The sequence below is a fragment of the Thrips palmi genome, unplaced genomic scaffold (genome assembly GCF_012932325.1).
Source record: "Thrips palmi isolate BJ-2018 unplaced genomic scaffold, TpBJ-2018v1 HiC_scaffold_19, whole genome shotgun sequence".
In the NCBI taxonomy this organism is placed as follows: Eukaryota; Metazoa; Arthropoda; class Insecta; order Thysanoptera; family Thripidae; genus Thrips; species Thrips palmi.
Window position 1 is genome coordinate 5,743,679 of NW_023144628.1, and position 115,074 is coordinate 5,858,752.

Here is a 115,074-nt window from a genome sequence, read left to right on the forward strand (position 1 = left end):
CAACGGACGCGCGCCCGTCCGTCCGACACCCCTCCCCCTCCCCTTCATGTCCCCCTCGAAGGAGGTTGCCAACGAACCCGCATGCACTCTGTGCCTGCCGAAGGTGGCAAGGGGTGAGGGACTATTTGGCGAAATTTAAAAACCCTTCATCGCAGATTGCTCTTTGCCACGCGTATAGACTCGCCTGCGTACAAACAAAGTTTACTTGAAATTAGGACTTTCAGTAAGACATTCGAAAGAGGCAGCTGTAAGGCTGAAAGTTAAGTCGAAAGTGAAATTCAAACAACTGAACGTAGAGTCAGTCCAACGCACACGACAACCTGCTCCAAAACTGAAACTGACGCATTCTTTTTGTGGCCAATTTCGCAACGTTGCTCTCTCCGTCCTTTGGCCAAAGCAGCTGCCTGTATTTTGCAGGCTTGTGCCTGCATTGGTGTGTGTGTGTGTGAGCGCGCGCGCGTGTGTGTGTGTGTACGTATGTGGGTATGTCTGTGTGTCTGTGTTGCCGGGTCGTCCACACAGTCCGCACCGCCGCCGCGTCGCGCCGCCATACCTCCACACCCCCTTCCCTGCCCTCCGCTCCCCGCGGGCTGCGCCGGGCCTCGGGGTGGAGAGCACTCCGCCTCCCCCCTCCACCGCGGCGGCCGTTACACTTTGGCGCGTGCCCTCGCGTTCACCATCTGTGCGTCCCCTGCGTCGGCGCGTCCGCCGCGCATCGCGTAGGAGGATGGAGGATCGCGGACTGCTTCGCCTGCTTCGCCTTCCTCTCGGCTGCCGGCGGGGACGCGGGGACGTGGTAACAGGGGAAAGGCCGAGGAGGAGGAGAGGGTGCCCGGCAGCCAACGGCCGCCCGCCCGAGGCGTCGTGTTCCACTGCCCCTCGGTTCGTCCGTTCGTCCGTCCATCGTTTCCGACTGTGACGACACTCCAGGGCCGGGGCCTGCTCGTAGTCGGCCGCCTCGTATTGTGTGGCGGCAGATGCGCGCCTGCATGCAGGCACGGGCCGCGCTGGGGCCCCGACCGGTAGATCCAACCTGGGCGGGGCGGGGCGGGGCGGCGGGCACGAGCCAAGCGGTGAACACCTTGCGCCCAGCTGGCCCGGCATGCTCGGCTCAGCCCCTCGGCTCCAGGGACTCTCCCTCTGCAAGCAGCTGCGACGTCTCAGACATCCCCCCCCCCTTTCCCATTTTTTCTCCATCCGCCGTGTTGCACCCTCACGGCTCGTGCGCACTGTGACTGCCTTGACTGCCGTGTAAGGAAGGCCAGCTGATTTCCCGGCCGTTCGGGAGTCACGGGCCGCGATCTCGCAATGCAGCGACACGACGACGCGTCCCGCGGGGACCGCCACGACCACCAAGACCGCGGCGAGGACCCACTGGGGACCCACGACCCATCTTCTTTTCCCAACCCGGTTGTGATGCCACTCTCTTCCTCCGCTCCCTGCCTATGCAGTCAGCAGCCCGGTTGTTGTCACACTCTGCCGCAATCAGCATTCAACCTCATTTTCCGGAAACCTTTTCCAGGCCTGCGATCTGCTTCGCGTGTCTTTCCTCTCTTTTTTTTTCTTTCCATACTTCGCATTATTGATGAGTAATTGGGTGAGCAGTCGGCCTGCCCGTGTTGTAACGCCGCGCGGCCTGCCGGACCGCTTATCAACGACAAACTCGCCTTATTTCCGATTCCAGCGGACCTGTCCCGGCCGGGGACTGACTCGACCGGGCCGGTGCAGCAATGCGAGCTTATGAGATGCAGGCGCCAGGCCGCGCCGCGCCACGCATTCGATTCGGCATAGCAGTGAGAGAGTCCCTTCGAAACAATTGCAGCGGCTTTTAAAACGCACTTGCGTCACAGGCCGGCGTGGACCACCCGCGGACCGCGACGCCAGGCCCTCTAATGACTATGGTTTACGGTCACACTCGATCGTGAAATCCAAGGAGCGACACTCGTCTACCGGAATCGCCCCAAAAGCACCCAAACGCCGAGCCGGACCGGTAGCGTCGGTCGGTAGCGCGGTGTGTCGTCAAAAGGGCCCGCCCGGCCGAGGGCGTTCGAATGGGCCCGGGCGGCGCGGCGACGCCGGTCGAATGGGCCCAGTTTCTGGCGCGCTACTTTGTAGCCGGGCCGCCGCGGGGCGCTCGCGTCGCTCGCGTCGCTCTGCACGGGCTCATTGCCATTCGAGGCGCTGCACCGAAAGTCAATAAATACAGCGGGTTTGTGTGCCTTGCGGTGCTGCGCGTTGCTGCGGCCGTTGCGTCACCGGGAGAAGACCGGCCCGGTGCGTTCGTTTGGTTCGTTTCCCACCTCGGTTTGGGGGCGACAGCGTTTTCCGTACCAGCCCGCTTCTCGCGTTCCCGCTTCGAGACGTGTGTGTTTTATTTGTTATTCGCAGCCGCCCGATTCCGAAGGCTCTGTCTCTCTCGCACCTCCGACTGTGTGCCCCATGGGTGCGACAAAGACAGAGCGACGGTACGAACGATACGATCCTTCGGTGGGGGCAGCCCTGTTCGCACGCCGTCGGGGCCGAGCTGCGGGCCGGGCCGTCCCGACTCGGTCATACGATTCAAACAGATTCAAACTGACGATACGTTATTTCTTCTTCCTGCTTGTCCGCCAAAGGAGCGTGGACCGCGAACATAAAGGCGGCCCCCTGCAAGTCCCGGCCTCCCAGTCCGTCCGCAGGTATTAATTACAAGGCGTCACTTTCTCACCGATGCCTCGCACCTACGGGTCCGCACGGCACGCCCCGCGAGTGCGAGAGAGACAGAGCGACGAACTCCCGGAATCGGCCGCGGGGCGGCGCTGGCGGCGCTGCTGCCGTGCGTGCAGGCAGTGTGCCGGCAGTGCGGGGCGGAGTCTGGCGGAAACCGACTGGGCGTGAATGACCAGAAAACAGAACAAAAACGGACAGAAACAAAACGGCGCGCGCCTTTGAGTGAGCGCCTCTGGTGAGCCGCGCGGAATGCGACTGCGTCACACAGTGTGTCACACACGTCACGTCGCGCGGCCGTCGGGCCGTCAGGTGTGGCAGACAAGGTGTCGTGCCGTCAGGGCCCCGCCCGGCACACTGTGCCCGGCTCGGCGGGCTGGCTCCGACCGGCTCCGTCGGTCTGTCTCTGTCTCTCTCGTACGCTTACGGGGCGCCCCACGAGTGCGAGAGAGAGAGAGACCCCCGCTCTCTGGCTGCTCCGGCACAGCGAGGAGGAGGTCGCGTCGAAGAAAGCATGACCTCATTGCCTCACTGCGTGCGGCGCGGCGGTGCTGGGGGCACCTCGGTGGCACGATGCAAAAAACCGGCGTCACCTGTGTGGTGCTAATCGGATGCGGAACTGTGTCGCCTCGGCGCCGCGTCGCCGCGGTGTTGCGTGGCCCTCCGTGGCCGTAACGCAACACGCTGCAGCGAGCGTAGCAGTGAGCCTCACCGGGCCATCTCCACTGGAAGACCACGCCACGGGAAGCCGTGGAAGCAATGAGCCGCCAAACGAGCCCCGCGGAATAATCGACGAAGTGGACTGACTAAGAGGTAAGCTTTCATTTTCCGCTCGGCGCCACCATCGAGGACTCCATCGAGGACTCCATCGAGGACTCCATCGAGGACGCCATCGAGGCCCCCGGCCCGGCGTGCCTTAGCCGGCGTGTGTTGCTGCGGTTGCTGCACCGCGCAGCTCGTTTGCCGCGGTGACCTTTGCGAGTGGCAACCCTAGCAAGGATTCAGTAGCGACTCGGCCAACGAGCCAGTCGGGGCAGTCGGGCGGGTATGCCAACACGGCCGCATCCATCTCCGCCGCGCTAGGGTTTCCGACTGTTTGAACCGGCGGCGGCCGGGCTGTCGCAACGCCGCGGAACCGCGCTAGGGTTGCCACCTCGCGGGCCACCGAGGAATTAATTACGAGCCGCGGTCGTGTGGCTGCGGCTGCTGCGGCACTGCGGCGAGAGGATCCCGTTGACGACCACGCCGGGGATCTCCGTGCCGAGCACCGCCAGCAGCGCCGCCAACGCCCCGGCATCGCCCCGGCGGCCCAGTTCGCGGCGTCGAGCGACCTGGCCTTCTTCTGGCTGAACCGTGTCCGCTGCCCTTCCGTCCGGCGGGGTCCTGACGGGATCCTGACCGGCTGGCCGCGCGCCCCGCCCGCCTTGACGGCGACGTGCCTGGCGAGCCCGGCGAGCCTGGCAGTGTGTTTACACGGAGGTCAGAGGAACAGGACCGGAGTGGACTAGGTTTCGGTTTGGACGCCGCCCGTTCATTACCGCGGAGGTCGGCGCGCACACGCCGGCAGTTCGGCAGTCCCACACCCACGCAGCGAGGCGGCGCTCTGTCTCTCTCGCACCCACACGGGACGCGCCATCGCCATGAGTGCGGGAGAGACAGAGCGACGAAATCGACTCAGTCGCCACACAGCCCGGCAGCAGAGTAGCAGGTCAAGGAGGGCGCCGTCGAGGCCGCGTGGCCGCGGACCGCGTCCCTGGCCGGCACGCCGCCCTTCGCCTCCTTCGGCGGCCTGTCTGGAGCCCCGTCCCCGCCAGCCTCGTCAGCCTCAAGGGGTTCGGTTTTCAGGAAACGCGACCCCATGGTCTCGGGGCGCGGCCCGGGGCGCGGCACGCGTGCGGTGGCGTGCGGGGCGACAGCTGTGTGGGGTCCCTTCGTCGACGTCCTGCAGTCCTTTATCCCGGCCGGCCGCGTGGCCGCCACTCCGCCTACAGCGCTGCGGTCGCCCAACGCCCCCCGGCACCGCACCGCCAGGCACCACACCGCCAGGCACCACACCGCCAGGCACCGCGCACGTGACCAATAATAGCGGAATGGTGTGAAACTGTTGCGGTCGCCCTGCATCACGCTCTGGATGGAGCCGTGCCGCACCGCGCGAGCAAGACTGATTCCGAGAGTCGTTTTCGTCGCTCTGTCTCTCTCGCACCTGTACGGGACGAACCATGAGTGCGAGAGAGACAGAGCGACGAAATCGGCCTGCTGCGCAGGTCTGCCGGCCCGTGCAACGCCCCCCGGTGCGCGATGACGCCATATCGGCCAAGTGATCGGGAGGGCTAGGAAGCGGCCGACGCCGGCCGGCCGGCCTTTCGGGGGTAAATCCGTGAAGCTCTGGGCGGGCTTATCTCGGGCTGGTATCGCCCCGCCGCGCCGGCTGCAGGCGGGCGGTCCTGGCTCGTCACGACTAGAGTGTAGGTCCGGCGGCAACGGCACGTGGTTCATCGGCAACGGCCACAACGCCTTGTGGAGGCGCACGGCGCAAGGCACGCATGATTCCCGTAAATCCAGCATCACTACATCACTTCCAAGGCCGCGCCGCAGGGAAGGGGCGCGAGGTGCCGGACAACCGCCGGCAGAGGTTGCGTGACGGTGGGGTCACGAGCGGAGACGGAGAGGTATGTATTTTGTTGCCTCGACTGGCCTCAGACTGGCGGCGCTTACTGCCAGTAGTGTGTCTAGAGCAGTGGTTCTCAACCTTAGGGTCGCGACCCCAAGTGGGGTCGCGAAAAAATTTTAAGGGGTCGCGGCGAGGTAGCTGGGGTGGTGTTTTGGGCCGATTTTAAGCAGCCACTGCGTCTGATCCGAGGCGGGCATTTTGCTCCCTCAACCGGCAATTGGTCTTTGAACCTTCCTTTAGCATGCCTTTGTTACGGAGTGTGATTATCAGTCTTAGTTTGGGAGCAGTATTGTCTCAAAGTTGGCCGAAACGGTCAGAAATGTCTTTGAAAAATCGTGTTTTGGGCCTATTTTAAGCAGCCACTGCGTCTGACCCGAGGCGGTATTTCGTCCTCCTTCAACGGGCAATTGGTCTTTGGACCTTCTTTTAGCATGCCTTTGTTACGGAGTGTGATTATCAGTCTTAGTTTGGGAGCAGTATTGTCTCAAAGTTGGCCGAAACGCTCAGAAATGTCTTTGAAAAATCGTTGTGCCTGTTTTTGTCAACTTTGAGACAATACTGCTCCCAAACTAAGACTGATAATCGCATTCCGTAACAGAGGCATGCTAAAGGAAGGTCCAAAGAACAATTGCCCGTTGAGGGAGCAAAATGCCCGCCTCGGATCAGACGCAGTGGCTGCTTAAAATCGACCCAAAACATGATTTTTTAAAGACATTTCTGAGCGTTTTGGCCAACTTTGAGACAATACTGCTCCCAAACTAAGACTGATAATCGCACTCCGTAACAGAGGCATGCTAAAGGAAGGTCCAAAGACCAATTGCCTGTTGAGGGAGCAAAATGCCCGCCTCGGATCAGACGCAGTGGCTGCTTAAAATCGACCCAAAACATGATTTTTTAAAGACATTTCTGAGCGTTTTGGCCAACTTTGAGACAATACTGCTCCCAAACTAAGACTGATAATCGCACTCCGTAACAGAGGCATGCTAAAGGAAGGTCCAAAGACCAATTGCCCGTTGAGGGAGCAAAATGCCCGCCTCGGATCAGACGCAGTGGCATGCTAAAGGAGGGGTCCCGTGGGGTCGCGAAACTTTTCCTGGGGGTCGCGGAAATTTTTGGCTACAAATTTGGGGTCGCGAGCCGAGAAAGGTTGAGAACCGCTGGTCTAGAGTACTGGACAAAGAGGAGCCGGCGTGAGGTGGCGGGCCCGCGTCGCACCCCTTCTTCTGGCGTCTTTCCGAGACCCTGTTTGCATCCGTCACCAAAACCGCCCTGAAGACGCAGCCCAGGAACACGAGGAGGTCATGGAGCGCCCTCGCGAAGGCCGTAGCCAACGACGGCAGCAGATGGCGACCGAGGGTGCGGCGGCGGCGGTGCGCTTTGAGCGTTGCCGCGTTGCCGGCCAGCGGGCTGCTGAACCCCGTCTCTCTCGCTCCCCAGCGGCACGGCCGGCACGGCCCACGAGTGCGAGAGAGACGGCGAGGCTGGCGGGCGGCGTGCGTGCGGCCCTTGGGGCCCCGCGGCCAAACGAGAGCGAAATGGCATCCCGGCAACGCCAGGGCAACGCGAAAACGCCTCGGACCGCCGCCGGGTCTCTACGCCCGCCCGGGCGACTATAAACAGCGTTCATTGTTGTATCATTTAGGGCCGGGCGTGTTTTAGTCTAGGCGCTGCCCTGGCCTAGATTGGCGGCGTAATGGACAGTAAAGGTTGGCCACTATCACCCCGCGCCACGCCGCGCCACGCTCGGATTGGGCGTGGCCGGGCGGCCCGGCGTGGGCGGCGTGTCGTTTGGCATGGACGCGTGGAGGTCGAACTTTGAAAGCGGCTGCCGTATCGACTTATCGATTTATCGGACAGAATTAATTAAGCCAGGCATAATGGGGTAGGTAAGAAATTTGCATGACGCCGACCCCGTTGCAAGGCGCCTGCAATCTGCAGTGCAGTCCCACTCACTCACTCACACACACACACATGGACATGCACACGCGCGCGCGCTGAAACTCGCTGCTTTGGCCTGGAGCCCTGCAGAACTGCGGAACATTGCTGGAGTCGCCGCAGTCTCTGGGACTAGGGCTGCGCGGAGTGGCGCGGTGCGCGCGGCTGAGCGCGGCGTGGGCGGAGGGGAGGGGGAGGGGGGAAAGGGGTGAGGGGGAACAGCCCTGCAGGCACCTACTGTTGTTCGCGCTACAGGTCGGGTTGCCCTGTCAAGGTCTTCGCTCTCGCGCTCCGCACAACAGCGCACTCACACTAACTCACAGACACGCCAACACACACGCACACACTCACACGTTGACTATTTAGCGTAGAATTGGAGCGAGGCGAGTGAGGCATTGTGCGCGGATCGGGCGATATTGAGCCCCGGCATTGCTCTGCGTAATGAGCAGAAGGCTGCCGTTCGTTCCGATCGCAAAACGCCAAACGCGCGCGGCAAAATTTGCGCCGCAAAAAAAAAGACACTAAACGGCGCTTCGACCGACTCGCGCGCGCTTTGCTGCATTTTGCTGGTGTGGCGCCACAGTAGGCTGACTCTGTCTCTCTCGCACTCTCGGGCCGCTCCGTGCGGGTGCGAGAGAGACAGGCGACGAAGCATTGAGCCTGCAGGCCGCGGCTGCCGCGGCGACCGCGAGTTTGCTGGCGCGCTCCTGGTTTCCCATAGGGCGGCGTTGGAGGAGAAGGGGCAAGTCAGTCGGCACAGATGTCCATGTCCAGGGGAAAGGTAAGATCGGTGGCGCACGGGGGCAACCATGTCGAGGTGATCCAGCGGCGCGCGCGGGCGGGGTGCTCTGGGCAAGACCAAGATCAAGGAGAGAGACGCGACCCGGGCCCGGCTCGGCCCGCCGTCGCCGACGCGGCCCCGCTCTGGCCGCGCTGCCGCTCCGCTCGAAGCCGCTGCAGGCCAGCCTAGCCTCGGAACGGACTTATGGCGGCAGCAGACTTACTCCGAGAGTCGTTTTCGTCGCTCTGTACCTCTCTCGCACTCATGGGGCGTCCCGTGTAGGTGCGAGAGAGACGGAGCGACGAAAGCGACTCTCGGAACCAGTCTGCAGGGTCAGGCAGAGCCCCGGGTGCTGCTCCACCACTATCCATCCACTACACGCCAGGCACGCGCGGCCGTTCTAGGCGGTCTAGGCTAGTCTGCCGCTCGCATTCCACCGCCACTTGTTGATCACGGCACGGAGCTCCGCGCTAGCGCACCGAGTGCACGGCACTTTACCGGCTGCAGACTCATTCCGAGTGCCCTGTCTCTCTCGCACCCAGGGGCCGCTCCGTGTGGGTGCGAGCGAGATGGAGCGACGACGGCCGCTCGCGTCGCTCCGCTGTGCTCCGCTGTGCTCCGCCCGCAATCTATCGGAGTGAGTGCAAGCACAAGCAGCGAGACACGGGTAGAGGTCAGCGAGTCGTGTGTGCGCGATCGCTTCCTGTTCCGTAGTGCTCGGGGGTGGTGCGGGGCGGGGCGGGGCGGGGGATGCCGGCAGCTTCTTTCCCCTTTCTAGAACTGCCTCTTTGTGTATCTAGCCATCATTACCGCAGCACGAGCGGTGCCTTAATTCACGCGGGGTGAAAAAGAAGCGCGAGCCGCCTCCTTCTTAACCCCTGACCGAAATGACTCGTGTTCGTTAGTCGCGGGGCGGGGCGGGGCGGGGCGCCTAGTCCGCGGGGGGCGCGGCCGGTGGCGGGGCGGGCGGCAACTCGTCGACAGGCTGGCGGGCGCGGCGGACCGCGCGCCGCGCTGCCGCCGCCGCTCCAGTCGCACGTTGGCTCTGGGCGCGCGCGGTCGTGGTCGTGGCGCTGAACCACCTGTCGCTGCTCGCGGACGGGCGACGTCGCGGTCGTGTGCTGGTCAGTGACTCGCGGTCGCCGCGCCGAGGAGCGCGCGTTAGTGCTCGCGAGCCGTGTCGCAGTGCCGCGCCAACAACAACAGCGGTGCTCGGAGTGACTGGAGTGACATGTGACGGATTTAACAGTGGATGCAGTGGCAAGGCAGTGACAACGCCCTTCGTGCCGCTGTGGCTCGCCGTTAGTGCCGGCTGGCCGCCATGCCCGGCGCCGCGTGACAGGTGAGCAGTGGGCCTTGCGCGCCTCACAGTGGGCCAGAAGACCGGTGGAGGCGGACAAAACTCTAGACGCGTTTTGAGCTCCAGAGTCGCAGCAATCCATTGGTGGGGTCACACGTTCAGTTCGAGGCATGTGGAGCTCAAAACGCGTCTAGAGTTTTGGGCGCCTCAACCGGTCTTCTGGCCCACTGTGCGCCGTCTTGCCGTCTTCATGCTGTCTTCCCTGGCCAGTAATGAGGGCGACAGCTCGACCTCGTGTGTCGGCGGGTCGGGTCGGGTCGTCGCGTGTATCGACGGACGACCCGAATAAACGGGTCGAGTCTCCCCTCCCCCTTTTCCCCGGGTCCCCGGACGGCCGCTGGCCCTGCCGGCCCCGGCGGGCGACATCACAACACGCCGAGGGCCGAGGCCCCCTTGCGGCCCTTGCGGCTTACGTAATCCGGGCCGGCGCCTCGCCCAGGCCCCGCGCCCCCGCACCGCCGGCCCGGACATGTTGTCCATGTCCAGGAAAAGGGCGGACTTGGGCTGCCGCAGGACGGCGGCCCCTGGCAGCCCGCACCGGCAGGCTGATTCCGGGCATCGCTCTGTCTCTCTCGCACTCACGGGGCGCCCCGTCAGGGAGCGAGAGAGACGGGCGCGGCGTACGAGCCGTCAGTCACGGGCAGCGCGATCAGCGCGTGGCGCGGCCTGCGCGCGGCCGGCAGGTCACTGCCGTCACGGTTGGGCCTTTACCGTTACCGCGTGATTCAACGGAGTGGAAAGTGCATGTCAGGCGGAGGGAAGCAGGCGAAGCAGGCGGCGAGGGAGTTGCCCTGCGCCTTGCCGCCTTGCCGCCTTTGCCGGCCGGGCTGCGTGCGGGGCTGCGGGGCTTCGCGTCCAGCGCCTCCACATCTCCCAACATCTCCAGCCTCGCGTCGCCTCGGAGGCAGCCGGCATAACTGGCCCTTCTTTCTGCACTGCTGCCACCATGCTGCCACCATGCTGCCACCATGCTGCCGCTTCTGCGGCGTTGGCGTTTCGGCCCGCGTTTACAACGCGCGCCGCGCCGCGACGACAGCAGGAGGGCCGGACCGGCACCCACCGCCTCAGCCCCGCGAGCATCGCGACGCAGTCCGCAGCCTGGTTCAAGGTGGAGCGTGGATAAACGGCTCGACCGCTACGCCTCGCCGCGCCGGCCGGCTGCCCGGTGCGCCCCGATCTGCCCCCCCCCCCCCCCCCCAACCACAGCATGCCGTGGGACTGGTGGACTGGTGGAGCCGCAAACTGGCGCGCGGTGCGGCCCGCGGCCCCCGGCGCCATGGTGCACCGGAGTGCATTCGAAGCGATATTGCAGTGGCGTCACGGGACGCCATTGGACGGAGGAGGCGAGTGGATGCAGCCGGTTGCATGACTCTACATGACGCGAGTGGATGGGAGGGACGAGGAGAGGAGTGCCCAGCGGAACACAAGCTCGGCTTTGAAATTTGAGCCAGGCTCTGGGCTTTGTGCTCTGTGGGTCTCTAGGTCGGCCGAGCGCGCGCGGCCGGGCTTTTGCGCCGAGCAATCGCAACCCTCGCTCCTGTGACGCAATAATGTGGGAAAAATGAAGCAGGTTCGCTTTTCAAAGCGCACGCGTGTGTGTGTGTGTGTGCGTGCGTGTGTGTGCGTGTTCTCCCGCGTTTTGGACCGTGAATGTTGAGTGGCCGGGGTCCGTGTCGAAACGTGTGCCCCGAGCCAGAGTGGCGGTTCAGAGGTTGTCGTGCCGCGCCCCCTGACGGTCCTGGCTCCTCTGACCGTCCTGACTGCTGGCGGGGCTGGCTGACGCGGCCTGACACTCCCGCCCTGCCCCCTGATTGGCCATCTCTCCGACTCCCGACGTGCTTTGCAATAACGCGGGGAAAGGACAAAGAAATGCCTGAAGTGAGGTTACGTCGGTGGTGGCGACGCGAACCGAACGTGTGACCCCACCAATGGATTGCTCTCCGAACGAGGCATCCATTGATGGGGTCACACGCTCGGTTCGAGTCCTGTTTAGCGACTCCGCAGCTCAAAACGCGTCAAGAGTTTTGGCCGCCTCCGCCGGTCTGATGAAGGGTTGGGCTTGATCTGTTGCAGGGGAGTTGTTCGGAAGCCCTGCGGTGACCGTGAGGCAGCCCTGAGGCAACCCTGAGGGCCCCACAGCCAAGCCGGTGGGGGATGCGGTCGAAGCGGCCGGCACGGAGGACGTCGCCGTCGGCACCGACGCTCGGCACGTAGCGCCGCGCGGACAGCGTGGACAGCGTGGACATGACATCGCCGACCATGGAGGTGAGTAACTGCCGATCGCCCGGACTCAATGGACTCAATGCCGCCATGCCGCGGCGGGGACGACCAGCAACCGCAACGATAGCCTCCCTCTCTCTCGCACCCGCGTGCTAGAGGGAAAGCACTGCTCGGAATCCTCAGCGGACTCCGCGCGGAGCTCCTGACTCGCCGAGGTCGGCAACCCGGCGGCACAGCGCGCCGGCGCGTTGCCTACCCCGGCTGGTACGGCGCTCTGCGCTCTCGCTCCGTCACCTGTCACGTCGTGTCACGTCACGGCTGGCTGAGATATAAATCGACTCGACGTTGTCTGCGGTGACTTGAACGCGCGCGGCGGTCGCTGTGAGCCTGCTTGGCCTGCTGCAGCTATGGCGGACAAGACGCCGCCCGACGACGGGGAGAGCCTTCTTTTTCTTCTCCACCAGAAGAGGAAAACTTTGTCGCTCTGTCTCTCTCGCACCCTCATGGCGAGCCCCATAAGTGCGACAGAGACAGAAGCCGGCCCTGCTCGCCCCGCCCCGGCCCGGCCCGCGACGACGAGGAAGAGCGCCGTATTTAGATTAGGGCGCGCTTCATCCGCGTTATGCCTGGCCGTCTGGAGTCTAGCCCTGCAGAACAATGTGCGCGTGGTGTCCGGGTGGTGCCCGGGTGGTGCCCGCCTGCCGTGGCCTGCCGGCCTGTCAGCGCGGCATGGGAATCGGCGGCGGCCCGCTTCCGCCTTCCGCCATGCTCTGTCTCTCTCGCACCTACACGGGACGCCCCGTGAGTGCGAGAGAGACAGAGCGACGTGTTGACCGCCTGTTGCTTCGCATGCTTTGCAGGCCATGCAGGCGTCCCAGCACGTGTACGTCGTCAAGGTGCGCGCGCTGCCGGACCCGGGGCTGCTGTTCCCGTCCGAGCGCCGCTACTCCGCGCTTACAGTGGCGGGGCTGGCCGCGGGGCACGCCCTGCTGGGCTGCGTGGCGCTGCTGCTGGGCGGACTGGCGCTGTCGTGGGACCCGCCGCAAGGTAAGCCTTGAGGGTTCGAACCCCCGCCTCGTCGCCATTTTCGTTTTCTGCAGAGTCCTCTCCTCTGCCGCAGGGTCGTGGGTGGGCCACCTCGGCGCGGGGCTGTGGCTGGGCGCCGCGGCGCTGCTGGCCGCCGTGTCCGGGGCGCTGGCGTGGCGACGCTGGTACGAGGACCACTACATCGCCTGGTTCTTCCGCGCCTCGCTGCTCGCCGCCGTGGTGGCGGCCGCCGGGCTGGTGCTCACGTCGGCCGCCCTGGTGCACCTCCACGAGAACGCGCTCTCCGTGCGCCCCGTCAGCGCCATCCACCCGGCGGACCTGCCCCACCTGCCCCCGCACCTGGCCGCCTACGAGCCGGACCACGACGTCTCCTCCGACGCGGGTAGGTCGCGGGTTCAATCCCCACCCGCGGTCAAGATCCCGGACGGGTGTTTAGCTCAGAGTCGCTAAATGGGACTCGAACCGAACATGTGACCCCACCAATGGATTGCTCTCCGAACGAGGAATCCAGGGTCACACGTCCGGTTCGAGGCCTGTTTAGCGACTCTGGAGGTCAAAACGCGTCTAGAATTTCGGGTGCGCAATGCCTGACCGCGCCGTAATCCTCTCCGTTTCCACAGCGGTCGCCGACGAAGGCAGCGGCGGCGGGTCCTCGTGGCTCGACATCTCTGACCTGCCCCTGCCGGACGCCAACAGCAGCACCATCAGCAGCGGCGGCGTCTTCTCGGACCTGGTGCGCGACCAGGACCACGACCTGGTGGCCGCGGACTCGACGCGCCACGAGGACAAGGAGGTGCCCGGCCGCGACCACGCGGACTCGCACTCCAGTAAGCACCTTCTTCCAGTGCGGTGATTGAGCCGTGGGTTGCTGTTGTGTCACACAGCTTGCTGTCCGCTGTTGCAGGCTTCGCGAGCTTCGCCGGCCAGCCCGAGTGGTCCGTGCTGCGCTGGGTGCCGGTGCCGCTGCCGCCGCGCGCCTCGGCGCAGATCCGCTCGCTGCTGGCCGCCAACGTGCTGGTGGCGTGCTTCCTCGAGCTGCTGTGGGCGCTGCTCGGGGCGCGCCTCGCCTGGCGCGGCATGCGGGCGGCCGACGGCGACCTGGTCCAGGCCGCCGCCCCCGCCGACCACGCCGTCGCCGTGGCCGCGGCCCCCCTCGCCACCCTGGCCGCGTTGGAGCGCGGCGCGGCCGACGGCAAGGTGGACGTCGACACGGACAATTCGGTTGTCTCCGACGGCGAGCTCAAGAAGGCCTGTAAAGTCGCGGACGGAGACAGGATGACGTCATCTTTGCGGAAGAAGAAGAAGCAGCAGCAGCAGGCCAAGAGCGCGGCCAGCCTGCAGAGGCGGCGACCCGCGCCTCAGCTGCCTGAGCTGCACCTCTCCCTGGAGCAGCGCACCATGAACTTGGAGGAGCGGGTGGCGCGCCTCCTCAGCCCCGGCCCCGGCCTCCCCGAACACGGACACTGCGAGCAGCCTCAGCCACAGCAGCCCCGGCCCGACGTCGGCGACGGCCAGGGAGAACCCTCCCCCTAGCCGCCGTGCTCTGGGCTGTAGTCCAACCAGAAAACAAAACCTCTGAGTTCTCGCGGTAGAGGGCCACGGCGGTAGTGGTTCCCGACCGCGAGAACTCGGAGGTCTCAGTTTTTCTGGTAAGAATATAGACACTGAGCGTCTCCTCATGGACTCGACTTTGGAGGAATTTGGTGTGCCAAGCCTTTCGAGCCCGTGTGCCACGTGACGCAACCCACAACTGAAGTTACCAATGAGACTGATCAGAGCGAAGCGCGCCGCTACAAAACCGTGATTTCAAGACAACGAAGATAGTGTATAGAGAGGATGTAAAAAGACGTTCGCAACTTTGCTGGAGTGTTCATTAGCGGATAGGAAAACTAGTTAAGAAAAGTTGTTTTTTTTATTTTGACAATTATTTACATAAAATACATTGTCTGAAATCAACGAAGAATTCAACATGGGATTATATCTAAAGCAGTTCACGTTCTATAATAGATATTAATAAATTACAAAGTATTGAGCTCATGGGCACAACTGAATGCCCAATGTTGGTGTAACTTTCCCTGAGGAATACATGTCTTTAAGTACTCAATTACTTAAATTTGTAAATTTCATTTTAAAAAACACTTAGCCGTTAATATGAGCAATAAATAAATGGTACAAAGAGAACAAGCAGAACCAAAATTATTTTGAATGTGCATGCAAATATTGTTGTTTCCCTTGACACGCATGAACATTGAGTACTACCAGTAACAATGCCATTAAGCAGCCAAGTAGAAAAAAGTGTACAAATGTTTAATTTTCTTTGTAAACTTACAAGACTAGTAACAAACTAATTTCAATATGCTTAAAAAAATAAGACAAAAGGAAGGTGCCAAGTGCTTCAGTGCCACAAAAATAAAACAAACAACGCAAACTTACAAATGTAATGATGCAAAAAAAAAAAAAAATGCTTAGGAGGGTACACACAAGCAAACACGAAGTAAAATGTTCTTAAAACAGTAATTACAGATAACTTTCATGCCTTAAAAAAGTACAGTGTAATCACTTTTCCTGTAAAAAAATGACAAGGATAGGGTTTTTTTTTTAAGAAAACAGCATAAAATACACAACACCCTGAAAAATGACAGCATGATCAACAGTGGAGATCATACTGACAAATGCAAGGATGACACCAACCCATAATATTTAAATTAGGAAGACAATTAAGTAGTTGAGAGCTAATTCAAACTCACAATATTATTGTCATTCAACTGATGATTTAAGGCCCACAAAATAAAAAAGCTTAACCACATTGACTCTTACAAATAGATTGGTCCATGGCATGAGATCTCTCCCAGGTGAGCAAAACTTTTTACTAGAGGTACAATTGAGCAATTCATTAAAATAGGCAAATTAATTCTAAGAACTACTTTGCAAGACACTTGAAATTCCTATCACAGACCCAAAACACTATGGAAGCCCAGTTACATGATTCTTAAATGAATCACACCGAGATGGTAAGTTCATCATAAAATATAAACAGTAAAAAAATAAATGCATCTTACAGCTTGACTTGTTCAAAAACAAGAAATATTTTCAAAAAATAGGGGGAATGTTCATATTTAAAAGCAATGAAATCACACTCTTATTTTCTGTAATATTATGGGGAGAGGCTCCTGCTTGCAACTCAAACTTGACCTCACTTCACTTTGTGTTGTAAAGTGGTGTCTGAGGGCCATCCGCCCTCCGCACAACCCGCAGAAACACTGCATTTCTCAGTGGAATGCCCTGAATCAGCTGACTCAGAGGAGCTGCAGCTTAAAGAGACAGGAGTAGTCCTTGGAGAGACTACTGGTGAACCCTGAGATGCCCGACTCGGTGGTGTCAAAGAAGAGTTTGGACTAAGGGAGGCAAAAGATGGCATAGCTGAACTTATTGGAGTATAACCAGAGGAGGAGAAATAGTCATGATTCAATGCATCTGCAGCACTAATCCGGTCACTGGGCTTGAAGCGTAACATTTTCTGTGGGCAAGGTAAATTAGATTGAAACACTGCCAAAAATAAATGTGCAACTTAAAACATTTCACAAGGACATTTATATTCTTACCTCAAGAACATCAACTCCATTGCTACAAATTTCAGGTACATGGTCTTGCAAACGGGTCTGGAAGTGTTTCAGAAACGAACTTCGGGATAGAGTGACATTATCAGGCCAATCTTCTTCAGATGGTGTGCCCAAAATCCTGTAGTAATCAAACATACGGAAAAGAAATCAATCAACAACTATTTCTACTCGTCTAGTCTAGTCTTTAAGGACTCAGACAACAAAAGTGCTTACTGGAAGATTTTATCAAGTTGATCGCCCTCACTTTGCCCACAGAAAAGAGGAGATCTCCTGAAAAGCTCTGCCATTATACAGCCACAAGACCAAATATCAACTGCGGTGGCATAGCTGCTTCCAAAGAGTACCTCAGGAGATCTATACCACAGAGTAACAACCTGAAAAAATTCTCATATAAGCTTTGATATTTCAAATTGAAAGAAACTTGCTGATTATTTTCCAATACATACCACAGATGTTAATTTCATTTCAAAATCATAGGTCTTTGCCAAACCAAAGTCAGCAAGTTTCACATTGCCACCATTGGTAACTAAAAGATTTTGAGGCTTTAGATCTCGATGTACAATTCTGTTACTGTGAAGAAAGTCAACACCATTCAGTATCTGAAACATTATATCCTAAAGGCAAAGAAAGTAAAAGAGTTAGCAAACATTGTGATAGTGTGAACGCTCTTGAACAAAAAAAAAAAAAAAAGACCAAGAAAAAGGTGGATTGATACCTTGATTCGGCTGGACCCCAGCCCCGGTGGTGGACATCTTTCTATGTATGTTGCTAAGTCCTGGTCGACATGCTCAAAGACAAGGTAGAGAACTAGCTGTTGCTCCTTTTCCATAGTTTGTCCGTGGCAAATGTCCAACAACCTATAGTAAGAAGTAGGAGTTAGATGATTCACTTATTTGATCTTTATCAAACCAGGGAAGTTTCAGTAAAGTAGACACTCACCGCACAATGTTAGGGTGTTCATACTGATCAAGCTGTTTCAAGACAGAAATTTCTCTTAGAGTGTTAAAAGGAACTCCATCTTCAGACAGAGGAACACGCACTTTTTTCAAGGCTACAATATTATTTGGATTTGATCGATCTCTTGCTTTAAAAACTGTTCCATAAGAGCCTGTAGAAATATAAATATACTGTAATTCCATACATTGTGACTATCAAAATAAGATGAAAACTTTTCCAGAATTCCTTGCTGCACAAAAATGCCATCGATTATGCAAAGAAATGAGTCTTACCCACTCCTATCATAGACAACTCTTCGTAGTTGTCATGTCTACGGAGGTTTGCCTCAGCCTGTTGCTCTAACGCCAGAGGAGATGAGCGCGGCATGATTGATAAATTGATTGCAGTAGTGTTCCAAATACATGCATTCTACAGCGGCTGCTGAGCGAAGATGTAGATCTGAAACATGGGAATACATTTATTTATAACATTTAAATCATTTATTACAAAGGAACATATTTGAAATGTCCCTAATCATCAGAAGCACTCCCATAATGACTTTTGAAAAAATTTGAAAGAAGAAAAAAAAGTGTAAAAAAACCTAGTGCACTAAAAAAAATACAGAAATAATTTTTTTTTTCTTGTCTTTTAAAAAAATTATTTGGCGTGCACAATTTACAGTGAACAACCAATAAACCAATCGCTGACCGCACCGCCCGCCGGGGACACTTGTTGATCGCATATTGAGTCTCCATCGCGTCCGTCCACAAGGAGAGAAAATGAAAGTGCAAACTCGACGCGACAAATGAATAAAATCACAGAAATAAAGCGAGTTTTCAGAGAGGAAGAGATCAGATGTTGATTGGCACATGCCAATCAAACACTAGTGCGGTGCAGAGCTAGCGACACAGGAGAGGTTATGCGAAAATCTACGTTTGGTAAATAGGAACAAGCAGAACATGGAATGAGAAGACTGAAATTTTTGTGTTTAATCTCAATCCTGAAACGGCGCAGAAGACAGGATAAGAAAACAAAGGAAAAAGCTTACCACACAGAAACTCATTGTTATAAGTGCCGACCGATATTTAGCACAACAATTTCAGCTCTGATGCCTCTTTATTCACTCGCACACAGCAAGGTAAGTTCAGGCGATGAATGTAAGCATAGCACGAGTAAACTAACTCGATTAGGAAGTCTATTTCTTCCTAAGCTGAACAAAAATTACCTTTTCTTTTGTGCTGGTCAATGAGGCAAAAAAAGTGTCTGTCTGTTTGTGTTCCCGCGGCGGCATGCGTCTTGTACCAAAACTTAAAATGTAATTTCCGAACTGTAGTTCCATCTTTTATTTCTTTCGCCTTCAAGCGCACTGCGTTTTCATCGGGCACTAATCTTTATTAAATATACTCTATACTTAATGATATTTTGAATTTTATACCTCGCTAGAATTTTACATTTTAAGATTTCAGGTAGTGGCATGGTAGTAGGGATGTTTAGTCTGTTAAGTTGGTGAAGCATTCGAAGTCGAAGCTGCAGACAGCTGACAGACAGCAACAAGACTTTTTTGGGTTATTTTGGGACATACACTTTTAGGATGTAAGTATTTCATTGTTGGTGTTCGATTCCTTTTCGATTGCTCTCTCCGTTGTGTGGTTTGTTTTCATGTTTGATTTAGTTTGCTCATTATTTTGAACATATTTCCTGCTCTTGAAATCCTGTTGTTTACGTTTACGAGGACTGTATTCGTCTGTTTGCACTCATCAAACTTAACCCATTAATCTGTTTTGGTAACATTTCAACTGTATGCTTGTGTTAAGGAACCCTCCAATCGACTGTTTTTGTGCTAATCGTGTTAACTAATACCATAATGATGACTGAATATCTGTATAACCTGTATCCAGGCCAGTCCGGATCACTAACTTCAATGACAATCATCTCGCTCAGGACATGACGCTTAAATCTACCAAATCAAAAAGAAAAATGAACAGGGAAACATAACATGCCTGTGTATCTAAATCGCTATAAGCTGAACCTGGCTACTGTATCTCAGGATTCGTTGACGGCACTGTGAGAATGAAATACTTGTTTGTTCAATGATTATGCAGTCAAATCGAAAGCAAGTTTGTGGTCCTGACTCTTTTATTGGTCATTATAGTTATTGCAGCAAGCAGATGTTGATGTAGTCTCTTGCTTGCTTCACTTTCAGGCCTGGCATTCACTCAAGTGTTGGCTTCTTCATGGACTGAGGGCTAGCAAGATGCAGAGCCCAGATGGCTCTGCGCCATCCAGCCCAGCTTTATCAGACAACTGTGAAAACAACTCTCCTGAAGAATACCATAATGTCATAGCACGTAGCCGTTGGAGGATCCTAGCGCAAGCATTGCAAAAATGTGAAGTTGTACCAACCATGCCAAGCTCAGTACGTAGATTTCAAAGCTATGGCCTTGTTTCTGCTTTGCCTCTGGAGAATTTACATGAAGATAGTGCTACTTGGTATGAATACCGTGCCACTATAGGCCAAGATTTGTTTTCTGTTCTCATTCGACACCCCAAGCGTACATTTACCGCCACTGATCTCATGGGGTTCAATAACACTGGCAACATATGTGTATGGCCATCTGAAGAAGTACTTGCTTATTATAGTCTATGTAATCCAAATACTTTTTCTAACAAATCTGTTCTGGAGCTTGGCGGGGGTATGAGCTGTTTGGCAGGCCTTATGATTGGGAAGTATACATCAGCTTCTAAAGTGCTGTTGACCGATGGAAACGTATTTTCTATCAATAATGTTCATCACATTCTAGTAAAAAATGGATTTGGAAACTCTTCTCGAGTTTCATCATCAGTGCTAAAGTGGGGCAAAAGAGCCAACTCCAAAGTAGAATTTTTAACAGAGGAGCTTCAAAGCAAGCCAGCTTCTTTGAAATTTGATGTAATTATATGTGCTGACTGTTTGTTCTTCGATGATGCTCGACAAGATTTAGTGCAGACTATTTTTGATTTTATAGCTGATGATGGAATAGCACTTTTGACTGCCCCAAGAAGAGCTGACACTCTAGATAAATTTTATGACAAGGCTTGCAATGCTGGGTTTATTTGCAACCTTCAAGAAATTTATAATGATCAAATATGGGATAGACATTTGCACTTAAAAGCCAACCATGGTGAAAGTTACAATGAAAATATTCATTATCCTCTTTTGCTACAACTTAAGAAAATGTCTTTTTACAACTCGCATCAGGTGGATAAGAGTGAAAGTGTAAGTTAGAGACATATTTTGACTGGTAGTTATCTGTAACCATACAAATTACTCTAGTCCTCAAGATGGTCAATTTACTCTGATCAGGGTCTGTTAAATTAATTATCTCATATGATGTACCGTACTAAGCTCCCAAATGGCAGCTTTTATTTATTGCCTTTTAGTTAGTGCTCCAAGACCTCTTCAAGATATTTTTTTTGTAATCTAGTCATTAAATTTTACCAGGGTTGATATATATCCCATTTGTTGGGAAACAAGGTGAAGACTGCTCTTCACATTTTTATGTGTGTAAACTGTAAGACTTTCTGGTGCCAAATACAGAACTAAAGCAACTGTTTTAACGAATCCTAGTCTAAGTTGAGTTCCTGTGATTTAAAAAAATTAAATTATATGTGTACTTTATACATGTATATATTTATTGGAATCTCAGCACCTCATCTAAATTAATAATGTTGATTTAATGTCTGTCTTTATGTTTATTGTTGCAATGTTTGTTACCTATATGATTGCTGGTTTCGGTGTTGTTGAGTTCTCTTGTACTTTTAGGTGCTTTAGTTTTACTAAGGACAAAAGGGGCTAGTTTTATTAAATTTTACACGTGTACAAAAATGTGTAACCAGATTCCTAGTCTTCCTTTGATATTCTCATGCAAAGTAGAAAACAAATTGCTAGTTTTCTTTCTCATGTTATGTCAATTTGATTGTCTACCTAAAGGATGCAGGAGCAGGAATTTGTTCATTTCCATTTGTTTGTGGACAGACACTCAATGAGCAAATGTAGGTGCAAGAAGTTTGTTAAATTTTAATAAAGACCAACTATACCTTCCTGCCAGTGTTTCTGTCTCCACTTTCCCAACAGACTTAACTTCTTAATGCAAGGTTTTAAAAGTATTAATATTTAAGTGTTTCTCTTCCTTGCTCATTTTCAGGGCAGATGTTTGGAGGTCTCAGCCTAGGAAACAATGTGACTTCTGCAAATGTTGGATAGCAGACAATAAACCTGTGAGTATACCACCAGTTTTTAAAATGAATACTGGAAGAAAAATAGAACACAGTAATCTGTTTGTTTATCTAAATAGTTAAGGTTCTTTAATGTTTGTTTCAGTCTATTGCATTCCATGAAAGTGGGAAAAAACATAAAGAAAATGTTGCCAAAAGGCTTTCTGAAATCAGTAAGAAAAGTGCCAAAGATGCAAAGCAACAACTACAGATGGACAAGGAAATCCAGAAAATGGAAGAGGTATGCATTTGTATTGTATTTTTACATCTGGAGTTTCAATCAAATTTCCCAAGTATGTTGTTATGAATTTTTCCTTTATAGGCTGCTTTGAGAGCATACATGAAAGATATCCAGGGTAGTGGAGATTTTACATCTCAGCTTGTGCTTGAAGGGCTTGAGCAAAAACAGAGAGCTGCAGATGAGGCAGCTGAGAAGCAGGCTGAGGCTAAACAAGCAAGAGAAGCGGCAAAGGCACGAGAAAAAATTGATTTGGAGCTTAAAAGGAAAAGGGTGAAGGAGAAGGCAAAGGCTACAAAATGGCACGAAGCTAGGTCAGATGAAGGCTACTCTTACTATTGGCATGTTGACACAAACGGTAAGTATTCTTGACTCTGCTTGACACTCCTTGCTCAATACACTTTTGTAGTCAGTATATTTCTCATTCCTCTGTTCACAGAAACAAAATGGGAACCGCCTGCTGATGGGTACATCTCTATTGCTGATCAGAAAGTTCTTGAAGAAGCTGAGAAAGCTAAAGCAGAAGTAAATGTGCCAGGTAAAAAAGGTAAGGGTAAACACTTCTCCGGTGGCAAGAAGAGGAAACCTGAAGATAGTGGTGCTCCTCCTAGTGCAACCAAAAAAATGGTTCCTGAAGCAAAAGCCGCTGCCTCTTCAAGTAAAGCAGAAAAATTACCCAAGAATATTCCAACTATGGGCCCAGCTCCTAAGCCAAATCCTTACGGGTTGTGGAAGTCAATTGAAAAAAAGTAAGTCTTTCTGCATGTAAAAGAAATTTTGGGAAAAGTTTGTGGTACTTCTTATTAATATTGGCCCCTAATTTCCAGGGTTGAAGTTGAACCGGTTGACTTAGAATTGCCCTCCCAGCAACAGGCAGAAATTAAAGTGCCAGCTCTTGTAGATGACCGTCCAAAAATCAAATTTCACGAGAAGAAAATATCACGACCTATTGTTGATGATGATGCATCAACAAGTCAACCTACATTTACAGGTTTCAAGAAAAAAGGAAACTTCCGGGGCAACACAAGGCAGCGACTAGATACAGATGATTAAGAATCATTTCATTCATTATTTAATTCCTTAGACTATAAGAGACATTTTTGCTTATTTTTTTTTCAAGTACAAGTAAATAATTACTTAAACCATAGTGATCTTCTTGTGACTTTGGAAGGAACAATAGGTGAAAAAAAGAAGAAAAGAGGTTTATAAAGAACTTTGCCCATACACCAAGGTATATTTCAGGTACTGACCCTATATTACAATCTCAAACATGCAACAACAAATGGGATTCATTACTCACTCACATAATTTTATGTCAATGAGGTAGTTAGCTACAAGAAAATAATGAGACTATAACACTGCAAGGACTTGTGGGCTGGCAATGAAATGGAATGGACCCACCCACTCACATTGAATAGAAAACAATTAATACTGTAAGTACATCATGAGAAGATAAACAATTTGGTACTCTCATGTGTACAAGAGAATAGTCTTGTTACATGGACCTTGTGTCCACAGTCTTGATGTGAAATCTCACTAATTGTGAGTCTCACTGGCAGTCCTTTTCTTGTTCTGGAGGACAAAAAGGAGGAGAGTGGTTAAAAATTGAAGCAAGACATAACATGACCACATGAGGTATGATGCTCAATCTGCTCTTAGGCAATTGACTTACCCCCTTTCCCTTGCCATCAGTTGCACTTAAAGCATGAACTTTAGAACGCTCCTGCTCAAGTTGGACATGAAGATTTGCCACTTCAGCAGTGAGTTCATCTTTAACAACCTGAAGTTTATCCAGCTGGACCAGTATCTCAGCTTTGTCTTTGACTGAAAAATGCATGACAAATTAATTTCACAGTAAGTTAAAAGTTAATTGGACAGTTCATCCTAAACAGAAATAACTACCTTCAGATTGACCTATGATTGAACATAATTTCTTGTTGCGGGATTTCACTTTAAGAAGATCTTCCTTGACTTGAGCCAATTCCTCCTTTAAGGATGCAATTTCAGCATCTCTTTCTTCTAACTTAACTTGATATTGAGCAATGGAAATTGCTTCATCTAGGAAAGGCTGTATGACAAACAAAAGCAAATAAATCTTATGTATATATTGTGGTGTTGGTTCCATAAATATGCCATGATACCAACCTCTCTTTCTTTGATTTTTCTTTTCATTTGTTCCCTTTTAATTACTTCTTTAGCCTCTTCTTTAATCTTATTGAAAAATTCTGGATCATCAACAGCTGCAGCGCCATTTTCACAAGGTTCTTGTTCAATTCCATTTTCAGAATTTTCCTGCGCCACAATAATGCTACCTTAGTTATACTTGACGGAATAAGGCATAAGGTTTGAATGTTAGAAACCAGGAACACTTCTATGGATAATTTAAGTAACATACCTGCATATTATTAAATTCGTCAAGAGACATGGCTTTTGATTTTTTCTTTTTACCGGCAACAGATGCTAACTTTTTCTCTGCTTCCAGTTCCTTCTTGGTTCGTTCATAAAAGTCTTTATTCTGTTCAAATTCTAATTTGGACTGAAGAATTGCCTCTTGCAGTTCCCCTTCATAGTTTTCATCTACATACTGAAGCACATACAACCATTTGTCAGTTATACAGACAGTAACGTCATTATTCTGTTGATATTTGAGAGTCACACAGAAAGAAACTCACCTTTGCGTCTTTCTGTTTCCATTCCTCCCACTGCTCTGCAGTCGCTGCTTTGACTTTGGATGTTTTACCCTTACCCTTTGAGTTGGTACTCTGAAAGAGAGAACAATATGTTAGTTTTTAAATGTATTAATCGCATGGTGTGGCATAGTCACTGTTCACACAAGGGGAATTCCAATCTTGCAGAAGCACAATTTTCTCAAAGAATAAATCAAAACATACTGCAGGATAAGTGGGAATATGGGAACATGCAATACTTCAGCTTCCTCTAAAGGAGTTTTCAGTCATCAAACCTGTCCATTTTGAGCAGCTCCTGGCTTTTTGTTGTTCTTGGCTGGACCACCAGCAGCTTTGTTCTGGCTGGGGTTGGGTTTCTTGCCATCGGTTTTAGATTTTTCAACCCTCTTCTTGACAGGGGTTTTGGGTTGATCTTCGCCCTCAATCTTGAGCACTGAAAACCGCGACGCAACGCCCAACATCTTAGCAGTAAGAGGGAAACAACCGCAGGCCAAATTCGGACTGATGTGCCGTGCGTAACCTCACGCGACGATGTTGGAGGAACTGAGACAGGAGGTGCACACAGTTCTCGCCCAGTTACAGACCTGCTAAGAAAACAGAGTCACGAAGACGCAGTTAGAGATGGACTGGATTGCCACGAGCAGGGACGAGCCGACGATGGAAACATGAGCAAAATTGTACGAACCACCACAGAACAACAAAGGGTCCGGTTGGCCTGGCCGCTATTTTAGGCAACGACTGAGCCGCACGGCCAAACTCCTCCACGCCTTCAGGCCGGCTGAATGGTTTGTCGGATGCGAAGGCTGCAGCCGATCGCCAGGTCACAGTGCGCCGATCAGAGACGGGGGTAGGAACTTAATTCCAACACAAGTAGAACAAGCATTCAACTTCTCAGGAGAGAGGAGAGCACGGAACAAGTGTTGTGTTGTTGTTGTTCAACATGAGAGGGTTGAGGAGGTGTGGGAGTGTGGGAACCCCCCTCCCCTTTGACACTTCCCCCGCTCAAACATCCTAGACGGAGTCTTCGGCAATTTTTCATAATTGGTTAACAAGCGCGGGAATTATGGCGGCAAGGTACTGTTGATTTGATATGTGTTTCATTTCGGATATTTTCGAATTGATTTATCTTCACATTGTAATAGAAACTTGCATTTTCGTTTTTGTTTCAATCTCTTATCTCTTTCTTTTAGATGGTTGACACGTGTCTCTTCTTTGAGTGCATTTCTGTGCCTCATGCCATCATTTATAACCTGCATGTTCTATGTAGATGTCTTCATAAATAATCTTGTGGTCTTCCACCTTGATCTTTATTACAGATACTGTAGAAGCTCAGACGAAGTTCTCTCTGTCTTAAATAATGCCAAGGTCCAGGAAAAAGATTTGACATCTATCACCCAAGTTCTAAGCTTTCCAGAACCAAGCGAACTTGATGAAAATTTAGTCCTTCTGGAGCTTGACAATGCTCTTCTAGATTTGATGAACCAGGGCGAAAGGTATGACAGACCACATTTGTCTTTTGGTTTGAGTCTTAACATTTGCGTCTCATTCTAGTTGTATTATGTTTAGCTTGGTCTTCAGAGGCGACAAAAATGAAAGTGCCGTTATGTGCACCAAAAACAGAACTTTTGATGTAAAAGTTGCAGAAATTTCAAATGCTCTAGCTCTTGTACCTGAAATCCTTTGGGGTGGAGATACCAAATCCAACTCATCTCATGAAGAAAGAACTTTAAGCAACAAATGTGTAAGAAAGTTAATCAACTTTGATCAGCTTAGTGAGAATAGCTATGAGAACTATTGATCATAATCATTCTCCTTAATTTGCTTATTCTAGGTCGCTAAGATATTTTATGAGTACCTTGAAGTGCGTCCCTGCGGACCACGTCTTCAAAAGTTACGATCATTGTTGGATAAGGGACAGTACAGTGGTCCTGAATATGAAAGTGAAGTGCAGGACAGTGGAGTAAAATTGTACACACTTCATGACCTACTTCACTGTATTCAAGCCAGTGAGGAAGAGCTTTTGACCGCTCTCAAAGAGAATTTTGTCTGTTGCATTAATGGTAGGAAGAATATTTTGAATTGTTACTGCATATATAAGAAAATAAAATTTCTTTGGCTGATATGGCATAACTTTTCTGTATATTGTTGTTTTTGCCTACAGGTCACTGGCGTTTCCTGGAATTTAATTATCATTTTCGTGTACTCTCTTTAATTCTGGGACTTGTAGATGAAAATTCTTGGCCTTTGAATGGTGTTGTCCGGGGTGAAGTTCTAGAAACATTAAGCGATGTTGTTCCTACTGTAATTCTGGATCATTTACTTGATTGGTACTGCACCGAAAACTCAGACGGTATGAATATTTCTTTTCGATTGAGTGCAAATAATACTTGGGAATGTGAATCTTATTTTACCATTACTTTTGAACTGTTTCAGGGCTAACTTGTACTTTACGTGATGACAGAATCTGTAGATATCTTGGTGAGGTCCTCCTGAGACCAGCAGGGAAATTCAATTTACGCGATTTTCTTTCTGCATGGCAACAAAGTGTGCCAGAAGGTAGTCCCCTTATCTTTCTCAAATTAAAATATACTATAACAAGTTGTTTTTGAGTTGATATTTTTATTTTCCAGGAATGGTGACTGATATGAAATACCTGGAGGGAGTAGCTATTAAAGACATCTCATGCCAGCCTCAAGTTGTAAGATTTTTTCCAGAATGGGAGCTACCTGAAGACATAGCAGAAAGATTTAGGATTTTGTTTCATACAAGAGAGAAATGGACCATTGATGATATACGTCCTTATGTCGAGTAAGATACCTTACCACTGCAAAGTTAATTGATTTCTGTAGTTCACCATGTAATAAAATTGTTTTCCTCCAGGCGTCTAACAACTAACAAGATGAATGTCAATGCACTTCTTACCAAATATGCAAGAGCTTCAACATTGAATGGTGTTAAGCTGTACAGTGCTCGTCATGGAAAATAAGGCTTATGTTAAGTCAGACATACTTCAATAACTTTTAAGAATTAGCACTTATATAGATATAAAAAAAAACAATTAAAATAGTATATTTAAGTACACATTAGAATTTTATTTGTACTTTGGTGCATCATATCCTATTACTATGGCTGAGCAGCTTGAACAACTAACAGCCCACAGGCTGTTTCCAGTTTTTGATTCCTATTTCACTGATGAACCACTAAAAAACAAACAGTACAATGTAATGGGAATAGGTTCAAGAATTAAATTAGCAAAGAAGCACAACCAATAGAATCACACTGGGAACCTATCCTCTGAAAACATTTCAAGATACCAATCGCAAATAAAGTACAGCTTCAATAAAAATATCCAACATTTCTCAAAGACTAACATACAAACTAAAAGAAGAAAACTAAAACAGAATGCACGACACATACTAAATTACAGGCAGGCCCATAACGCACAGTGCCTAAATCAGATAAATTAACAGTCTTAGCATTGTCTTTTTGATCTGTCTACTGAACAGGTTTGGGTCGCAGTGTATGAGAAAGACAGCTTTTATTTTCAAATGAATGAGTTAGTTGGAGGTTTGTCTTTTAAATGGAATGGATGTTGACATGACTAGAATAATTAGTCTCAAAGAGAAAATCAATTTCAATTTCCACTACATAGGCATAACAAATTTGAATGAACTTTAAGCTACATTTATCACAATTATTCAAGATCATCTACATCAGGGGGTAACCTGTTGGCTATAGCTTTCTGTATATTTTCCCCGTAGAGGGGAAAACGGTAAATAATCTGTCAAAGCCTGGTCTTCTGGAGGAAAAGACAAATTTAACATTTACCTACACTGGCCTCATAGATCGTTTGATTTCATCATACCTGAAACAGAAAAGATGTATCAGATGATTTAGGCTACAAGACTATGCACCTGTTATAATTGGATTGCATTATAAACTTATGAACTTACTTTTTCACTTTATCAGGGATACTAGCATGTTCTAATGGCAGAAGGTCATAAAGTTCTTCAAGTGAGTTTACAAACCTTAGTTTTCTGCTAAACTTTGAACTGGAAATAAAGGTTGCAATGAGTACGGAGTAAGTGGGAGAGGAAGTCTCAGATGGTTTGAATACTGTATTGTACCTTATGAAGGGTCTAGTCATCACCACAAGTGTTTTGAGCCAAAATGTGGGATGTACAATGTACAGTCCTTGAAGTGTTTTCCGAAGCCTTCTGTCAATAAGTTGGTAGCATCTTTTTATCCATGAAAATGTTGGAATCACACTTCGTCGAGTGGCACCATGAAGGAAAATTAAAACATAATCTTCTGTTATCAGTTGATCTAGCGTAGTAAGAACATACCTGCAATCATGTTTTCATAAGACCCAGTCCCTTTAATTAATGAAAGAATAATGACTCAAATACAGTGTTTCAAAAAAAAATTTCCGGTAGTGCTTACAGAAATAAATTATCCATGACATAATCATAATCCACTCGGCTTCTATCTGGTAGGAAACATGCACTGAACACAATTATGGCATTGTGACATCCTGCAGATAAATAGCCACCATGAGAAAGAACCTGCAAAGAGAAAAATTAACTTCAGTTTGAAAAGCAAACTCCATCTTCTCATCACTTGTGGATGGAACTGGAGCCTACCCTCTTATATGGTTCGATAACTTTCATATCAATGCGCCGCTCTTCGCCTGCTACAGTCACTGTCCTCCAATGCCTTGCTTCACTACGTTCCTCAGCAGCAGTGAGCTCTGGTATAGCTTCTGGCGTCCTGTCTTCAGCATCGTCAAGGCCTGAGCAGAATAGCATAAGCTTCCATAAAGCAAAGTTTTATTATCATATACAGTATTGGTGAATCAAAACCTTCTTCTTACATTCCAAAATTGAATCCTCCAACTCATCAGGAGAGTCCATTTCGGGCATGAAGGTATCATCAAGTTCAGTGTCACTTCCACCAGGTGAACCAGAAGAATCACGGGCAGTATACATCTGTTCTGTTAAGGTTGTATCTGTTGCAGTATCTGTGTCTGTTGCAATTGAACTGAGCACATCAGCTGTAACTTTAATTTTTCTTCGTCTACTGAGGCTTGAGCCAGGGGAAGGCCCAGTGCCTTGATACAGGGGATCTACAAGAAAATGTTTAAGAGTCATGGACCGAACAACAAACCCCTACTCAGACAAATCGAGGATCTTTAAATTGATATACCTTTCTTTAGTTTCACATTGTTGCAGTCAGCAGATAAATAGGCTTGATACATTGATCTATCTTCTTCATCTGGTGATCTGTCATAGCAGACTGAAATTTCTGCAATCAAAGAAAATTTACAGTAGCATTCAAGGATTTTTTTAACCACTCATCATCTAGACCAAAGGAGTGAAACACAATCTGACCTGAACCTGACATAGGAGAACTGTATTCCAAAGGTAGAGGAACACCTGATGCCTCAAGAGTTTGCCGTAACTCTTGAGGGCTTTTAGGAAAAGTAACTGCAAAAATATAGAGAAAATTAAAAAGATTGCTGGGTATATTATGAACACATCCAAGATAAAAATCAATTCGCTACCTGTTTCCACTTTATAGGCCTCAAGTGGTGGAAGTTCAAGGTCTAGACTTTCCAGGCTAAGGGCAGAATCTTCACGTTTCCTTGCCTCTAACCTAGGATCATCATTAAGCTTTGGATCGATGCTTGGGCGGGAAAAGGCTGCTAAAGCAACACCCTTTGGCATCATTGCATATTTAGTTATGGTTTCTAACTCATCATCATCCACATTCTTCAAAGGGTGGTCATTAGTAGTATCTCTTCGGACGAGGAACGGTTCAGCCTGATCTTCAACTGAAGGAGATGTCTCAGGCGTTCTGAAGGCATGACTACCGTCCACAGCAGCCATCTGAATAAAAGAATACAAAGGAACAGTTTGAAAAAATTAGGTCAGCTGGTTTCATGCCAATTTATAGTCTGCATTTAAGAAAAAATATTGCAGCAATGTGATTTAAATTGTGGTATTTTCAGTAGTAAAGGTTGCGGGAGAGGTTTTAGAATGAGTAAACGCCATCATCACTTGACTCGCACAACAACTACTGACAGATGCACAGAAAAGTTGCCACAGCAGTTCTTTAGAAAATGTATGTGCTTTCAGAAAAATTACAGTATGAGATTTAAAGAAATGATGCTACCGCTTCTCCATGATCAGGAAACCAACATAGATGGAATTTTTAAAGTAACTTGTCATATATGCAAACAAAAGCCAGGTTATAATTCGAATGAGCACAAGAAGTGTGTTTCCGAACTTTAAGAATGTTGGGGCATGAAATGAAAGCTAACTAACAATAAAATAATTGGATAAACAACCCACTGTTTGGCTTCTTGGGAAAAAAAATCACGTTCAGAATCGAGTTTTTCAATGTCTATCATTGCACTAGCTAAACCAAATTAGGAAGTGTCGAAAGTGAAAAAATTTAAGTAACTTACTTTAAACTCAAACTTCAGCGTAAAAGCTAATCCATTCAATCTTTCTTTCCTTCAAAATGACAGAAGTCACAGGTTTTTGCTTTTTGACAGCTCGCACCCCTCCCCTCTGCTGCACGCAACTTCGATAAATCGATCTTAGAGCCGCGTTAGAATTAGTGCCAACCTAACATGTTTTGAGGATTCTAGAAGTGATTTCGAGTTAAAAAAAGAAATAACTCTCAAGAAAGCAGAAACGAAGGATATCGAGGCATTTTCAAGAAATTAGTTAGGCAGTATGTATTTCCAAAGTCCCGGAAAGTAATTAAAAGAAAAAAATGCAGTTTTTTCCTGGCCTACCGCTGCCAACATTCAAAATGAAAGTAGGGAATGCCTCCCACCACTTATTCACCAAGAGGTAGCGATTTGGAATTCATTCATTCATTTCTATGAACGCATCCCATTAAGATATCATCGGTCGTTGTTGACAAAATGGGGAATCTTCAAGATATGCTAGAAATTTTGTTTGATGTTTCAAGAAATTATTTCAATAAAATGAGATATCATGTTCTCCATGGTTCATTTCAGGAACAACCAGAAAATTCAGTGATGAATCTTTCGATGTCAAAATGATGCCCATCGTGACATTGATTTAAGACAAACGGGATTCTAGTAACCATGTATGTGCAGAGCATCGAAAATGTTGAAATGAATTCTTGTGTGTGTACATGGTTGCCATGGTGACTAGCTTATTACTTTGGTATGAAAGGTGATTTCTTGATATTTGCCAGAAGCAATGGATAGGAAATCAGAAGATGAGGAGCAAGAAGACAGTAGATTACTTGTTGATGAACTGAAGAATATGGACCAGAAAGAGAGGAATGTAGACATGGTGGACAATGGTCCGTCCACTTCTCAAAACCATGGTTTTGATGGAAGAACAGGCCTTGATCCTCAAAGCACTGCAAGAGGTGGAGAGGGATTCAGTCACAGAATGGCCCCTGTGAATGACAGTGATAGAAGAGAAGACACAATTCCACCAGCATTATTAGAGAACATGAATCGAGAGCCTGAACATGACAAGTTTCAAAAGGAGGGATCAGGAGACAATGGAGGAAACCCACATGTACTTGATCCTGACAACCCCCTCATGATGAAGTTCCAAAAGGCTTTAAAAGAGCTTTTGCAGAAACGGCTCAGTAAACTTGATCAAGAAGTATCTGAATTGGTAAAATTATTTCTTTTGTCTGTTCCCTGTTGTTTACATTTTTCACCATAATTCATTTGCTCTCAATTTCAAACAGGATAGCAATTTGAAAGCCAAGGCAAAAGAGAGAGAAGATCTGGGAGTAAATCTCTTCAACCTCCAAGAAGAAGTTGCTCATAGCCAGAGGCAGTTGGCATCTTACAGAAAATCACTTGCTGAGTTTGAGGAGACTCGTGCTAACTTAGAAAAGGAGTTAAAAACTCTTAACAACGTTCACAAGGCAGAAGCACAAAAAATTTCAGACATCCAAAAACAAGGTATAAATTACTGAAAAATTTAAGCCATTTTAGCTGACACAAAAATAAATATAAATCATCATAATTTTTGATCTTATTTTCAGAGGACAAAATGCGTCTTGAGATAGAGATTTTGAAAAGTGTTGAATGGCAATTAAAGCAATGGGAGTCCGAATACAACTCAGAACTGTCAGTATCACAAAGAATAGCAGACAAAACTGAACAGCAGAAAGAAGAAATGGCAAAAGAAAAGCAAAAGCAGGTAGTAGAAATGTGCAATACGTACTATTTCAATATTAAGTGAATGACTTACCAAGCCTCCTCTTTCTTCAATAGGACATACTTCTGTTAAAACTGAGGCAAGCTGTGCTTGGTTTGGAAAGCAAGCGAGAGCAGTTAAAAGCCCAGAGAGAGGTCAAGTTGCAACAACAGGAAAGTCTTCGCAGGACAATAGCTGAAGGCTCAGCAGATCTAGAAGCACTACAAAATGAGCAAGTTCGCTTGACTCGAATATGGAATGGAGTAGTGGTTAATTTACAACAAAGAGATAGAGTTTACAATAATGTTCAAAAAGATTTGAAGTAAGTCGAGAGATTCAGTTTCAAAACTCTTTTTAATTTCTGCCTGTTTTAAAGTTGTGTTTTATTCAATACAGAAAAGCTAAGGAAGCATTTCAGCTAATGATCTCAGAAATTGAGAGCTACAAAAGAATAGCTAAGCTTGAAATGATTGAAAATGAAAAAATAATGGGCGTTCTTGGTCGGCTTGAAACAGAATACAATGATCTAGTGAAAAGTTACTACAAAAACAAGGAACGGATTTCAGAAATAGAAGATGACTATAGTTCTGTTTCTGAAATGGTTAAGAAAACTGAGGATAATTTGCGCTCCACACAAATGGTAAAGCTTGCCCTCCATTTTTGTGACTGATGAAATAGAAGGAAGTTTTGGAGAAAATGTTCTCACAAAGTCACAGGAAGCAACTGATCAAATTTAACATGTTACTTCACAGGATGGCAAGGTTTTGTCTCAACAGAGCCTCTACCAACAAAGAGAATTGGAGCATCTAACACAAAAAAAAATTTCATTAGAAATGCAAATTCTAGAGAAGCTTCAAGACCAAAGCAAGCATGACAAGGCTTTTCAACACTTGGCTCGTTCAATCAAAAGTCTTAAAGACAACAACAAACAGCAGGTATAAGCCCTTCTCATAATATTGATATTAATTCTATTATGATCATGTGCCTATACACTACAACCAAAGAAATTTTCCATGTAACAGGAAATGGCTTTTATAATGATGGAGAATCAAATAGCTAAAACAATGGTAGAAATAGAGAAAACTAGAGGTGCTGCTGTATACAATGAAAACCTATTGAGGGAGGCAAGTTTAGAGGCAGAGAAATATGCTAATGAATTATTGCAGCTAGAAGCTACTGTTAAACGAAACACACACATAATGGAAAGCAAAATGCAGTTAATAGATCAGCTCTCTAAAAAACTGGATAGTATTCTTGCTCGTTCTGGGGTAAGTATTTGGTTTGAAATGTAATGAAATTTTTTGTATTGAACAAATGTAATAAACTCCTTGCTTATCTAAAAGTCGACAGAGGAAAGCCCTCAGCAGGTTCGAATCAAAGCCATAGAAACTGAAATAGAAGAAAACACCCAAGAAGCTGAAAAGAAACAAGCATTTTGGTTGCGGCTCCAGTCCCACATAGTGAGACTTACTGAGGAGAGACAAACACAGCTGCAACAGCTCAATTTACTATACAAGCGTAAGTTCATACACCTTTGAAACTGAATTTGTTTTGTGAAATCAATTTGAAAATTAACATTCCTTTCACCATTTTTCTAAAGAGGTGCATATTTTAACTCAGAGGTCTCTGAAAATTGAGTATGAAACTGAAAAGCACAACAAAGGAAAGAAAGATGTTGAACACCAACTACATGAGCTGGAGATTTCTCTTCATAAAATGACGGTTGGCCTGCACAACAAGAGAGGATACAAGGAACTCCTCGACAAAGAAAATCTTGTCATCCAAACAGAAGCTTTAGGTCTTTTGAAGGTATTGATACTTGAAGTTATAAGGTGAAATGTAGTTTAGAAATAAGCAATAAACATGCAAATATATGGGTATGTTAAGGATCTGGAGCGAGAAAATGTAGAACAAGAAGAGGACCTAACTAATTTAGAGGAAAGTAACCTATCACTTAATCAAGAAATTCTAGATTTGAAGCGGGAATGTTTGGCTTGGGAAAAGAAAATTATTCTGGCTTCTGAAACAAAACAAATGAATGAAGAAGATAACAAAGCCAATGGGGAACTCGGTCAGATGAGGGTTGAAATTCACAGAATGGATGTAAGTAACAAATGGAAAAACTTCAAAAGTAAATCATGATTTTCAAAGGTACAATTTGTTTTGTAAACAACAAATAAAATCCCATCACAATTTTAGGTGAGATTCTCGCACCTTAGAAAAGTACAGGAAACCCTTGTAAAAGATTTGGAGCACTGCATTATGAGAAGAGAATCCCTGATAGATGAAGCAGACGCCAGAGAAAAAAGATCGGTTGGAAACCATGGAGCTGTTAGCAACCGAATAGTTTTTGAACGCAAATTAGAAAATCTTTCGAATAGAAAGAAACAAGCTAAGATGGTAATTTCCATACTTCCTTAATTTTTGCAAGTACTCAAGTTGATGTATTGAGAGTTAATGGTTTTAACTATTTTCACAGGAAGCCAAACAAATTTCTAATCAATTGGAAAATGAGCTCCCCAAAGAGTTATCACAGCTAAATGCGTCCCTTGAAGAGACTGAGAAAGCATTGCAAAGAGAAGAGCAGGCAGTTGCAGATGGAAAAAGAAAAGTTGAGGAAGCTCATTTACTAAAACAACAGGTGGGAGCAGTTTTGATCCAAATTAAATCTTTGAGGAACAAAGAGACACTTAATATATTTTTACAGAAGCTGGAAATGCTAATTCGACTACAGAAGAAAGTTCGTTTGTACAACAAAGTGAAGGAGGGGAAACACAGATTACTGTTCCGGTCTGAATCAGCTATAGATGCTGAGATGTATAAGCAGCGCACAGTGTCCAGTGACCTCCTGGAATTAACAGCAGTTTTGCAACAGCATTTTCCTCCCCTGCAAATGCAGATTCTTCGTTTGAATAACACACTGCAATCATCAAATGGCCAGTAAATCAAAAATTCATTAAAATTTTTACTGGCATGATGGACATTGGGACATTTGGGATAGGTGTATGACAAGTAAAGGCACCTCTAGAGTTCTATCTGTATACTTTATGGAGTATGTAAGCGAACATCCATGTGATTTACACTTCATTTACACTTGATCACATACTAACAGATAAATATAGATTTTTGTAAGTTTTCCAAAGTGAGCCACATGTCTCCACAAAGATAATTATGTCAAACCCATTCAACTAGGTAAAAGTTCTTCTTTCCTGAAAAAAAAAAAAGCAACACTTAAGGAAAGAAATTCTTATAGCAAGGAATTGAGGGATTAAATTTAAAGAAATTGCTTACCCACTCGCAGGAGTGAAAAATTACTAGGTAGGATGTGTGAAACTTGAAAGACTTCATCAGGATTACGTGATTTTTGATAATTCACAGTGAAACCTCCAGCAGAAATTATTCTTCTTGCATCACCTACACAAAAAATTCTCATTTATATCAAGAGAAATAATATTGAACTCTGCAGAGGTGAAAGTCTGCTTAACTTACTCTCAGTCGGAAAGCATCCAGCTGCTGTGCTTACATCCACAAAAGTCATACCAGGTTGTAAAATCATTTTTTTCAAAGGTGCTCCACGAAAAACCTGCAAGGCTTGCTCTGAGGTAAGCTCAGCTAATTTGTTTGGATCTGAGCCATGCAATAAAGTTGATGTTAACTGAGCCATTTTTAAACCTTCCTCTTCAAGAGAGAAAAAAAAAGTATCCAGTAAAATTTGCATGTGCACATAGCAGATCATTGTCATATGTCACATTGATAACATACCTCCATGTACAAGGGTAGTGACATCTTGAGCTAAAACTTTTTGTGCTATCCATTTTGATGGTTCTTGCTAAAACAATATAAGATTTGTTAGGACAAATGTAATAGAGCAGTCAAACAACACAAGGTTTATATATTTTAATAAATTGCAATGACAATGAACTGTTCTTAAACTAAATTGACTTATAGAATAAAAGATTCTACTAACCTTGTGCTTGTCCATTATCTCCTTTATCTCTCGTAATGTATTGAAAGTAAAAAGCTTCAATAACTGTTCCACATCAGCATCTGGTGTTCGCACAAAAAATTGGTATAAGTCATAAGGGGATGTTTTTACTGAAGAAAGCCACACTGCATTGCCGGCTGATTTTCCAAATTTGTCCCCGGCTTCCGATTTTATTAGGGGAAGAGTAATGCCTGATAACAGAAAGATTATAGGGAACACAGAAATACATCAACACCTGTAACTAAATGAAGTACCTAAACATGAGGGGCGCATCAAGAGCACTTACCATACACGGGTACATCTTCAACACGACTGATCAGGTCATGTCCTGACACAATGTTACCCATTTGGTCACTACCACCAATCTAAAAATAGTAATCTGTGTTACAAATCATAGTTTAATTGAACAGAAACCATAAAAGGAGGAAATCACCTCAAACTTACCTGAAATCTACAATTATGTGCACGATACAGATGTAACCAATCATAAGCTTGAAAAATTTGGTAAGTAAATTCAGTAAAGCTCATGCCACGTTCAGATTTAAGCCTTTGGGAAACACTGTCTCGGCCCAACATTGTTCCCATACGAAAATGGCGTCCAACATATCCAACAAACTCCACAGAATTCATTTTACAGTACCAATCATAATTGTTCACTATCCTGTAAAATTTGAGTACAGCTTTTAGTATAGCATTTGTAATGCAAAAACCCATCATACTTTCAAAAAATATAAAATCAAAGACATACTTTGGAGGATGAAGTTCACACCCATCAGAAAAGTGCTTCCTAAAATTTTCAAAAACATTTTCTATGTTTTCTTTAATGCTATCAGCATTCTTAAAGACTAATTCTGATGAAAGTGATGGGCGTTCAGTACTCCTTTCACTTGGATCTCCAATGTGCCCCGTAGCACCTCCAATCTATTTTTGAGTTTGTTTGTTGCAAATTTACAAGAAAAAAAGAATTATTGCGTTGTGCTTGCATTGAACGCTGAAAGGAAACTTAGGGGCACTAAGTTACTAACCAAAGCAACAACCTGATGACCACGTTTCTGCCAGTGAAGAAGATTGACAAGTACAAGGAGATTGCCAACATGCAGACTATCTGCTGTAGGATCGAAGCCAGCATAAACACATTGGCTTGATGACTTTAGAAGAGTGTCAACCTCTGTGCTGTAATCATATAGTATGTCATGAGAAAAACTCGAGACGCTAATAACCCAAAGATAGTTGGAAGGGGAAAATACCAAAGCCCTACCTGGAGTTGCCAGGGAAAATATCTTTGAACATGCCCCTATCTGCCAGCTTCAGCACACTCCGGGGGTTGGAGCTTTTCCATCTCAGGCCTGACGACCAGGTGACATACCTCGCTGATTTATAAAAGTTCCTCACTACGTTCTGAGACATAGCCTATGCTACGTATACAATGTACATCAACAAAATTAGCTAATGCTAGTGTGTACTTATAATGTTTCCCCTAGTCAGTAACAATTCGGCTTTCTTTTCTGACAATAAATACAATTGACACTTTCTTCACGCGGTCGATTCAGCATTATTAAACCTTTTAGAAGCCTTACGGGAACAATCTAGTGTGCTTCCATGTCAAAATGTATCAGTTTCCTCCAATGCAGTACTGTAAACACTGGAGAACTTTCTAGGTTAGGGGCGTTCTACACACCACAGCAGCTCGGACATTTTATTGCTATTGCAATTCAGAAGGGAACCCCTGCTCTAAGGGAACCCCTGCTCTAAGGCTAGACTTAACTTGGCCACAAAACCCGACAGCTGCTACCGATTCTCCTTCCTCAAAAATGGAACTTATTTTTCACTTTGCTATGAAGTCAAAATAGCTATTTGTCAGTTCTTTTTTTTCATTTGAATTAAGTCCTATTATATTTCTCTTTGGGGCATGTTTTTGCTGAGTGTGAAATTTTTCATATCTCGCATTGAAGTGTGTGCGTGTGTGTGTGCGTTTGACGCGCGTGCGTGTGCGCTGTGTGTGTGTGTGCCGTGGGTGGGGTGACGTGCGATGTACATTGCCCTCTCATCGCGAGATGTGAAGGATCCGGTAAATAAGCCCTCACAACGACCTCCTTACGCCTGCAGACCCGTTTGCCGACAGCCACGGTGCAGGTAAATGCCCCGACCGTGTGCTGGTACAAGTGTCGAGTCCTGTCGCGCCTCAGGGGACTGTAAGTTTGTTTCGGTTGCAGCGCCGTCCGCAGGTTATGTTTATCCCTTCCTTCTGCTAGGCCGAACACTGACTCCGGCAAGGCCGCAAGCCTTGTCGTCGACTCCTCGGCTCCAAGCTGGCTGCCAAAGTGGTCCGTTGCAGCATGGCCAAGACTGGGCTCCTGGTTGTCACCAACCCGTCACGAGTGGGCCGTGTGCTGCCCGACGTGCAGAAATACCTGCTCAACAAGCTGTACATTCAGTACCTGCCCACTCGGCTGTCCCGCTTGCTGACACCGCCGTCGCCGCCAGTGGCTGCACCCAGCCCTGCTGTGTACAGCCGCGCTGTCATTGGGATGTACTCACAGACGCTGGGGCACAATCTCGACGTCGCTATTCTCCTAGCGTACTTGAAGGATCCAACGCAAACCATCATTCGCACCAAGAAATCCATTGACGTTGTGTTTTTTGACCAAGTTCTTAGTAATGATGAGATGAATGCGTTTCTTAAGAAATGTCTCGCAAATGTATCTGCTGGGTGTGCCGTAGTTTCCTTAGATAATGAGAGTAGTGAAACGCCACCTGTGGACACTGATGCCAATGAGGCAATGTATGACAACGTTGTCCTTGGAGGCACCTTTGACAGGCTTCATGCTGGACATAAAATTCTGCTCAGTGAAGCAGTTCTTCGATGCAGGCGTAAACTTACTGTTGGAGTTACCGATGAGTCAATGCTGAAAAGTAAGCACTCGCTCCCCTACATTTTAATAAGCACTGGATTACTCCTCCTATGCATGTGTCTAACCTGGTTCCCTTTTATCTCAGCAAAATGCTTAACAGAGCTGATTGCATCATGCGAGGATCGAATAGCTGATGTTCTTGAAGTTCTACAAGATTTAGATCCAAATATCGAATATGATGTGGTGCCCATCAGCGATCCATTTGGCCCTACTATACGTGAGCCTTCTTTCGAGGTACGTGCCATGTACTGGAAGCCACTCTGTCACTTTGTCTCTTTGCTCTGGATGATGCCCAAGCCGGACCATGTGTATGTTTTAGATGATTGTTGTGAGCGAAGAGACAAAGGCGGGAGGTCTGAAAGTAAATGAGGCTCGTGAAGCAAAGTCTCTCAAACCACTGGTTGTACACTCTGTGGATCTCCTGGTAACCCAAATCAAACAAGAGCAAGAGGAAGAAGATAAGGTGAGCTCTGGCAATCTAAGACTCAGAGTACTTGGAACAAGACTAAAAAAACCAGAGGTAAGGCATGAAATTTGATGAATGTTTCCAGAAATTTGAATTTTGTCTTGAGAGCATTCTTTGTTTATCTTTTTCCAGGCAAGACCCAATTTGCCTCCATCACCGTATATCATTGGACTAACTGGAGGCATTGCCAGTGGGAAGTCTTCTATTGGACGACGGCTGGAAGAAATGGGTGCAGGTCTCATAGATTGTGACTCACTTGCCCACACTTTGTATGAACAGGGCCAACCTATCAAAGACAAAATGGTGGAATTCTTTGGAAAGGACATCCTGGATGCTGATGGTGAAATAAACAGAAAAGCACTTGGTCTTCTTGTGTTTAACGACAAGGTATAATGAAATGATTTTTTGTTGTTCTATAAATTTTTAATTTTTTATCTCACTTTTAATTATTGAAAATAACTTACAGGCCAAACTTACTGCATTAAACAACATGGTGTGGCCAGCACTTTGGGAAAGAACCCAACATGAAATTGCCAAACTCCATGCATCTGGGAAAAACATAATTGTCGTAGAAGCTGCTGTTCTACTACAAGCAGGTTGGGAGCAGTACTGTCACGAATATTGGGTCTGCATGATTCCTCCAGATGAGGTAAATAATTTGCCTAGTCTCCTCTCATCATCACCTATGAAGGAAAATAATTCCTGGAAGTTGTAGTCCTGAAATTTTATGCAAATATGTGTTTAGGCTGTGAGGAGGCTGAAACGGCGCAACAACTTGCCGGAAGACGCGGCCCGCTCTCGCATCGCTGCCCAACCAAGCAATTCCGAGCAGATCAAGGGTGCCACTACCATTTTATCAACATTGTGGACCTATGACTTCACTCAGCGCCAAGTTATTCGTGCATGGAAGCACCTCCACAACTACCTTGAGGAAGCAGGCATTAATAAAGGAAATAAGTTATAACTCACATCCCTTTTTATTAATTCTATGTACTGAGACATATTGTGGGAATTCCAATTACCAAAATTGTGATGTCACTTTTTTTTCTTCTTTTACCTCATAGTTCTTATTTGCATGTCATGAAGTATGCATTTGTACAACATGTCAACAGCATGATAAGAGATGATTGTTACTTGATTCCTGTGTGCTCCATCTGCATACACTAATGTAATGTATATATGTAATATGTATTCTTTTTGGATTTTCCTTGGTTTTGTATTAAAAATTTTCTTTACAGCCAATTTTTTTACCTCTTATTATTATTATTATTATTGTATTCATTCCAGTGAGAATTGAGAGCTGATTTGTATTATCGGGTGGTCCTTTTAAGAAAATTCACACTTTACAGATAGTGCCAGGCTGTGGCAGGGGGTGGGGAGGGCAATAGCCTGCCTTTCCAATGTGTAAAGTGTGAATTATCTTTACTTGATACAGCTTTTATCAACAATAAGATGGAATGGAAACTCACTGTTTGTTTTCAATGTGCAAAGGACAACATGCTCCAAGCTTAGCTACCTTTAGAGCCCTACATGCATTTAGGGCTCCAGCTACCGTTAGCTCTGTGGTACTGGCACTTATGTTAGATGGAGGGGGTGAGGGGCTGATCCATTCACCATGGTCATTCCCCATTACTGCCATTTACATTTTGTTTGAAAACTAACACTCTGTGATATATTTTTGAAGAAAGATTTATCTGTTTCCTCTTTTGACATATCAATAAATCTATCTGAAAAAGTATCCTTGTTCTGCCTTGAATTCATCCATATCCCCTTAAAACCACCGAGAACCAACTTCTGTCGTTCGGAAAAAGCAGGTAAAAAGCGGCAATGAAGTAAGTAGCAATGTCTCATACAAGTGAGTGCTGCCTTTCACTTCTTAAAAATTTCTCATACTGTTCTTTCCGTTTGGTTCGGCTGCAAATGCAGGCCGTCTGTGTTGCAATAAAGTGTTTTTAATGTTTGGAGCATAATTGCGAATTTGAAGAAGTATCGTCGCCTCAGACTTCATCCATTTTCGAAAAGGAAACATTCAAGAGCATTGCTTCATTGTGTTCTATTCTCAAATTATATTTATACAGTAAAATGATTTCTTCTAACCTATTGATCAGGTGAGAATCTATGTAAAGGGACTATTGTTTAGTTGATTTCGTCATTAAATCTAGTAAATCAGAACAATTTTGACTGCTTTTTTGACATTTTCATACATTAATGTTCCATTATTTTCAGGATGAGAGCAGGTCATCAATGGGCAGCAGCCAAGTGCATACTGTCGTCTCCTTTATCCTCGCTCAATAAGCTGTGCGCCAGGGGTTTGTCAAATAACCTAGCCCTTGTAACCAAAATCCATAGAGAGTCATTTTTAAGAACATATCCAACTCTTGTAGTCCAAGCGGATGGGTCATCATTTTACATTCGTTACCAAGAGCCTCGCTCTATTATACAAGTAAGTAATCCAACTTTGACAATTAAATCTATTCATGTCGGTTTAGGATATTAATTGAACTTTTTATATATTTTTTGAAAACAGCTGCCGCTTGATGTTTCAACTTTGACACCTGAAGAATTAAAAATTAGATTAGCCAAAAGGAACCCGAAAAAGAAGGTTGTTTATGCCAAAGAAGAAGAGGACACGTATCAAGCGTCGAAATATATCAGACTCGTCAAAAAGGCAAAAAAGGCAGCTGTAAAAAACTAATGTTCCACCGCAATAGAAATAATTATGTAAATAGAGTAGTTACATTAAGCTAATTTCAAGAATAAGAATTTTAAGTTTCTTTGTTGTTGTTGTTGTTTTGTTTTTTTAACGAACCTATTGAAACACTCACGTCACTAATTACCTGGTTTACCGGCCGATAGCCAGACAGCCACAACGAAATCCGAAAAGAGTAGCATGGAAACATGCATCCGCTGATCACCCGTCAGGATTCAAACTACCGCGCCTCGCCTGGAGTAGTACCACAGTCCGCCGCCGCGGGCGCTGCTGCTGCTGCTGGTCGCCGCGAGACGCTGGCCACGCTGGCTCTGCCAGTCGTGGGGTATCTCTGGTGCAAACGGGGAAGAGGAACAAGCGCAGGCCAGTTTTCATTCAGTCGAAACTCTTCTTGAAGATGTCGTTGCAGTGAGAACATGGCGACCGAGCCGCGAGGATCTCTGTTGATGTCTGTGTTAAAAACTGTCACTCGCAGTGGACGTTTGCAAATTAAGTGAAGTTTTGCTTCAAGTCCGTTTTTCGAAGCTGTGCTTTCGATGATCGTGCGCGTGCCGTCTCGGAATAACGACCTCAATACCCCATTCCGACGGTTTAATTTGTGGATTTGACAGAAGAGCTTCCGCCTACTTTCAAAACATTGCAGTCCTGGATCTTCTTGTCAGTTTCTGAAGAAAGTGCATACGGTGTTTGTGGCCGCAGACGCATTAAGACAACTCTCATCGTCCATGGAACAACCCCGATTGAGGCCATGGATCTTGTTGCTGGTCTGATGATTTGTGTAAACATTGATCCAGAGGCCCATTCTGTGCTCAGCCCCCTTTTACAAGCTCTACCATTTCCCTATAAATATTCAGCCTGTCAGTAATGATGGCTTTTCACCTACTCCAACGACCCCTCTTCTGTGAAAGAACTTTAAATGAGTGATGTTATAGTAAAGTGGTCTTCAAAATGATTCAAGCGTCAAGTGGTCATCGGAGTGACAATGGTTTTAGTAAAAAATTAAGTGATAGTGGTGGAACAGCTATCATGAACCTATCTCCTGAAAGGATTGTGGTGCCCTCATCAAGCTCGGCCTCTCTGGATACCAGGCTGGGCCCGGGCGTACCTACACTCAAGTTATCACGTGTCACGGGCTCCTCATGTCAAGCGCTGCGACATGCAGTTGCAGCCCTAAATCGTCTTGATGACTTCACAAGAGAGAAAATAGGATCAGGATTCTTTTCTGAAGTTTTCAAGGTAGGTTTAATCACCTTCATTTTTATGATATATATCAATTGAAAGAAGTAAACATTTGTCACTTTATCTATTGACTCTCCATGAAACATTTGGTTCTATGTGTCTTTCATTTGTTGAAATAATTGCCAGTCTTATATTAAGTGTAGGTGGTTCGAATAATACTTTCCAAAGATACACAACCATCTTTGAAATAAAAATCCGTCATCCAAGTACACATCCCTTAATCAGTTGAGTCTGACTTTTATGGAGACCGTTTATCTTTTTTTTTTTTTACTCTGCAATTTTACTACTATGGCTATTGTACAACATTACAAAGTTTCTTTTTGTTTTTTTTTTCCTTTTTTTGTCATATTTTCAAAATTAAAAGAGGAGCTGGTTCAAAGGGTTAAAGGTGATGAATTGTTACTGCTTGCACTTACAATCAGTTTTTTTTTTTTTTTTAATTTTGTGTGTGTGCGAGGGGGCTAGCTGCAACACCAAGTTGGTCCTCCAGGTCTCTGTCATGCGAACCGCCCAGGGGAAGGGAAGGGAAGGAGAGGGGAGTGCCACAGTCAAAAGTGAGCCGAAAAGAGGTGGGCCGGTGGGGCGGGGCGGGGCGGGGGAAGTCCACGATGGGTGCGGGCTCGGGCTTGGGCTTGAGCATGAACATGAAGGAAAGCCCAGCCAAAAGCCGTGGGCAAACATGATCTGGCGCGGCTCAGGCTTGCTGGTCGATGCCGTGCCGTGGTTCCCTTGATGGGATCAAAGTGAAGCGAATGGCTTCCCCGCCCCGCCGGTGCAGTGCGGTGCAGTGCGGTGCATCTGCCGGCGGCCAATCTTGCGGTGCATTGGATGGATGCGGTGCATCTGCCGATGCATCTGCCGGTGGCACGGGCTGGACCGGCCGGGCATGGCCGTCCCCGGCGCGTCGCTTTCTCTCTCGGGGCGTCGTCGCGGCCGCAACGCGTAGCACCAGCAGCAGCGTCGCATCGGCGACACAGAGGGAGAAGGGCGCTAATCGGCGAGATACGATACGACCCGACACTACACTCGTAATCTCCGCCCCATGGTGGGCGCCCCAAAGGGATCCGCAGCCCGTTCCGTTCGGCGCGTTGGCGGCGAGGGGATGCCAGGGCGGCCGCAGATGCAGGCGCCGCCACCGTGCGTGGACACTGCTGGACCGGAGGCTGCTGAAAGTGGTCGATTTCCAATGCGATTCGGATTGGCCGCAGTTTGGCGTGTTTTGTCCCGCCGGGCCTTATCTCGAGATTGCGGGCGATAGGCGGCGAGGCGACCGCGACTATGCAAAGAAGAAGGGCCTGCTCGTGCTGCATTCCGGCCCCTCCCGGCCCTGCCGGCCCTGCACACTCATTCCGAGAGGCGTCGTCGTCGCTGCGTCTCTCTCGCACCTATACGGGACGCCCCGCGAGTGCGAGAGAGACAGAGCGACGAAAACGGCTCTCGGAATCAGTCTGCCGGGGCCGAGGCAGCCGAGGCCTGCCTGCCTGCGGCTCGAGGTGTTATCTCTCCAAACCAAGTGCATGGCTGTTGGGGCGGGGCGGGGCGGGGCGCCTCGCGAGTAAATATTGGCTGCGCGTTCGCTGTGCGTTCGCTTGCGAGCGGGAGGAGGAAGGAAGACTGGAGGGCGGCCGAGGAATTCCGTTGGAAAGAGAGAGGCAATGACACGGGGCACATGTTGCCGCGCCGCCCGATTTGGGTATTTTTAGAGCGTCCGTCTGGCGATGCAACGCGCTGCAGCGCGTCTAGTCTAGCGATGGCGTGCGCGGCCGGCCTCGCCGCCCTCCGGACCGCCCTGGCTGGGGACCAGGGACGCGACCTGCTGGCCGGCCGTCGACGGCCACCTGGAGGATGACGACGGCGACCTGGCGGGGGCGGCCGCGGCGCCCCGAGCGCGTTTTGCCGGTGCAGCGCGTCGTCTGCGCGTCGCTGCGAGTCGCCTTCGTCGTCTGGCTGGCCGGCCCACTGTAAATAGATGAAAATAGACCCGGCCTAGCCGCCGAGCCGGCCGGCCGGGCGGCGCATCTGGGCGCCTCCCCGTTGCGTGGTGCCACTGGCGGCGTGACCGGCCGAAAGTGCGTCAACCTGCCTCGCTTCGCCCCTTGAGGGTGAGAGAGACAGAGGGGCTCTCTGCAGGGGGCGGGGAATCGGCAACTGGTTCGCGTGGCGGGCTGACTCACGCACCGGCGCGCCCTGGTGGGCCCTGCCACGGCTCCACCCAGCCCAGCCCAGCCCGGCTCCATCGGGCTCCACCCCGTGTCCAGGACGCCGACGCGGGGAGCGTCGGGAAGTGAGTTTATCGGCTGGGCGTCGGCCGGGCGGCCGCCTGACTCACACTCCGCGTCGTCGTGGTGGTGGTGCACTTGATTGCGGCGTCGGAGCGAGGGCCTTCCGGTCCGCGCGGAGGGTGCGAGGTGCGAGGTGGTGCGAGGTCGCAGGGAAGGGTGGCAAGGCCCCGGCCCCGGCCGCCCGGACGGTCAAATAAAGGTTGTGTGAGTCAGCCTCTGAGTCATCTCGCCGGCCGGCCGGGGTGGCGGTGGTGGTGGCGGCCGGGTGGTGAAGGGGGTTGCCCGGGCACCGTGCCCTGCCGCCCCGCCAACAGTCAGCCTGCGCGGTAGGCAGCCTGCCGACGCGCGTGTCTGCGCGCTGCCTACCTGCCGGGGGCCGTCTCTCTCGCACTCGCGGGGCGCTGCGTGCATGTGCGAGAGAGACAGAGGCCACAGTGTGCTGACGGCCTGACGGGCAGCCTGACGGCGCGCGGCGCTTGACGCGGAGGCCGCGGAGGTGGACAGGGAAGTGGTGGCAGCCTCGTCACTGCGCCGAGGCAGCGCGGCAGCGCGTCAGCGTCACCTGGCGTGCGGGGCTGACTGTCATCCGCGGCAGGTGTCTGTTGCAGCCGCTCCGTCTCTCTCGCACTCGCGACGCGATCAGTGGAATGGGTGGTGAAACGGGGCTCTGAACTCCAGTCTTATTGCACTATAAGTGCCCCGAATCGCGCCGTCTCGCCGGTTTGGGGTTCTGCACCTCGCCGACGGAAAGTGAATTTGGGCGCGACGGGCGTCGATACCTCCGGCCCCTTGGCCTGGCCGGGCGCCGCGCCGAGCGAGCACACTCTAAGGAGACTGGCTTTGCAGCGTTGCGTGGCGGGGCGGGGCGGTCGCGCCTGGAGAAAACTGAGCCGCGCGTGGCGTGGCGCGGCGTGGCGGAAGGAGAGCTGCGCTGGTTGTCTGCAGGTCCCGTTGTGGCGCGGCGCGGCGGGTCCAGCTGCTGCTGCTGCCCCACGCCGGCGTCGATGACGGCGCCCTCTCGGCGGCCATCCATAATTCGTCGACGCGTTGACGCCGAGGCTGTCGTCGAGGATGGCGACGCGGCCGTGCACTCCGCCGCGCTGGGCAATGCAGGAGGAGGACGTCGCGGACGTCGGCGGCAACTTGACTGGAACACCCAGGCGGGGGACCCCGGCGCCGCGGCCTGTGGTCTGACTCCGAGCAGCGCGTTGCTCTGTCTCTCTCACACCTCTACGGGCCGACCCATGAGTGCGAGAGAGACAGAGCGTTGTTCGGAATGAACCCGCCGGGATTATTTGGGCGCGATCTCGTCGCCGCGATCGGAGACTCGGCGGACTGGCGGCGTCGCCGGCGAGTGGCGGAGTGACGGAGTGGTTTGTCATTTTCGTTATTTTGGGTCGCTGAACTCTGATCCAATCATTGCGGCGGGAAGGGTCGGCTTCGGTGTGGTCTTGCGGTTCGCTCCGCTTGTGCCCCGCCAGTGCCCCGCCAGTGCCCGCACTGCCGCGGACTGACTGCGCCGTTCGAGGCCCGGCCCGCTCGTTTGCTTGCTTTTGGCCCCAACACGTCGATGGCGAACCAGAAAAACTGGCACATTGTGGAGTCTCGCCCATTTTTGTCTACTTTTGCGTGACTCCCGCCCTCGACATGCCCCGCCCCGCCCCGCGTCCACAACAAGGGGAAGAGGCGGACGGGACGCGTGTAAAGAAGAAACGGGAATAAAAATTAGCAAGGGAGAAAGTTAATGATTGACATGTTTTGATGCAATGATGAAAAACGAACGACTTTCTTTGCACACAATGCGGGTGCAGGAGTGCCGGGCCCGCTGCACGCGAGGCGCGGCGAGGCCGCGGAGCCGCGAGGTGCGGGTGGGTGGGTGCTGCGCTGCCCAGTGGGGGGCTTAAAACACAAGAGCCGCGAGGAGAGAGAGCAAGGCGAGGGGGAGGGGAGGGGGGGACCGTGTGGGGGAGCGGACGTAATGAGTGTGAGAGAAGAAGAGTGAAACTTGGGTGTGGTAATGAGAGGGAAGCTGTTATGGAGGCGAGCCGCTTCCTGACCCTGCGAGGCCCTGCGAGGTGCGATGCCCCGGGCCCTCCACGATCCCTGGGCACCTGTTCGAAGCGAAGCCGAGCGATGCGCGTGCCCCAGCCCTTGGCTCCAGCCCTGCAGCCCTCCAGCACTCCAGCAGGCTGCTTCCGAGGGTCGCTTTCGTCGCTCTGTCTCTCTCGCACCTACAGGGGGATACTCCACGAGTGCGAGAGAGGCAGGGCGACGAAAACGACTCTCGGAATCAGTCTCCAGGCCTGAGCTCTAGGCCTGAGCTCCAGGCCCTCCAGGCCGGCGCACGGTGATTGTTGTCACGGTAATCGTCGCGGTCCCCATTGTCTATTGTGGCGGCTTGGCGGTGCTTCGCGGGGTCCACCGCGCGATTCCAGTTCGGCCAGGTGATCTCGCCGCGGGTCGACCACTGCTTCTCCCCCCCCCCCTCCTTCCACTTCTTGTTCTCGCCAACCCCATATTGGCAGTTAATTTATTTAGCGCCCATCCTTTTTTTTCGCCTTTTTTGATCTGTTTGAACGTGCGCGGCCAGGTATTTTCTTCTTCTTCCTCTTTTCCCCGTTGTTTTTTTTGTAACTGCTGCATAGTTGACTTCCCAGCCGTAATAGCAAACACGGCGGGGCGGGGCGGGGCATATGGGGGGTCGCTGGGAAACGAGGCGGCCATAAAATGATGGAATACACAATGGCCGGAGTGCGACCGCCATGAAATAATAACTGCGGGAGATGCGATAGTTTCCGGGGTCGGCTCGCCCGGCTCGCCTCTCCGCCCGCCGGCTGTCTTACGGCCAATCATGACCTCCTCGGCGACTCGGCCGCGCGCGGGAATAACCAGCAACGACGGAAACACGGCGACGGCGACGACGGTGCGGTCAAGATTGGAGGAAATTGCGATGGCGTGTTTTGCTTACTTTTGCGATGGTACGCTGTTGTTTCCTGAACCACCGGTCGCGCTTTGAGATCCAGAGTCGCTAAACAGGACTCGAACCGAACGTGTGACCCCACCAATGGACTCCTCGTTCGGAGAGCAATCCATTGGTGGGGTCACACGTTCGGTTCGAGTCCCATTTAGCGACTCTGGAGCTCAAAACGCGTCCGGGATTTGGACCGCCTCCACCGGTCTGCTGGCCCACTGCGCGGCGGTCCTGCTGCACGGTGCACTGGACGGGGCCGGCGGGGACGGCCATATTAGGGGTGAGCGGGGCGTCGTCTGCCCTCTCTCTCTCTCTCTCTCTCTCTCTCTCTCTCTCCTCGCGGAGCGTGGCCAAAGGGGTGCGCGGCGTTATGTAAACGCCGCGGTGCATCCCCGCGGGCGATAGCCGGCGATGGCGCGCCGCCTTGGCGACGCCCTGTCGCCGTTCGTCGCTCTGTCTCTCTCGCACTCCCGGGCAGTGTGGCGGGGGTGCGAGGGAGAGGGCGCGACGAAAGCGCTCTTCGGAATCGGCTTGTATGCTGTTGGCCGCTCGGGGCGTGTGGGCGATAATTGTCCGTAGATACCCCGTGGCGTGGCGCGGCGTGGCGTGGCGGGCCCGCCATAGAAAGCCGTGTGGCGCTGCGCTGCACTGCACTGTGATCGTATCGGGCATCGCATCACACGGGGCGGGGCGGCCAGGGGCGGCCAGGGGCGGCGGATAGCATCGGCGTGGCGGCGGGGCGTTAGTTAGGGGCGTTGAGAGGAGTCTGCGCGCTCCAAAGGCAAAGGGCGCCGAGGAGGAAGCGGTCCTCCGCTTTATTTCGGTCGCCTGTTGCCTCGCGAAGGGGGAAGCAAGTGCACTGTAGTGGCAATGGCGGAAAGTGCGCGGACAAACTTGGTGGAAAAAAAGTGTCTTTCGGCCAGAGGGGGCGAAGTACTGAAGAAGGTGAACCCTTTGACTCAATTATTATTTGGGAGCTTTCGAAATATTAGCATCCACCGTAAGGTAAAATTGCACAAAAAGAAAAAAAATTGAAAATAATTTTTAAAAAAATGTATAGTGAAAGTTGAAATAATTTTTTAAAAAATTGAAATGGGATTGAAAAAATCATCAAAAAAATTTAGAATAGAAAGTGGAGGAACGACGTTTAGCAAGTAGTGGTGGATGAATTGGACGAATTGCCGTGTTGTTTTCCTCGAGGCGGTGGCCGTGCCGGGCCGGCCCCCTGCGAGGCGCCCTTCACCGGGGCGGATGGGTGCGCCGCCGCCGCGCCTCGGCCGCGCCTTCCCGGAGCAGAAACGTGAACCTGCCACGGCGGCGCCCACGCCTGTAACAGTGTAACGCGGAGAAGTGGGAAAAGAGGGGGGGGGGGGTGCCGGGTGTTTGGACGAAAAAGTATCGCACACGCATCGATTGTGTCGAACACGTGGCTGTTTGCCGTTGCCGCTGCGCGTTGGCATTCCGCTCGGCCGTATTTGGCGTCCACTCCACTGGACACTGGAGCGCGCTGCATGCGCTGCAATGCGCCTGGGGCGGCGGAATTCGCAGAAGCCTGCGCCTGCTTGCTCTCGCCTGGCTCTCGCTCGCTCGTCGGGCAGGAGCAGAGGTTGCAGAAATAAGTGTTTGCGCGCTAAATGCTGTGTGCACGATTTAGCACACGCTGTTCTACACGCCAGGCCTTGCTTTGCAGTTTTGTCGCTGCGTACACGAGTTTCCCTCGTACCCATACGAGTCTCTGCACTCTCATCAAATCACAGCACCGTCAGTGTGTTTTGTTATTTTGATTGATATTTTCTGAGAAACAATTTTGCCCCTCAGTCGTGACTCCAAGCTTTGCGTCAACTTTGAGACGATAACCAAATAGTTCCGAGTGGTCCGGGACGTGGGTCGTGCCGTCGGCAGGGTACCAGTGTACTCGCACCCGTCGCGGACCGCGGTGGACCGCAGGCCGTACGAGCCCTTATGTCATCCGCGGCGAGCGATTCCAGAGCGTCGCCTCGTCGCCCTGTCTCTCTCGCACCCCTGCGGGACGCGCCGCGAGTGCGACAGAGACGAGGCGACGCTCGGCTGGCTGTGGCAGGCCAGTGCCGACACGGCGACCACAGCAGCTAATTTGCCTCGCCTGTCTCTCTCTCTAATTGGCTTTCAATGCACTTGGTGATGCAACCGGGGTTCGCCGCCCACCGATTCTCGGGTTTTGTTGTCCCGGTTTTCCGGAAAAATGTCGTTTTCTGCCTCGTGGCGCAACCGAGAAAGCACTACGGAGCGACGCCCCGGCCCGCGGCGGCGTCCGGATAGGATCGCCATCTGATGTTATTTAGCTTTTAGTGGAGCGCGCGTTTTTAGATTTTGTTTTGCTATGGCGATTACTCGCGCAGCCCCTCCTCCTCCTGCGAGATCCTCGGCCGGAGAAGATGGGAGAAAAAAAGAAGAAAACACAAGAAAAAGTTTACGATCGGTATCCCCGACGGGTGCAGTGCTGCGGTGCGGTGAACTGACGGACGGAGGTGCCCCGGCGTGATCTCACTCATGGCATCACTTTTACGCCGTCTTTGCCCCCTTTTTTTCTCAGCCCCGTGCTGAACACCGATCCGCATTGGCAGCGCGGCGGTCCACAGTGGGCCAGAAGACCGGTGGAGGTGGACAAAACTCTAGACGCGTTTTGAGCTCCAGAGTCGCTAAATGGGACTCGAGCCGAACGTGTGACCCCACCAATGGATTGCTCTCAGAACGAGGAATCCATTGGTGGGGTCACACGTTCGGCTCGAGTCCCATTTAGCGACTCTGGAGCTCAAAACGCGTCTAGAGTTTCGCCCGCCTCCACCGGTCTTCTGGCCCACTGTGCGGTCGTCCTTGTTTTTTTTCCCTCCTCTTTGTGTCGCCATCCCTGTTCCTTCGGCGAGTCGCGACATCGACCTGCTTCCTCATGAGGCTCATGTGGCTCATGGCGCAGGCGGCAACCTGTTGGCGGTTCCTTATGTCACACCGGCATGCACTGGGTCACCCACACCCACCACGAGTCGCCGCTGGCCGCGCGTGGGAAAGCGTCCTCCGCTCCTCGAAGTAAAGCACCGCCGCGACGGAGCGCCGCCCTTTGACTGGCGGTGCGGCGCGAGTCGTTTGGTTGACATTCCAATTTTTCCGCCGTCGCCTGGCGTCGCGGCGCTTCCTTCGCCGTGCCTTATGTCACAGGAAGCGAGCCGCGTCTGTCTGTCTGGCCGGCCGGCCGGTCGCCGCGGGACGGACTGTGTGACTGACTACTCGGCGGGCCAGTGTGTCACTCGCGACGTGACGACTGCATTGCGGTCGGCCTGCCGCTGCTGGAAGCTTGGCTGGAAAGGGACTGCGGGCGTCTCTCTCGCACCCCCGCGTTACACGCGACGCCCTCGGGCAGCCTTCGGGCAGCCTTCGGGCAGCCTTCGGGCAGCCTTCGGGCAGCCTTCGGGCAGCCTTCGGGCAGCCTTCGGGCAGCCTTCGAGCAGCCTTCGGGCAGCCTTCGGGCAGCCTTCGGGCAGCCCTTGGGGTAGAAAGCGTGTGCCCTCCTGACTGGATCGCTGGCTGCGCCATGGCTGCGCGTTCACTCACCTGCTTGGCGGCGTGCGTGGGCGGGGCGGCGCATCCGCGGGCGCATCGCGGTGTTACGTGTGTTCGCCGAGGGGGCCGAAGCAAACACTCGACGCGGCCAGTGGACCTCCCTTTGGTAGGGCGGCCGAAGCCCCCGGCACGCAGACCGGCCCGCCGCACTGCCGCGTCCGGCGGCGCGCCGGGCGTTCTCGTCGCCTCACCTCACCGGCCAGCGTATTGCTTCATTTTCTCTTGGCGTGTGGATGCGACGAGCCTCCGTGTCAATTAGTGACAGCAGCGGGGCAGTCCGTGCCGTGTGCGCGGGGAAGCGGTCACTCGCTTTACGACCCCGATTCCGGCGGCTCTGCTTCCTCCTACAGGGACTCTCCTTCTCCTCCTCCTTCTACTCCTCTTTCTTCTCCTTCTCCTCCTTCTTCTCCTCCTTCTTCTCCTCCTCCTACTCTCCTCCCCTGCGGCGTCCCCTGCGAGGTTGGCGGGTGATAAGCGGCGCCGTGATACCTCTCGGCCTTGGCCCGCATGGCCTGCTTGGCCTGCTGGAGGGCGGAGGGCGGCGGAGGGCCCGCCCGGCCTCACCTCGCAACCTCGCGGCGAAATGGGTCAGCGGCCTTCTAGTTTTATCCGGGCCTGCTGGTGCCATGGCTGTCCCGTCTGCTGCTGAGTGAACTCGATCCGCATACCGCTAGGCTTGGCGCGGCGTCACGCGGCGCGGCCCTACTGCAGGCAGTCGCGCTTCCTTCGGCGGCACGACACGGCACGGCACGGCACGGCGCGTTCGCGCAATCCGTGGTGCGAATGTTTGATTGGGATCGGCCCATTATTGGTCGAGTCCTTTGCGACACCTCGCCGCGCCGTCGACGCGGTGCCGCCGCCGGCGCAGTCCGGGCCGAGCCGATTGAGTGCCGGAGGGCTGTGGTCGCGCCGAACAAACCTCACTCTGGGAGGGTCCACTCTAGAAGGGTCCACTCCTCGATCGCGCAGTGAATCGGCCTCCGAGAAAGCTCCCCCGTTTTCCGAGAAATCTGGTCCGCGTCTTGAGTCGTCCGCCGGGCGTGCCAGGGCGTGCCCTCGGCGCGGTGCTGTCGTTCGGGGCGGCGCCGTGTCTGATTGGGCCGCGTGTGTTTTCCGTGTTTTACGGCTGGCGTCCGGCCGGCCCCGTGGACGGTGCCATTGACGGGGCCTTTCGTCTGTCTGTCTGTCTGCCTGTCTGTCTGTTCGTCTGGCCGGACCAATTATTTTTCACTTTCTTGTCGCGGCGCTTCGCCTCATCTCGCGGCGCGTGTGTCGGAATCCGAGGATTTGTGTGTTTTTGACCCTTTTTTTTCGGGCGGGCCGCTGGCGGTCCAAACGAACCGGCAGCACGGGGAACGACGGGGTGCACCCCCAGGCCGGGAGGCCACGCCTCGCCACGCCGCTCCGCCCGCCTCCCTCCGGGATTTCTCCAGCAGAGGCCCCGGGGCTGTCCGACTAGACTCCAGCAGCCCTTGTCCGGACTGACCTGGAACTCTGCAACGGCGACAAAGGCTTGTCGTGGCCACTGGCGGGCCGGCTGGTCTTACCCGTAGTACCAGTCTGGCCCGGTCATGAGGACGGCCTGCACGGCAGCAGCAGTGCGCGTGGTTGTCGCATTGTTGTCGTCCGGGGGGGGAGGGGCTGTTACGTGTTTTGCGGACGGCCCCCGAGTCAACGAACGCCGGCCGAAATAACAGCGTGTTGTTCTGGGCTTGGCGCTGCAACCGCCCGGCACCGCCGCCCCTGACAGGCATTACATATTGGACATGTAAGTGCCCGCCCCCCCTCCCCCTCCCCCTTTTCTTCCTCTAGCCGCGCCGAGGCGCGACTCTAAAAGTTGAAGCGGACTAATTTTAGGCGGCGCGCCGGCGGCCGGCATGCAATACTCTGCGCGCCCCCTTCCACAGGAATGCGCGCGGGATGCTCGTGTGTGTGTGTGAGTGTGTGTGTGCAAGTGTGTGTGTCGCCATCAAACTTGGAAACAAAGCGAATTCGCGTGTCGAGAGACGCGACGGCGGCGCTGCGATCGGCGAGGAGGTGGTGGCGGCGCGCTTGCGTGCGTGCGTGCGGCGTGGAGGAGGTGCTCGACATGCGTTGATTGGAGCGTGAACACGATGCCGCACTTCTTCTTCCTCTTGGGGAGCGGCGGCGGCGGGAGTTTCCTGCACTGTGGGGGACGCGTCCCCGGGGGCGTCGCCGGAGCAGGCGGCGGAGTGACTGGTGCCGTTCGGAGTCCCTCGTTTTGATTTACAGCCGCGCTGTGTGAGTGTGTGTGTGTGAGTGCGCGCGCGGTTTGACAGTGAAAGTCGTTTCGGACGTTGCCCCGGCCGGTGTCTGGCTGCGCGCGGCGCGGCGCGGCGTCCCGTCTTCTTCCCGTCACTCTTTTCCCCCGAGAATGACGCGGAATCGGGGATTTGTTTTCGTTTTCGCTTCGTTTTTTGTCAGCGGCGTCCGCGCGTTTTCGGCTCAACCCGTCCGTTTTATAGTAGCATCGTCATTTTTTTTTGCGCTCCTTTTTTTTATTGCTGTTTTGTCGCGCGTCAGTCAGGTGGGTAATATTAATCTGGCGCGGACTTTGCGCGCTTCGGTGGGCGCTCGGCGTCGCTTTGCGTGGATCAAGGTTATCTCTGGGTAATCCATCGTCGGCCGGCCCGGCGCCTCGCGCACCGACACTGACGACCCCGACGGCCCAACTGCGCCGAAATGAAATAATGGCGTCCCGAGCGTCGCCGCGCGTTTCCTGGTCCTCCGTCCTGTCGCCGTCGTCGGTCGGGCTCGGCTGGGCCACTGCAGACGCCGCGATGACGATTCCGAAGGAGGGTCTCCTCGTCGCTCCGTCTGTGTCGCACGGGGCGCGGGGCGTGCGGGTGCGAGAGCGACGGAGCGATTCTCGAGGCCCGCTCGGCGCTAATATTAGCATGATAATGGCTCTAGCGCCGCTCGGCCTAGAGTCGCTTATCTGCGGCGCACCGGTCCAGGTGTGCAGGCCGTTCAGGCAGTGTAGTGGCGGGGCTGGCGGCGCAGGCGGGGCCTAACGGCGGCGAGGCTGCTTAACGGAGCGGCGCGTTCCGTCAGCTCACTTGCGCGTGCCGTGTCCGCCGCGCCGCACCGCGCCTCGACGCCGGTGTCCGCCCGGCCGCCTGGCAGCCGCCTCTCTCCCACCCGTGCAGTTCTGCGGGACGCTCCGTGACACAGAGAGAGACAGAGCGATGAAATCACTGCCGAGCCGCCGCCGGGTGGCGCCACGCGTCGCGGCTCGATGACGCTCTGTGACGCGCGCCCCTCGGACACTTGCCCCCCCCCCCCCCACACACATACACACACACACACTCGCTCCCCCCGGGGTGTTACGCGATAAGCGCGGACAGGTGTGTTGGAGGGGGAGGGGGTGTCGGGGAAGCTGGCCCGTTTTATGGGTCATTAGCAGAAGCGATCCTCCCGGACTGACCTGGACCAGCACGCGTCCGACTTGGAGGCCTTCGAGGCCCTCGCCAAGGTCAGGACGGCCCGGCGACGCTCGGTGTTTTTTGCCGGCGGAATATCTAATCGGAGTCGTCGTCGTCGTGGTCCCCCGCACCGCCGCGCCGCGCTGTGCCGTGCCGCCCGAGTGCATTCCCCCGACGGCGTGGGCGTCGCTGCGTCGCCGCCTCCAGGACATTTGCATGTGAATGGTGCATCGCTGGACAGGGTCCAATATCCGAATGGGCCCCGGCAGGCTTTGCCAGGCCTCGCCTTCCCGTTCGGCCGTCCGGCCGTTCGGTCAGCGACCGCGTCGCGCTCGGCCTGTCGCCGCGTCAAGGGTGTCTGTGGCTGCGTGTCTGCGTGCGCATCCTTGGCGGCGATCAGGATGTTGTCTGGCGCGGCACGGCGCGGTCGGCGACGTCGGCGACATGCCGGAAAGCCACTCGGCCGTCGTATTGGGGGGCGGAGCTCGCCGTGCTCGGGACCCTGTCTCTCTCGCACCCCTGCGGGAGGCTCCGCGAGAGCGAGAGAGACGGTGCCTGTGTTTGTCGCCGCCCCGACCTTGGCTCCCTGACCTTCACCACCACTGGGACCTTCGGGAAGCGCCCTGCGGTATTGGGCGGCGCCCCATCCGCCCCGCCCCCGCCCAGGTCGGCCTCGACCCTCCACCACACTGGCGGGGCGAGGTGGCCGATCGGGGAGGCGCTGACGGCGTGGCGTCCCGGCCCGTCCTGGCGGGGGCGGCGGGGGCGGCGGGGCGGCGGGGCGGCCCGCTTCCTGCTGAGCGTCTTCCTTGCCAGCAAGCTGCTTCCGAGCGGTCTTCCGTCTCTCTCGCACCCCCAGGGGACGCCGACGACGCCCCACTAGAGCGAGAGAGGCGGCGGTTGGCGCCGCTTGCGGTATTGATGAGTTGACGCGCGCCTTCCTGTGGGATTTACCGCCGCCTTGGCCGCCGCGCCCCGCCCGTCCATATTTTTTGATTAGATCAAAGTCCATCGAGGAAATTGGATTGCGGTGCTTGTCTTTTTCACGGCCCGCTGCGCCGGTAGTGCGCCGTCCGCGCCGACGTTCGTCGCTCTGTCTCCCTCGCACTCTTGCGGCGCCTTGAGCGAGAGTGAGACAGAGCGACGGAGCTCCGTTCGGGATCGGCCTGCTGTCGGTAAACGGGCGTCCTGTCGCTCGAAAATGGGTCAGGTGACATCTGCCTCTGCGGACTCTGCACTGCAAGTTGGGCTGCGACCCTCGCGCATTTTCGTCGCTCTGTCTCTCTCGCACCTGTACGTACGGGTCGCCCCGTGAGTGCGAGAGAGACAGGGCTCAGTCTGCAGTGCAGGCCGGGCCAGGTGGTCCGCGTCGGCCCGCCGGGCTCGCTGGAGGCCTCGCGCGCGGCCAGCCAGCCAGCCAGCCGCCCCGCCTCTTCGCCAAAATTGAGCGTCCGTCCGCGCAAAGTAGGGTGTAGTATTCCCCTCCGGCCTCGGCCCTGTGGCGGCCGTTTGAAGCATCTGGAGCAGCTGGGCGCTCGGGCCGTTCGGGTTGGAAATGACTTTCGCCCGGGTCGCTCGGGGGGGGGGGGGGGGGGGGGTTCACGGCCGCGCTTCGCATTTGGGCCCGCAAGGCCCCCAGGCAGCCCGACGCGGCCGCGCGCGTCCGAGCGCCGCGACGCCGCAGTGCTCGGCGACGTGTGTGGCTGCGTGGCTCGTGTCGCGGAGCCAGGCCTGCGAACTCATTCCGAGAGTCGTCGCTCTGTCTCTCTCGCACCCGCACGGAACGCCCCATGAGTGCGAGAGAGACAGGGCGACGAAAGCGACTCTCGGAATGAGTCTGCTGCCGCCAGGTGCAGCCTCGAGGTCGCACTTCCTGTCCACGGCGCCGCGGTGCCGCCGTGCCGCCGGCCGGGTACCGCGCGGGGGTACCCGCCTCACGTCAGTACGACAATTTTTTCAGAACCGTCTGTTTGTCTCACTTTGATTTTTTGGCGAGTGGTGATTCTCGGGTCGCGCGACTGCGTCTCGTCTCAGACAGAGTCTATCCATCCGAACCGCCCGCCGCTAAACAGGGCCGCTGGCGACGCCCCGGGCTGTTAGCGCGCGTGGCTCCACACCGCGTACTTTGTCGAAAACTACACTGTAATTGATTTTGCCCTTCAGCAGGGCCTGTCATTTATCTTTTCCTGTGGTACCCGGATGGCGGCGGGGCCGGGCGTCCCTCACGGTCTCGGGGCTCACGGCCACGCCGCGGCCACCGCCAGGCCACCGCATGCAGCGCGGCGGTAAAGCGCCACAAGGCGCACGAGGTGCAGCACGCTGGCTGCACTGCTTTGGGTCGCATCGGGTCTTCGTTTTCTTTTCCCTTTTTTTCCTCCCCAAATGCCAACCATAGCCGTGCCTGCCATGCCGGCGCGGTGCGGCCGAGTGAAAGCACTGCGACGGGCACGGCCGGGGCACGGCCTTCCCGCCTTCCTGCTGCAGGACGCTCATTGACCGGCGGGAATATTCGAGGCTCGCTCGCTGGCGGCCTGGCGGCCTGGCGGGCGGTGACAGACGACGGCGACGTGCTGGTGCTAGGTACCCGCCGCGGGTACTCTCGAAAATAATGATGACTTGTACGCCAAGGAGTCCAAGCGGTCGTTTTTTTCGAAGCGTCTGTTCGTTTCTTGAATCTGGTCGTGGTCGCGCGCGTCGCGTGTGTGACCGTACCGGTCGATGCTGCGCGATGCTCGGCGCGCGGGAGAAAGCGTTTTGCTTTTGACTTCTCCGAACGTTTTGATCGCAACGAAACGCCCCGACAACGTAACGCCACGCAACGCGGCGTGATTGGCACCATTCACGACATGCGGCGGCGCGGCGGAGCAGAACGCCCAGGGCGGCGGGGCGGCGGCTCACAGTGGGCCAGAGGACCGGTGGGGGCGGTCCAAATCCCGGACGCGTTTTGAGGTCAAGAGTCGCTAAACAGGACTCAGTGGCTTCCAGCTTCCAGCTCCGCGCATATTTGGCGCTGCGGGCCTTATACGTGCACGGAGCCGCCCGGAGCCATGGGCCCACCGATTCCTAGCGGGCGCTCTGTCTCTCTCGCACTTGCAGTGGCCGCCCCGCGAGTGCGAGAGCGAGAGGGACGGGGCGACCGCAGGGCGCAGGGCCGGTCCAACACAGTGCAGCGCTAATGAAGGGAAGGGAGCGGTGCGGCCCGATTGTTGGTGGTTATGAAAGCGATAGCAGTGTGGTGGCCGCGGAGCACCGCGGAGCACCGCGGAGCGGAGGGAGGACGCGCCCTGGCCGGCCCGGCCCTGCCGCCGCCGCTCCAAAGGACCTCGCCGAGGCGATCCGAGCCGAGCGTGGCGGGGCGGGGCGGGGCGGGGCGGGCGGACACCCCGGTGCGCTAATTGGGCTATCCTAACCTAACCGCAGCGCCTCGGCTCGGCAGCGCGCCCAGCCTCGCCTCGTGTTTGTTTGTTTTGTTTGTTTGTTGCGGCATTGCGGTGCGCGGCGCTGTATCTCTGAACACCGCCTTTTCCCCTTTCGCCGCCTTCTGTCTGTCTGTCTGTCTGTTTGATTGCCTGCAGGGCCGTCAGCCGTGCTGGCAGGCAGTCCCGCGGCGCTCCGGTGCGTTGCGGGCCAGTCTGCCTGCCGGGGGCTCCCTGCTGCACACTGATTCCGAGAGTCGTCTTCGTCGCCCTGTCTCTCTCGCACTCACGGGGCGTGCCGCACCGGTGCGACGAAGACGACGCTTGGCCCTTTGCCGGCGGCCGGCGGACCGGGAAACGAAACTGAACGAAACCGAAGCGGGAATAAGGTTCTGGCCGATGACCCGGCCGGCCTGGCCCGGCCCGGCCCGGCCTTCCACTTTCCCTGGCAGTGGCGTGCCGCCTTGCCGCCGCGTCCCGGTCAGCTGTTGCCATTGGCCTTGGCTCGGCGCGACGTTTAGTCCGGCCCGCCTTTGCCGCCGCGGCCGCGTCGCGAGTCCTGCCCGGTCGGAATGCCGCCCCGGCCGCCCCGTCCGGGCCGTTGGCTGCTACACTGTATTGGCACCGAGTGCGCTCGCCGCCGGCACGCCGACGGGCCACTCTAGTCTGGCCGCTCTAGAGCGGACTCGGAGCGCTCGAGATGCGGGGCGCGGCATTGCTCCCGCAGGCTGATTCCGGGGGTCGTTTTCGTCGCTCCGTCTCTCTCGCACCTCTTGGGAACGCCCCATGAGAGCGAGAGAGACGGAGCGACGAGAACGACTCTCGGAATCGGTCTGCTCCTTGACGGTGCACCGAAACGAAGGGCGTGCCGTCGCGCGACGTGCACTCCTCGTCTTGCTGCAGCACGCTGGCCGCGGCGGCGCGTCGCAGGTGCGACTATCGCTTTTATACAGGGGTCTAAATCAAGGGAGTAATAGACGCGGCGTGAAAGTTGTTTCATTGGTTTCCTCGCGCGCTGCGCTCTTGTCCGCCCTGCGTGTACGTGTGTGTGTGCGAGTGTGCGCATACTCAAGTGCCATCGGATGCGCGCGTCGGCCTGACTTGCAGGTGCCTCCGTCGTCGAGCATGACGCGGTGGCGGCACTGGCGGCGCACAGTGGGCCAGAAGACCGGTGGAGGCGGGGCATTCCCCGCCGCTAAGGGCTGTAAACTAGGTTAGGACGTGCCCGCCAAAAGGTACAGTACGGCCCCGTTTCCCTTATTCCTTTTGGCAGCGCCCCAGTGGAATGTCGCCGGGTCGAGAAAAGGGGGGGAGGGGGGGGGGGCATGGCGGCGCACGCGGAGAGGCCTCAAAATAATGCATTCTTTGCACTATATGCAGCGCGGCGGGCAGGTCGGCAGGTGTTACGCGCGCGCACGCCACCACCGCGGGGTGCACGCACGGCCAACGCACGGCGGCGTGGCGCGGCGTGGCGGGGCTTTGGCTTTTTTGGGACTCGTGCGTGGCCCGGGCCGGGCCGGGCCAGGCCATTGTTGCGCAACCCTGGTACGTGTGTGTGTGTGTATGTGTTGGTACGTGTGGCGTTACGGTAAGGACTCTGTTGTTGTTGTTGTTGGGCGCCGCGCGTCGCTGTTATTATTACGGTTTTGTGGGCGTGTTTGGCGCATGAAAGTTTGACAAGAGAAGCCTGCTGCTGCTTCGGCTTGTAGGGCGCGTTCTGCATTTTGTATTCTGGATATGAAACGCATTTGGCGGGAGCCGCACGGGGGAAGGCCGGGTTGTGCCGTGGTGTGGGGGTTCCTTTCCTTTGGTCGTGGCGCTGTTGTTGTTGGTGCCCGACGAGTCATCACTCTCGCGCCCCCTGCCTCTCTGTCTGTCTCTAACAGACACACATCCGGACGGATAGACAGACGGACAGACAGACAGACAGAGACAGATAGAGCCAGTGCCTTGCAGTGTGTTGGTCCGTCGCTAATTGCGCGTGGCTCGCTGCGCTGTGCTGCGCTGCGTGCTCCCCGCGGTACCGCCACCACCGCCGCCTCCTCGGTGCATGCCGCGTTTAGCTTCACTTTCGTTGGCGCTGCGGTGCGTTGGCGTGCCGGCCTTTCGGCCTGCCTGCCTGCAGGGCCTGCAGTCTGTCTCTCTCGCACCTGCACGGGGCGCCCCACGAGTGCGAGAGAGACAGAGCGACGAAGACGACTCTCGGAATGAGTGCGGCCTGCCCACGGCGCCCTGGGCATGCCGTGCTGGCCGTTGTAGATTGCACCGCGCCGCGCTGCCGCCACGGTGCGTGGGGTGTCATTGAACTTGGAGTCGCACTTCTGGACGGCCGGCCAGGTGTGCAGCGGCAGCGGAGAGAGGACGGCGGGGAGGTGCGTTTGGCGGTGCCTCGCGTGGGCCGAGGGTCGCCGGGGGCTCCCCAGTCCTCTCCAAGACCCCCTGCTGACGGCGACGTCCCGGCGGGCAGCCCCCGGGGGCCCTGCCGTCGAACCGTCGTCTCTGGTTGGACCCGGCTGGGGCTGGTGCCGGCTGGTGCGGTGCGGTCTCGCCCAAGGTTAATCCGGCCGTGTGGCTGCCCGGCTGACGGACCGGTGATGTGACGTGATGACAGCTCCGGTCGGCCAGCCTGTCGTGGGGCTTCTCTTCCTGGGGAATCTGGACGCCGCTGACGTCCTGCCGCTCCGAGTCTCTGTCTCTCTGTTGCTACCCCTCTCGCTGCGCGGCACCGCACTGTGATGCGTGCGCCGAGTGCGTGCATGTCACATGCCTGCTTTTACCGGGGTGTTTGCCTGGCTGGCTGACAGCCCCGTCTGTCTGGCCGGCCGGCAGCCAGTCAAGGCAATGGAACGAGGCTGGGACGTGTATGGGGCCTCGCTGCCTACCTGCCAGGCTGCACTATGCTCTGTGTCGCGGTGGGGTGGGGAAAAGGGGGGGGGGGGGCATTGTGGGGCGTTACGTTATTTGCCTGCGGCTTGGCCCGCGGCCCCTTGTTTTGCGATGGGCGCCCCGCCCCGCCGCGATATCCGCGGGCCCCGTGCCGCGCCCTGCTTGCAGAGCGTGTCGAAACCCCCGCGGGGGCCCTGCGCAAGGCGGCGCGGCGGCCGGGGTGATGCACCTCGGGTTGCGGGTTCGACTCCCCTCCGCGGCGGTCCCACTCGCCTTTTCTCTCTTTAGCCGCGTCGGCGCCCACGCACCCCACGAACGCGCGCCGGGCCGGGCCGGGCAGGCCGGGCGCGCTTCCTCAATGCCACCGGCGCCGCCGGCCGATGCGCGCAGCGCGATGCCTGACATTCCCACGCGATGCCCGCCGAGCGGCCCAAGCGTCGGCTGCACTTCCGCGCTCGTGTGTGTGAGTGTGAGTGTGTGCGTGTCGCAAAGGAGGCGATGCGGGGAAACTGCGGCTTCTACGACTTACTCCGTACTTTTGTGGGAATGACACGGTGATGCTCTGTTGATGGCGTTTTAGGAGTCTTTTGAACGCAGCGCGCGGCCAGAGAGGCGGCGCCGTGTCTCCTCCCCCGCTCACACTCGCGCGTGCGCACGCACACGCACACACACACACGCGCGCGCGCGTTTTCTCTGGCCTGGCTCGCACATAACAGGCAGCATAATTAATTGCACATACGCCCTGGAAACGGAACGGAATGGGCGGAGGAAACGAAGCCTGTATTACCTAATTAGCGTGTGAGTGTGTAAGTGTGTGTGTATGCGTGTGTGTGTGTGTGTGTGGCCGTGCATACCTTTTGTTCGGCGGCGTCGTAGCGTGTGGCGCTATGCTTGGCTTTACTTATGTCATCGCCCCGCCCCACCCCGCCGGGGCGCCCTTTTGGAGGTGATGGATCGGATGCCAGCGGCCTGTGTTTCCGCCACGCCCTCGGAAGAGGAAAAGCCCCGACAGTGTCGCAACTCGGAAAAACCAAAGCCCCACTTTCAAAAAAATTAAGTAAATCTGATTTGAAAATAATTAGAACACAATGAACAAAATTTTAAAAAATTAACAATGAAGGTTTGTGAAGTTGGAGAATCTGGCTAAAACCAAAATCAAGCTAATCAAGTCAAATTTGAACTGAAATGTGGGTCACACGTTCGGTTCCAGTCCTGTTTTAGGGACTCTGGGGCTCAAAACGCGTCTAGAATTTTGGCCGCCTTCACCCACCGGTCTTCTGGCCCACTGCGCGGCCGGGCCGGGCGGTCCGGCGGTGGGTCGGTCGGTCCGCGGCCCGTTTGTGTTGCCCCATGCGGAACCGGGCAAGATGTACACGCTGATGGCGTAGGGCTGCTGCGAGGAAGAGGTGGAGGGCCTTGCCGGGCCTTGCCGGGCCTTGCCCAAGCTCATTATGCACGCAGACCACCTCGGCGCCGCGATTCGCCGTGCGGACGCACTGCAGTCTGATTCCGAGAGTCGTTTTCGTCGCTCTGTCCCTCTCGCACTCACGGGGCCTCCCTTTTAGGTGCAAGAGAGGCCGAGCGGCGAAAACGACTCCCGGCATCAGTCTGCTGCTTCATGTCTCGACGACGCCGGACCGCGTCTAAGCCCAAGTCCGGCAGCAGCGCGTTCGGCGTCGTCCTGGCGGCGGTTTGTTTTGGTTTGCCGGTCTGGGTTTCGTAAGCCCGCTTTTTGCCCCCTTCCACCTTCCCGTACCCTCAAGGACTCTCGGTGCTCGAGCCAAGGGCCGCGCCAAGGGCCACGCCAAGGCCTTCCCCCCCGAGGGCCGCGCCGTGGCCGAGCAGGGCCCCACGGCCGTGAAGGGAAGAGAAACTAATGGGGCGGATGCGGTAAGTCTTGGTGCCCCCTTCCCCCTCCCCCTCGCCTTCCTCTCGCTGATGTCCACGTCCGGGTTTAGAAAAAGAAAAGGCATTACCGATGCGTGAAAATGGTGGGCGTGGCGTGTGTGCCCGGGGCCCTCGCGGCCCGGGCGTCGCGATGATAGGACGGCGTGCGTCGCTGCACCGCCCTCGTCGCCCCGTCTCTCTCGCACTCGCGGGGCGCCCCGCACAGGGGTGCGAGAGCGACAAGCCTGTCGGCGACGACGGCGACGGGTCGCGCGGCTGACAGCGCGTGTCACGCACGCCGGCGAGCACGCGCGACGCGATGACGGGCCCCCGCGTGTGTATTTTTCATAAGCGGCTTCCATGAATATGAATACGACGTGCGTGCCAGTGTGTGTTCGTGTGTGTGTGTGTGTGTGTGTGTGTGTGTGTGTGTCCGGCACGGCCCAGGCACGGCGGAGCGCGACGCCGAGTGCATCCTAGACGGTGATGTATGGGGCCAGACCGCGGGGCCGCGCCGGGCCGTGGCGAGCCGCGTCCAGCCTCCAGCCCGGTGGGTGGCGCGGCACAGGCGAGGCACAGCGCGCAGCGCGTACGGTACGAATGGCCCCTGGAATGCCGGGGCTGGGCCGGGCGACTAGGCCGACTGGGCTGGCTGCTGTGTGACCAATGGGGATACCGATAGCGGATTGTCCGCGGGGCGATCATGCGTGCCGTTTGTATGAGCGTCTGTCTGTCTGTCTGTCTGTCTGTCTGTCTGTCTCGGCGTGTATGCCTGGCTGCGTATGTGACTGCAGATAGTCCCGGTCGATGCAGTGAAAGCAGCGCCTTTTAATTACTTTTGGCCGGGGAGGTTATGTGTCGTCGTCGTTCGTGGTCGCGTTTCGGAGCGGAGTGTGCGCACGACACGAAGCTTGCTGCCTGCCTGTCTGCCTGCCTGCCTCGCGCCCCGTGGCGGGTGTCGTTGGCCCAGTTTGCGTCGCCTGTCCCGCCCCGCCGGCCCCGCCCGGGGCTCTGCCCGCCCCGCCCCTCACAATGAGCTAGCGCACAACAACTGTGCATCATGGACCCGTTTCCACTCTGGTGACCTCCAGCGAACTGGCGGCCCGGCTCCCGAAACCGCTATGGACCGCCAGAGGAAAGGGAAGGAAAAGGGACCGTGTGAAAACGAATCCGCGTGCTGCCCACTGCAGCAGCAGGGTCCACTGCACCGGCCGTCCTTGTGCACCGAGTCCTTGACGGCGACCTCAGTGACCCTCCGCGCGGCGCGCTTTTTTTGCCCCGCCCGCTGGTTCCGTTTCCGAGTGCCGGAATGCCACCGCGCTCGTCCGTCCTCGTCCTCCCCGCCCCCTTCCTCCTGGTCCCGGAGGCCGAGCCCCGGAGAAGGACTCTCACTGCGGATCGCTTTCATCGTCCTGACAGTGTCCTGACGGGCCGACGTGTCCTTCAACCCGCGGCAGTGGCGGCGGCCCTTCCCTTGCATTTCCCTCTCCAAGTGGGCCAGCTGCAGCCAGCGGCAGCCAGCCACCGCACTGCTAATGGAGTCGCGCGAGAATGACGCCACGGTCTCTCGCCGTCTCTCTCGCGCCCCCGGCGGGGCCCCGGCGGGGCGCCGCGCGCCCCACGAGCGCGAGGGAGACGGAGGGAGCGCCGTTCGGAACGGACCTGCTGATGCCGCCGCTCGTCTCGACTCGTCACGTCTGTTTGAGATGCGGCGGATCGCGCGGTGCGGTGCGACCTCTCCTCGAATCCGGGGCAAGTGCACCTCGGCGTCGACGCGGTGCTTCTAGGGCTCGCCGCCGTCGCCGCCGTCGTCGTCGTGTGCTCCTTGAGCTGCGGACTGATTCCGAGAGTCGTCGCTCCGCCTCTGTCGCCCTCTCGGGGCGTCCCGTGTAGGTGCGAGGGAGACAGACATCCAGTGTGCTGGAATGGCGCGACCGCGTGCGTAATTTGGCGGGTAATTTGGCGCGTTGGGCGCGGCGGCGACGCGGCCAAGGGGAACGCCGCTCTGCCGCGCCGCCGAGTTAGGCGAGACGTGCGTGCGCCGCGCAGGTCGCTGGTTCGTTCCGCGGCAGAATGCGGCAGAATGGATGGAGCTTCGAAGAGTCAGGTTTGTTGGATGCTCCCCGTTTGTCAACAGACGCGCATGGCGGCCCGGCGGCGAGGGGGTTCGGCGCGGCGTCGTCGACCCCCCGTCCCCGTCGTGACGCTCAGCTTGAGCGAGCTTGAGGCTGCTGCAGGCTGGGAGTCGTTTTCGTCGCGCCGTCGCTCTCTCGCACCTACGGGACGCCGCGTCGCGACGGCGAGAGAGACGGCGCGCCCCCGCCGCTGTGTTTTCATTCCCCGTCGGCGTGTTTGTAATCCAATTAGACGTGTGCGCGCCGATCTGGGCGACGCCGCGGCGACGCCATGTAGGCCGCGGCCTTGGCGACGGACGAGTACACTGTCGGAAGCGAAGGACGATGCCGGTGGTTCCGTGGGAAGCGCGTGGAGTTTGCCTGCTCGCCCGAGTGTGAGAGGGAGAAAGAGATTTCGGGGCAAATGGAGCGCGGATTTAGCATAACGACGGCTCGCTCCATTCCCGGCGCTCTCACGCCGCCTCCGAGGGAAACTGAAAATTCTCACATTTTTGGTTGGGTCGGGCGTGCGTCGGCTCATAGAGATAATTTATGGCAATTCCTTGCCCCGCTGGCTTCGCTGGCTAGTAGGGCCCGCCGATGATTGATTGCCCGCTGTGACGGCATGCTTGCGGCTGGCCGGGGAGGGGGGAAGCCCCCGAAAGCCAAATCTCCCACACACCTGTACGGCCTCTCATGGCCCGTGGCGTGTCCGCGGACTGTCCGCCCCGCGTGCCGTGCGACTGCTGCCACACTGGGCCGGCGGAAAAGGCGTTACTCGTTCGGAGAGGTCTCTCTCGTGCTCGAGGCTGCCTACACTGCAGGCGCCCCGCTGCGCCGCCCACGCCCTCGGCGGCCCTCGCAAGGACGCCGATCGGTGCGGTGTGTCGGTGTGTCGATGGGCCGGATGTCGTAACGCCGCGCCACGCCGCGCCACGCGGGACCGGCGCCGTGACTCGAAGCGGGGCAGGACAGCATGGCTTGACAACGTGCTGAACAGCACTGTTTGTTGCTGGACAACATGGCTGGACAACACTGCTGGACAACATGGCTGGACAACACTGCTGGACAACATGGCTGGTCGCCGTGCAGGACAACGTTGCTGGACAACACTGCTGGACAACGCTGCCGGACAACATGGCTGGACACCATGGCTGGACACCATGGCTGGACAACATTGCTGGACAACATTGCTGGACAACATGGCTGGACGCTGTGCTGGACAACGTTGCTGGGCGCCGTGCCGGTGGAGGGCGCCGTCACGCGCCGTCATAGTTTGCCATGGAAATCGTTTCCTCGTCGTGCATGGTCCGCGCGGTCGCCTCGCGGGTCCCGGGTCGCCCTCCCTCCGCAGCGACCGCCTCGGACTCGGAAAGGCGACCGGAACGGCGCCGGGTTTTTATTTTTGTTTTGTCGCGTTTCGTTCCTCGCTCGCCCAAACAAAACAATGCGGCTGCTGCGAAATTTCCGCGCCTGACCTTTCCGCGGACTCTTTCGGTCACGGCCCGATCGTCAATACGTGAAACAGTGTGGGTAGAGAGAGATGCAGAGGGTAGAGTGTGATAGAGAGGATAGAGAGTGATCCAGAGGATAGACTCTATCTGCCTTAGTTTGAGAGCAGTACTGCCACAAAGCTGATCAAAACGGTCACAAATGTCTTTAAAAAATCGTGTTTTGGACCGACTTTAAGCATCCACTGCGTCTGATCCGAGGCGGTATGTCGTCCTCCCTCAACGGGCAATTGGTCTTTGGGCCTTCCTTTAGCATGCCTTTGTTACGGAGTGCGATTATCTGCCTTAGTTTGGGAGCAGCATTGCCGCAAAGTTGATCGAAACGTTTACAAATGTCTTTAAAAAATCGTGTTTTGGGCCGACTTTAAGCATCCACTGCGTCTGATCCGAGGCGGTATCTTGTCCTCCCTCAACGGGCAATTGGTCTTTGGACCTTCCTTTAGCATGCCTTTGTTGCGGAGTGCGATTATCTGCCTTAGTTTGGGAGCAGTATTGCCGCAAAGTTGATCAACCCACGTGTTTTCAGACATTTGTGACCGTTTTGATCAACTTTGCGGCAGTACTGCTCCCAAACTAAGGCAGATAATCGCACTCCGTAACAAAGGCATGCTAAAGGAAGGCCCAAAGACCAATTGCCCGTTGAGGGAGGACGACATACCGCCTCGGATTAGACGCAGTGGCTGCTTAAAGTCGGCCCAAAACACGATTTTTCAAAGACATTTGTGACCGTTTTGATCATGTTTGCTGCAGTACTGCTTCCAAACTAAGGTGGATTATCGCACTTTGTATCAAAGGCATGCTAAAGGAGGGGTCGCGTGGGGTCGCGAAATTTTTCCTGGGGGTCGCGGAAATTTTTTGCTAAAAACATGGGGTCGCGAACCGAAAAAGGTTGAGAAACGCTGGGATAGAGTGAGAGAGAACACCGCCTCGTCCCGCCCCCTCTTTCCTTGCTGCCCCCGGTGCAGGCGGTGCACGCCTTGCACGCGGTGCAGCCGGTGCGTCCGTGTGTTTGCCGGCGCGTCGTTGACCTGGCCGTCGCGGCGTCCCGGCCGCGTTGGGCAAGTTTAAATTGACGGCGGTGCCGCGGCTCGGCGCACGCTCGGCGCTTGGCGTCGGGCCGACCCATCGGCCATCGGCCATCCCACGTGGGCCGCGGCGCTGCGGCGCTGCGTGGGCCGCCCCGCCCCGTGCCGTGTGCTCGCGGCTCGCGCCTCCTCGGCCTCCTCCACGACGGGGACCTGAAGAGCGGGCCGTTGCTCAACTTGGCGGCCTGCTCCAAGTGCGCTGCGCTCGGAGACGAAAGCGCATCGGGCACTGCCTCCGCCGTCGTCGTCGCGTCGCCCTTCTTCTTGCTTTTTATTCGAGTTGTTTTTATTTGGTGTCTGCTCGCCGCGATCAACGCGTCATAAAAATGGCGGACCATTTTATTGTGGCGGAGCGCGAAGTCTCGGCCGGCACAGTGTAGACCGACTCCGAGAGTCGTTTTCGTCGCTCTGTCTCTCTCTCGCACCTATACGGGACGCCCTATGAGTGCGCGAGAGACGGAGCGACGAAATCGACTCAGTGCTGCTCTGCGCTGCACCCGATGGCATGCAGCTAGTGTGAACTGCCCGACGGGCCCGTCCAGGAGGATGTGGCCTGTGGGTTGTTACCCCGCTGCTCGCGAGCGTGAGTCACACTCGGTGTGTTTGTGTGCGTGCGTGATGCATGGGTGCGCGGTGCGTGGCCTGGCGGCGCGGCTCCATTCTACATGCAGACAGTGTAGTGTCCGCCTGTTGCCGTCGCCAGCCAAGGGCGCACCGCGTCGCGTCGCGTCACTCAAACAACGTGACGTCACCGCACCCGACGCGCAGCCCTGGCCGTTGGCGCGGCCGTCGGTGGTTGAGTGGCGGCCAGTGTTTTGGCCGCGTTTGGGGCGTTGTTTTGGCCGTAGTCGGCCGTTGACCGGTTTGGGGGCACAAGGACGCGGCGGACGCGGCCCACATCCCCGTATGGAAGCTTGGCCGGCTTGGCCGGCTTGGCCCTTGCGCCCGGGCAGCCCGCCTAAGTGCGCCGCGTTGCTTTGGTCCTGCTTTGGGCCCCGCGACCTTCGTGTGTGTGTGTGTGTGCGTCTGTGTGCGCGCGCCTGATCCTGCCTTTTAGTGACACGACTTGTTTGTGTGTGTGCAGGTGACGCACCGGACGACGGGCCAGGTGATGGTGCTGAAGAAGAACCTGCTGCGCTCCAACCGGCCCAACATGCTCAAGGAGGTGCAGCTCATGAACCAGATGAGCCATCCCAACATCCTGAGGTGAGTGACTAGGCTCCGCCGGACTCCAAGGCTGCACGGTAGCCGGCTTGATTGAGTGGCCGGCGTGCCCGTCGACGCGGTGCTCGGCCTGCACGGCCTGCACGGCCTGCACGGCGTGCTCGGTGATGAGCGGCGGCTGCTGCTGCAATCGCTCGGAGGCCGGGGCCAGCAGGCAGGGGCCAGACTGGGGTCGCGGCTGTATTCTGATGAGCCCCGTCGTACCGCGGCACCGCGGTGGCGGGAGAGGGGGGGGGCTATTGAAAAGCAATCTGAAATTGGCTCTAATGGCGACGCCATGTCTGTGGATGGCGGGGCGGGGCGCGTCTTGGCGCGGCGACGTCGCTCGAGTGGCTAGGGCCCGGCCAGGGCACGACGAGGCGACCTTAGGGCACCTTTACGGTGTGTTTGCGCAGCGGCCCTGCGGCAGCCCTGCGGGTGCCCGGTGGGAGCCCCCTGGCTTGCCCCTGGCTTGCCCCTGGCTTGGCTCTGGGGCACCACACCCGCATGCTGGCGGTGCCTTTGCGGTCGACCCTTCCCTGCAGCCTCCCTCGGGGCCTCGCGGGCCGCGCGCCTTGCGACACCGATGATGCACCGGCAGGCTCATCAGTCATGCCATGTAGGACACTTCGGAGTCCAATTGCGGTGCCGCAACGCGCGCCTCGACCGCCTCCGCGTGCCGCCGCGCCGCCGGGCTTCGCGCAGTGGGCCAGAAGACCGGTGGAGGCGGTCAAAGCCCCGGACGCGTTTTGGAGCTCCAGAGTCGCCAAATGGGACTCGAACCGAACGTGTGGCCCCATCAATGGATTGCTCTCCGAACGAGGAATCCATTGGTGGGGTCACTCGTTCGGTTCGAGTCCCATTTAGCGACTCTGCTGCTCAAAGCACGTCCTCTGGCCCGCTGTGCGTCGAGGAGGGGAGCGCCTTACGAAGCCCGGGTAGGCAGCACCGCCGAGCACGGCCGCGCGGCGGGCCGGTCCGGACTGCCTACCTTGCAGGCGCTCGGACGACGCTCGGAGCTCCACGCCGTTCCCCATTGAGCCGCTAGAAAGCGGTCCATGGGTGTCGGACGGCAACACCCTCTCGTTTGCAACGGCCTTTCAAGCACCGCGCCGCTCCAGACTCCGCCATACCACCAGGCAGGCACAGGCACGGCCAGCACCTATCAAGTGTTGGCCTTTTTGCGGGGACTGTCTGGCCCTGGCCGGGCGGTCTGGCTGGTCTGGCGCGACGCGACAAGTCGCTTGCATCGTACGTGTGTGAGCTTGTGTGTGTGTGTGAATGTGTGTGTGTGTAAGTGAGTGTGTGTGTGGTCCTTGGGCCCTTGTTTGTCACCCCACGCAGGCATGAGCCGAATGCGATGCAGCCGTGCGAACGAACGGCCGCCGCCCGCAGATCTGCAATGCAGCAATGCAGCGCCTTGCTGCGTGCGTCTGCATGGCGAGTCGCGAGGCGACCGGGACCCGGCCCGCACAGTGGGCCAGAAGACCGGTGGAGGTGGACGAAACTCTAGACGCGTTTTGAGCTCTGTGTTTTGCGTTCGCCGCGCGGCAGAAACGCTGGCTGCACTTTTTTCCTCCTTTCCGCCATTTCGCCACCATGGCGGCGTCGCCGTCGCTCTGCGTTCGTCGGCAGGGAAGCGTCGTCGAAGTGTTTTCTAAAAATTGCACGCGGAGTGTGTGTACACTGCGCCGGAGTGACGAAATGACTCACTCGGGGGGAGGGGGAGGGGTGGCGTTGAACTTGCGTCCGTCCATCTTATTCGAGGCGCGCGCGCGGCGGTCATGGTCAGATAGATGTGTTGTGCGCGCGCGTCCGCTGCACCGCGCCGGGCGGGGCGGGGCGGGGCGGGGCGGGGCGGGGCGTGCTCGGCAGTGCTTCGCTATTTCAGGGGAGCCCCACACGCCGCCACGTCGCGGCCGCCGCGGACTACTCGCGTCGTCCTCCTCCTGCAGAGAGCGATTCCGCGCAGTCGTGCCGCGACGCGCGCTCTGTCTCTCTCGCACCCCCACGGATCGCCCCTGTGAGTGCGAGAGAGACGGAGCCGTCCGAAACCGCACACGTCGGAGTGAGCCTGGCGGCCCACAGTGGGCCGCTTGAATAAAAGGAAAGCCCGCACTGGTTGGCGGCGTTGGAGATGGCCGCGGCGCCGCGGCGTGCGGGGAGGTGAAGGGGAACGGCGCGCCAAAGTCCGCGCCGCCTCGCGCCGTCGTACACCGTGCTCCACTCATCCGCTCAGTCGGAGAGAGGTTGATTACCGAAAGGATGGACCGCCCTTAATAAATCCGCGGGAAAAGAGGGGGGGCTAGTACACTGGTACTGGTCAGCCGTCTGCGTGTAGTTCATCCTCGTCCGCCCCGCAGGCCCGCAGGGCGTCTCCCAGACACCCCCACTCATGAATATTTGCTGTTCTATTTGGTTTGAAAAGGGGACACCCTGTTTTTGTTCATCCGCCCTATTGTTTCCTATGCAAATTGCGTTGCTTTTATTTTTTTTTTTCGGATGACTTGCAAATTTATGATGATGATGGCGCCGGTGGGTCCTCCCCTTCGTCCTCTCTTGGTGTGCTTTTTGGCGGCGTGGCGGGGGGGGGCGTGGGCGTGTGCACGACGCGCCGTGCTGTGTTCGCGCGCACACGCGCCGCGTTGACCCCGGTCCGTCACGGCGTGACACGCCTCGTGACACGCCGCGCCGTGTCGTGTGACTTGGCGTGACGTGGCGTGACGCAACGCGTTTGGCCGCGTGTCGGGCACCTTCGCACGTCCGCGTATTGGTGTGCAGAAGGCCGAAGTGTTTGTGGTTTATTCGTCTGTTTTATATAAGTCGTCGTTTTCTTTGCAGGTTCATGGGCGTGTGTGTGCACGAGGGCCAACTGCATGCGCTGACTGAGGTGAGTAAAGAGAGTCTCAGTGTCCAGCAGACCGATTCCGTGTTCGTCGCTCTGTTTCTCTCTCGCACTCGCGGGGCGTCCCGTGTAGGTGCGAGAGAGACAGAGCGACGAAAACGACTTTCGGAAGCTGCCCACAGAGAATTTTACTTGCGCTAAATTAAGGGTGTAGGCGTGGAAGGAAATGAGGAGGATCGCCTGAAAAAAAAACCAACAGCGATACTCGCGGCAGGGAATTCCACGCGCATGCTAGTGGGTGCGTTGATTGGACCCAAGGCCGTTGCCGGGCCAGTGCGCGTTTTTTCCCCTTGTCCGCCCCGTCCCGCCCTGCCTGTGACTCGCTGACTGACTGGTTTGCTCGCGTTGCAGTACCTGAACGGCGGCAGCCTGGAGCAGCTGGTGCAGTCCCGCGGCACGGAGCTGCCCTACGCCGTGCGCATGAAGCTGTCCCTGGACATCGCCCGCGGCATGGAGTACCTGCACTCGCGGGGCGTCTTCCACCGCGACCTCACGTCCAAGGTTCGTGTTTGCCCGACGCACAGTGGGCCAAGTCTTCTGGCAGGTCCACTGTGCGATGACTCGGTCTCGAAGACGAGCTCTTCTGCTCGGCGCTAACTGTGTTTGGCTGTCTGACAGAACGTCCTGATTCGGCGCAACGAGGAGACGGGCGAGCTGACGGCGGTGGTCGCCGACTTCGGACTGGCCGCCAAAATTCCCGACCCACTGTAAGTAGTGTGTGTTGTGGTAGTGTTTGCCGGCGGCCATTGTTCGCGTGCCAACGAGCTGCTGCTGCTGCCGCTGACGCCGGTCTTCGCTTTGCTTCGCTTTGCCGCGGCGCGTTTTGGCGCCGCGTCCATTCGACACCGCGCGCCAAGGAGAAAAAAAAGTTGCGCTGAGATAGCTTTGTGTTTGGCGAGGCTCAATGCGTCCAGCCCCCATCCCTTAAAACTTCTTTTACGTTTAAAATATTTTCCATGTTTTTCTTTTCACTTATTTTTAAATTTGTCAGGTGTATTCGCTTTGTGTGGCTGGCTTCTCACCGCGAACCTCCTTCCGCAGGTGCGGCTACCGGCTGCCGACGGTGGGCTCGCCCTACTGGATGTCGCCGGAGTGCCTCAAGGGCCAGTGGTACAACGAGAAGTCGGACGTGTTCTCGTACGGCATCGTGCTGTGCGAGCTGATAGCGCGCGTCGAGGCGGACCCCGACGTGCTGCCGCGCACGCAGAACTTCGGCCTGGACTACTTGGCCTTCGCGCCGCTGTGTCCGGCGGCCTGCCCGCCCTACTTCCTCAAGCTCGCCTTCCACTGCTGCACGGTGAGTTGGTTGGGCGCGCGCCTCTCTGGCCGGCCGGCCGGCGGCCAGCCCCGCAGCCCCGGCCTTACGGTGGTCCCCTTGCCCCCCTTGCCCCCCTTGCTGCAGCACTTGCAGCCTTTCGCCACCATTTACCCCCACTTCGCCCTCGCCGGGGAAGCCAAGCGCCAAGCGGGGTGCTCCGCTTCTCTGTCTGTTCTGCCCCGGGGCGCCCTGCGCTGCGCGCCCTGGACCGCCATTCCCGATTCCGACGCATTTTCATTTTCGCGACGGCGGACGTGGCCGACGGCTCCGTTCCGGATGCCTGTCTGCGTCGGTTTAACGGCCCTTTCGGATCGGAATGGGATCGGTGAATGGGCGAGTCTGGTTCGCACTTCTTACGCTTGCTTTCCTTTCCTCTGCCCCGCGGCCCGCAGTTCGAGCCCAAGAGCCGGCCCTCCTTCTCGGAGATCGTCCGCAAGCTGGAGGCCATGCTGCGCGGCAAGAGCTCCCCCGAGTACGCCGAGTACCCCAGCGCGGCGGCGGCGTCGCTGGAAGGCGCCGCGGGCTCGGCGACGTCGACGGCGGCGGCCAAGACCAAGGGCGCCATCTCGGAGGCGTGCCTCGCCAACCTGGCCAGCTCGTCCCTGGCCGCGAGGTCCGTCGAGGTGATCCCCAGCATCGCCACCCCGGACGACGGCAAGAGCATCAACCGCCACAAGAAGCGTGAGTATGGCGCGGTCTGGCTGCGACGACTGGCGAGAGCTGCGAGCGTGACCCTCCCTGTCTGTGTTGCAGTGAGCCACCGGCGGTCGCTGTCCGAGGACGTGGGGCTCATGGTGGCGTTCCCGGCGCACACGTCGCCCAGCGAGAAGGCGCGCTGCCACTTCATGGGGGCCGCGGCCTCGGCGGGCGCGGCGGCCAACCCGGGCGGCACGTCGCGCATCACGGCCAAGCACGTGGGCGAGAGCATGTGCCGCGAGGACCCGCACTACCTGCCCGCCGAGGAGGGCGCCGAGCGGCTCAACCCGTTCGCGGCGCTGTCGCACTTCCGCGGCGTCAAGAAGATCCTCGGCGACAAGTCGGCGGCCGTGGGCAGCGCGGCGGCCTTGGGCGTGGGGGACTTGGCGTGCAGCGGCGACCTGTTCTCGTCGTGCTTCGAGCTGCCGTCGCCGTTCTTCAGCCCCACGCAGCTCAGCCCGCCGTTCGCGGAGGGCGGCGCCGCGCCACGCCGCGCCTCGCACGACTGCTCGTCGCTGTCCTCGACGTCCACGGCGCGGCCCTACACCGCGGACACCATCAAGAGGGCCCCCCGCAAGCTGTCGCTGGGGCCTGGCGGCGGTGCCGGCGGCGGGCCGCCCTTCACAGTGCCCTCGGCCGACCTGCTGGGGACGACGGCGGCCTCGAGGCCGGCCCCGGAGTGCGTGCCGCCCGTGGTGAACGCGGGCCAGGACCTGTGGTGCAAGGTGGGGTCGCGGTGGCGGCTCAAGAGCGAGGTGGAGGCGGAGCAGGCCGAGTCGGGCCCCGGCGGCGCTGAGAGCCCCTCGAGCGTGGTGCAGCAGCCCCGGCAGGACGACGGGCTGATCCAGGGCTCGATATTCTCGCCGCAGAACCGGGCGGCCGACGACTACCTCAAGATGGACAGCGAGGCCAACGAGGGATGCGGCGCCAAGGCGGGCGCCAAGGCCAAGCAGGCCGAGATCGGCGAGCGGCTGGAGTCCAAAGAGGACCGCCGGAGCGACGCCTCGGAAGGGGTGACGCCCGCCCAGGAAGCGGAGGCCACTCTCGACGGTGTGGCTGACGAGGACGTGCAGGGGCCGCAGAAGAAGTCCTGGCACCACAGCCTGTCGCTGCCGTCCTCGCCCACCTTCGTGCGGCGGCGGCCCACTGTGTGGACGGGCGCGGCCGGCACAGCCATCAACCCCAAGGTGCTGACGCAGCGCCTGCTGGAGACGCAGACGCAGGGGAGGACGGGCTGCGGCGGTCTGAGCCTGAGCCCCAGGCCCAAGGCCTGCCGAGTGCACGGCGTGCATGGCGTCGAGGAGGACGGCGTGTTCTCCGGCCACTCGTCCGCCCTGGAGGTGCTGGACTTGAGGCCGGACGCCAAGGCGCTGGCCGTGGAAGCGCGGCTGGGCGGGCTTGGTGGGCTGGGCCCTGCGCCACTGCAGCGGCGGTTGTCATCGTCATCGTCCAACCTCAACAGCCTGCTGCTCTCCGAGGACGACGCGGCCACCGGCGCCGTCCTGGGCGGCTTGCCGTCCGTTGCGCTGCGCCGTCGTGGTTCCTGTGAATCTGGCTTCTTCAGCTGCCTCGGGGAAGACTATGGCTTACTAGGTACCGATTTGAGGTTCGACGCGCTTTTCGTGTTGTTGTGACTTTTTAATTGGCATTTCGTCTCTGATTCGCAGGATGCGACCCACTGTCACCATCTGACTTTTGCTCAGGGCCTGCCCGTCACACTCTGTGCTCCTCATCAGCAGCTTCGTCTCTGTTTCTGCTCGATGATTCCGCAGTTTCCACAACCACCGTGTCGTCTGGAGAGTTAGCAGATTTGGATGACTTGGCACCAAATGGTAAAGTGTCCAACAAACTCATTTACTTACTCGTATTTTTCTAGCACATTCGTGAACTGAGTGGTTGTCTCATATTTGGTGTTTCAGGTTCTAGTAGTTGTGGCTTAAGTACACGACACCATTCTCTACTCTTCTCTGCCAAAAGATCATCTTCTATTTATACTGACAGTTCTGAAGATGTCTCAAGCCTAGGGGGCGATCCTGCCTATTGGGAAGAGAGAGGCTTCACCGCAAACCCGGTAAACATAGTCTCTTTTTAGTCTTGCAGTTAAAATTATGCTGTGAAAACCTGACCAAGACGTTTTTATCTCAAGCTATTTTTTTTAAAAATTATCTTATCTTAATCTATTGCCTCTGTTCTAGGCTTCACAGCAAATTAGCAAGATTGTAGAATACTTTGAGCGGAAGCAAAATAGTAACCCGTCCTCCGGTCCTGGACCTGGATCTAGGAGACCATCAGCCAAATTGCAGCCTCAGGTACATTGAACCTTCCTTTCTAAATGTCTTATTATATCATCTCATCTATGTTGCAAAAACCTTCAATTTCACATCGTTTGATAATCTTTTTCTAGATATCGGCTTCAACACGGCGATTTTCATTAAATCCTCATGAAAATACATACTCCATATGTGATGCAATTCGTTCATCAGACATAGCCTTCTTACGGAAATCTTTAGGCCAGACAAGTTGTTCCAAAGGTGTAATGGCAGCTAGCCCTCCACCAGTGCCCCTATCTAGGCATCACGGGGCCAAGCGCTGTGCCAGTCAAAGACTGATTGTTTGTGAAGGTGCTGTTAAGTCTAAGCTTCCCCTTTTCGACAAAAAATCATAGAGAATTTAGAGTATTTATGGTTTAATTTGAATGTATTACCTATTTGTATGTTTAATAGTCTATTATATCCTTTTTCTTTTTATGTGGATCACTGCAGTATTTATATTACTTGTGTACCTCAGTCATGTGTATCAGGAGTAAGCAATATCTGTTAAAATGTTGTTTTTCTTTTCATTTTTTTGTGTGATTGTGTGTGTATTTGTGTGTTTTATGATAACATTCTGTTTGTGCAAGATTGAAACAATGCCTTTCTAAACACATCATTTTTTAGAAAAGAAATAATGAAGTACTTCTTGGTTTGAATTCTTCATTTTCAAAAGTGTTCTGTTTTTGACTTTTCCAGTCTGGCATGCACGGGTGAAACGTTCATCATCCCTTTAGGATCCAATCTGTTGTGTCCAGTACTTAATTTTCAACCAGCATGGTTGTCTAGCAGTTGTTTTTTGTGCCTGCCCCTTAAAGTATGGGTCTTTATTCCCACCTAAATTAATTTTGACACCTGATGCAACTTCTTGTAAGACTGCTTTCATACTATTGAGACAAATGGTGTAAAAATAACTTGAATTAATATCTTGCATTTGGTCTCATTTCTTGATTGTAATCAACCTTTCTATTTATATTTTAAAAAATGGCTGCTTCAAGCAATGAACAATTTTTTTTTCAACATACCTTTATGTTAAAACGGGTTACAATGGATGGTTGTGCGTTGGCAAGCCTAGTGACATTGAAACAGTCTTCCTTGATACTTCCCTTGTTTGACAATTTGGGCATTTTTTCATTATACATTACGCACTGTTATCTCAACACTTTGTAACCTCATGTTACTAATGTTTTTCTGGTGTTAAGTGATACTACCTAGGTTTTAGAGTAAGTCCTCGCTGTTTGTTTAGAGCATAATAGCTAGTCTAGTCGTTCTGTCCAACAAGAAAGTGTGTCACAAGTCTCGTTTGTCCATTTAGTTTCTTTTCTTTTACATGTCAAGATGAATTACTCTTCTCTTTACAGTACTCAAGAACAAGTAATGTTTTCATGTTAATTCAGAAATGAGTTCTTAAATTGCTCATTTTTCTTCTGTTTAGTTGTACAGTTTCGGAACATCTTCTAACCTTCTGTAAAAATATTATGAAATACCTACCAGTCTTCCCATTTTTCATCTTGTTCATTGGTTGTGACACAATTCCTAGAAGAACACCAAATTCCTCAATTCCTATTTGATGAATAAAGTAAGATATTTTCTTCATTTGTTATGATTTTGTCTTCCACTATCATTTCAATTAAGAATTGATTGTAATTCTTTAATCATTTAGAAAATATGAGACCATTGAAATGTTCTTTGCTAGTCAAGGAGTATTTTTATTGTTACTCTTGTTACTCATACATGAAGTATAAGTTCGAGTCAGCTCATTCAGAGCTGAGTGTTCAGTGTGAATGTGCCTTGATACAGAGCTTGTTATTAACATCTGTCCTGATCAAAGTGGAAGGCCCTCCATGGATATTGAACAGTTCAAATTAGTATTTCCCCAAACCAGCTTTCCCACTGATCAACAGGAAGTTTGAGCTGGCATGTTTTTAGTTTGTTTGTTGGCATCATTTAATAAAAGGGTTGTCCAATTCAGTTGTGCATCAAGAAAGCCAAAATGGTGGGCAGCCCAATCAAAGTAGTTTTCTGTTCACAAGATTGAGCTCAGGTTTCATCCAGTGCTCCCTTTTTTTGTTTTCTTTCCTTATCCTGGAATGGATGTGTTATGTGAGCCTGAATTTGTTGGACTGATGAAACATCATGGTAGCTAATACACGGTTGGTATTTTATTCTACAATAATTTATTTTGATTTAATGTGTACTAATTTCATCTCATATTAGATGTTTAGTTGCATCCTATCCAAAAGAGTTTTGTAGGCGTCAAAGGGATACTGATATTCATCTGTATTGAATGAATGTACCCTGCTTTAAGTGAAATTTTATTGTTACCAACTAACTATGTAACATGTTAGTAAAACCTTTTACTTCTCTCACTGCCATATTTCAAGATCAACATTACCTTCATTGTACTGAGTAATGTATGTGTTGTTTTCTGTGAAATGCTGGTGTACTTGTCCGTAGTAGTTTATTATTGAAATGAAAGACTGCATTTTCGTCCCTTGGAGATATATGATGCTGTAACTCTGTTTTTATTTCTTGATGAGTTACATGTTTGAGAAAATGAATGTGACTGTTGTGTATTGCTCAAGTTTACGTGCAAATCATTTGATAGACCAGCTCACATTTAATTTGTTCCCCTTTCTTCTGGAAACAGTGATTCAAGAAATCTTATTATTATGTAGGTATTGTTTAATCATGAGTTAGGTAAAAGTTGTTTCAGAGAAATGGAGTGTATTTTTTCTATTATACAAAATGTATTTGTGTTAGTTTGGAGAAAAATTAGAAACGTCTGTTCAGTGCGTGTACTTCTTTGCTCATAGCTCATAATCTGAGACATTTTGTGTGTTTTCGTATGAATGGACATTCCTTTTGTACTTTTAAGATAACAATTTCTTTAAATCTTTTTACTTCAAAATTCAGAAATTAGAGTTTTTCCCAGCAATAATTGAAAACAAACAATGTTTGTTACAAAAATTCTGAGAGTCAAGTTTTTCCCAGCAATAACTTGGACCTGCTTTTCCAAACATTGTTTGTTTTGTTACAGTTCCCACTATTCATACTTGTGTGGCAGTAAACTGATCTTATTGGTTTTTCTGTAGCGAAATTTCAAAATTTGTCTCATTATTTGCCTTTTCAAGACTATTGTTTCCATCTGTAAATTCATTCGTAACCTGCTAATTTAGGGAGGCTCGTCAAATGTTTTGACTCTTTTGAATACCTTTCTCCTATGATATCGGGATGCTTCAATGTATTTGCACTTTTTATGTAGTTTTATTTATTTTGCTATTTCACATAAAAATTGTAGTCCAATCATGTGGATTTGTTGTTTAGGTCGTAAGTCGGGTCTAGTCATGTCCACCCAAAGCTGAACAGACTTTGTTACTCCACATGCATATAACTAGATTGAATTGTATGTCAAGTGTCAAGTATTATATTAAATAAAACATTATTTTTTAAAATTTATCTCTTTGATTGATTTTTTTTTCCCTTATTCAGACTTCCTTGTTTGTGGTGTGTCTTGAGAGGTGGAAAAGGGGTCTGGATCATGTGGGCACACAGGATTCAAGGTGTGAAGGAGGCTGGGGAATTGGAGAAGAGATCCAGTAAAATATGATCCAGTCATAACATTTATTGAAAGAAAATCTGAACAAATGATTTGTTTTCTGTTACCAGCAGAAAGTTTTGATGTTACCATGTAGAAAACGTAATGAGTAAATCAGAATGGATACAATGAAAGAACAGTTGGTTTACAATAAAATAGAGTCTTCTGGCCATTTAGATTTTGTTTAAAAAATATAAACAACTACATTGTTTTACAAATTTCATCATGAGCTGCATACTGACATGGTTGGCGTGTCACTTGCTTATTACTTCCAATTCATTCCAATTAGAAGTTATGAAATAATGAACTATACACAAAGCATATTTTGACTTTTCCTGAAATACAACATGATCAACTTCTGAATGAAGATCAGGTACAGCATTTAAAATTTGCAAAAGGTCTTACACATGGGATTATTCTTCTAAGAAGAAGTACTGTCCAGCCCGTTTCTGCTCCACATCCTAAATCAAACAATAGCATTGTGAAAATGTTTCAAATCAATTGGGGTTTTATTTTGTACAATGTAATTGAACAGTTGAGACTCACCTTTACAGACTGGCTTTTGTTGATGCGAGGTCTGAAATTGTTTGGATCTCGGCGGAAAGTGATGCCCAAAAGTTCCAAGAAGCGATTCATACCATTCAGAAGAGATTGAGGACTGTGTGCCACAGTATCAACTGATGGGGATCCCTCAAATACAATGACCCGATCAGCCAAATAAGTTGCCATAATGAAGTCGTGCTCAACCACAAATCCTGTTTTCTTAGCATGCAGAATAAACCTGCACGAGATAGCAACAAAAAACATAGCAAGAACAAAAGACATTAGAAACATTTAGTACTTTTGGTACCACAAGAGTCATTCACAGAACGTTGCCACACCTTTTGATGACCTTTGCTGCCACAAGACGCTGCTCTGAGTCCAAATATGCAGAGGGCTCATCCACAAGGTAGACGTCAGCAGGCTGCCCCAAGCAGAGGGTGAGGGCTACTCTTTGAAGTTCTCCTCCAGATAAGTTCTGAACTTCTTGATCCATGATGTCTTCAATTTTCATTGGCTTCATCACATCTGTAATAAACTGACAATGGAACCTTATTAGCACTAAAGTCATTGAACACAGATTTTAAAAGCAAGGAATTTATGTCAGGCTTTCATCAACAGTTTAAAATCGAAACTCACTTGGGGATGAATGTAAGCATCCCGAATCTTCTCATGCAGCAATTGGCGGACGATGCCCTGTGATTTTGGGCTAATCTTCTGAGGCTTGTAACTGATGTGCAAAACTGGTAGTTCTCCAGAACCAGAATCTGGTTTAATTTTTCCAGCAAGCATTCTAATGAAAGTGGTCTTGCCTGTACCATTTTCTCCAAGTAGAACCAGAATTTCAGAGTCGGTGAACTGTCCTTGGTTCACTGACATTTTGAAATTTCCTAATTGTTTGCACATGTGAGGATACTCATAATGATTCATTCTCTTCACCTCCTCTTCAGTTGCCGATTCCGCAACGCGGAATACAAGAGATTCCTCCCGGAAACGAAGATTTTCAGTTGGTACAAACCCGTCAAGGAAAATGTTAATACCTGCATAATGGAAATACATCAAAAGATCAGTAAAGCAAAGAAGAAAATGAAAGTAGAGAGAAAGAAACTAGAATATTCATACAACCTTCTCGAACAGAGAAAGGCATAGTGACCACGCCATATCCTCCAGGAACACCATACAGACAACAAATAAAATCAGAAAGATAATCCAACACAGAAAGGTCATGCTCAACCACAATGATGAACCTGAACAAATAAAAATACAAAACCAATTCAAACTTTTCTCCAGGTAGAAAATTTAAAAAATAAAGAGCAAATGTAGACATTGACTTTACAGATGGAAACATACTGAAGCCATACTTACTTGTCAGCTTGAATAAGAGACCGAATAGTAACGGCAGCTCGTAACCGCTGTTTCACATCCAAGTAAGAAGATGGCTCGTCAAACATAAATATGTCTCCATCTTGAATGCAAACCATGGCACATGCAAATCGCTGCAATTCTCCTCCTGACAATTCATCAATCTGGCGACTGCGGATCTTTTGCAGATCTTATGAGAGGAAACAAGAAAAAAAGAAACAAGAGTATGTTAAAAATCTTAATTTTTGTTTTAAAGAAAATTTAAAAGTACCAGTTGTGCAACCTACCCAAGAGATCACAAATATCATTTTGATTTTTGCGCTCATCTTTCTTGTCCAGAAGTTCCTGCACAGTACCCTTGATGGCTTTTGGGATTTGGTCCACATATTGAGGTTTAATGAGAGCCTTAAGGTTGTCTTCCAAAATTTTAGTGAAGTAGTTTTGCAGCTCAGATCCACGGAAATGGTTTAAAATCTCTTGCCAATCGGGAGGAGACTAAGCACAAACACATAAGTGTAATAAATAGCAGTTCAATACCATAGCTCTTAAAAATCACATATTTTGACTTACAGCATATCGCCCTAAATTAGGTTTCTGCTTTCCAGCAAGGATTTTCAGTGCAGTAGATTTGCCTATACCATTGGTTCCAACCAAACCAAGCACTTCACCCGGACGAGGAATGGGCAAGCGATGCAGCTTAAAAGAATTTGCAGAATAGCGGTGAGTTGTGTCTCTCTCTAGATTACTTGGGAGATTGATGATATTCACAGCTTCAAATGGACATTTCTGAAACAAATAAAGGAGGAATCACATTGTTGCATTGTAATGTAGCAGTCAACAGTTAACTGTCAAATACAGAAAATTTCACACACCTTGACACAAATACCACAGCCAATGCACAACTCTTCTGATATAGTAGCAATTTTATCATTGACAGACACTTCTATGCAAAGTTTACCCATTCGTACGACAGGACATGACTTTTTGCACTCTTGGCGACATCTTTTTGGTTTGCATTTGTCAGAGCTAACAATGGCGATACGAGTCAACTTGTCGGACTCTTCTGTAGCCCTTCGTCGCGACATGATGAGGCCGTCCCTGAAAGAGGCATGAAAAAGAGGATTACTAATCTAAATCTGGTGCACAGACACTTCAGCTGACACAGATGTTAATCATGGACTGGGAGATGAACAACTCTTATGACTGTATGGGCAGTAAAATTGAGTTGCGAGTTCAGTGGTGAAGTACTGACAATGGTTTTAAATGCTGTAAATGACAAAGTAAACCAAAACAATTAAGTATTTCTGCAGGAAGCAAAACGTCAACATAACCAAAGTAGTCACATAACCTCTAAAAGGAAATGGGATTAATTTGGAAGTCTAGAGAACAGTGCAGAAACGCTAGTGTGAGAGTCCCAGCGTATGCTGTTAGCGATTTGCTTAAACGGTGCTTCGTGAAAATAATTAAGCCAAAATAGAATTTTAATAGCCGGCAGAAGCATGCTTTCTCCACCAGTCATCATATGTTACCGTCAGTGATAGAGAAGTAAAGGACACCAACAAATTAGGGTGAGGGCAAGTGACTTTATGGATGAAACATCTAAGAATAAGTGGCATTTCTCGCGGTCATTCATCAATCAAACAATTAAATAACCTTTCTTACCACGATCACAGCGACACAGTCGAAAAGGGACGTGGACTGGACTCACTCACTCACTCACTTTCCATTGGATGGGGTGGGGAGGGGGGTCGGGTAGGCGGGGATTTGCGGCTTGTGGTCAGCTCCCTCTCTACAACCATCTAGGTACCCTCTCAAAAAGAAAATCATTTGCAGTCGCATTATTTGCAGTCGGTCACACACCAACAAACCAAGCAGTCTGCTTGTTTGCGATTTGTCAAAGAGGGTGTTCGAGGGAAATAACTGCGATGGCAACGCGAAGCTTTCTGCTAAAAAACGAACGTATACTGTCCCATTTATTGCGTCGTAGTCAGTTGTGCAATATTCGGTGAGTTGCTGTTAGAAAAAGTCAGTTTGATTTCTTTAACCCTACCTGCTGCGTCGTTTAAAACATACTCGAACGTCTTATGTAATTATGTACTAATGTCCGTGCAATCATTTTTCGTTCGCAAAGTTTCGTGTTTTGATTTATTGTCGTGAATTGTACCAGGAGAATTATAAAGGCCTGATTGTACAGACTTATGTGTCTGCTCCCCTGTGTCTTGCTGCATTAGAAGCTGCCAGTGCCTAATTTTAGGTTTTATTGGAAATTTATACCTGTGCTTTATCCTTGTATGATAAAATAAACTTGTTGATTTTGTTTTTAACAGGCCTCAGGTAGTCACCTATTCGAATCAACAGTCTTCAAAGAAATCTGATGAAACCATCGATGAGAAACCAGTTCCGTTCACGTCCAGTAAAGCAGCAAACTTCAACTCAGAAGATAATACTGTCAACTCAGGGCGTACAAATAAGCCAGAGTTTGAGCATATTATTGTTAAACTAAGTATATTTGCTTTCCTTGTTTATTTTTGCATTCTTAGAGAGGAAAATGATTGGGATCTGAATATGAGTTCCAGTTTAATAGAATCAGTGCCAGATATGGAGTTGATCATGTTGAGGAATAAGAGGAAGTTTGCGTCAGATTCAGATCCATTTACTGAAACTGACAGGTTAAGATTAGAAGAGTTAGAGAAACAATTGTAACTCCAGTAGTTATGCTCGATGACATAATAATTTACTAGTGTCCTAGAAGTGATACATAAACAGAAAATAGATCCTTCAAAACTCTAAATCAATTTATTCATAAAAATTGAACTAACTATAAAATGGAATAGGTTCAATGTTGGCAAGAAAGTACAATCAAGAGGAAGCATGTCAATACTCACCAATGGTGGGCCAATCTCCACCAAAGAAAAACAAATTGTTTATTGTTAGATATTGTAAATAAATCATAAACGATCTTAACAACAGCCCAAAGCTGAGTGTGTGTTTGTTAATACAATTGAAATTCTGAAAGATGTAGCAACCACATGACTAGATTTTGTTTATGTACAATTTACAACATTCCTCACTTTCCATATTTTTTTAGAAGGTTTTAATATACCTGAGTTGATGGACTAGATTGTTTCTTGATTGTAATGAATGAAGAAATAATTTGAAAGATGATGGCTTAAATTCATTTAATACAAAAGAGAAGGCAGTTATTCTCTGAAACCATCATAAAAATCTAAAAACATGACTTTCTAATAAAAATGTAAAATTTATGAGCAATTATGAAATACTAAATGGCAAATGCTGCAATGTTGCAAAAGAATACTGCAAGAAAAAATATACCACACCAATATTTCTCTGCATCTTCATTTTGAAAATACTGTTCAGGCTGTAGAGAAATTTATCACAATAACAGCCCAGAGTCACTGGATTAGATCAACATCTTTAACTTCCTTTAGCTATTTGGTCCCATCAGATGTCACAGGGTAGATAAGGAATAGTGTGAGCTGAACACTTGACAAGAAGCACCCAAGACTATTTGGTAGCTGGAAATAAAATTCGAAGATGTTACCAGATTGTACATAAGAACTTGAAGGAAAATCAAGGTAGGAATGATAGTTACCGTTATGAAAGGGTCTTGCAATATGATGCCGTACAAAAGCCATTGAGCAGAAACAGCAAATGATGCAACAATCATAGGAAATGGTAGACATTCCACACTTCTAAAGCGAATAACATGCATCTAGACATGAGTAAAGAAGACTTGTTAGGTTTGGGTTTTGTAAATACAATAAAGACAACACTGGGATAGGAACTATACAAAACCAACCAGTTTAGTTAGAGGAGCAGCAAAGAAGGCAATCGTCACAGCACTTGCAATCACTCCCACATGAAACTTCACAATATCTACATTCTCTTCACCGTAATATGAGTAAAATAACACCATTAAGAGGCACATCATTGGTGGAATTTGTTGTCTTAAAATTCCCATCTGTAACAAACATTTATACAATGGTCAGTTGTATTCATCAAAACATGTGAGCAATAATTTAAACAATAGATTCTGAAAGAAAAAAGAACCTTTGATTTAGAGTGGAAAATATAAATAGTTAAGTAGGAGATATGAAGAAATGCTCCAACGCTGTTTACTAAGGTGATGGTTGCATCTTCTATAAGGATACCATATCGTAGCCACAAGCTACACCTGAAGATGGAAAAAATACAGAGTTGTAAAATTTCAAAAGTATAACTCAGAGAATCAAATTATTTATTATTTACACGTACGATAGGAACCCAGTGATAAATGGAACATAAGAGTCGTCGCCAACACTATTCCTTTTCATTATTTTGTTGGCTGTAAACCTAGAAAACAAAATTCAATGTTAAAAGACATTTATAACAAAAGATTGTTGTGATGTGATGAGACACCAAATTTTGACAAGTAGAGTCAAAGAAAAATATACTCACATGCCAGTCATAAATAATAGGACTGTGCTGAATGAAGCTGAAGTAGCCAAGGTATCTTTATATTCTGCCAAAGCCATTGTCGTGATTTAAAATATTTATGAATGCAATCGCTCAAGTTTAAAGACAGACGAGGGAAGTTAACTTTTCAATAGCGTTCTGTAGGATGTGGTTTCGATTCCCCTAGTGACGTGACAGCGGTTGTAAGCCTTGGATAACTGCACCTTGAAAGGGCTTGTACCTCTTCTGGAAGTTCTAATACAGACAAGGAACGAAAACATTTTTACTTCCTCATGATTTTAGACGAAAGCATTGTGATTTGTGCCTCAGAAAAGCTTCACATACGAGAGGCAAGAGCATACGGCATTTTCACGTCTCCCCACCCCACTTGCAGCCGCTGTTTTTGATTATGTTTGTTGTTGTTGCTGTAGGGTTGGCAATCAGAGATTGGACCGGAAAATGTTATGAATTTAATAAAAAATAGTTACTCACAATATTATGAATTAACACCGTTTTTTTTTTCAAAACTACTTAAGTTTTTTAGAATGTTATAAAAATCTGAACAGAACGATTTCTTGACACTCCAAACCAACCAAACCTCATCCCTTCCTTTTGCTTCCGCTCGCATATCTGCTCGGCTTGGTAACTAGATTTGGTGTAAACGCGGGAACCGGCGGCTTTGCCATTTTTACCTAGTTCTTTGTTGTTTGGCGGACTACAAATTTACCTTTTGATTGATAGATTGCCGTGCGAGGTAAGATTTTATTTATTGTGTGATTACCTCCGAAGAGAAGGCGTTTCGAGTTCGATGATCATTGCTCTGATACCTCTCTGAAAGAAGGATTGCTGGTGTAAATGTGCGAATCTTCTGAAGCAACAAGCTTGATCCTGCAGAATGTAGCCTATAGGCCATCACTATGTTTACGCGCTTTGCAAACAACTCTACTATTAACAATTGTTTCGCAATTGAATCAGTTATTCAACAGTCCATGATTAAGGTTTGATTATTCCGTCAAGCAACTATTTGTATCACCATATGATCTCTTGCCAGAATATTCTCAACCCTTTGAATACCTCTGATGTTAGCCTTTTAAATTCCTGATCTTTGAGTTTCTATTTCATACCTTCTCACCTCTTGTAGTTGTGAGGTGAACTGTGTATGTCTCTTGAAAGTATAATTCACTCTTCGATTGATAATTGTTTGAAATGTCTCAATAATTTCATTCACTTTGCAGACTTTGCCATAATGGCGCAAGTTTCTCGAGATGCGGCCTTGCATGGAAGCTTCGATGTTTCAATGGACCTTGAAACACCCATGAAGACTATATCGGAAGAGCAATTAACACCTCGCAGATCTGAAAGGAAAAGGGCTCTGTTCCCCTCAGCAAGCCCTCAGACAAGTGACTTGGGTCACATGTCTCCACTTGGTTCTTCTCCAGAACGTTACAGTTCAGCTCCTGCATCACCTGATTCTACTACATTCAGCCCTATTAGAAAGACTTCAGGGCCAATATCGCCATTTGGCCGTAAGCCTTCTACATCCAGGGCTTTGTATAAAGATTCTCCACGTAAGCAGTTTGCACTGCTGCTTGCTGATGTTGTCAATCAACCCAAGAACAAATCTGGAATAGTAAAGATTTCTAAGAGTAAACAAAATGGTATAAAACCAGTGGAAGATCCCAATGAAATTGTGCCTGCCGATCAGCTTGAACAGACTGTTTTGTCAGTAATGGATGAAAGTGACTGTGCAGAGTCTCCACTTGCACATCGCACACCCAGCGCTACTCCCAAAAGCAATGAATTGGTCAGGGCTGTTTCTGACCTTGCAGCTTCACAGCCTCTGACTCCTTCCAAACGCCGTAGTATGCCTGCCTCTGGTTCAGGTTCAGTCACCTCGGCATCTCCTAGTAGCCCAGAGAAGAGACGCCATACTATTGAAGGCCGATCAAGAAGTGCTGGAGCGGAATTACCTCGTGCTCGCACATCTCTATTTCCTGGCGTTTCTCGTTCAGTTGGTAGTAAGAGAGTTAGAGATGATGGTATATATCTGACTGGTCGCTCTACAAAGCGCAGGAAGATGAATGGAGAAATAAATGCAGGGGTACGAACTGGAATTCGCCGTCCTCCAAAGACCAAGCCTAAAGTGAACCAACCCTCGAAAAAGCAAGGGAAAGTGAAGTCCATTTGGGATGTTGCACCAAAGTCTAATAGAAAGAAAAGTATATCTCCTATAAAAGTGCCAAAGATGAGTATGTTGGCCATCCCAGTGAAAAAGTCAGATGAGGAATTAGCTGAAGTGTCGGCCTCCGCTTTCTTGCGAGTGCGTTCCAAGAGGGCTAAACCTGAAGAAGACACAGCTTCCGAATCAGAACAGGAGGCAATGGACTCACCTCCGCCAGACCCAACTAAGCGAATCTTCAAGACGGGGAACATCAAGAGCCGCACCGCCACCATCACTATATCAAAAAATATAAGGTAGCCTTTTTCTCTTATTTTTAAGGCAAAGTTTACATTCTTAATTGTTTTATATGATCATAACTTAACTTCATACTAATTTTTTTTTTTTTTTTTTTTTTCAGGATTAAAATTCACAAGGGCAAATTTACTGTTGACAAGTCCTCACCTGCTCCTCCACCTAAGCGCAGGAGGAAGTTGTACAGTCATGACAAACAGATTGAATCTATCAAAGCATTTGATGACAATGAAGAGGTAAGTGTTCTGTTAAATTCTAGACAGCATTGAAATCATGTGTTTTTTTTTAAAGCTGATGTTTTTTACTTTGTTTTTTCAGGATGTTGCTGCTAGTACAAGAAATGATGTTCAAAACATTCTGGAAAAATTAGAAGAGGACAAATGTAACTCACCAGAGTCCGTTGCACCAGTCGTCTCTTCCATGAACTCAACTGAAGAAACTTCCCACCCGAATGGTTCATATGTAGGTTCTGTTTTTCATTGTAGAGATTAGATACATGTTTTTGGTTCTCATAAATTAATTTATTCTTTTTCTCTTATCTTCTTTGCAGACTGATGCTATGCCAACTAGTCCAGGGAAATCTTCCACCGACGTTGTTCTGAGTAGTCCAGTGAAATCTTCCACTAATGTTGTTCCAAGCAGTCCTGAGAGATCTTCTGAGAGGCCCTCTGAGGATAGTTTGTTGAGTCCTCTGAGCCAGCTGGCCTCCTCCACTTCCACTCTCAGCATCAATGTTGGTGGTGATACTTTGCACTTGACTGAATCTCAGGTTCAGACTTTATCTGCTGTGCCTGATGTTATCATGGAAGATGATGACCTGCCACTTTGTGAACCCTTACCAGAGGATGATGGCAATCCTGAATCAAACGAGACAAAGGAAAACGAAAACTCTTCAGAACTGGATTCAACACCAGTGAAATATTTCCCTATCTTTGATTCCAACTTTTCTCATCAAAAGTTAGTGTCTGATGTGTTTTATGATATTGTTGTAAGTTATGTAATATTGTTGTAAGCCTCAAAATTAATTTGGTTTGAATGTCTACAGAGCACAGCTGTCCCCAAATGTTATGCAAAAACGAAGGCGATCACTTTTACGCCCTATTGGAAATGATCAGTACCAGTTGGATGCTGGTCAGAAACGCTTTGGGGCCACTGAGTGCAGTACATGTTCCGCTATTTATCAAATGGGTGAACCCGAGGATGAGCTTGCCCACCAGGAGTTTCACAATGCTGTCAAGGATCTTAAATTTATGGTATGCAAATTTATCAGTATTGTTAGATTGATTAATTTCTTCATTTTGTTTGTAATTCCTGTCTCTGTTCCAGGGATGGAAAAATGAGCGTATTGTTGGACTTGATGGTAGAAATAGGGTGGTAGTAGTACGACCAGGAGATCCCAAAGCATGGTGGTCCAAAGCTTTGGATGTTTTGAGAGTGGTTGACAAAGACCTAGGGTTTGCTGAAGGTGTCCAATGTGATCCCAACCACTCTATGGCAAGTTGAAGTTTTTCGGAATCGTCTAAGTTTCCCATTTTTATTTGTAGACCTGGGAATCTGTCAACCAGTATTGGTTCTCTTTCATTTTGTTGTCCTCTTTCATGTTGCAGGTGTTTTTGTACATATCTGAGAAAAGCGTTGTTGGCTGTCTGCTAGCAGTTCCAGTCAAAAATGCCAACAAAATGCTGGAAACAAGCCTTGAAGCAGAAGGTATTGATTGTTGCACTGCTGAGGAGTACCCTGTCAAGTGTGGTGTTAGCCGCATTTGGGTTCACAGACCCAACAGACGTGCTAATGTTGCCAGGCAATTGATGGATTGCATGAGGTAACTATTTGCCTTCATGAAAATATTGAGAAAGCATTACATGCTTTTTGTTTTTTTATCCCTTGAATTTTCTCCTTTTACAGGAAAAATTTTATTTTTGGACATGTATTGACTTTGGAAGAGATTGCGTTTTCTTCCCCCACTGTCCTGGGAAAAGTATTTGCTGAACATTACACAGGACGCAAGGACTATTTTGTATACACCAATGCATGATTAAGCTGATTGATTACTTTTCCTTTTTTTATGACCGATGCCTTCTCTTTAGGAATAGCCTTTTTGAACACTCTTTATATTGATTATTTTGTTGACGTACATAATTTGATATGAGCATGTGTGAAGCATTTCTATGCTAATTATTTATATTCAGTACTTGTGTGATTGAAACAAGCTTGGTATGTTTCATCAATAAAAGTTTGACATAAAGGGTCTCTTATTATTTTAATCCTAAATTAATGAAGAAAACAGTTTGATAGAAAGTAATAATATATTTTGATCAAAGGCACATTTGACAGTCTTGGTAGGAACATATCACTTATTAAAGTATGCATAATAGACATAAATAACAAATGAAGCAACAATGTTAGCATATAAGGTTCCATAACGAACATAACAAAAGGCTCCTGCAACTTCAACATGCAAGGTATCACAAACACCCATCCCTGTAACGCCTAGGGACTAGATGCAGATAACAATAAATTACATGTCACAAGATAAAATTTTGATTGTTGATACAAAAAAAGAGATTCAATAGCACCTAAAAATATAGGCATTACTACAGTAAGTAATACTGAAAATAAAGAAACACTGATTACAAAGGCTCAACTTGTACTTTGGATAAATCTACAAAAGATATAGTAAAAGAGCAGTCCGAGTGAAAGATCATCACCACTTATTCCTGCGGCCGCCCCCGCCCCCGCCAAATCCCCAGCCGTCGCCGTCATCCCTGCGGCCGCCGCGGCCTCCGCGACCACCGCCTCCGAAGCCGCCTCCGTCTCGGTCGTCCCTGCGGCCTCCGCGACCGCCGCCCCAGCCACCTCCCCTTCGGTCACCATCCCTCGCCTTCCGCGCCTCGAAGCGCTCCATCATGGCGACGAGTTCGTCTGGCACGTGCTGCAACAAAAAAAAGGGGATCCAGTTGGGCAGTGAAACAAAAGCGGCCAGTAATTAAAATGCTCACAGATGTGTCCAAGAACGAACCTGGCCAGCTTCTTCAAGGATTGGAATCAAGTCTTTGGCATTGCCCCAGTCGTTTCGAGTGAAGAATGTAATGGCAGTCCCTGTCTTGCCAGCACGGCCAGTACGACCCACTCTGTGCACGTATTCCTCAATGTTACGAGGGAAGTCGTAATTAATAATATGGCTGATTGGGATATAAAAGAGTGATCAGTACACATGGCACTGTCTATCAACAAAGCACAGTTCAACTTCACAGTACTCACGTTATATCTCCAATATCAATGCCTCTTGAGGCAACATCAGTTGCAATCAGAATGCGAACCTCGCCACTTTTAATGTCCTCCAGAGCTTGTTCCCTGTCTGATTGTTCTCTATCTCCATGTATTGACTGCACATTAACTCCTTTCAGAGCCATTTCTGCTGATAGCTCATCTGCCCGAGTCTTCTTGCCGACAAAGACTATGACTTTGTCATCCCCTTGCATTTCTTCAAAAAAGCACATAAGCTGGCCAAGGAAAGAAAGAAAAGGTTGACTAAATAAATTCCAGAATGTCAAATAAAATTAAGGTCATAAGTGTAAGAACCTCTTTACCTTCTCCCATTTTTCTTCCTCATCAACTATATCAATAATTTGGGTCACTGAGTGGCAAGCAGCTAAATCTAAAGTTCCAATAAATACTTGGATAGGGTTATTCATGTATGACTGGGCCAAACGGCGTACTCCTTCTGGCCAGGTAGCACTAGTCATAACAGTTTGCCGATCAGGACGAATGTCAATCAGTGTCTTTCTGATTTGGGGCTCAAAGCCCATGTCTAACATTCGGTCAGCTTCATCCAACACAAGATAAGTAATTGATGTAACATCAATGACATCTGTAATAAAAGATATGATGCATATAGATACAGACAAACAGTCAAAATGAAAGCCTTCCCTTCCTCTCCATTTGAAAGAAAGGAGACAGATATACATACTTGCTGCGCAGAGATCATTCAATCTCCCTGGGGTCGCAATGATAATTTCAACACCTTTATTTACTTTTGATACTTGAGACCTTCTGTCTCCTCCTCCATACACACACACACTGTAAACATAAGAATTCCAAGACAATGTGTTTTCCATCAACATCTATAGTTATAAAATGAGAAAAAACTGAATTATGTAACACTTACGCTTTAATGTTTCGGTAAGAATACTTATTAACTTCCTTTTCTATCTGTAAAGCTAACTCCCTAGTAGGAGCAAGAACAAGGCAATTAGGCCCGCCGCGTTCTGATCGTGGTATTTCCTGATTATCAATATGAATCAAAGCTGGTAACAGAAATGCTAATGTCTTACCTGAAATCAAAAAAACAAAAATATAAATAAAACAGAACACTGCTAGTTGGGACAGCTCATGGACAATAAACACTTACCAGAGCCAGTCTGTGAAATTCCTATCAGATCTTGGCCTCCAAGGAGCACAGGCCAGGCCTGACATTGAATGGGAGAGGGCGACTTAAAGCCTTGCTTGTAAATTTCTGTAAGAATATCTGGGTAGTTATGGAATGCCTGCTCAAAGGTCTTTACAGGGTTGGGAATTGGTTTTCTGCCTGTGTCCTTAAACACATAGGCCACTTGAATATTATTGCTCTGCAACCTGAAAACCAAAGAATACTACTGAGTAAAGTAGACTAAAAGACAAAAACATATACATCAAGAAAAAATCATTCACACCTATATATTTCAACTTCCTCTTCTGACATGTTTGCAACTTCTGGAAGCTCTTCATAAAACACTTTCTTCAGTGGCGGTAGAGCTGCCAAGCGTTTACTCCTAGCTGCTGCCTGCAAGAACCATCAAGCACCATTACAACAGCAACTTATGTTAAGTCGCACCTAAACTCAGCGACAAAGCCAAGGTACTTACGTGTTGCTCATTTACAAGGTCCCAGTCTATCACAGGAGCTGGCTCATCTGCCAAAGCATCTATGGCAGACATATCCGGCCCACTATTATTGTAGCCACCTCGGCCACCAAATCTTTCATTTCTATCATTTCTCCCTCCACCATAACCACCCCCTCCCCCTCTTCTATTATCAGTCATCAACTCATCAATCATTTCTTTTGCTCTTTGTTGTGAGTCACTTGATCCAGAAAGGACCACTGTGGCATCATCACGATTTACCTATTGAAAGCGTATACAAAATAAAAATTTATTGGAACACCAAGGCTTGTTAACAATTGAAGTCTGCATTCAACCTTTACCTTGATACGAGCCCCTGACTCAGACTCAAGCTCTCTGATTTTTGAGCCACCTTTTCCAATGATTCTCCCAAGGTACTGTGAATCAACATTGATAGTGGTTGTATCACCACCTTCATCTCCGCCACGGTCCCTTCCTGCACCCCGATTTTCATTGTAGCCACTCTGCTCATTTCTGTCTCGCCAATTGCTGCGGTTTCCACCATCATTCCTTGAGCCTCTCCCTCGGCCCCCTCGTGTCCTGCCACTGAAGGAATCTTGCCAACCGCCCTCAGAAGGCTGCTTGGAGGACGTCTCTTGAGGAGTCCATTCGTCTTCTTCCCAATCGTCACTCATGGCTCCTGCAGCAAAAAGAAAATGATTGTCAGACAAAAACCTAGTGGTGTGCCTCAATATTCACAAGAGACCCAAAGATAGCACATGCAAAGCTAAAGTTCAAGCCACAGGTCCGAAGTATAAGTATCAGAACAGATAATCATTGAAAAACAATGAACAAGTTCCTGCTAGAGAAAAATATGAACACGCGGTGTGGTGGCAAATGTGGCGGACGTGCAATGTGCCGAAAAAGTGCATGTGTTGCACAAAAGCGCCACGACTTGCGAGGGGTTAAGTGAGATTTGAACCAGGATCTGACGCGAACTGAGACAGTGCAGAGAAAATCAAGTGCACCTATTTGCACAAGAAGCCACCGATGGTGAGACGCTTGCACACAGACAGAACGCGGGCGATGAGAAAAATACAGTGGAGCAGGTGGGCGAACAAGATGGGCGCCAGGCGCCGGAGAGGCAATGCACCTGCGTTTCAACAACTTTAGCCGAACGACGACACGTCCATCATGGTGCAATGCCTCGAACGTAACTCACCAATGAAGCGTTCAGCGACACACGATTAACCAATGAACACTAAAAGGTACTCTTCAACACCGACTCCGAAATTCTCAAGAACTGACTTGGTTTTAAAATCCCCTCACGCCGGCCGCTTGGATCATCATGAAAGCAAAAGCAAGTCAGTCACGGCTGGCTTGATCTCGCACGCGGGACGCTGTAGAAAAAGAACAAGAAGACAACCAAATGAGCAAAGCAAGCTGTTCTTCAACAAGTTGCGCAGGCGGTGACAAAATTGGAGGTTGAGGTTTCGTGTTTGTGATGTTCGGTTTGAGTTTGATAACGACGTTTTGGAGACCGTGTTTTCCCATTTTGACGAAGATGTTGTGAACCGCGGCCCCACCAGAAGGACCCAGAGAGACGTCGCTCAGTGGCGGTGCGAGGCGGGGCGCGCGAGGACCGTATTTGACAGCGCCGGTGTGAAAAAGCCCTAACGTCAACATGGATCAAATGTTGCCGAGTCCGTCCGCCTTCAGCATCCCCAGCATTGGCACCCCCATGCACCAGCTGGAGGAGGACCAGATGATCCTGCCCGAGGCGCTGCAGCAGCAGCACAACCGGCAGGCCTCCAGCAGCAGCGGCAGCGGCATGGGGGCCATGGGGGGCATGGGCGGGATGGGAATGGGCGGCAGCCTCCCCTCCTTGGGGGGCTCCTCTATGATGACCCCTCACAAAATGCCCACCTACGCCCCTTCGGTGGCGGGCTTCCAAACGCCGCACAGCATGATGCAGCCGCAGACCCCGGTAAGCAAGGCGACGGGCCTGGCAGGCCTCTGCGTGCCTGTCTGGATGAATGACAGTGGGGCCTCGCAGCAGTTGACAGCGTTGCAGCTTTTCAAAGATATCCGTTGTGAACGGAATGATGTTGCTCCTTGGATCAGATTCCTGGAATGTGCCACAGAGCTGCTAGGAGTAACTTCAATTTATGCTAAACCTTGGTAAACTAATCTTTCTTTTCATTTCCCCAGCAAAACATGATGTCCCCAATGACTGGCGGATCATCAAGTCATGCAAATGTACCTTCCATTGGTCCGATGACACCAGGCCCAATGACTCCGATGACACCTTCATCTGCAGATCCAGGCATTGTACCACAGTTACAGTAAGTTTATTATTCATTCGTTTATTTATAAGTGTCCGTTCTCACTCATTTAATGATTTGAACTTCAATTTTCAGAAACATTGTCTCAACTGTCAACCTCAATTGCAAACTTGAGCTGAAAAAAATAGCCCTTCATGCCAGAAATGCAGAATACAATCCTAAACGGTTCGCAGCTGTGATTATGAGAATAAGAGAACCTCGAACTACCGCTCTCATTTTTAGTTCTGGAAAGATGGTGTGTACAGGGGCTAAGAGTGAAGAGGATTCAAGATTAGCAGCTCGTAAATACGCAAGAATTATCCAGAAACTTGGCTTTCCTGTGAGTATTATTTTTATTGTTAACAACCACATACTTTAAAAAAATTATATTTATTCTACAGTCTATTAATGTTGACCTTCTTTGTTCCTAGGCCAAGTTCCTTGACTTCAAAATTCAGAATATGGTGGGTAGTTGTGATGTGAAATTCCCCATTCGACTGGAGGGGCTTGTTCTTACCCATGGACAATTCAGCAGTTATGAGCCTGAATTATTTCCAGGCCTTATATATCGTATGGTGAAGCCTAGAATAGTACTTTTAATCTTTGTGTCTGGTAAAGTAGTATTAACTGGTGCCAAAGTGAGACAAGAGATTTATGATGCCTTTGATAATATATATCCCATTTTGAAGAGCTTCAAGAAGCAGTGATACTGATCCCAATCTAAAGACTGTATTTCTGTACAACTATTTTAAAAACAATAATTCTAAATTGAGGATCCTACACTGTTGTCATATTTTGTTAAAACTGTGCTTTTTCCACTTTTTTCTCCCCTTTAAAGAAAATTATTTACCTGTAGCCACTTTACTATATCTTTTGATGCCTGAAAGGTTTAAAGTTTATGGTATGCATGTGCCTAGTCTCTTGACATTGTTTTCCTAGTTTTTCTGTACATATAAATGAACACAAGTGCTATTGCACATCCAACTAATTTCAGCTAAAACTATTTGATTCAAGTGAGCTTTTTTTTTTCTTTGAAGAGCCGTGGAATTTATAGGGAAATTTACTAAGTTTTGTCTAGTGAAATGAGCTGTGTTGTTTTAAGCTGGCTTGTAGATTTGTGAATGTTTTGTTCCATGTCTCTATTATCTTACTTTAATTGATCTCATTCTTGATAATTGCTACTGCTACATGATCATTATGTAAATGAAGCCTTTGTTCTCCTTTAACACCAAATTTTTACTCTGCAATAACTGTTTTTATTGTTTATCAGTTTTGTTAAAAGTATTTCTACAAAATCTCTCATGGAGCTACTGTATGCTAAGCCGATTGACATTGTTACAGTTCCTTTGATTTCACATAGGTTTGCAGCTTTGCCTACAAATTGTGACATGGTGTTTCTGTAAGTGACAGTGCCTTTGACAGTGACTATTGTTGAAATTGGTCGTATTTGTAATGAACGGAGAGTCTGAGTAAGACTTCAGTCAAATTTAGCTTTTTGTGTTCCATTTACTGTAAATACTCTAAAATTTGTAAATAATGTTTCATTTGTTTCTCAAATTTTCCTTGATGTCTAAATGCAATGCTGCGAAATTTGAGCTGATCATCAATCTGCTTCTGTCTCTCAGTGTTGTAATTTTGACCAAGAATTTGAAGCGTGAAAATTCTAAATTATTCTAATGCAACAGGTGTTTTTCAAATAATACCTTTTTAAATATGTACATATCATCTGTACATATTGTTTTGGTACTTGTACTGTATTGTATAAGATGTATAAGATTCGATTTTCTTGTGTTGTACTATTGAGATTGATTATTATAATTTGTTGGTGCACAAATCTAATAAGACGTGTGTCTATTGCATATTTTAAGCCTTTCCCCATTTGACTGTCTCAAGCAGTCTCGAGTCTCAAATTGAAGCACTATAATCTGTGTATTTCTCCGAGTCTGTTTCCAAATTTGCCGCCATTTTACAGCCTCCTTTTTCCAGTTCACACTCTGTAATGTAGGTCACCAGAACAGCGCCAAGTAGGGGGAGGGGGGATGCTGCGGACGGATCCAGGCAGACGAAGGAAGTGTCTCCCCAACTCAGAGTCGCTCGCGGTCATTCCCCGTCTCACGCTCCTAACTTCGACCGGTCCTCGCCCCGCCGAGCTGCGAGCTCGAGTTCTCTCTGCACCTGTGTCGGGTAGCAGCCACGGCGGCCCCGCGGCCACGTCGGTTGGAGTTCGTACGGGCCGTGACTCGTGGACTCGGTGGCCATGAGCGGGCGTAGCGGGTGGAGGCAGGGACGGGGACGGAGGGGCCCAAGTTGCCCCACCGCGCCTTCCCCGCCACGCCCCACCCCGCCGTGCTGGCGCTGGGCTGGGGCCTGGCTGGGGCAGGCTGGGCTGCGCGCTGCGGGGCCGCAGTCATCTGTCGGCCGCTTTCTCGGCGCCGCTGCTACGCTGCCCCGGCCGTTCCGCCGCGCGCCGCCTCGACGCCGTGCCTCTCCGCCTCGCTCTCGCCTCGCGCCACGACTAGTGACTGGCCGTCTGGCCAAGGCAGTGCATTCCCGCTTCCATATTTTATGCCCTGCCCCGGCCCGGGGCGGCGTCCGGACTGCGACGCCGCGGTGTGCGCGCGGTCCGCGGTGCACACTGCCGTCCGCGCACGGTGTCATGGAACAGTGTGGTGCGTCGGCCGCCAAAGCAGCCAAAGCAGCAGCCCCGTCTAGGTGAACGCGGGTGAGTTTCATGCCGCCCCCCTCCCTCCCTCGCTCTCCGGCTGGCCTCCGTGACCCTCGTGGTGGTGCTGGTCCAGGGCCAGAGTGCCGTGGCGGCTAGCGCCAGTAACTGAGATTCTAGGTGATCATTTCTTGGAAAACAGTAGCTGAAGAGTCTGTTCGTTGAGAGCTTTTGACAGTGTCAGGGTTGTACTTTGATATGCTAAGACGAAGCCATACACAGTGGGAGAAGATGTCAAGTAATCGTGATCGTCTGACAAATTGAAACGCCAACGAACCTCAGCGTTTTGTGTCAACAGTGGTGGTCGTGTCTTGTGCCCTGTGCTCTTCTTAGGTAGTCCCATGTAGCGACTCTGGAGCTCTAAACGCGTCCAGAGTCACTGTGGGGCGTCCACCCGATGATCCAGGCTGGGTGCAGGACGAGGTCAGCCGGCGCCGCGTCGCGATGGGATGTGTGAAGCCGACCCGGCCGAACGACCGGGTCCTCCGCTGGACTCGCCTTGCCTTCCAGTCTTCCAGTGTAGTTGTCTTCCCCGCGGTGCCCTCCTGCCCCGCTGCGGAGGTTTGCCTCAAGGCTATTCTGTTGGGAGTGTGTCGCCCTGCCCCAGCCCGCCCGACCAGGCCTCACTCCGACTGCTCTGCTCTGCAGGCTACCTCTGTCTCTCTCGCACCCTTCGATACGCCCCACAAGCGCGCACGAGAGAGAGACCACCCGAAGCCAGCCTGCCCACGAACTCTGACGCTACTGCGCGTTTAAGTCTCCCCGAACCAAGAAGCCGCGCAGCTCCTTTTGCGGGGATCGTCTCCGTCTCGCATTCATAGGGGGCGTCCCTTGAGTGCGCGAGAGAGACAGAGCGACGAAAACGACTCCCGGAATCAGTCTGCCGCCTTATCTCCATATACGGCACCGTAAGACGGACAGGCGGCAGAGCGCGAGGCGCTTTGGAAGAAATTAAGACGAACCGCGCCGACGGCGGCGCCGACGCACCGTGAAGCCCGTTACAGCGGGGCAACACCGCGCTGCCGCGCTGCGGACTGATTCCGAGTCGCTCTGTCTCGCTCGCACCTATACGGGACGCCCCATGAGTGCGAGAGAGACAGCGCGACGAAAACGACTCTCGGAATCAGTCCGCTGAGGTCCGTGATTCCAAACAAAAACAACAGTACGTAGCCCTTAATTGGACTTTCCAAGACACACTCAGTGGGAAACGGAAACCAAACTGAAGCGGAGACGCATCGAAACCAATAATCCAGAAGGTGTCACGCAGGTGGTCCGAAGATGCCGCGGCTTTGATCCCCGTTGGTTCTTCGATGGATGTCGCTCCGACCGCCTTTTGTTCGTTGCGTCACCGAGGTGCCATGCCTCCTGCCATGCGTCGCGGTGCCCGACAACTCTCTCTCCCTCCCCTCCCCTCCCCCAGTCTGTCTCACTCTGACCCGGCACGGCCATTTTCTCAGTCCGGATTCGGCACGACTCAGACGCGCTAGAACGGGAGCAATTATTTTCATTTTTTTTCCTCGAAGGAACAATGCACAATAATTTGCGTGCTAGACCTGGGCACTGTTACGAACGCGCGCGCGATTGGTTGATGCCAACTTGCCGGCGCTCGTATTAGGTAAACCAGAGTCCCGTAACAACTAACAACTCAGTCACGACGACGTCTCACCGGGAAGGCGGCGCACCGGGAGTATTCGTGCATTCGGTCCATCTGGCTGGCAGGAGCGGTTTGGTAAACCCCCTTCGGACCCGTTGCACAGTGGGCCAGAAGACCGGTGTGTTTTGAGCTCCAGAGTCGCTGAGTGGCACTCGAACCGAACGTGCGGCCCCACCAATGGATTGCTCTCCGAACGAGGAATCCATTGGTGGGATCACTCGTTCGGTTCGAGTCCCGTTTAGCGACTCTGGAGATCAAAACGCGTCTAGATTTTTGGCGCCTCCACCGGTCTTCTGGCCCACTGTGGGTCGTGGCAGGCAGTGGCAGGAGTCGGGGATCACCTTGCATTGTTTGCTTCATAACAGCCTGCTGCCCGCCGCCCGCTTCGAGACCCGCTCCGCGCTCCGCACCGGCCGCTGCAGAGCTCTATAAAGAATATCGCGTCACAAAAAAAAGGACCCGCAGCAGAAACTAACGAGTCCATGTTGTTCGGTAGACTGACTTAACCTACAGCAGAAACAAGCGAGTCCGTGTCGTTTGGGCGGCTCCTTTCTCCACCACAGGACAGCCCCGCTGCGGCGCGCTGCGGCGTCCTTGACGGCGGTTCGTGTCTCCGTCTCTGTCGCACTCGTGGGCCGTCCTCCGCGTGCTGCAGGGGTGCGAGAGAGACAGAGCGAGGCCTCGCTGCGGCGCGAAAAGGAAGAGGAAGGAAGCGACCCCGCCGTTCAATGTTCTCGGAACGGCGGCGCAGCGCAGTGTAGGCAATCGCGGAGGAAGGAGTAACGAAGAAGGGGTCCGGCTGCCCGGCCCCACTCTCCGTCTCTCTCGCAGCCCCGCGCGACGCCCCACATGACGGAAAGCCAGGCTTCTTTTGCATCTTCACGGCCGCTCTGTGACCCGTGGGGCTCGTGGGGCCCGTGGGCGGTTTTTCCTGTCCAGCGGCAGATGCAGCCGTCGCGCTGTCGCCGCGGTTCACACTGCAATCACCACCTGCACCGTGCAACAATGGAGGTGGGTGGCACACACACACACACACACACTCTTTCTAGTGCGGCAAGGCGTCATTGTCTCAGAGCCTGCATATCGCATGTCACATCACGGGTTCAGTGCAAAAGAGCTTCTAGCTGGGTGGTTAAGCGCCATAAAAAATGCTAAATGTGCAAAACATGCTCGGAACGATCTGATTTCGGAAATCGGTAGATTTGAACCTCCTCTTTCAGATTTGAGTTGTAGCCAAACCAGGAAACCGCGGGAACCCACTCAAAAAGCGGGTTGCATATTTGCCGGGGGCACCGCCGCTTTTGCTATTAAAATCCATTATAAATTCGAAACTAGACGACGCAGCGTCGTGGTAGAAACTTCGGGGCGTCTAGGAGACATAGAGGAGTAAGTTCGCGTTGGTTTCAGCCCTCTGACATCAAAACTCCGACGTACAGGATCGATTAACTGATTGGGCATTAACGTCAAAAATAAGAAATTCGCAATTTACTCGAAAACTTTCAGGTTCAATGTATGAGTTATTGGGCACCAATAGATGCACCCTTTCCTCAGCTATCACGTGAGCACTTAAAAAAGTGGGGTCGTCGCTTTGGATTTCGAACGGCAGCGCTTTGAACGCCGCGTGGCGGGGAGCGCACGGCCCCGCCGGGCCGTACCGCGAGTTGCCTACCCGACACCCCCGTAAGGCGCCATGTTAAACTCGTCCCTCGATAACTCTTTCCCTAATGGATAAAAAACGTGCCTATGCGGGTACAAACCTTTCTTTAAGCCTCAACTAGCCCCGTGCCGAGTGGCATTGCAAACGGAAGATTTGCTGTACGAACTGTGTCGTGCCCGCTCCTGGTCCATATTGGCCGGTATAAGTGAAATGAATGTGCAAATGTCCCGTTTGCAATGCCACTCGGCACGGGGCTAGTTGAGGCTTAAAGAAAGGTTTGTACCCGCATAGGCACGTTTTTTATCCATTAGGGAAAGAGTTATCGAGGGACGAGTTTAACATGGCGCCTTACGGGGGTGTCGGGTAGGCAACTCGCGGTACGGCCCGGCGGGGCCGTGCGCTCCCCGCCACGCGGCGTTCAAAGCGCTGCCGTTCGAAATCCAAAGCGACGACCCCACTTTTTTAAGTGCTCACGTGATAGCTGAGGAAAGGGTGCATCTATTGGTGCCCAATAACTCATACATTGAACCTGAAAGTTTTCGAGTAAATTGCGAATTTCTTATTTTTGACGTTGATGCCCAATCAGTTAATCGATCCTGTACGACGGAGTTTTGATGTCAGAGGGCTGAAACCAACGCGAACTTACTCCTCTAAGTCTCCTAGACGCCCCGACGTTTCTACCACGACGCTGCGTCGTCTAGTTTCGGATTTATAATGGATTTTAATAGCAAAATCGGCGGTGCCCCCGGCAAATATGCAACCCGCTTTTTGAGTGGGTTCCCGCGGTTTCCTGGTTTGGCTACAACTCAAATCTGAAGGAGGAGGTTCAAATCTACCGATTTCCGAAATCAGATCGTTCCGAGCATGTTTTGCACATTTTTGGTCCTTAACCTCCCAGCTATTCCGAGAGTGTTGTTGGGGTTGGTCTGGTCGCTTACCTTCGAGACGGCAATCCTTTTCTCTCTTTTTTTTTCGCAGTGGATGCGCGCCGCGCGGGCTGCCCTTAGCTGCTTTAGCATATAGCACGAGCTCGCTGCGGCTGCTGGCCGTGGCGAAGATGAGCGCAGGGGTCACCGGTCAAGGGCCAAAGCCCAGGCAGGAAGGAAGCAGGCTGGAGGCAGGGGATGATGCTGGCTGGGTCGTTCGTCACATCACATCACATCACATCACACACACACACACACACACACACACACACACACAGCGGGGAGTAAAGTCGCCGCGGCCATGAGGTCACGCCTCGGTTTGGAATCGTCGCGCGGCGCGTTGGCGTCGCTTTTTTATTTCTCGTCGTTTTAACTACGTTCCGTCCGTTCCGTCGCGACGTGCCGGGCGCTGGCTGGCTGGCTGCCGCCGCGCCGAGGATCTTCATGTCACATCGTCACGGCGTCGCGGCGTGCCCGGACTGCGGAAGCCGGTCCTCTGACAAATCCACTGTGCGCCCGTTGTACCACTCACGCTTGTCCGTCTCTGTCTCGCCCACAGGCCCCAGGCCCCGGCATGGACTGGGCGTCGCGGCGCCGGGCGTCGTGGCGGCTGCTGGCCGCGGCGGCCGTCCTGGTGCTCGGCGTCCTGGTGGAGGCCGAGTACATCCCGCCCGGCCCCCGCTACCGCTGCCCCACGGCCTCGCTGTACCCCTGCAGCTGCCTGGCGGGCGGCGACCAGGGGCTGCTGGTGCGATGCCACAACACCAACCTGGCCACCCTGAGCGTGGGGCTGCAGCAGGTGGCGCGCCTCGGCCTGCCCATCGAGCGCCTCAGCGTCGTGGGCTGCAACATCGGCAAGTACCAAGCAAGCGGATTCGCCAGAAGACCGGCGCAGGCGGCCAAAACTATAGACGCGCTTTGAGCTCAGGAGTCGCTAAATGGGACTCTGTAGCTCAAATCACGTCCGGGATTTTGACCGCCTCCACCGATCTCCTCGCCCACTGTGAGGTAGATGTACTGTGAAATGAGCACCGTTTGTAATGCATCCCCCTTTTCTCCGCAGGCCGCCTGTACGGCGCGCTGCTGCACCCGCTCAAGGTGCGCGTGCTGGTCATCGAGGACACGCCCCTCACGAGCATTGACCCCGGCACCTTCTACGGCGTGAACCGCACGCTGCAGGAGCTGCACGTGGTGCGCTCCAAGCTGCAGGAGTTCCCCACGACGGCCCTGCAGGTAAGGATGCGCAGAGCACGCCGGCCGAGCCATTCGCAAGAGTCGTTTCGTCGCTCTGTCTCTGTCGCACTCATGGGGCTCTCCGTGAGGGTGCGAGAGAGAGGGCACGACAGCGTGGGCGCCGCGGTGGATGGTCCGCTCGAATCACCGGGCGAGGCGTACTCCTGTTTCGGGCACCCGTTTTGAGTCCCAGGCGCCAGGCAGCGGGACAGTCGGAGACAGCGCCCGAGACTGAAGCGGACTGGGGCGGCCCGGCGCAGCCGAGGGCGCTGCGCTGTTCCTTGTTCTAGTTACCAACTATTGTCTCCTTGATTGTTGTCGCTGTTGTTGTTGTTGTTTTCGTTGTTGTTGTGCCGGTGTTGGCGACGCGCCGCGCGACTCATTGAGGCGTGCGGGATGACTCGGCACGCTGCACCGGGCCACGCGGCCACGCGGCCACGCGCACAAGTGTAGCAGTGGAGAGGTCCTTTCTCTTTGGGCTGCATGGCGTTTGCACCGCCCGGCCCACGATACACTGTGCAGACAAGGTGGACTGACGGACAGACAGACAGACAGACAGACAGACAGAGCCGCCGCTGCCCTGCTTGCTCCCATGCACTCTGCACTGAGGATGGTCATCACATGGGAATACCTTTCCCTTTTCCCAGGCCCTGCTGCTGATGTTGTCCGTCACTCGCACACCCTCACGCGCACACGCACACACTCACTCACACACGCACACACACACACGAGCGTGGCTCGCCACAGGAACCAACGAGCTGATTATGCCACCCACGCGCGCGCTAACTCTCACTGGCAGAGTCAACATCTGACGACGCCACGGGGGCGTCACGATGCACTTGAGTTTGCCTTGCGAACTTATATTTTTTTTTTTTTCGTTTCCGTCGGTGTACCGTACCGACAGCAGTGCTTCGGCCCCGCGCCGCGCCGCGCTGCGAAGTTGATTGGCGGCCATAGTCGTCCGTGGCTTGTTCCAACTGCACCATTGTCTCCGACGATTAAAGCCAAAGTGGACCGCTGCGACCAGCTCTGGGAGTGGTGCGGCGTTCGGGTCCGGAGGTGGCGGCGCGGAAAAACTAGCCCCGCGGCGAGGTGCCCGCGGTGCGGCCGCCCGGGCCGCCGAGGACGCCGTCAAGCCGAACCGCGCCGCGGCCCAGTGCGGCTCCCGTTCGATTTACCGGCCCTTTTTCCGCGTCGCAGCGGCCCGGTGCTAAAGTCAAACCGGCCATACTCCTAAAAAAAACCCAACAAAATACCTAAGACTTCGTATATAAAAAATAAGAAAAACGAACTTTCCCGCAGGTGCTCGGCAACCTGACGCTGCTCAAGCTGGACGGCCACGACATCGCGGAGCTGCCCTCGTCCGCCTTCGCAGACAGCCTGCTGCCCGCCCACCTCAGCAAGCTGCACGTCTGCAACGGCCACATCGCCGACCTGCCGCTCGACGTGTTCCAGCCCCTGCGGAAGCTCAGCCTGCTCGACCTGCACGGCAACAACATCACCGTAAGGAGCAAAGGCAGTGCGAAGGCCGCGCGCCTGCGGGGCAGAGGGTAGGCAGTCCCGTCGAACTCGGCGGTGGACTGGTTGCCTACCGCGCAGGCGTTCGCCCTGGCCAAACGCCTGCGGGCCACAGGATGGCAGTCCCGTTGAACTCGTCGGTGGACTAGTTGCCTACCTCGCAGGCGTTCCACAACTGCAACGTCTCGCAAACAACGCGGGTTACCTTGCACAACTCTTTTAACTCCAACTATTTTTCGGCACAGCAACTGAAGAAGAACCAATTCAAGGGGCTGCGCGACGTGGAGGTCCTGGACCTCTCCCACAACGCGCTGGTCAAGCTGGACTCGAGCCACCTGGCGGACCTGACCAAGATGGCGTCGTGCAACGTGTCCCACAACGACATCGGCGAGCTGACTCGGTGAGTCTGTCGGCACGGTAGGCCCACTGTGCCCGGGGCTTCAGACTGACGTACCGGTTGTGCTCCGCAGCGGCACCTTCGCGCGCAACACGGTGCTGCGCGTGCTCAACATGGCCGGCAACCGGCTGAAGCGCCTGGACGGCAACAGCTTCCGCGGCATGCGCTTCATCCGGCGGCTCTTCCTCGCCGACAACCAGATCGCCGACGTGGGCCGCGGCACCTTCGGCGGCATCACGCGTGTCGGCACCATCGACCTGGCGCGCAACAAGCTGGCCAAGATCGACTTCCAGATGTTCCAGCAGCTGCAGTACTGTGAGGTGAGGCAGTGGAGTGGCGCGGCACAGGGGGCCAGAAGACCGGCGCGGGCGTCCAAAAGCGTGCCTTGTCGTCGGCCGGTGTCAGTATCGCGTGCCGCAACAGCCGTGCGAAAAGTGAAAACTAATCCAGCCCCCTTCGGTTCCCTCGCAGCTGATCGACGTGTCCGAGAACCAGGTGACGGAGATCGCCAAGCTGTCCTTCAAGGACCTGTACCTGGTGCGGATCAACCTGTCGCACAACGCCATCGAGACGATCGAGCCGGGCGCCTTCGAGAACTGCGCCAACGTCACGGTGCTGGACATGTCCCACAACAAGATCGGCAACATCCCGCGGACGGCCTTCGACGCCAACACGTACGCCACCGAGCTGCAGCTGTCGTACAACCTGCTGACCGACCTGGCGCAGGTGAGCTCCCAACCTGTCCGGGATTGGCCACCTCCACCGGCCCTCTGGCAAATCCACTGTGTGATGACCGTCTTCGTCTCGCCCCCAGGTGCCGCTGCACAACATGACGGGGCTCAAGGTGCTCAACGTGAGCCACAACCTGATCGAGCGCGTGCCGCGCAACGTGTTCCCCAAGCTGTACGAGCTGCACACCGTGGACCTGTCGCACAACGCGCTGCAGGAGATCTGGAACGGCGTCTTCCAGACGCTGTTCGGCCTGCGCTTCCTCAACCTGTCGCACAACGCCATGACCGAGGTGCGCAGCTCCACGTTCGGCGCCGTGCCCACCCTGCTCGAGCTGGACCTGAGCCACAACAACCTCTCCGACGTGGGCCGCGGGTCACTGGCCCGCCTGGCCTCCCTGCGCTGGCTCACCCTCGCCCACAACCAGGTGGGTTAGGCCGCACCAACGGTTCGCGCGGACACACGCCGGGAGAGGTCTCCGGGTCTCCGTTACAGCAGACTGATTCCGAGAGTCCTCTCCCTCGCACTCGTGGCGCCATCTCCGTGCACTCCGTGATGGCCGTGTCTCTGCCCACCAGGTGTCGCGCGTGTTCCAGCTGCCCATCTCCCTGTCGCACCTGGACCTGTCGCACAACGCCGTGTCGCGGCTGGAGCCGGGCACGACGTGGCCCTCGATGAACGCGCTGCTGGGGCTGGACCTGTCGCACAACGGCATGACGGACGAGGCGCTCACGCACGGCTCCTTCGCCAACCTGCTGACGCTGCAGCGGCTCGACCTGTCGCACAACGCGCTCACGCGGCCGCCGTGGGAGGCCCTGGGCGACCTCACCTCGCTGCAGTACCTGTACCTGCAGCACAACCAGCTGACGGAGCTGCCGCGCGGCGCGTTCGGCCGCCTGCCCGTCGTCTTCGAGCTCGAGCTGTCCCACAACCAGATCGCCAACGTGTCGGCGCGCGCCTTCGACGGCCTGCTGCAGCTGCTCACGCTCAACCTGACCGCCAACAGCCTCACGTACCTGCCCAACGGCGCGCTGCAAGGTGCGTGTTCGAGCCGGGGAGCGCTCTGCGTCACAGCGGCGCACAGTGGGCCAGAAGACCGGCCGAAACTCCAGGCGCGTTTTGAGCTCCAGAGTGGCTTAATGGGACTCGAACCAAGCGTGTGACCCCCACCAATGGATTCCTGGTTTGGAGAGCAATCCATTGGTGGGGTCACACATTCGGTTCGAGTCCCATTAAGCGACTCTGGAGCTCAAAACGCGTCCGGGATTTTGACCGCCTCCACCGGTCTTCTGGCCCACCGTGGCGTGGCTCGGTTTGAAGTGTGTCACTGTCACGCCGATTGGCTGATTGGCAGGCCTGGTGTCGCTGCGGACGCTGGACCTGTCCCACAACCAGCTGGAGCGCTTGGACAACAAGACGCACGGCCTGCTGGACGACTGCCTGTCGCTGGAGCGGGTGAGGCCTCCTTCCTCCCGCTGCCCTTGCCGATGATTGTTGTCGTTTACTGACCCAGTTTCGAACCAACGCCGCAAGTCTGCCGTCCCGTGCTTCCTCATTCACACTCGCACTGCTCTGCCGGCCCGCAGGTGAACCTCAGCCACAACAAGATCTCCTTCGTGACGAAGAAGACGTTCCCCAGCAACCCGTACATCCCGTACCGGCTGCGCGAGGTGGACCTGAGCCACAACGTGATGCCCGTGCTGACGCACGACCTCGCCGTGGGCACCAAGAAGGTGGAGGTGCTCAACGTGAGCCACAACATGATCAACGAGATCCGTAAAGGTGGGTGCCGCAGAGAGACTCGCTTTCGTCTCTCTCGCACCAATCAGGGGCGCCCTTGAGTGTGACAGAGACAGAGCGACGAGTCAGTCCGCTGCGGGCGCGCCGCCCGGCGAGCTGGCAACCCATCGGCCTCCGCGTCGCGCACCGCGGCGCCGGCGCGCTAGGCAGCCCTTCCTGCTCGCGCGGCCGGCGGGCTGTCGTGGTGCCGGGCGCTGCGTCTCGCACTCACGGGGCGTGCCGTGAGGTTGCGAGAGAGACAGACAACCTGACCGCCACTGTGATCCTGGTCCCCCGCAGGCGTGGTGGGCAACCTGACGGCGCTGCGCGTGCTGGACCTGTCCCACAACGAGCTGGTGACGCTGTCCGAGGGCGCCGCCGGCTTCCGTCCGCCGCGCAACCTGACGCACCTTTACCTGCGCGGCAACCGCCTCGTGGACGTGCCCGGCGACTCGCTGGCCGCGCTGCGTCCGGGGCTGCAGGTGCTCGACGTGCGCGCCAACGAGGTCACCGCCTTCCACCGCCGCTTCCTGCCGCTGCTCATGAACGGCACCGAGTTCAGATACGAGGGTGAGTGCGCCGGTCTGCTGGCCCACTGAGCGACCCCCGCGCACGGAAACAAAACCTTCCGATCCTAGTATTGGAACCCAGGACCTCTGCACTGTTGATCCAACTCGCTGCGCGCTCGGCTGTTGACTTGGCTGTTGCAGACAACCCGTTCCAGTGCTCGTGCGTGTCGCGGCCGCTGCGCCACTGGCTGGGCGTGCAGGCCACCACGCTGCCGTGGTGGGGCGCGGTGCGCTGCGCCGAGCCGCAGTTCCTCGCGGGCCAGGCCCTCGTCGACGTGGCCGAGGACCGCCTGGTCTGCGACCCCGCCGACCCGGCCTCCAAGGACCCGGACTTCGACATCAGCCCCGACCTCAAGTTCAGGGAAATCAAGAGGTATGTTGGCCGCGGGGCACCGAGCCGGTTCGGCACTTCCAGGGAACAAACGGGCGACACCGTTACCATACAGACCCCGGGCTGCCCCTGGCCGTCGGGGAGGTCGTCGCGGAGGCCAGCGCGCCCCAATGGCTCTGGCTGCCTGGCTACTTCCGCTAAGCAGATGCGCCGTCGCCGCGGTGCCGCGGTGCGTTGGGTGGCGTTTCGTATAATTTGTCCGGTGCCGCGTATTTGTCCAGCCACGCTCCGGCACGCATTTGCATGGGGGCAACGCCGGCAACGGTGCAGCACCAAGTTTAAGAGCGCCCTGCCGCCGCACTCCACCGCGCCCCGCCGCGCGGCCCCCGCGGATGGAGTAGTGCCCCGCGACGGCGACGCCCGCGAGGCGTGGCGGGGTGCGGTGGCGGGGCGCGGTGGCGGGGCGCGGGCCGGAAGAAGAAAAGAACCCTTAAGTCATTCTCGTAGGCGTTGAATAAAAGCCTCCGCCGAGCGGAACCACGGTGGTGGGGCGCGGGGCGGCGGGGCCCACGGCGGAGCCAACCACGCAAAACACACTCCTCAGTGCGCAGCCCGGCCCGCGGCCCGGGGCACTGGGGCCGTCCGTGAGACACCAGCCCACCCAGCCCCGTGCGCCCGCACCCCGCGCCAGCGGCTCGGCACGTAGTCCAAAAGGGGGGAAAACCCTAAACTCCCTCGCTCTCGTCGCACGGACCGCCTGCAGCCGCACGGGGCTCAAAGGGTGTCCGAATGGAGCTTCAGTGCAGCGTTTCCGCACGGCCCCTGGTTCCGCCACTGCCTCGGCCGGCGGTACAGTTCGAAGGCGGCCCTCGTCCACTCCGCGGTGCTCCACCGTGCTCCGCAGTGCTTCGCGCACACCGTCATCACGGTCATCATCATTCAGTTGTTTCTGCGCCGCGGCTCGACGGCAACTATATGCTGCCTGCATTATACATCCAGGGCAGGGTTCGGGAGCGCGCTCGCAGTGCCGAGCCGGACAGGGCCTCGTCGGGCTGCTGTCTCTCTCGCACCCCTGGGGAGCGCCCCGTGGGTGCGAGAGAGACAGCGCGACGAGGAAAGCGCTGCCGTGCGGAGGCGGCCCGCTGACATGAGCCCGCCGCTCGGCTCGCCGACGAGGGGGTGCAGCCGGGCCGGCCGGACCATGAAGGGCAATAATTGGCGGCATCGGTTTCCGGATGACTGCCGCGGCACTCACCCGTGGTGACGCGACGGCGGCGTACCGGCCGAGACTTCCCTGGCGATGCACAGTGGGCCAGAAGACCAGCGGATTCAGCGCCGCAGCCTGTGGGCGGACGATGCGGAAATCTGAAAATGCGAGCGTTCCCCTGACGATGCGGTTGCTCCGGTGCGAACGGCGACGTGCTCTATTTCGACCCCTCCGAGACCGCCATCGTCATCGTCGTCGTCATCATTGCGGTCGTCCGGCCGGGCCGTTAATTAAGGAACACGCCGTCCGACATCACACGCTTCACCAGCATCTGCAGGCGGGCTGCAGGCGGGCTGCAGGCACGTTACCGTAACCGTGCCGGTGCGCGAGGGGCAAGGGCAGGAGGGGCATCGCCTCGGAAGCCTCCCATCACGGCCCGGCCACATTTCGCTGCAGTGGGCGGTGCGGCATCCCGTGCGTTCGCGTGCGCTCGCGTGCGGTGCGGTGGTCCCGCTGTCGTACACGGTAATCGCCCTGGGATACTTCCCGTGGGGGGCGCGGGGGATCCGCGAAGGTGGGCGGGCACCGCTGGGGCGTACAGTGGGCCAGAAGTGGGGGTCGAAACACCTCCGAGATTTTGGCCACCTCCATTGGTCTTCTGGCCCACTGTGCGGCGCCTGGTGGGTAGGCAGTGCAGGGCGGCTTCGCGGCTTACGGAGACCCCCCAGAGTGCGAGGGAGACAGAGCGACACGCCTCGTTCCCGTTCGGAATGAGCCGGTAGTGCGGCGCGCAGGCTTCGCAGGTGCGGGCGTGGCCCCGCTCATTGTTCTGCGTTAATCTGCGGACCGATTCCGAGAGAGCCGTTGCATCGCCCTGTCTCCGTCGCACTCGTGGGGCGGTCCGTTGGGGTGCGAGAGAGACAGAGCGACGAAACGGCTCCCTCGGAATCGGTCGGCTGGTCGCGGCACCGCACTGCCTTGGCACTGCACTGGCCCGCGCGGCGGTGCGCCTTCTTTTGTTTTTCGCGCGCTTGCCCGCTTGCCGCCGTTTTCAGAATTCAGTGGAGCGCTTTGGCTGCTGGCGCTGCTGGCTGATTGCTTGACGATAGAATGGGGTTCCCTGAATCAGAGCGCAGCGGAACGATAAGATAAACCATACGCAACAATGCACGCGAATGCACGCCACTGGAAGTAGCTGGCCGGGTATAATTTCTTCTTAATGAACGTGCATTCGGTCGGCCGGCCCAAATCGAAGCGCGGGGGTCATTTGCAAATCGATATATCGATTGTGTGGAGGCATCGGGTTCATCGAACGCTCCCTAACCCTGTGATTGGCCTGCAGGGACGCGAAGGGGGCGGTGGCCGTCTCCTGGTACGTGACCACCAACGAGGACGTGGCGGACTTCCTGCTCGTGGTGCGGGACACCTCGGACGGCGCCGGGGTGGCTGCAGCGGCCGCCGACAAGGTGATTATCGTTATTGGCAGACCCGTCTGCAGCGTCCTGCCAATAGAGCGTTGTGGCCCTCTCTCTCGCACTCACGTGGCGTCCCGCAGGGGTGCGAGAGAGACCAGCGTACTGGTTGCGCCGCCACCGGCAGAACGCCAACCATGACGAAAAGCGATTAACTCGTGTTTGTCTTGCAGGAGCAGCCCGCGACCACGCCGCCCGACCAGGCCGAGGACGGTCTCGAGGTGGAGGCGGAGCTGGCGGAGCCGCGCGACCCCAGCGTGGTGCTGCAGCGCGTGCTGCCCTACACGGCGCGCGCCTACTCGCTGGCCGACCTGCCCGCCGAGGCCGCGCGCCGCGACTCCCTGGAGCTGTGCGTGCTGGCGCAGGACTCCGGCGGCAGCGTGCGTCGGTGGCGGCGCTCCCAGTGCCGCATGCTGCCCGCGGGGCTGGCGGGCAACGCGCTCACCGGCGGCGCCGTCGCGGTCCTCGGCGCGGGGTCCACTGTCGGCGTGGCGCTCGGCGTGGCGCTGCTCGCGGCCCGCGCCGCCTGAGGGCCTCTTTTTCGGCCTCGGCGGCCTGGAAGTGGCTGGAACGACCGAAAGCAGCTGCAGCGGCCAGCTCACACTTTGTTTTGCTCACGACGGCTGGGCTGCGGGCCGGGCGAGACGAAGGGAAACCACATGCCGGCCGCGTCGCGCTGTCATGAGTCTGCACCTGGCTCGCCCCGCCCCGCCCCGCGGACACTAGCCCGCTGAGACGCTGAGACGTGTCCTTGAGGTGCCGCCACGCCACTGGTGGCCACTGGCGCCTCGCCCCGGGCCGCGCCGCTCGGCCCCTTCATCCTGGCCGCCTCGCCGCCTCGCCTCGACAACAAAGGCCGGAATGAGTCGCGCGGCGGCCCAACGGCTGTGAATGCGAATGTGGACGTGAATCGCGTCGACGGCCAATCTGAATGTGATGTTTCTAATGTGTTGCCGAGACGCGGGGCGTTTTCTGTTCCCGGATTGCAACTACTGGTGTAGTGCCGCAAGGGTGACGTCACCGCCGCCACCTGGCCGCGGTTTTAGTACAGGGTCTTCCTAACCTCTTCGACTTAGAGGGTTAGTCTCCAAAGCTCTGCTTGTGATAGTCATTCATTGTAAATATTGAACCCCTTTGCGTGTATTTTGTAATGTGTGTGCATGATCGTGTGTGCGTGTTTTGTGTTTTTATTGAGTGTGTGTGTGTGCGCGTGTGTGAGTGGGAACTGTACTTCTGTCACGGCGTCTTCGCTGCGTGGCGTCTCCTCCAGGAAACATGTCTGGCGGAAGCCATGCCAATTTGGCTCTATTTCTGTGTACAATTAATTCGTTTGGATTCAAGTTGGAAGCGAAATTGGTTCATTCTCGCGAGATTGTGCTCACCGCCTCACGGAGCGTCACGCCGCGAGGCGCCACGCCAACCGACCAAGTCTGACTAACGAAATAGTGAAGCCCTCTAATTTATGCACACTTACCTTGTCGAAGTGATTTGGTCCTTACCATGAACTGACGGCAAGAACGCCGACCGACCGAACTAAATCTTGTTTTCAGTGTTGTCATACCCGTGTCGATGGTTTTAACAAACGAAATACAAAACTCTTTGACCTACGCCGCAGTCTTCTTTCCCCGTGTACCTATCCCCTTTGTTGTCT

General features: G+C 52.7%; 18 protein-coding genes across 32 annotated transcripts; 11 read left to right on the forward strand and 7 right to left on the reverse strand.

Moving 5' to 3' along the window:
• The first annotated feature begins 9,209 nt into the window (after positions 1–9,209).
• LOC117646265 lies at positions 9,210–15,417 on the forward strand. The gene is made up of 8 exons (XM_034387103.1): positions 9,210–9,435; positions 11,527–11,718; positions 12,534–12,720; positions 12,794–12,801; positions 12,892–13,102; positions 13,341–13,547; positions 13,625–13,760; positions 15,363–15,417. Exons 2-8 carry the CDS (start codon positions 11,698–11,700, stop codon positions 15,415–15,417), a joined length of 825 nt encoding a protein of 274 aa, XP_034242994.1. The 5' UTR covers positions 9,210–9,435; positions 11,527–11,697.
• Positions 14,614–18,590, reverse strand: LOC117646075 (cyclin-dependent kinase 4). Of its 2 annotated transcripts, none has more exons than XM_034386751.1 (8): positions 18,502–18,590; positions 17,570–17,735; positions 17,280–17,448; positions 17,056–17,197; positions 16,787–16,954; positions 16,554–16,714; positions 16,323–16,458; positions 14,614–16,237 (listed from the first exon to the last, which is right to left on the reverse strand). In XM_034386751.1, exons 2-8 carry the CDS (start codon positions 17,661–17,663, stop codon positions 15,914–15,916), a joined length of 1,194 nt encoding a protein of 397 aa, XP_034242642.1. In that variant the 5' UTR covers positions 17,664–17,735; positions 18,502–18,590; the 3' UTR covers positions 14,614–15,913. The 2 variants fall into 2 exon arrangements, with proteins under 2 accessions (XP_034242642.1, XP_034242643.1); XM_034386752.1 differs by lacking the exon at positions 18,502–18,590 and adding an exon at positions 18,325–18,493.
• Positions 18,591–18,748: 158 nt separating this feature from the next.
• Positions 18,749–22,915, forward strand: LOC117646078 (calmodulin-lysine N-methyltransferase-like). 4 transcript variants are annotated; one of them, XM_034386755.1, is made up of 6 exons: positions 18,749–18,869; positions 21,461–21,533; positions 21,637–21,771; positions 21,853–22,126; positions 22,208–22,517; positions 22,596–22,915. In XM_034386755.1, coding segments are annotated over exons 1-6 (1,020 nt in total). In that variant the 5' UTR covers positions 18,749–18,867; the 3' UTR covers positions 22,822–22,915. The 4 variants fall into 4 exon arrangements, with proteins under 4 accessions (XP_034242646.1, XP_034242648.1, XP_034242649.1 ...); XM_034386759.1 differs by lacking the exon at positions 18,749–18,869 and adding an exon at positions 19,579–19,692; XM_034386757.1 differs by lacking the exons at positions 21,461–21,533; positions 21,637–21,771; positions 21,853–22,126; positions 22,208–22,517; positions 22,596–22,915 and adding an exon at positions 19,480–21,358 and having other exon boundaries at positions 18,788–18,869.
• Positions 22,916–22,979: 64 nt separating this feature from the next.
• Positions 22,980–25,282, reverse strand: LOC117646079 (G kinase-anchoring protein 1-like). 2 transcript variants are annotated; one of them, XM_034386761.1, is made up of 8 exons: positions 25,141–25,282; positions 24,731–25,039; positions 24,441–24,530; positions 24,164–24,352; positions 23,914–24,060; positions 23,671–23,836; positions 23,441–23,592; positions 22,980–23,340 (listed from the first exon to the last, which is right to left on the reverse strand). In XM_034386761.1, exons 2-8 carry the CDS (start codon positions 24,914–24,916, stop codon positions 23,305–23,307), a joined length of 966 nt encoding a protein of 321 aa, XP_034242652.1. In that variant the 5' UTR covers positions 24,917–25,039; positions 25,141–25,282; the 3' UTR covers positions 22,980–23,304. The 2 variants fall into 2 exon arrangements, with proteins under 2 accessions (XP_034242652.1, XP_034242651.1); XM_034386760.1 differs by having other exon boundaries at positions 24,731–25,042.
• Positions 25,283–25,396: 114 nt separating this feature from the next.
• Positions 25,397–27,538, forward strand: LOC117646077 (sister chromatid cohesion protein DCC1). Of its 2 annotated transcripts, none has more exons than XM_034386753.1 (8): positions 25,397–25,529; positions 25,772–25,948; positions 26,022–26,196; positions 26,287–26,515; positions 26,617–26,805; positions 26,889–27,011; positions 27,086–27,263; positions 27,336–27,538. In XM_034386753.1, the coding sequence occupies exons 1-8, from the start codon at positions 25,519–25,521 to the stop codon at positions 27,439–27,441; spliced, it is 1,188 nt and encodes a 395-aa protein (XP_034242644.1). In that variant the 5' UTR covers positions 25,397–25,518; the 3' UTR covers positions 27,442–27,538. The 2 variants fall into 2 exon arrangements, with proteins under 2 accessions (XP_034242644.1, XP_034242645.1); XM_034386754.1 differs by having other exon boundaries at positions 25,528–25,590.
• LOC117646073 (protein prune homolog 2) lies at positions 27,520–30,830 on the reverse strand. The gene is made up of 10 exons (XM_034386749.1): positions 30,809–30,830; positions 30,019–30,343; positions 29,846–29,941; positions 29,661–29,759; positions 29,329–29,580; positions 29,099–29,247; positions 28,899–29,020; positions 28,583–28,801; positions 28,409–28,507; positions 27,520–28,320 (listed from the first exon to the last, which is right to left on the reverse strand). The coding sequence occupies exons 2-10, from the start codon at positions 30,341–30,343 to the stop codon at positions 28,284–28,286; spliced, it is 1,398 nt and encodes a 465-aa protein (XP_034242640.1). The 5' UTR covers positions 30,809–30,830; the 3' UTR covers positions 27,520–28,283.
• A 563-nt stretch (positions 30,831–31,393) lies between these two features.
• Positions 31,394–35,686, forward strand: LOC117646071 (coiled-coil domain-containing protein 40). Of its 2 annotated transcripts, XM_034386746.1 has the most exons (13): positions 31,394–32,128; positions 32,205–32,424; positions 32,508–32,665; positions 32,740–32,984; positions 33,059–33,302; positions 33,415–33,597; positions 33,685–33,930; positions 34,006–34,180; positions 34,263–34,471; positions 34,550–34,765; positions 34,862–35,062; positions 35,142–35,303; positions 35,370–35,606. In XM_034386746.1, the coding sequence occupies exons 1-13, from the start codon at positions 31,697–31,699 to the stop codon at positions 35,604–35,606; spliced, it is 2,928 nt and encodes a 975-aa protein (XP_034242637.1). In that variant the 5' UTR covers positions 31,394–31,696. The 2 variants fall into 2 exon arrangements, with proteins under 2 accessions (XP_034242637.1, XP_034242636.1); XM_034386745.1 differs by having other exon boundaries at positions 35,142–35,686.
• Position 35,687: 1 nt separating this feature from the next.
• Positions 35,688–38,353, reverse strand: LOC117646074 (tyrosine--tRNA ligase, mitochondrial). Its single transcript, XM_034386750.1, has 10 exons — positions 37,906–38,353; positions 37,673–37,820; positions 37,396–37,568; positions 37,092–37,308; positions 36,934–37,012; positions 36,630–36,838; positions 36,425–36,491; positions 36,152–36,340; positions 35,954–36,076; positions 35,688–35,871 (listed from the first exon to the last, which is right to left on the reverse strand). The coding sequence occupies exons 1-10, from the start codon at positions 38,052–38,054 to the stop codon at positions 35,837–35,839; spliced, it is 1,389 nt and encodes a 462-aa protein (XP_034242641.1). The 5' UTR covers positions 38,055–38,353; the 3' UTR covers positions 35,688–35,836.
• Positions 38,354–38,577: 224 nt separating this feature from the next.
• LOC117646072 (bifunctional coenzyme A synthase) lies at positions 38,578–41,267 on the forward strand. 2 transcript variants are annotated; one of them, XM_034386748.1, is made up of 7 exons: positions 38,578–38,780; positions 38,900–39,560; positions 39,645–39,793; positions 39,879–40,079; positions 40,158–40,412; positions 40,492–40,674; positions 40,771–41,267. In XM_034386748.1, the coding sequence occupies exons 2-7, from the start codon at positions 38,984–38,986 to the stop codon at positions 40,987–40,989; spliced, it is 1,584 nt and encodes a 527-aa protein (XP_034242639.1). In that variant the 5' UTR covers positions 38,578–38,780; positions 38,900–38,983; the 3' UTR covers positions 40,990–41,267. The 2 variants fall into 2 exon arrangements, with proteins under 2 accessions (XP_034242639.1, XP_034242638.1); XM_034386747.1 differs by having other exon boundaries at positions 38,580–38,780; positions 38,861–39,560.
• Positions 41,268–41,909: 642 nt separating this feature from the next.
• LOC117646080 (39S ribosomal protein L55, mitochondrial) lies at positions 41,910–42,773 on the forward strand. Its single transcript, XM_034386762.1, has 3 exons — positions 41,910–42,133; positions 42,252–42,468; positions 42,553–42,773. Exons 1-3 carry the CDS (start codon positions 42,108–42,110, stop codon positions 42,718–42,720), a joined length of 411 nt encoding a protein of 136 aa, XP_034242653.1. The 5' UTR covers positions 41,910–42,107; the 3' UTR covers positions 42,721–42,773.
• A 277-nt stretch (positions 42,774–43,050) lies between these two features.
• LOC117646268 lies at positions 43,051–81,054 on the forward strand. The gene is made up of 12 exons (XM_034387107.1): positions 43,051–43,971; positions 70,251–70,372; positions 73,211–73,259; positions 73,626–73,775; positions 73,893–73,981; positions 74,316–74,571; positions 74,985–75,273; positions 75,346–76,881; positions 76,956–77,120; positions 77,208–77,359; positions 77,484–77,597; positions 77,693–81,054. The coding sequence occupies exons 1-12, from the start codon at positions 43,684–43,686 to the stop codon at positions 77,951–77,953; spliced, it is 3,471 nt and encodes a 1,156-aa protein (XP_034242998.1). The 5' UTR covers positions 43,051–43,683; the 3' UTR covers positions 77,954–81,054.
• Positions 81,055–81,202: 148 nt separating this feature from the next.
• On the reverse strand, positions 81,203–84,903 carry LOC117646527 (ATP-binding cassette sub-family E member 1). 4 transcript variants are annotated; one of them, XM_034387547.1, is made up of 10 exons: positions 84,760–84,903; positions 83,970–84,195; positions 83,668–83,883; positions 83,385–83,592; positions 83,101–83,287; positions 82,861–82,982; positions 82,375–82,775; positions 82,077–82,273; positions 81,742–81,976; positions 81,203–81,656 (listed from the first exon to the last, which is right to left on the reverse strand). In XM_034387547.1, exons 2-10 carry the CDS (start codon positions 84,180–84,182, stop codon positions 81,609–81,611), a joined length of 1,827 nt encoding a protein of 608 aa, XP_034243438.1. In that variant the 5' UTR covers positions 84,183–84,195; positions 84,760–84,903; the 3' UTR covers positions 81,203–81,608. The 4 variants fall into 4 exon arrangements, with proteins under 4 accessions (XP_034243438.1, XP_034243439.1, XP_034243440.1 ...); XM_034387548.1 differs by having other exon boundaries at positions 84,751–84,824; XM_034387549.1 differs by having other exon boundaries at positions 84,627–84,764.
• A 10-nt stretch (positions 84,904–84,913) lies between these two features.
• On the forward strand, positions 84,914–86,073 carry LOC117646530. The gene is made up of 2 exons (XM_034387553.1): positions 84,914–85,102; positions 85,425–86,073. The coding sequence occupies exons 1-2, from the start codon at positions 85,023–85,025 to the stop codon at positions 85,798–85,800; spliced, it is 456 nt and encodes a 151-aa protein (XP_034243444.1). The 5' UTR covers positions 84,914–85,022; the 3' UTR covers positions 85,801–86,073.
• A 188-nt stretch (positions 86,074–86,261) lies between these two features.
• Positions 86,262–87,980, reverse strand: LOC117646529 (sugar transporter SWEET1-like). The gene is made up of 7 exons (XM_034387551.1): positions 87,898–87,980; positions 87,556–87,807; positions 87,373–87,450; positions 87,169–87,292; positions 86,918–87,079; positions 86,711–86,830; positions 86,262–86,633 (listed from the first exon to the last, which is right to left on the reverse strand). The coding sequence occupies exons 2-7, from the start codon at positions 87,630–87,632 to the stop codon at positions 86,547–86,549; spliced, it is 648 nt and encodes a 215-aa protein (XP_034243442.1). The 5' UTR covers positions 87,633–87,807; positions 87,898–87,980; the 3' UTR covers positions 86,262–86,546.
• A 174-nt stretch (positions 87,981–88,154) lies between these two features.
• Positions 88,155–92,270, forward strand: LOC117646525 (N-acetyltransferase ESCO2). 2 transcript variants are annotated; one of them, XM_034387540.1, is made up of 9 exons: positions 88,155–88,306; positions 88,788–90,027; positions 90,132–90,261; positions 90,344–90,487; positions 90,576–90,982; positions 91,071–91,278; positions 91,352–91,519; positions 91,633–91,847; positions 91,931–92,270. In XM_034387540.1, exons 2-9 carry the CDS (start codon positions 88,799–88,801, stop codon positions 92,058–92,060), a joined length of 2,631 nt encoding a protein of 876 aa, XP_034243431.1. In that variant the 5' UTR covers positions 88,155–88,306; positions 88,788–88,798; the 3' UTR covers positions 92,061–92,270. The 2 variants fall into 2 exon arrangements, with proteins under 2 accessions (XP_034243431.1, XP_034243432.1); XM_034387541.1 differs by lacking the exon at positions 88,155–88,306 and adding an exon at positions 88,349–88,550.
• A 42-nt stretch (positions 92,271–92,312) lies between these two features.
• On the reverse strand, positions 92,313–96,287 carry LOC117646526 (probable ATP-dependent RNA helicase DDX43). Of its 3 annotated transcripts, none has more exons than XM_034387542.1 (11): positions 96,128–96,287; positions 95,268–95,605; positions 94,930–95,187; positions 94,738–94,847; positions 94,437–94,660; positions 94,194–94,359; positions 93,996–94,105; positions 93,616–93,896; positions 93,287–93,528; positions 93,045–93,207; positions 92,313–92,957 (listed from the first exon to the last, which is right to left on the reverse strand). In XM_034387542.1, the coding sequence occupies exons 2-11, from the start codon at positions 95,598–95,600 to the stop codon at positions 92,730–92,732; spliced, it is 2,115 nt and encodes a 704-aa protein (XP_034243433.1). In that variant the 5' UTR covers positions 95,601–95,605; positions 96,128–96,287; the 3' UTR covers positions 92,313–92,729. The 3 variants fall into 3 exon arrangements, with proteins under 3 accessions (XP_034243433.1, XP_034243436.1, XP_034243435.1); XM_034387545.1 differs by lacking the exon at positions 96,128–96,287 and adding an exon at positions 96,059–96,081; XM_034387544.1 differs by lacking the exon at positions 96,128–96,287 and adding an exon at positions 95,934–96,067.
• Positions 96,288–96,589: 302 nt separating this feature from the next.
• Positions 96,590–99,068, forward strand: LOC117646528 (TATA-box-binding protein). Its single transcript, XM_034387550.1, has 4 exons — positions 96,590–96,892; positions 97,117–97,250; positions 97,326–97,569; positions 97,661–99,068. Exons 1-4 carry the CDS (start codon positions 96,590–96,592, stop codon positions 97,934–97,936), a joined length of 957 nt encoding a protein of 318 aa, XP_034243441.1. The 3' UTR covers positions 97,937–99,068.
• Positions 99,069–104,822: 5,754 nt separating this feature from the next.
• Positions 104,823–113,953, forward strand: LOC117646270 (chaoptin; the record flags this gene model as incomplete). Its single annotated transcript, XM_034387111.1, has 14 exons — positions 104,823–105,042; positions 105,252–105,421; positions 106,724–106,924; positions 107,185–107,339; positions 107,410–107,656; positions 107,808–108,062; positions 108,151–108,492; positions 108,644–109,103; positions 109,420–109,520; positions 109,652–109,847; positions 110,145–110,414; positions 110,555–110,786; positions 113,294–113,417; positions 113,597–113,953. Coding segments are annotated over 14 exons (3,330 nt in total), but the record flags the coding sequence as incomplete, so codon positions are not given.
• Positions 113,954–115,074: the final 1,121 nt, after the last annotated feature.

What these genes read in the sequence shown, in the direction of transcription:
- LOC117646265 (XM_034387103.1), top strand. Translation starts at nt 11,698, where the DNA reads ATGACATCGCCGACCATGGAG. An exon ending in TGACATCGCCGACCATGGAG is followed by an intron (nt 11,719 to 12,533) that starts GTGAGTAACTGC and finishes CATGCTTTGCAG; the next exon opens with GCCATGCAGGCGTCCCAGCA. An exon ending in CGACGTCTCCTCCGACGCGG is followed by an intron (nt 13,103 to 13,340) that starts GTAGGTCGCGGG and finishes CCGTTTCCACAG; the next exon opens with CGGTCGCCGACGAAGGCAGC.
- LOC117646075 (XM_034386751.1), bottom strand. Translation starts at nt 17,663, where the DNA reads ATGCCGCGCTCATCTCCTCTGGCGTTAGAGCAACAGGCTGAGGCAAAC. An exon ending in CAACTTGATAAAATCTTCCA is followed by an intron (nt 16,459 to 16,553) that starts GTAAGCACTTTT and finishes TGATTACTACAG; the next exon opens with GATTTTGGGCACACCATCTG. An exon ending in ATGGAGTTGATGTTCTTGAG is followed by an intron (nt 16,238 to 16,322) that starts GTAAGAATATAA and finishes CCTTGCCCACAG; the next exon opens with AAAATGTTACGCTTCAAGCC.
- LOC117646078 (XM_034386755.1), top strand. An exon ending in GGATAGCAGACAATAAACCT is followed by an intron (nt 21,534 to 21,636) that starts GTGAGTATACCA and finishes TGTTTGTTTCAG; the next exon opens with TCTATTGCATTCCATGAAAG. An exon ending in TGGAAGTCAATTGAAAAAAA is followed by an intron (nt 22,518 to 22,595) that starts GTAAGTCTTTCT and finishes CCTAATTTCCAG; the next exon opens with GGTTGAAGTTGAACCGGTTG.
- LOC117646079 (XM_034386761.1), bottom strand. Translation starts at nt 24,916, where the DNA reads ATGTTGGGCGTTGCGTCGCGGTTTTCAGTGCTCAAGATTGAGGGCGAA. An exon ending in GAGCTGCTCAAAATGGACAG is followed by an intron (nt 24,531 to 24,730) that starts GTTTGATGACTG and finishes TCTCTCTTTCAG; the next exon opens with AGTACCAACTCAAAGGGTAA. An exon ending in GAAAAATCAAAGAAAGAGAG is followed by an intron (nt 23,837 to 23,913) that starts GTTGGTATCATG and finishes TTTGTCATACAG; the next exon opens with CCTTTCCTAGATGAAGCAAT.
- LOC117646077 (XM_034386753.1), top strand. An exon ending in GAACTTTAAGCAACAAATGT is followed by an intron (nt 26,197 to 26,286) that starts GTAAGAAAGTTA and finishes TGCTTATTCTAG; the next exon opens with GTCGCTAAGATATTTTATGA. An exon ending in CTGCACCGAAAACTCAGACG is followed by an intron (nt 26,806 to 26,888) that starts GTATGAATATTT and finishes GAACTGTTTCAG; the next exon opens with GGCTAACTTGTACTTTACGT.
- LOC117646073 (XM_034386749.1), bottom strand. Translation starts at nt 30,343, where the DNA reads ATGGCTGCTGTGGACGGTAGTCATGCCTTCAGAACGCCTGAGACATCT. An exon ending in GGAGGATTCAATTTTGGAAT is followed by an intron (nt 29,248 to 29,328) that starts GTAAGAAGAAGG and finishes TATTCTGCTCAG; the next exon opens with GCCTTGACGATGCTGAAGAC. An exon ending in GTCATGGATAATTTATTTCT is followed by an intron (nt 28,802 to 28,898) that starts GTAAGCACTACC and finishes ACATGATTGCAG; the next exon opens with GTATGTTCTTACTACGCTAG.
- LOC117646071 (XM_034386745.1), top strand. Translation starts at nt 31,697, where the DNA reads ATGGATAGGAAATCAGAAGATGAGGAGCAAGAAGACAGTAGATTACTT. An exon ending in AATGTTCAAAAAGATTTGAA is followed by an intron (nt 32,985 to 33,058) that starts GTAAGTCGAGAG and finishes TATTCAATACAG; the next exon opens with AAAAGCTAAGGAAGCATTTC. An exon ending in GAAAGAAACAAGCTAAGATG is followed by an intron (nt 35,063 to 35,141) that starts GTAATTTCCATA and finishes CTATTTTCACAG; the next exon opens with GAAGCCAAACAAATTTCTAA.
- LOC117646074 (XM_034386750.1), bottom strand. Translation starts at nt 38,054, where the DNA reads ATGTCTCAGAACGTAGTGAGGAACTTTTATAAATCAGCGAGGTATGTC. An exon ending in ATTTTCCCTGGCAACTCCAG is followed by an intron (nt 37,821 to 37,905) that starts GTAGGGCTTTGG and finishes ATATGATTACAG; the next exon opens with CACAGAGGTTGACACTCTTC. An exon ending in CACATAATTGTAGATTTCAG is followed by an intron (nt 37,013 to 37,091) that starts GTAAGTTTGAGG and finishes TACTATTTTTAG; the next exon opens with ATTGGTGGTAGTGACCAAAT.
- LOC117646072 (XM_034386748.1), top strand. Translation starts at nt 38,984, where the DNA reads ATGGCCAAGACTGGGCTCCTGGTTGTCACCAACCCGTCACGAGTGGGC. An exon ending in CAAGACTAAAAAAACCAGAG is followed by an intron (nt 40,080 to 40,157) that starts GTAAGGCATGAA and finishes ATCTTTTTCCAG; the next exon opens with GCAAGACCCAATTTGCCTCC. An exon ending in TTCTTGTGTTTAACGACAAG is followed by an intron (nt 40,413 to 40,491) that starts GTATAATGAAAT and finishes AATAACTTACAG; the next exon opens with GCCAAACTTACTGCATTAAA.
- LOC117646080 (XM_034386762.1), top strand. Translation starts at nt 42,108, where the DNA reads ATGATTTCTTCTAACCTATTGATCAG. An exon ending in TCTTCTAACCTATTGATCAG is followed by an intron (nt 42,134 to 42,251) that starts GTGAGAATCTAT and finishes CATTATTTTCAG; the next exon opens with GATGAGAGCAGGTCATCAAT. An exon ending in AGCCTCGCTCTATTATACAA is followed by an intron (nt 42,469 to 42,552) that starts GTAAGTAATCCA and finishes TTTTGAAAACAG; the next exon opens with CTGCCGCTTGATGTTTCAAC.
- LOC117646268 (XM_034387107.1), top strand. Translation starts at nt 43,684, where the DNA reads ATGATTCAAGCGTCAAGTGGTCATCGGAGTGACAATGGTTTTAGTAAA. An exon ending in ACCGCGACCTCACGTCCAAG is followed by an intron (nt 73,776 to 73,892) that starts GTTCGTGTTTGC and finishes GCTGTCTGACAG; the next exon opens with AACGTCCTGATTCGGCGCAA. An exon ending in GGATGACTTGGCACCAAATG is followed by an intron (nt 77,121 to 77,207) that starts GTAAAGTGTCCA and finishes TTGGTGTTTCAG; the next exon opens with GTTCTAGTAGTTGTGGCTTA.
- LOC117646527 (XM_034387547.1), bottom strand. Translation starts at nt 84,182, where the DNA reads ATGTCGCGACGAAGGGCTACAGAAGAGTCCGACAAGTTGACTCGTATC. An exon ending in GCCTTTCTCTGTTCGAGAAG is followed by an intron (nt 82,776 to 82,860) that starts GTTGTATGAATA and finishes TCCATTATGCAG; the next exon opens with GTATTAACATTTTCCTTGAC. An exon ending in ATGCTTACATTCATCCCCAA is followed by an intron (nt 82,274 to 82,374) that starts GTGAGTTTCGAT and finishes TTCCATTGTCAG; the next exon opens with TTTATTACAGATGTGATGAA.
- LOC117646530 (XM_034387553.1), top strand. Translation starts at nt 85,023, where the DNA reads ATGGCAACGCGAAGCTTTCTGCTAAAAAACGAACGTATACTGTCCCAT. An exon ending in AGTCAGTTGTGCAATATTCG is followed by an intron (nt 85,103 to 85,424) that starts GTGAGTTGCTGT and finishes TGTTTTTAACAG; the next exon opens with GCCTCAGGTAGTCACCTATT.
- LOC117646529 (XM_034387551.1), bottom strand. Translation starts at nt 87,632, where the DNA reads ATGGCTTTGGCAGAATATAAAGATACCTTGGCTACTTCAGCTTCATTC. An exon ending in TTTTCCACTCTAAATCAAAG is followed by an intron (nt 87,080 to 87,168) that starts GTTCTTTTTTCT and finishes TGTTTGTTACAG; the next exon opens with ATGGGAATTTTAAGACAACA. An exon ending in CTGCTCCTCTAACTAAACTG is followed by an intron (nt 86,831 to 86,917) that starts GTTGGTTTTGTA and finishes ACTCATGTCTAG; the next exon opens with ATGCATGTTATTCGCTTTAG.
- LOC117646525 (XM_034387540.1), top strand. Translation starts at nt 88,799, where the DNA reads ATGGCGCAAGTTTCTCGAGATGCGGCCTTGCATGGAAGCTTCGATGTT. An exon ending in CATTTGATGACAATGAAGAG is followed by an intron (nt 90,262 to 90,343) that starts GTAAGTGTTCTG and finishes TTGTTTTTTCAG; the next exon opens with GATGTTGCTGCTAGTACAAG. An exon ending in TCAAGGATCTTAAATTTATG is followed by an intron (nt 91,279 to 91,351) that starts GTATGCAAATTT and finishes TCTCTGTTCCAG; the next exon opens with GGATGGAAAAATGAGCGTAT.
- LOC117646526 (XM_034387542.1), bottom strand. Translation starts at nt 95,600, where the DNA reads ATGAGTGACGATTGGGAAGAAGACGAATGGACTCCTCAAGAGACGTCC. An exon ending in ACCTTGTAAATGAGCAACAC is followed by an intron (nt 94,848 to 94,929) that starts GTAAGTACCTTG and finishes TGGTTCTTGCAG; the next exon opens with GCAGCAGCTAGGAGTAAACG. An exon ending in ATTGATATTGGAGATATAAC is followed by an intron (nt 93,208 to 93,286) that starts GTGAGTACTGTG and finishes TATCCCAATCAG; the next exon opens with CCATATTATTAATTACGACT.
- LOC117646528 (XM_034387550.1), top strand. Translation starts at nt 96,590, where the DNA reads ATGGATCAAATGTTGCCGAGTCCGTCCGCCTTCAGCATCCCCAGCATT. An exon ending in TGATGCAGCCGCAGACCCCG is followed by an intron (nt 96,893 to 97,116) that starts GTAAGCAAGGCG and finishes TCATTTCCCCAG; the next exon opens with CAAAACATGATGTCCCCAAT. An exon ending in TCCAGAAACTTGGCTTTCCT is followed by an intron (nt 97,570 to 97,660) that starts GTGAGTATTATT and finishes CTTTGTTCCTAG; the next exon opens with GCCAAGTTCCTTGACTTCAA.